The 111,277-nt window shown below is 39.4% G+C and overlaps 2 protein-coding genes across 2 annotated transcripts; one reads left to right on the forward strand and one right to left on the reverse strand.

Moving 5' to 3' along the window:
- Positions 1-24,389: 24,389 nt before the first annotated feature.
- On the reverse strand, positions 24,390-65,574 carry MOV10L1 (Mov10 like RISC complex RNA helicase 1). The gene is made up of 27 exons (XM_050904640.1): positions 65,487-65,574; positions 61,360-61,544; positions 55,503-55,659; positions 54,978-55,090; positions 53,947-54,137; positions 51,683-51,823; positions 50,565-50,806; positions 50,236-50,431; positions 48,051-48,245; positions 47,246-47,360; positions 45,578-45,755; positions 44,872-44,942; positions 44,405-44,496; positions 43,580-43,638; positions 42,331-42,446; positions 38,728-38,824; positions 37,445-37,623; positions 36,786-36,932; positions 35,368-35,489; positions 34,431-34,530; positions 33,813-33,977; positions 32,170-32,343; positions 31,255-31,404; positions 29,526-29,633; positions 26,437-26,574; positions 25,564-25,655; positions 24,390-25,046 (listed from the first exon to the last, which is right to left on the reverse strand). Exons 1-27 carry the CDS (start codon positions 65,572-65,574, stop codon positions 25,037-25,039), a joined length of 3,621 nt encoding a protein of 1,206 aa, XP_050760597.1. The 3' UTR covers positions 24,390-25,036.
- A 4,749-nt stretch (positions 65,575-70,323) lies between these two features.
- Positions 70,324-89,439, forward strand: MLC1 (modulator of VRAC current 1). Its single transcript, XM_050908629.1, has 12 exons — positions 70,324-70,390; positions 71,069-71,252; positions 73,446-73,535; positions 75,648-75,701; positions 75,789-75,890; positions 81,431-81,532; positions 82,482-82,553; positions 83,027-83,143; positions 84,083-84,139; positions 85,228-85,350; positions 86,806-86,973; positions 88,980-89,439. The coding sequence occupies exons 2-12, from the start codon at positions 71,073-71,075 to the stop codon at positions 89,052-89,054; spliced, it is 1,140 nt and encodes a 379-aa protein (XP_050764586.1). The 5' UTR covers positions 70,324-70,390; positions 71,069-71,072; the 3' UTR covers positions 89,055-89,439.
- The last annotated feature ends 21,838 nt before the right edge of the window (positions 89,440-111,277 follow it).

Consider the following 111,277-nt stretch of genomic DNA (forward strand, 5'->3'; position numbering starts at 1 on the left):
GGTCCTTCCATCCAGGCAGGGATGTAATGAGCAAGGCAAGATGTCCTGATGGTGACAGCCCTGATGAGGGAATCCAGGCAGCAGACACAAAGCTGTCAGTGCCACATGCTCCCGAAGAGCACTGAGGATGAGAAGGCAGGAGAGCCTAAACCTGAAGCTGTCACCATCCCTTGTTTCATTTTCCCTGCTCCTCACCCTCCGTAGGCTCTGTGGCTCTGTTGGTCCTCATCAAGGACCAACACGCAGTATCTGCCTCATGGGCAGAAGACAGGGAGGAGAGGTACCATCTTCTCACCACCTTGTCCAGGTACAGTGGGTACTTGCGATGTAGTGCAGCAGAGTCTGTGGTCACCAGCTGTGTCCCAGGCAGGAGAGTAGGCAGGGTGAGGTAGGAGGCAGAGCAGCGAGGAGCCTGGCGCAGTGAACTTGGGAATGGAGCGCAGCCTGTGGCATTCCCACGCGTGTGGGGGGGGTTGCTTGTTCAGGCCTCAAGCCTCCTGGCAAACACCACCAAATCCCCATGCAGCTCCTGCACAACAATCTTTCCTACCTGTGGTGAGGGATGGATGCACCAAATTCTCTTGCCATAGCTGTATTTGGGCTATGCATGTATTTTATCAGCCCCTAACATACAGGCTTTCCATTCTAACAACAAACAACTGAAACTCCTTATGCACTTGTTATTGCTGCTGCCAGAGGGATGATATTGAGCAAGGTGGACTGACAGCCTCAGGCAGTACAGCTAATCTGCAAAACTTTTGCTCAGACTTTCAACATCATAATCGTTTCACCATGCTTTTCTCTGCTGTTGATAATCTTGTCCTGCTTATTGACAATGTTGCTGAAAGACCATTTTCCTAATCCTTGCTTTGTCATCTCCTTTTTGAATCCTTTCTTTTGCCCGTCCAGTTACTTAATTCAAAACAAGCTGCTTGCTTTTTGTTCTCAGAGGCTTCCTGTGGTATTTCTCCTCCTATATTCCCCTTACCACTTGTCTGCTATCTAGATGCTAACTCTAGGTGCTTCCTCATGTTTTCCCATGAGGAAATAATGCCCACCTCTAGTAACCATTTCTGAGGAAGCTTGGTGTAAACATCTACAAACTTTAAGAACATAGGAGCAGCCACCTTGCGTCCATCTAGTCGCATATTATATCTCCAAGTGTGGCTGTAACTGGACAGCTAAGGAAGCATAAAAATGAGGCAGCCAGTGTTGATGCCTTTCCCCTAACACTGTCTCAGCTTCCAACTATGTTCAGGGAATTTCCTGAGCTTGTGATGGTGTAATAATCCCCCAAAGGTCTCTTCTTGGAGTATTTTTTCTGGTCTCCCCTTGGGACTGTGCAAGTTTCAGGCACCCACAGCCTCTTTTGTTAAGGAATTCCACAGGCTTACAACCTGTTGTATCAAAACCACCTTGTTCTGTTTGTTTCAAACATAGTTTAATTTGATGGGCCCTAGTTGCGGGAAGGTATTTGGATCAATCCCTATCCATCTTTTCCATGACACATATGCTTTTGTAGACATCTATTATATCTTCCCCCTAAATTATATCTAGTTCCACATTTAGTATGCAAGGAGTCCTACTAGCATAGAAAAATAACCATAAATCAGACACTCCACTTTTAAAATAAATATGACATCTACAAGTAATTTAAATTTCTCTTTTGAAGCTCGCTTCATTATAATACCATTATTCGATTTAATCATATCGATTTTGTAATCTTACTTGGCAAGATTATGTCTGTATAGCAAGCCAAAGAGACAGTCAAGATGGAACAGTACTGTCAGACCAAAACACGTGGGTAAACAGAAACCTGTAGTAGGGCAGAGACTCGGACACAGAAAATTACTGTCATAATTTACAGACAAACACCATGGCCAAGTTTCTCAGCAATAACATGCTGGCATGTATGCTGCTGGATAATCTAGACAATAATCAGGCTGTGATGATAATCCTGTGCTAATAAATATTTCACAAGCTGCTGGTAGGGTCAGAAATTGATTTACAGATCAAAGTGGAAAGTCATGTGAATGAATTCTAATTAACTCTAACAAAAGATCAAAAAAGGAGTATTATTTTCAGACAGTTTGAATAAATCATTTGGTGTTATCATATAGAATATATTGATTCTTGAAGGTAAAGTCTGTGGCTTTTTTAAATCTTGTTTTCTGAAGTTCTGAAAGTTCAGAAATTTAAAAGCAAATGAGTAAAAGTGAGAGATTGATTGCAAATTCTGACAGGGAGATCTGTAGCATCTAGAATTTGCCTTCTAAGCAGAGGGTACACTACCTCTAGATGCAGGGTGAGATTTATCTATTCAAACATGAAGGCATCTGAGCTAGATATTGCAGAGCACTATTCCTGAATCACGTAGGAGGAGAAATAACTAAATGTAATGGTGCAGTTCATGTGACCAAATGCAGATGTCCTCTTCAAAACGAGATGAATCATTTCCACATTGTAGGTGTCCAGAGTTTACACATGAATCCCACTCACTGTCTTTTATATTACAGCTTGTCCCAGCTTAGCCACTTCCCCAAGGGCGACTGTGTGCTGTCCTTGTCAGCTCCTAGTCACTTGGGAATTGCTGCCTTTTAATCTGGTGGTTTTAATGTCGGTCATGCTACCACGAATCCTTCATACAGTCCCCTAGGATGTCTTTATGGAAAGGATGCAGCTTCCCTGACAACATTATTAAGGAGCAGAAGGACTGGGAAGCAGCTGTGGGGCATTTCTTGCCTTCAGCCAAGGCTGTGACTCTAATCCACGTAGCCTTTACCCTATCAGCCCACCTTTGGAATCGCATCACTCACCAAACAGTGGCATGGGGGCACTGTGGCCCTCGCACAGACCAGCTACTCCCATGGTGGCACAGATGCTCTCACTAGGCTAGGTTTGCAGTTAGTGCTGCCACAGCTCTGCAGGTTCTGCTGTCTGTCTGCGTGAGCAGCAGTCATGCCTTTGGTGAGAGCAGTCCTGCCTTTGCAGATGCACCCAGTGAGACGAGACTGGGTAGGGTTGGCAATGGGAACTGGCAGATGGCAGCGAGCTGTGACAGTGGGTCTTAGCACTGAGGTGAGGGGTTTGGCAGTAAAGTGAGATGCCAGATGATAGCAAAAAGTGGCAACTGGCAATGCAGCCTGGCTGTGGCTGCTGGCACTGAGATGAGGCTTTGGCAGTAAGAGAAGGCTCTGTGCTCCCTGTCAAGAAAAAGTGACTCTTAACAGTAAGATGTGATACTGTTGCTGACATCGGTGAAGTATTTTTTGCAGCAATGCATGTCTCCTTGCTAATGGATCTCTTCTGGGATTGTTTAGAATATAATAGACTATTTCAGTTGGAAGGGACCTACAACAATCTTCTAGTCCAACTGCCTGACCAATTCAGGGCTGACCAAAAGTTAAAGCATGTTATTAAGGGCATTGTCCAAATGCCTCTTAAACACTGACAGGCTTGGGGCATCAGCCACCTCCCTAGGAAGCCTATTCCGGTGTTTGACCACCCTCTCGGTAAAGAAATGCTTCCTCATGTCCAGTCTAAACCTCCCCTGGCGCAGCTTTGAACCATTTCCATGCGTCCTGTCGCTGGATACCAGGGAGAAGAGATCAGCCCCTGCCTCTCCACTTCCCCTCCTCAGGAAGCTGTAGGGAGCAATGAGGTTGCCCCTCAGCCTCCTTCTCTCCAAACTAGACAAGCCCAAAGTCCTTATCAGGACTGCAGAATCCAGTATTTGGACTTGTTAAATTTCATCCTATTAATCATTGCCTAATGCTCCAATCTATCTAGATCCCTCTGCAAGGCCTCCTGTCCCTCAAGAGAGTCAACAGCACCTCCCAGTTTGGTATCATCAGCAAACTTGCTAATGGTGCATTCAACTCCTGCATCCAGATCTTTGATAAATACATTGAACAGAACTGGCCCTAGAATTGAAGCCTGAGAAACACCGCTGGTGACCAGTTGCCAGCCAGATGTAGGCCCATTCACTGCAACCCTTTGAGCTCTGCCCTTCAGCCAGTTCTTCACCCAGCGCACCGTGAACCTGCTCATCCCACAGCTGGACAACTTGTCCAGAAGGATGCTGTGAGGGACAGTATCAAAAGCCTTACTAAAATCCAGAAAACCTACATCCACTGTCTTCCCTTCATCCACTAAGTGGGTGACCTTATCATAGAAGGATATCAAATTAGTTAAACAGGACTTTCCCTTTGTGAACCCATGTTGACTGTGCCTGATGATTGCATTATTCTTTAAATGCCTTTCAATAGTACCCAGTATAATCTTCTCCATAATTTTTCCAGGAACTGAGGTTAGACTGACAGGTCTGTAGTTCCCTGGGTCTTCCCTCACGCCCATTTTGTAGATAGGAATAACATTGGCTAGCTTCCAGTCAGCAGGGACCTCCCCAGACTCCTGAGACCTTTGGTAGATGATCAAGAGGGGTCCTGCCATAACATCTGCTAGCTCCTTCAGAACTCTGGGATGAATCCTATCCGGCCCCATGAACTTGTGAACATTCAGCTGATACAGCTGGTCCCTTACAATTTCAGTGTCCACAAATGGAAAGTCACTGTTCCTGCACTCGTGGTCCTCCAACTCAGGGGGCTGGGCAGCCCAAGGTCTATCAGTGTTATTAAAGACTGAGGCAAAAAAATCCACTGAATGCCTCTGCTTTTTCTTCATCCCTATTAGTCAGATGACCATCTTTAACAAGTATTGGTCCAATGTTTTCTTTAGACCTCCTCTTTTTTATGTCTCTTGTCCTCCCAGTCCCGCAGGTCCCTGGTGAATCCTATTCAACTGGACCTTAAAAGTTTCAGCTCACTGTGCTGTATATTATTTCTCAAGCAGAAGTGAGTGATCAAAAGCAAATTTTGCTCCCTTCCATTCAGATGAAGTGAGAAGATGTGAGAACATTATACAACCAGCCTCATTAAAATGCTTGGAGAAAGTCCGTTTCCCTTTCCTGTCTACTGAGTGCTGGTAACATGTTCAAGGAAAAGAGGCTTGTGCAGGTGGCAGGAGATAGTGCTGACCCTGCAGGACTGGCCAGTGACAGCAGGGTGCTGGGCTGGCCGGCTGCTCGCTCTCCCTTCTGCTTCTACTTAAGCTTCTCTCTGCTGGGCAGAGGAAGGGAGAGATTGCTGCAGGAAGACATGATGTGGCCTGGGCTCTTTCCCACTGCCGTCATCCGCACAGTTGCAGCAGCACAGGCTGTAGGAGACTGATTTCTGCTGCCTTCTTTTTGTCCTTTCTTCCTTGTGTCCTCTTGTGTTAAGAAAGGCCTGTGGTGAGGCTTTGAGGTAGCAAGACATTCTCTTAGTGACTTCTGCACCGTCTGCTTGCCATGTGTGTGGATGCACTTGAGTGGAAGCACTGGCATGTGTAGGACCATACCGTGAGTAAGAGGCCCTGCTCAAACACTGGGCTTCAAAACCAGCTAACGCCACCATGGGAACGAGGAGGGCGATTGAAACTGTTCAAGGGCAAAGAGACTGTGTGAGCACAAAATAGGTTATTCTGTTGCTCTCGTATGCAAGCTATCTCTGCATAAAACAAGAAACTGCTTGGCTTAAACAGAGTTAGTAGGGAAGTCAAGGCTAAAGTAGGGTAACATAATTCTGTCCAAAAAGCCTATGGTATAGATGAAATGTAACCAGCTTGAACGAAAGGGTCTGAAGGGAGTCTTGGGACCGTCTAGATAACAGTATGAGTAATACCATATTGTATCAAAACTGCCTAGATAACAGTGTTAGAAACACCAAATTTGGGTGTGGATGTAGCAGAATTGGGACCAATGAGGAAAAAATAATTAGGGGCAGGTCACTAAATAGGTTCCATTTGTCTGGGAGGACTCCAGGCAGAGAAAAGCAGGTGCAGGGTTGGTGAAAAGGTGGGCTCAGGAAAATAAACACTAGGAATTAAAATAATTAGGAAAAAAACAGGAAATAATTAAAATAATAGGCATTAGGTATAATGCAGTGGAGAACAAAGAAGGGTGGGATATTCTGGTCGCAGAAGTGTGGACACCTCCAGTGGTAAAGCTGACCTGTGGCCCCAAGCCCCCCAGGCTGCTGGACAACACCCTTGGGACAACCTGCTGGACTCTCATCAGGTCTATGTCCAAAAGACTTGGCGTGCAAGGGTGGGATGAGAAGGGATGGGCTTGTGCCCTAATACTAAGTCGAGAAGGGAAGGCAATAGAATTGTAACATGATAGAGCTTGCATGCGATTTATACAATTTTTTCATAGTAATATAATTGTGAATTACTACTACTAGTAACAGGCAATATAATTGTAACTCAGAATTGTTGTGTTTGTAGTGATACAGTTGTGAATGAGTACTGCTAATATTAGACATTTGTTCATTAGCCAGTTAAGGTATTATCAGTCTCTTAAAGGTGTATTGATTAATCAATAAACATCATAATTGTTAATCAGTTACATCTTAAGTCTCCAATCTAAAGGAGAAGAGTCAGACACATAATATACTATGATCATTATTTAAAAGCTATTTTATATGCAAAAAGCTAAAACCATTTCATTTCCTGAAGACTTCCCAACTAGTTAGCCACAACAACCAAGAAAATGAAACAGGGAGTACTTTTGTGTCCTGTGATGTGGGACTTTTTGCAGCATTGACCTAGTGCTTTTATTCTAACGTCATTATGGCATTGATCATTGTAGAGTCAAGAGAGCTTACAGTGGTGCAAGCCAAAAGGCTCTATGGAGTCCAAATGTGGACGTTTTGTGGGGGCTCAATACTGGGGCTGAAGACAGTGAGACACAGGGCTGAAGTGTTTCAGTAGCAGAGACTGCAGCTGCATGCAGATTGCTCATGGCAGGAAATGCATACAGTATTAGAAAGGTTGGGCATGGTAGTGCATGGGACCTGGAGATGAAATTACCAATGTGAGATTGAAGAGACAGTCAGAGAGAGCCCGCTGAAGTACAGAAACTAACACCAAGGGAAAAAACCAAAGAAAATAGCATCTTAAAAATTTATTTGAATTTAATTTTGGCATTCGTACTTCAGAGGAGACTAAAGACATAAATGTATTGTGTATTGAGTTGATGGTGTCTTTATACTTGTATCTTTCTGTTGCCAGAAGACAGCTTGTTTCTTGTTTTACTCTCTTGCTTCAAAATTTCAAATTCTGACAAAAGAAAGCAAAGCACATGCTTAACTGCTTTGCTCAGTACAGATTGCAATCAGCAACATTCTTTCAAATTCCACTCTGAAGCTTGCAAAGTAAAGGCTTCATCCTGCCAGGCGGTGGTATTAAGTATCACATGGAAGGCCGTCATAATTCCAGTTCAATGTAGCAAGGAGCATTTAAAGTTGAAGTAAACTCGTAATGCAAATGAACAAGGAAGTACAGATGAGATGATGATGGCTTTTGTTTCATTAAACCATAAGTGAAGGGGTAAGAGCCTTGATTTCTGCTGCTAGTCCTGCTTGTTTGAGCATCACAAGCTAAAATACATAAATATCATTTGGAGGAAGGAACAAAACTCTTCAGGACTCATAAACTGCTGGGAATCCTCATCTCGCTGTGCTACACACAAGCTTGTCCCCTATTGCTTGTTCCCTCTCCCTGGTCCCATGAATCTTGCACTCTCTGCTGCACATTGGCTCTGCTTCAGCAGGACGGACGGAGAACACCACTGCTGTAGCTTATTTTGTAGCATGATTAGGCATTTTATTGGGAAGTAGAGATTCAAATTCTTCAGGCTGAAGGGGGCCTAAAGCTCAGATTTTTCACTTCCCAGGGAAGTGCTGTAACCCCTAGGATATCACGTTGTCTCCTCTTGCTACAGGATGTCAGAATTTTCTTCAATGAAAAATAAAGGAAAACACTAATGTTGTAATTTTACAGTTGCTCAGAGCATTCAGTTATGCTCAATTGTTGTCTTGCTATTTCTGTGCACCAGCCTTCAAATAAATGGTATATTAAAAAGAAGGAAGGTTTTAACCCTACATCTTGACATACAGAAGTAGTAGTGGAGGGATTCCTTCTCTTGCATGTTTGCTAAGGAATTCTAGCTGGGTGGGTTCTGCACGGAGCTCTGAGATCTGCAAGATAAGCTGTGCTGCCAGAAGGCTGAGCATACTGCTGCTACCCTGGAAGGAGTTTAGGAAGAGAGCTGTGGAAGACACTGCCGCAGAGGCAAAAGAGAGAGGCCATGTTCCAGGAGGCAGAGAAAAGCAGGAGGAACAGAGCAGAGAACTTTGCACAGGTTTGCAGAATAAGGAGGAGGAGAGAGTGGAGGTGAGGGACAGCAACGCTGGTTCACAACCACCCTAAGCAACTTCCAGCATGTTTTCTTGTGGGTCTGTGATTCTGTACAGGGTTATGAGTACATAGCTCCCCTCTCCCTGCAGCGTGGGTCAGACCTCTGTGTCTTGTTCTTGAGAGATGCATGTGCCTTTCACTGCAAAGATTCCTTTGCAGATGCTTAACAGGGAGTTAACCTGGCCTTTCCATTTTTGCTGCCGCAGAGTGAAGACGATTGCAGGGAGATGGACAGCTCAAGCAAATGAAGGGAAGAAACAGTTCTCATCCAGGTAGTCTCTAGCCAGCCCTGCATCACATGTCCAAGTAAAGATGTGAAAAGGAAAGGAAATGAGGAGAGGCAAGGAGGTAAGTGAAACTACTGCATTTTTCATGAGTTTTTGTTCATGCAGGTTGCAGTCTTTTTGATAGGGATCGTTAACTGTTATTATCAATCAGCTGTTCTAACTACACAACTATTTTAACCCCCTTGCATACCTTGGCAAAATTAATACAGGTCATTGTTTGTTTTTAACACTTGGTATTGTCCATTTAATTGTAAGGAAATGAGAAGGAGCAGCTGTGCCAACATATTATTAATGTATTTGAAAACAGTGAGTAATCTACACAGTTCAATTATAGGGATCCCCATGTCCCCAAGCCAGCAATCGCAGAGATTTACATTTTAATTGATATTTTATTCTGTAAAGGAAAATAAAAGCCCTCAGCTACCTAAGTCGTTACAATTAATTAGGCACAAAATACTCCATAAAGATTAACAGTGCCCTCATCCCAGGAGCGCTCAAAAAAAAACCCAACCCCAAAAGGCAAAAGAAGCACTTTAAAATCTGTAAGCTATCAGTACATGTCTAACAACAGTTCACAATCCACAAAACAGCACATGCATTTGCAGTGAGTAATTAGTCATTAGAATTGTCAGGCGTGGCATGAATTTGAGCACATATGGCATCCCTAATTTCCGTTGCCTGCTTTAACCTTAAGTCTATAGTTCTTATGAGGGCCCATCGTTTGGTTAAGGGATCCATCAGTATGTAGGCGCTGCTCCACAAAAAAATATTCGGCTCTAGTTTTCCAGTTACAGACTGTGACAAAAGCAAGTTACAGCTGTATGTACATGCTTTTGCAATCTTGACATCCAGGTGATTTTCAAGCCGGTGCCATTTTGCTTTTGTGTTCCACACGCACAGGCCAACCCTACCCTGAATCTTCCAAATGTACTGGACTGCAAAGTAAAATTGCTGAGAGCCCGTTTCAGTACTTGAATGGATTTCTTCAGCCATGTACCATGGCCCTGAAAGACTGGAGTACCTTCTTTACGGCCATGACATCCTGCAGACTTTGTGGAGCCGTTACTGGTCATCCCATGTCAGCAAGGCAGTATAATCCCACCTACCATGCTGTGCCTTGTTCTGCTGCTCCTTAAGTGTTGATGGATGAGAACGCAGCATTCATCTTGTTTGCCAGATTTATCATATGCTCTGTGTTCAGTCTCCATACTCAATGCCTTCACATAATGATGAACTGTCTCTCTGATCTAGTGTCCCAAACCACAAGTGCCAGTAAACACAGAACCAAACAGTGTGCAGGCCCTGCAAAGCCATATGCCTTGGCAGACTAACACAACTTCTGCCCTTGAGCCTGCTAAGAAAAAGCAAGTCTCACAATGCACCACAGGGAAGTGTCCTCCTGGGAACAGCTCTGCATTCCCATGGAGAGGGTCCCATAAGACCGTTAAGCACAGCATGAGCACTGATAACCGTTGACTGGAGCCTGTTAGGCAAGACAGCATGTGTGGGAACGAAGGGAGTTTAACTGTCTCAAGCTTGGCATCCGCATGTGCAGACGTGTGGATACTTCCTAATGTGTACCTGCCTCATAAGGTCAATTATTTTTTGTATATTGAGTTACAGGGGTCAGGCAGCCTTTGTCACATCTTATGGCAGATGCTGCTGGGTATGAATTTGGGCATCGGCCTATTCTCAAGACATGTTCCAGTGTAAACTGAACCAGATACTGGAAGGACTTAGTGTCCAGAAGACTTCAGCTGGTGACATTGTCATTGTTAGAAGAAAATATCGCAGAAAAGGTAATGAAGAACCAGAATATGCTCTTCAGTAGCTTTTGCTGTCTAATGTTTGCAAATGGGCATGTACACATGGAGATTTCCTGGCATTTATTTCCAGATGTGGGCATAGTTTCTCGTGGATGCCAAAACATAAATTTCTGCAACAACAAGATTGGACAAAAACTCCGAATAAAACCAGTGCCTTGCCTAGTTAATAATAAAGCTGTTTTTAATAATAGTATAGCAACAAAGAGAACGAGTTAAAATGGAAAAATAATCTGTTTTTACTATTCAAGAACTCATAATCATCTTTTCCCCTTGGAATGAGCTTTGACTATAGCCTATACATGAATATTTTGTCTTAGCTTCAGCTCAGAGATTTAGAAGTGACTGAAGTAAAGAGCTGAGAAGGGAAAAATTCTTGCAGCATTTCTCAAAAAAATTAGAATCTAAATATATGTGAGAAATGGAATGTTGAGAAATTTTCAACAACAATGATCAATATCGGTGCCACAGATACTACCTTATGTAGTGCAGTGAAAACATGTTTTTGCCCCTGTCAGAACCAGCTTGAGTCCAGCAGCAGTAGGCAGCATCTGCATTGCACCCTGCGGTAGGACTGCTGCGTCCCTGTGATATCCGACAGAAGTGCATGAAATGTGGCACAGATGAGACTCCTCACAACTTCTACATGCACACCGCACCTAGTACCAGCCCAGTCCTGTATGTCCTGAACAAGTCAGGTTTGCTACGTGCTAGCAGGCTGTCTGTGCACTACAGCATAGTGTTTGCATCCGCAAACTCACAGAGTCCCCAGGTGCAGAGCTGAGCTGCACATGTCCAATAGTCTTTTCTTCAGGATGTCCAGCAGCTGGGTCTGAACCATTGCTCCCACCAAACTGCCCAACACTTAGAAGTAAGCGACAAACATTGAAGTCCTTCTAGTCCATCCAGTAGCCTTGTCCCAGCTCTCCACAGGGCTTAGTAGCTCAGGTGTAGTGTGGGACAAAGGCAAGAAACCTGCCTGGGCTGAGAAGGAACAGGAACTAGTTCCCCAGGAATCTGGAGTGCTGAGCAATGCCGTGCAGGGTCATTAGTGTGACTGTCATTTTTGCTGTCTGCGTCTGTGTTATCTAGATGTTAGGGCTATCTATCTGGAGTATCCTAGCCTCTTGTGCCCTCGAACTAAGTAAAACTACAGTTCAAAACCTGAATAATAAATATACTTTCTGTAATTTACATCCCCTGAGTAGTTCTATTGACTTAATGTTAAAATGGTGTGCAAGCAAATTTGATGCCTAAAATTATCACAAGGCAAACTAAGCTGATAAAGGTTTGAGGTAATACTAATTCTGTCTTGTTCCAGAGCGAGATAGTAATTATCAGTCCTCCAGTAAAGGACAAAATTGCAAACAGATCCTCCCAGATATATTGTAAGGAATTTCTGCTTGCTTCAGACAGTTTAGACAAATTTAATTTTTTCATTTGGCTTTATTTTATTTCTCTTATTTCAGAAGATTATTGAAGAAACATTTTTCTCTTCACCTTCCTATGAGAAGGAAAGGACACAAGTTTGAACAATAGAAATTCTAATTAGGTGTAAGAAAAGAAGTTACTGTAATGGTGGTCAAACACTGGAAGAGGTTGCTCAGAGAAGCTGTGGACTCTCCATCCTTGGAGCTATTACAAACCCGACTGTACATGGCCCTGAGCAACCTGACCCTGTTGGACAGGCTCAGAGCAGGGGGGATGGACTAGATGATTTCCAGAGGTCCCTTCCAAGCTAAACCTATTCTATAACCTTATGTTACATAGGTAGCATTTCACGTCTCTGTTACATCTGGAAAGATGCCCAAACCCAGAAAGAAAATATGCCTTTGAGAGCTACTGTGGTGCAAGTGCTGTATAGCTGCTGCAAATCATGTCCCTCCATTCCTGGCTGCAAACATTTTGCTTTGTAAGTGATGTCACCCCTAAGAGCTATTAGGGTAAGATTACATACATCTACTGAAGAGCTGGATTCTCATCTATCAACATAACAGGCTTTTCTTGTAATCCTGCGAATGTAACTGATGTAGCCTTGGGCAAAACATTTTTAATCCATGTGCTGTTCTGTTAGTTTTGGCAAACCTGCACGTGCTGCTGGTTGTGTCCCTGGTTCTGTAGACCCTGACACACTTTCTTAATTTTATTGTCCTACACAGTCAGCCATACTAAAAAAAGTGGAAATATTCACATCAGTAAGGCTAAGCCACTGCACACGTGTTTGCAAATGGTCTGCATTTGTACAGCGTTTAGCAGAAGTGGGCTCCGGTCTGGCCGAGCTCTTGCTGGGCGCTGCTGTAATCTAGGTGTAATAACGTGGAGGTCTCCAATATTAACTTGACTGTACTGAGCTACTTACCTCTGAATAGAGAATATCAATGGTTGAATAATTTCCTATTATGCTGAATTTATATTATAAAATCCTGATTTTGGCATAAGCCCCTACTGCTAAAGTTAGAGTATGCCTAAAGCTATAAGCTAAAGTTATTGATCAAACCCCTTTTGTTTGTGGGGATAAAGACAAGTGGCGAAGTTCCTTATATAAACTTGGAACAGATGAAGCCCTAACAGCCGAACAGATCAAATAGTGGTCAGGGAGGGTAAAGCTGTCAGTCATGATGCAGAAAATGGAGTTACGCTACATTAGCATTTTCTCTGGAAGGTAGCAGGAAGATAAAATTAATATATTGCAGTAAGGGGGAGATATTTTATATTCCATCATTACCTACTAGAGCTTGTTAAAAAATAAGCAGTTGTGAAAAAAACCCACCAAATTAAGGGAACCAGTTAATCTGCAGACAGTTTATTAAGGAGTTAATTAAAAAATAATCTGAATAATTTTGAACTTAAACAGCTGCTTGAACCCTGCAGAAGTTCTATTTAGTCTGGAAAAAACCTACCATTTTACCTATAATTAAAATGGGTGAGTGCCATGACATGGGCAACTACAGGCCATGTAGCCTGCCCTGAGGAGAAATTGTAGAGAACATGCTGTATACAGTATCATGACTAATGCCAATCAACAACATAAGGGCAGACACTGCCCCAGTATGAAAGCTGTGGAATGGATGCAGCTTCTTCCTAACCCTGCTAACATCAGATCATGTAATATTTTCAGCTGGCAGGAACCAAAGGCTTTCCAGCTCTGCACAGTGCCGTAATGTCTCCGTAGCTTCTTATAACTGATGTATTTTACTGAGAAGCCAAAGAGAAGGCCAGGTGTTACACCAGGAACCCAGAAATCCACATCCGAAGCAAACTGTATCAAATACACTTGGACAAAATTACAAATTTGGTTGATAAACTCTGAAATAATTACTTGATGTAATAGACTTTTTGAAGGCATTTATAAGATATTATGTACTCATTAACTTTTTGATACAGAAAACTACAGCATATGAATAACTTTCATGCTGATTCACAAGCTGCTAGATACATGACAATAACAACAGCACAGATATTTGATGGCAAAAGCTTATAGGCTTAGGTTATTCAATAAAGCTTCTGCCAGAGCAGAATTAAATTAGTATATAATGACATTTTCACATTAGAAGAGAAAGTCAAGTAAAAACCAGTCAAGTCAAGCAAGACAGGTACTATCTGCAGAAAATCTGATGCTGCCCTTCGGGCATTCAGCTCAGTATCTGTGGGCTGTAGTTGCTCATCATGATCCTAAAGCCACAAAAGGAAAATTAGTCTTTGCAATATTAATCATAATATATTTTCTTATCTGAATGTAAGATAAATACACATTTTTGATTAGTAAAATAAATGAAACTAGAAAAAATTATTAAAGGAATGTCATAGTGGCAACAATCTTCCACAGCTATCCTGATTAAACCCGCAAAAACCTGACTATTATCTGAAGAAAGAAGCAAGGTGCCTGTGTAAGCCTTGATCTGCATCACCCAATGGAAAGCAGGAGTAACTCTACTGAAGTCTAAAATACAGGGCATGAAACTGCTGGCAGTGGGAATTAAATCAGGCTATGCAGTTTCTTTAAATGCAATGGATTTGATCAGTCTGAGGCACTGCAAGAGGGCATGCGGTAATTTTTTACTTTGCTAGGGAGAGGGAGGTATATGCCTCCCCAGGCACTGCTGATGCAGATGATGCTGGTGAGGTGGAAGAACTGCTGAGGTACCCATCTCATTCTATCTGTGTGAATGGAACCGCTCAGGTGTTAGTTGATTATTACACTGCATACATCTACCACAAAATACGCGGGCAGCTGTTCAAAAATTCACATTAAATCCGTAATATTCTGTTAATATTACAGGGGATAAAGAGATTTGATGGGTACCTGACCGAAGGTCATTGTTTAAAGGTTTTCAGCCCCAATGCATGCAAATACACACTGATATAAAGACAATGCACTTCCTGAATTTTTTTTTTTTTTTTTAAATTATATTATCTCCTGAGCTTTTAATGGGATTCCTTCCTTTGCAGTCAGGGGAGAGTGGATGATGTCCTTATAGAGAGCCTGTATCTGCACTACATACAGCAGTGCAGATACATTTTGATGCTTCAAAGCATCAAAAATGCTCAGTAAGAACTTGGCTTTCCAGATGCAAACAGATATTTTTTAAAAGTTAATGTTTGGGATAACCTTTAACTGGAAACTGGGATGATTTCATTTCTCATGTTCTTAACCAGTTCTGCAGTTCCCAATCTTTAAAATGAGTTAAGTAAACTGACAGCCCCACAGGTCTGACTGCATGGAAGTTGTGGGTTTGTTCACGCTTTTAACATACCATTAGTTGTCTACATTTACATTCAGACACTCAGGACACTGAGTCAACATCGTGAGGCTTTCTGCATACATCCCTAACCTACTGCACAAAAAGGAGATGTGGAAAAAAAAAGTTGAAACTCTTGAAATAAATAGATCTACAGTTTCCCTTTACTTCTCAAAGCACGTTCAAAAAGTCAGTGAAGTCCACTCACAAGCTTAAATTACATTATTCTTCAGGCATGGAGTGCTCAGCACTGTCTAGGAAAATGCCTGAATTTCAACGGCATTGCTCTCATGAGTGAATTTACTTCTTTGTGTCTAGGCCCTGTCTTCAGATTACACCAGATAATCTCTTGAGGAGTTGTTTTGTCATTCAGCCAAAGGCTTGCTGACGCAAATTTTATTTGGAATTTTGTCTGAATACAGATACCTGTCACCTCAGGCTTGTGGATTACAAGGTATGGCTTGCTACTGTTTCCAGCCACAAGTCCCATGCAAAAACTCCCAGTATAAAAACCTGGAAATGGCAAATTCCTTTTACAGTAGGAGCACAAGGAATTACTAAAATAGACATTTTTGGAACACAGTTGCTCCAGGATCTCAAACATAATTTTACTTTGTAGGAAATAATGATGATGCACTGGGGACTAACAGAAGAAAAGAGAGGAGAATGTACTTTTAAAGCACTTCATTGTCTTCAAGAGATTTTTTAAATGTACCTACTGTGTGAGGTAAGAGTTGACTTCCAGCTGGTTCTTTGAATAATTTACTCTTAAAATGTCTGAAACGTCACTTATAAAAGGCACATGTTTCAAACCACGTTAATGTGCAGTTCAAAGCACTGTCACCAGACCGGTCACTACCATACCTTAAGGTATGGTGTATGCAAGGCTGGCTCTTGTTCATTAAGTGTGAGTCCTTCCTTAGTACGTTATGACTAAGGGTAGCACTCTGCTCTTGCCTGGCTATACACAGAGTGATGCAAACACTAGGATGTAAGAATGAAAACCAGAAGGGAAAGCTGTCTTGAACTGTTAAAGCTTCTTCTCATGCTGAGGAAACAATGTTAACTTATTTTATTTCAGGATATCTCTACAAGCAGGCAGCAGGACAATGAAGATTGGCTTTTGAGTCCAGACCAAATCTTGTTAACTTCAATCCCAGGCAGATCTGCAGTTTAATCTGGATAAAGATTACATAGCAATTTACAAATTACAGCATTAATCTGTCTGTAATGAATTTATTTTCATTTCTACTATTAATAAATTATGTAAAAATTAATTCTGCTTTTCCTGTAATCTGTTTCTTTCCATGTGTACTTCTGCAATGAGTCACTTTTAAAAAAAATCTGTTCTTTAAATTTTCTCTTGCTAGATTTTTCTGTGGTGGTAGCAATGCCTTCACGCACAAATGAGGTTCACGTAAAGGGCACTACCATAAAGGCCACATGTGCGTATAGCACACAGTCATTTTTAAGAGTTAATTTCAGGACATGCTGAAGTACAAAGGGGTAATATTACAGTCACCATTTTCAGTGCAAATGAGACAGTAACATTCACCTAGAATGTATTTGGGATGCCTTATTACCTAGTTAGCAGTACCTAGTACAACACACTTCAAACAAAAGCTTGATAGTGTTATACTGGATGAAGAAATCTGACTGAAGACTGGCAAACAAGTTGCTTTTAGAAGTGGGTCGTGGCTTAAGTAAAATTAATGAACAGCCTCAGAAAGTTAATTGCACGCTATTTACTAGCCTATTATTAGCAATTCCTTGGGTCTGAAGTTAAAAATCACCTCATCTGACCAACGTCAAGTCTTAAACCAGGCAACTCCAGCACAACCTCCAGACTGTGGAAATTTGGACAGGCCAAATGAATTGCATCACCCGCCGGCGTGACAGCAGTACAGCACGCGCTGAACTTGAGCGGCTCTGCCCGCGCCAGCACCTGCCCCTTCCAGCACGGGCTGCGGGGCCAGCGGCAGAGGTCGGGTGCCTAGGGTTACAGGGCTGATAATTAGTGTCCCTTTCTATAGCAAGACCTGAACAGTCTTCAGAGAGCTCTCCACAAAACAGAAACGATAGAGGTGAAAATGCCTTTTGGTCACTGTCCTGTTCCACACAAAGAATGTCTTCATTTTAGGCACTCTGCAGGGAATGTTTATGCTGGATTTCTTCTTCTGCCTCACTTACCCCATCTGTGCTGTTTGCTCATTAATTTAAGGGAAGCCAAAAGGGAAATTTTCACTACCCTTCTGTCCTCGCTATCCTGTCCTCTTCATTGCCCCAGGGCATGGCTGTTAGCAACAGAATGGAAACCACCACGAGGCCCTTGACCTCCCAAAAAATATTTTCAGCAAATTGCCAAGGGCTGACAACATGCATATTTTTGTGCTTCTCCCCCGCACCCCCGCTGCTGCCGGGGATTTGTACGGGTGCTGCTCCGCTCTGCCCCGGATGGCCTGGCGCACCCGCTCTCTGCCGAGGGCAGATCCTCCAGTGCTGCAGTAACTGCACCTGGCTCAGGCAATGCTGCTGCGCCGGGCTGCGCTGTGGGCTGCTGCCCGGCCACCCTCCCTCGCCCCAGGGCCACCCACCTCGCCCCAGGGCCACCCTGCTGAAGCGGACCAACTGAAATAACAAAGGTTGCAGCATTAGGGCTTTTCCTTTGGAGCACATTTTTGTCTTACGGTAAACACGGCACATGTGGTTGCTTAAAAAGTCTCGCTATTAAGGGCAACCCCGCTTCCTGTTTGCCCCTTACACTAGCAGGGCTGCTCTTCTGGTTGCTATGACCCCTCCAAACACACTCAAATATTGTGATAGCGATCACCCGCCAGGTTGACAGTGACTGGGATCATCTTCCTGGTATTCATACAGGGACACATTTTGCTGCTTTTCAGACAAATTATTAGGAATACACGGATCTCTTATGAAAACACATGCTTCTGCTAAGCATCATTGTACTAAAAGGCACATTAAGGGAGAGCTTTCCGTTCACAAAACCCCAGCCAAATACCCCAGCTTTTATTGAAGCAAAGTGTTCTTTGGGACCCTAGCTTTACTGTATGCCACTGAAGACATGCCCAAGCATGTTAAAACCTGACACACAGGATACGTTTCATGGACCTCCCCCCTGCGTTGTCACCTGAATGGTTTTATGAAAGAACCGAGAAGCCACAAAGCACCACCCACCCAGCTCCCTCAGCCACCAGCTAGAATAGCATCAGCTGCACCTTCACGGACCCGTGTGCAGATCCAAACCTACTGCCGGATACCTCTCCTTAAGGAGAGTGCACATGGAAATATTGCTCTGTTACTCAGCTCCATTATTCATCTCTGCTATCTTTCCTACTCTGAATTTCCACTACTTCTCACCTTCCCTTAATTTTGATACTGTTTGGATGCACTTTTTTCCCAGCTGAAAGAAAAACAAGGAGTGAACCATGAACCACAGTATTTATATACTTTTACCTTTTACATCGTGCATACTCCAAAGCATAAAAAGAAAGGCGGCAGTATTTTCCTTGAAGATGGTAACTGAATTCTATTGTATTGAAGTGTATCAAAAGCAAATGAAAAAGGACCCAAGTTCCGTCCAGGACTTGTCTACATGGGAATGTTATTTCCCATTAGGAAGGGTATATATTTGAACAGCTGCTGAACTCACATGTTTATTTCGCATCACAAACACTTTTAACTGTTCATTCATTTTAAAGTAATCTAAGATAATTCATGCAAGTCTATTGGACTTGCAGTGTGGGTGTTGTTTGAGGAGTGCCATCATAATGAATAGCTCTCCCCATTTATCAATAAACCAAGGTCTTTGGCACCAGGCTTTTGTAAATTTAAATTTATTCACAAACCTAGTAAGACTGTACTTAAATAGGCCTTATTTTATTCTCCATGTGACCACTGTTGTTATTGAGACTAGTTTGATATCAATTGCACATAACACCTCATGTTAACATACTTCCTCACATGAAGATGTCCTGAGCTCTGCCATCAGGACTCAGAATTATTCTTCTACTAACGCAGCTTTTCAGTAGTGATCACTGAAGCACTTCATTTTGTGCTACTGTATTCCACAGACATAAACCAGTTTACCTCTACATCAGCAACCTTTACTTCCTCAGCAAGAGAAAAAAAAATTAAAATTCCAGTTGTGTCATCTTCCCAAACACTGTCATATCCCCTCTTAGCTCCACTGCTTTTCATTAACTTACAGAAGAGCTGCGTCCTGTGCTTCTAGGAAAAGATGACGCAGGCAGCTAGGGCAGGTTTCCCCTCACCTAGCTTCAGTTATCCAGCACTTGGCTTGTCTCAGTTTCTAGGCTCCCTCTCCAGTCAGTGGAGAGGGACACGCAGCTTCAGGGATTCATTCACGTATTCTAGACACATTTTAGGATGAAGTAAACCGCCTTCCAGAGTCGTTTCTCTCCATCAGCTAGAGAGGTAGCCTAGACAATCTAGACGAAACACAACTCTCAGGCATTTACAGTGCCAGCTGTGTACGCACCAGATGACAGAGAGGAATCTTCTCTTCAGTTCTAGCACTTCCACGTCATCTGCACCTTCCAGTTAGGCAAGAGGAAGAGAAGTCATATACGAAGAGCATTAAAGAGAAACAAGTAAAGGTTAGAAGAGTGACTAATTCTTGTGGGGGCTTTTATTTGTTTGTTTTTGTGTGTATATGTTTTGGGGTTTTTTTAAACTAAAAATTGTTTTCCCATTTTCCCTTTGTTGACTGTATTCTTTCATTACCTATAGCCTCTTCTAGCTCCTATTTTTTTCTTCCTTGACATCAGTATTCCTTAAAAGAACTATTAGTTCTAGACTAGAACTATTCATTTGTGCCTTCTGGACAAATCCCAAGCCTTTCCAAATTTAACATTTCAACAGCACTTCGTCCTCTATTTACATACAGTTCTTCATTCCAGGGTCTGCAGTTTAACTTCTGTCCCACAGCACATCACCTCCTCACTTACTGTACTTCTGTGAGACACCGCAGTGGAAGCATTTCCTTTTGCTCTTGTAGAGCAATTCTCAAGAAGCCGGTACTGAAATATCTTTAAAGAGATCCTGAGACATTACGACACTTACAGCTGTAAGGAAATTTAAGCAGTTTAAAAGGATTATTTTACACTCCCACTCTTCACCATGTGCTGGAAGAACACCCTTCCCCACAGCTTAGAGGCACAGTGCATTTTCCTTACCATTACTATTAAAAAAAAAAAAAAAAGCCAATTGTTTAAATAATCAGAATATATAAATTTTAACCAGCCTGGTAAAACTGAGACAAATGAATTGTTTCTGAATCTGTGAATGAATGCTGATGTTCTCTTTTGTTAGTTGCAAAAAAACAATATTGCTTTTTAAAAGAGTCTGTTTCTTATTAAGATTTAGAATACTCATTATTCTGGTATCTGAGCTCCAAAATGTGCAGCACAATACTCCTTGACACCTTGAAGCTATTTTATTTAAAGAAGAAAAGCGTACTGAACTTTCATGACATTGTCAAATGAAGGTTGCAGAAGACAGTAAATAGCAGGTGCAGTTGCCCGCACACTCTGAATTCTATTTCTTGCCCCATTGATCTAATGTCCTTACTGGGATAATGGGCCCTATGGAAAAAACACAATCACACAAGGTGTTGAGTATACCAAGGTTGTAACTACAGCCTCAATTTTTTTTCCTTTCAGGTGTAGACTGACCATTTTTCAGGAAGATGAAGAATAGAAACAATGACCAGGGCTCCCACCCCCCATTATCTGGAAAAATACACATAGCATAGCTGTGAAGCCTGATCAGCGTGGCACTGGGCAGCATCCAGCCACGCGTGTGTCTTGGACTACTGAGCTGGTATGACTTGAATAATTAGGCTCATGTCAGAGGCCCACAGTTTGATCTTCAGAATGTTGCTACATAGTTGGTAGGGATGCAACTTTTATTAGATAAGGCACAGTTAAACAGCTGTTACAAAAAAAGTGTGGAACTAGCAGAAATAACAAATGAAACATAAAAATACTTGCCCAGCAACTCCTGCATCAATCAGTGACTTAGTGTGACCTGACCCACATTGTACCAGCATGGACAGATGAACAACAGCAATTTAAGGGGAACTTAAAAACATTAAAAATAGTCAGTGGAAGACTATAATAAGCAATACATGGGATTACCGCTCTAATAAAGCCTTCATATTCTAAAATACTATTGGAAGAGCATACTTTTTATTTGTGATCTAAATGCAGCCACCTACAAGTTAAGGTACTTCTTTCAAAAAGCAAAGACCATCCACTGAGGGAACTCTTGCTGCCACGGCGCAGAATTCAGCTGTGGGGACCGCTGTAAGGGTGAGAGCGCTACAACGCAGAACGTACTTCTCAGGCATTTGTTACTGTGTGAAACATACTGAGAAAACAGTGTGCAGTTGAGTACTGCATGCTCTGATTCTGGCAAGGAAACCTCTGGGGTTTTCCAGTGGCTTGAGTGGTCTGTCAAAGGTATTTTCTAAATTTCAACTCTTAACTGCTTCAGGAATTGCCTGCTTTACAGACTACCTCTTTCTCAGTCTCTTGCTTTTCTTAAGCCCGCAACGTCTAATACCGTATTTGGAGGGAAGCAGGGAAAGAGAGAAACTTGTAATAGCGTTCCTGTGTTCTCTGACTTGATGTACCTCTGACACGCTCCTCAAGACGTGGTGGAAGCCCTCTGTCTGGCTTCTGTAATTTCTTAGTAAGGCAAGGAATTAATAAATCAGAAACAGCCATGACAGAGTTGTTGGGTTTTTTTTTCTTTTTTGAGAAAAGACTGTTCCTGTAAACAGAACTGAATAACTGGAACATGGTTTTCATGCAAAGTAAGACTTAGTTTGACTGTCTCTAAAAGAAAGAGACTGACTCTCAATTGACTCCGTCATTGCTACTTTTGCATGCAGTGGCTGATTCTCTTTTTCCACATATCCTAAAAGAAATTTATGTAAATTTTTGTCAGAGTAAAAATGAAAGATGATTTTAACCAATAGCAAGAACTCAAACTGTTTTCTCTCCTTTTCCTCATTCCAGCTCATCAGGCCATATGTTTTCATGAAAGAGATGACTAGAATATTGAAGCTAACACCTCTGGAACAACCAGCTCTGCCTGCACATCAAGCTGCCAGAAGAAACTGTTCGAAAGTTGCAAACACTGTTTAATCCTGTACAATTCCAAGGGGTAGGTCTCTCTTCAAACAAGGTTTTCAGTAGCAGCTGGGTAGGCAGAAAGAGATGAGAAACATTGCAAGAGAAGGAGGAAAGCAAATTTATTTTATATCACACAGTACAGCTTCTCAGTCATTAATAAGCAGCAGCATACAAGCTGAGGTGAAAGGGTTAGAAAAAAAAAATGTAGTTTTAAATGCGTAACAGTAGAAGCAGGAACAGAAATCCCCCTTCTCCCCATTCAACATAAAGAGAGTGCAAGCTTGCTTTGTGCAGCCATCTCAATGAGGCATAAGCACTTCTCTGGAAGCACTTTTTAAGACTGTCAGAGGCTATTCTTAGTAACTCAGGGAAAAGGTTTCCACATTTTAGTTGTGGGCGATATGAGTTACAGTAAGAATAGTTTATCAGTGAAAAGAGCGTATGAGTTTCTCCACTGGCAAAATGTAGTTGTTGGATGAAAGATTTTTTTTTTTCCTTCCCTCAAAAATGTGTACTTGCCCTTTAAACTAAGAACTTCTGGAAAAATAAACACCATATATGATAACAGGCATTTATCACTTGACTTTTGCTGAGTAATAAAAGCACAATATTAAAAAATAAATCAAGTAGGTTTTTGTCGTCGTAGAAACTGATGTCAACATGCAAACTATTACAGTTAAAAGATTATTAACTTGTAGCTATTAACTATCACAATGTAATCAATCCTCTGCTACTTTGCTATGCAGAGGTCATGGAAATACTAATCAGAACTTCTGCATTGTATCTTGCAATAAAGTAAGCATCATTCATCTCCATTATGATCTCTTCACTGTTCTCTGAAGAGAGCATGAGCACAGTGACAAAGAGCAAGGCTGGCAGTAAGCCTAAGCAGCGGCAGGTGTAAACAGTGATTTGTGAGATGTGGTATGTCATAACACAAGCCTGAAGCAAGAGGTCTTTCAATAGGCAACAACTAGGACAGATTCTTAGTTAAACAGCTTCCTGAGTTTGATGTAGAATACTGGCATGGCATCATTGATGCTGGTATTTTCAGCATCATACTGCAACAACACAAACCATCTATTCTGGCCTGTCATGAGTGAAAGCAATTTAAGCAGCATAATACCATGCCAAAGAGGCTGGGCTGAATAGTCTAGAGTGCTGCTCAAATACAGCTGTGACTCAGACTGGATACACTCTCACAGTGTAGTTTGGGTGGAGAGGTAATTCTGGGTTCTCCACACTATGTGTCACCATACTACGTAAGGGTACAGTGTATCTGGCGTTGATGTTTTACTGCAACTTATAAGATGGCAAACACGGTATCTACATACTGTGCATTGCAGAGGAAAGAAGTACAGTGCATACCAGGAATAGAAGTGATGCCAATGGCTTTAAACTGAAAGAAGGTAGATTTAGATTAGACGTGATTTAGATCAGATGTAAGGAAGAAGTTCTTCACTGTGAGGGTGGTGCGGCACTGGAACAGGTTGCCCAGAGAGGTTGTGGATGCCCCCTCCCTGGAAGTGTTCAAGGCCAGGTTGGATGGGGCTTTGAGCAACCTGGTCGAGTGGAAGGTGTCCCTGCCCATGGCAGGGAGGTTGGAATTAGATGATCTTTTAAGGTCCCTTCCAACCCAAACCATTCTATGATTCTATAAGTGGACTATAAACAAGCAAACAAAAGCTTGCTATCTTTTTTCCCCCTCCATTTGTTTCTCTGTAGGCTATAGTCCTATCCAAAATACTTCTGTCTGTTATAGAAAGCTATCTTGTTGTATTGGCAGTTCCTAAACACAGTGGCTAGTTGTCCAACTATTCCTAGTGTTGTGTGGCAAGACTTAATCACCGAGGAGAGGACAAGAAAAAGAGAAAAAACACTGTTGTTTAAGGGGACAGCACAGAGCCCAATGAAGCTGATAGCAGGAATACTGCTAACCCATCAGTTATTTTTAATTTTGTCAAAATAAAGCAAGATACTTTATTCTACAGTGTATTTGTATAAACACAAAACATGGTTTTAATTTTCTTTTTTTTTTTTTTTTTTTTTTTTTTAAATCCACCATTTGAGGCATTGTTTTGACATACACTACAGCAGATAGCTGGACTGCAGTGGAAAACTAAGAAAATCCTATGTGATCTCAGCTGTATATATAAAGGCCTTAAAAACTGGAAGTAGGGTTTTTAAGCATGCTTGGCTTGAGATACTCAATATCAGTAAAGTGGAGATATTCATGTATCATTCCACTTCACATCGTGGATACATTACTGTAACACTCCCATAACAAAATTACAAGACACATATATGTTCCTGGGATGGTCCAGTTTTAGGAGGCACTACAAAAGTCTGAGAAAATTGAGAAGCTGAAAAAATTATAGAATAAAGAAAAGCTAACATAAGAGTTCATCAATATTTTTCTTCTGAAGCTTGGAGGATTCAGGCATACTGTTCTATGCAGAGGCATAAAGTCATATACATTTTAAACAGAAAAGCAAGTAAGTTGCCACTACTATTTTATACTGTTAAATTTCAACTTTTTCAATTCTTAAAAAAAGTATTAAAAATCTTGTTTGGAGAAACTTCCAACCATTTCAGAACACGTGCCTTTCCCTGAGGACAAAAGGTGCTGGATTTGCTCAGGACCGAATTTCTGTGAAGTATTCTTAGTTTCAAAACAGATGAGGACCGAATGCATCTTGAACACTGAAAAACTAGTCACACCTGTCAATTAAAGGGAATAAGATAAAAATTTTGCTTACCTTGCCATGAACAACAATTTTGATTTAAAAAAAAAAAAAAAAAAAAAAGGAGTTTCATCTAGTAGATAATACCCATTTAACAATGTATTACATGTTACTAGAAGAGACATGTTTAAATCAATCTTCAAGCAAATTTCTTCATTTACAGGAAAGCCACCTTAAACATTTCCCCTGCACCCCCCCAACCCCCCCATCCTTATGGTCATCAAATACGTAATGCATCTTTTGGGGTTACGTAAAATACCAAAGTCAACAACAGCTCTTATTTAATATTTAATGCTCAGACTCTACTTAGCGGGTGGGAGAAAACATGGTTACATTACATGTTATTATGTTTACAGCACTTAAGAATGCAAAATCAAATCCTACTATGATATCACAGGTTGTTGTATTTATCAATCTTTCAAATGATACTAGCTTTAAAAATATTGTAAACTGATCCATATCTAGCAAGGTTAAACTGAAGACCAGACACTCACTTCTTCAGGCATTCCAGCTCCGAAGGCAGGTCACAACCCACATAAACTCTATTCATTAAACTGTATTCTAACAGTGCACAAAAACAGGGATCCTACAAGAGAAGATTAATGTTTAATTTAAATCATGCTGCTCTGTGAAGTTAATTTTCAAACAAATTAACAAGGCACATGAATGCAGGAGATTTAATAGGACCTTTTCCAGAAACAGAACTCTACAAATCATGCAAGCATGGTGTAACATGGGAGGAAGATACCTATAGCTGCTGTAAATTACATTTGTTGCATGTAGGTGTGGGGAGACTAAACTTTCTATTCAGACCACTTCTGGAATACTGTTTTCCTTCTTATCCAGAAAGTCAGACATAACGTCTTATCAGATATTAAGAAAAGCTCACCTTATTCCTATGGAAGGACCATGCATGGGTTCAAAAGGAGCCCGCCTCCCTGGCAGGCTGTTATATTAATTGGGAACAATCACTTCTACCACCCTCCATTTAAAAAGTGAAGCAATGGCATTTTGTGAAGAATCTGATTGTGTAAGGTTATTCAGAACATGCTTACTGGACTTGCAGACTGCTGGAGAACTTCAGCATTGAGGTTCTGACCTCTTCTAGAGAGAAAAAGGAGGTAGGAGCTTGTATGCACAGATCAGCATTATGATTTCCTTTGTGCTTGGAAGTTTACTGTGTGGGTGCCTGAACTGTCCATACTTAAAGGAACCTATGGAGTTCAATATTCCCAAATGCAGACTGAGGACAGCGTACCAATTCTTAACATAATCTGACGTTCCCTCACATCAGATTAAAGCCCCAACTCATTAATTTACTGTGGCAAATACCACATGCAATTCAAAGATATAAAAATAAAACTTACTTTCACAAGAACATGAGGATTTCCCACGACAATCAGCAAAGCTTTTGCTCTAGTAATTGCTACATTAAATCTCTTTGGGTTAGAGAGAAAGCCCAAACAGTATTTGTCATCACCAAATAAGCCTTCATGAGATCGCACCTAAAATTAATTATGGATAATTTTAGAAATAGGATAATGAGAAAGCAACTTACCTAGCCATAATGTAACTTTAACATAATACTTGCTTACTGCAGCAATCCACAGCTCAGTGTCAGCAATGCACAAGTTAGATTCGCAATCCAACTTTCAGCTAGCTATTTCCCACCATTGCTTTCCCACAGAAGGTCTGTTCTCCAACAGGCTATTCATGCAACTTCAGCAATTTCAAGAGAATGGTGTACTAGTTTTATTTTAGCATCAGGACTATCCACTGTAATTTGAAACACATGACACCAAAACTGCTTCCTAAAAACCAGTGATTTTATCTTTTCAGTAGAAGAAATGCTAGAACTGCTGGTATTCTAACTCCTACAGTTGAATGACAACTCACAGTGTGTCCTTCTGCAAGCCTTCTTCAGTAGTCCCAGTGTGCTTTGACTTAGCTTAGAAAAAATGGCCAAAGCAACTAGCGTGCTATAACTATTGCTTATTAAATTTTCACCTCTATTTCATCTATATTTGAACCCATCTTTGATAAAAGAAAATTTTTATGACCTAAATAATGAGTTCTTATAAATAGGAGCATAGTACATACCTAGAACTACTTTAAGAGAGATACAGTGCTGGATTGAAAAGCTATAGTATGATGCAGAACAAAGTAAGCAAGCATAGTACCACTGCCCTCAGGAAAAAAAAAAGGCCAGAAAATCCCACAAACTCTTCTTCCAAGACACAAAAGAACCCCCAAAAAACCAACTGTTCCTCCATCCCTGCATTCATCCTGCTTTCCAGTGCTTTCATTGTTTACATAGCTGTTTTATCCTCCTCTCCCCTGAAAATCCTATGTACTCCTGTTAAAAGTAGTCCAGTACTGGTCATATCTTCAGCTACACATTCCTGGTCTATACTTCCTCCTTTGATCAGTTTGCCTTATATGCCATTACTCAGACTTATACAGCTCTGCCTGTACTGTACACTCTTGAACAGTCTTGAGGGATCCCAGGTCACAGACACCTCGGGAACTCCATGTTCCAAAACACTTAAATCTTTTACTTTACTTAGAGACTTACTGCACCAAAACCACATTACCATTTGGAAAAAAGCAAGCATATGCAGACTTTTTTGTATTCTGAACTGAATTCCACATCGTAGAAATACAGCTATGTAGGGCCCATAATGCCCGCCAAAAGAAAGTCTAAACCCTCAAACACAATCATGTACACTGAACTAATATCACTTGCTGATGTTCAAAGTATTAAGTCAGCCTTTCTCTAAATTTTCCCAACTGTCTTTTCCATGGATCCAGCACAGATTTTTACTCCTGTCCAGGCATTCAGCGTGCCTACAACAGTGCGTATTTGATGGATGTTGTCTCAGAACATAAAGGATTGGTATCACGTATTCTGGTAGCAAGATGTCATCTGCAAAAAGCCTCAGTAGCTATCAGCTGACTTATCAGCTGCTGCTTACACTTCTCAACTCCACATTGATTTCTCCTTAGAAGCACAAAGAAAAGTCTCCTGTCAAGAGCCCCAGCCAACAATCTTACGTGCCTGAGAAGACAAAGGCCAGAAAAGTAGGACATAAAGAAGCTGCTGCAGTTTTTCCCTTTATGGGGCTTTCATGTGAATTCAAATACCAGAGACATGCACATGCACTGGAGTAATATCTAGCGTTTAGAGAGGGAACTGGCATACGCCTGCATCTAACCTCAGCTCAACCTCAGAGTCTTCTGAAGCCTGATGTCTCAGCTGCTACAGATAGGATTTCCACGCTCTAGTCAACTGCGTGAAAAGTATGACTACATCTTTGTCTGTCACCTGCAGATAACATGCACTGAGATCTTTCAGAAAAAGAGAGACAACTGCTGAAGCATATTGGTCATCAAGTTTGCAAAAGAAAGTGAGACAAGGGCTGCCAACTTCCAAATGATAACACCAACTCCCTCCCAGTACTCTGTGACACAAGCCTCTCTTTCTCCCTATGTCAAATGCAAGGGATGGGGTCAACACAAATCCACAAACATCATCTTCCCAAACACATGCATCTTCCCACATTTCCTGAATGCTCCCTTTTGTCACCACTTTTCTCAAAGACCCATTTATTGCAAAGAGTGAAACTAAATACCTCTGCATTTTCATGGTTATCTAAAAATCTCTAGTGATGCAGTTTATGCCCCTATACCTTCATATTTACACAGATGTAGTCAACCAAAACCAACTCAGAATCAAGGAGGTGATGTACTGTTACAATGATGGCCTGTGACTAGTGTACTGCTGAAGCATGGATTTCTTTCCCCCCCGGACCCTTTCTTCAAGGCATTTGATAGCTTCAGATTCAAAAAGCTAGCACCTAGAAAAGACGTTTACCAACACCCCTATAATACAACCAGCACAGCACTTAAAGTGCACCATCAAGATGATCATGAAAGACTACCAAGTGCTCTCCTACCAAAGCAAAATAAATAAATTGTGATAAAGGGCTTCTAGGCACAGTCAGCATTGGTGTCTGGGAAGTCGTCAGGTGTATACCATTAAGTGATGATTCTCAAACTGAAGGTGAAAAAGAATGTAAGAACCTACATCAGCTTTTAGAAGTAAAATAGCAATTACTTTTTAATACTGTGATTTACACAATTGTCTCTCTAATATTTATAATGTATCCAGTTTCCATTCTCCCTGTACGCACTTAAGTGAAAGTTACATTATCCGCATGAAACTCTAAAATAAATTCAGCACGACTATCTGCAAAGGTTTCAGGTTTACCTCAAAATCACAGATGCTCTACTATTTCATGCACTTAAGCTCTGCTTTCAAATACTGCGACAGACTGACAAAAATACAGCTTTTAAATTTTTATTTTTTATTTTTAAAAGCCCTATATCAAAAAGGAAACTTAGAGAATTAGACACATACAAAAACTCTCCACAGGACCACAACAAATATACATACTGTGGATAAGATGATAACCATGTACTCCTGCCCTTGAAACTCTTCTACTGTGCCAACTTTAATGTCTGCCAAATCAATACTTCTCAGAAGAAATCTAATTTTTTCCACCTACCAAAAAAAGTGTTTGAAGGAATTTATTTTTACATTTGAGATTCGATTACTTCAAAACTGAAAACATACTACATATACAAGTATGTGATTTAACACAGAGGTGTCACAGGGAATGCCTACACCAAGCTTAGCCATCATCCACTAGTAAGGTTTTATTTTAAAACAGTAACTTTTCCTGAGAAGTATCACACTTACTACACAACTTAGAAGGTGAAGGACTCACTACCATCATTTAAACAGAAATGAACAGATTTTTAATAATCCAGATTTTAATGAGAAGAACAACTTAGATCCATAAACCCTCTTCTTCCAATGTGCATTACATCCAAAACCATGCTTACCACAGATGTGGTAGGGCAAGCAGCTTCGCCCAGCCCCTCAAGAAGACTGTGCAGAGATTCCAACTTTGCTTGCCAGCTGCATCATGCAGGGTGAAAGACAGAAGTGAGATGTGGGCTTAAGTATCATCCCAAAAGAAAGAGAACAAGGAGTCTCACACACTGGAATGCTGGTACATGCGGGATTAGTATATTACCACCTGCTAAAAGCTGCTTGGAGGCTATACCTTAAGCGCTCCAAGAAATCATGCCTGGCTAAGGTGAGGATTACAGTCAATGACTACTCTTTAATCAGCGTTCCTGCAATATAAGGTGACTTTCTTGAAGCGGACATTACTATTATATGTCTTGCATCATAGGCAGATGAAGGACATAATCATATTAAATGATGTGAAATGTTTTAGGGAGTATAAGAGGTTCAGTCACATCAATACTATATATTTGAAAAATAAATAGTAACTGTATACATGAGCAGATGCATACACCTGACCAGTAGGATCAGTACAGGCAGAGCTCTAATTTGCAAGTGAGATTTCTTCAGAAGGGGTTGGTCTTTTCCACACACCTCACAGTGTTTCCCCCAGCCCATGCATGCAAGGCCATGAATACTGAGATGTGAACATCAAGAAAAATAATATGCACACTGTCCAGAGCATCGCCTGGAAATGAAAGGAGATTTAATCTTATTTTTAAAATGAAAGCAGACATCACATACTTAACAGACTTGAATATAAATTGTTTCAAAAATAAAGCACAGCATTTGAAGTTGACATTCAACATTCTCTACAGTTTTAAATAGCAGCACAAACTTCAAGTCTGACTACAGGACAGCTAAGAAGTTCCAATTCCTCTAGTTTCCTCAAAGCCATAACAAGGTGACATGCCACCTACTTCACTACATTTCCCTTTCGTTCCACTCCTCAGTGCAGAGAGTGACAGAATCAGATTGCTGTTCCAGCTGTTGGATAATAAATTCCTGACTTGCACTCCTTACTCCCAACAACTGAAAAATGTGCTTCTGTCTCCAAAACTGCAAGCAGATCTCTCCTTCATCATTTCTTGATTTTTAAAACTAAAGAAAGTAGAATGCCATTACTGCTGTCTTTCTCTAGGTTTAGATTTCAAGGGAAGCATCCTTAATGATTGATAATAGACTGTGTAATATGACACACAACAGTGAAGTTTTGAGATATGCCTCCCTGCTTTAACAAAGCACAGCCACAATGCAAAACCACAAGATGAAATATAGCAACTTTGAAGTTCTTAGACATCAGTTATACCTGTTTACGATATGGTGTAATCACTCCAATATCAGTCACTGACACTGCAGCGTTCTCATTTTTAGCAAGGTGGCAACAGTACTGCATTACTTGAACTGCTTCAGTTGGATTAAACCATGAAGGACTGTGACCTTCACGTGTTTCACTGCCCTGTATTACGGGAAAAGAAACGAGATGATGAAGACCAGGTGCAGAAGTGACTATGTATTTATTAATAGATTATTCTTATACATCCTAAATGCAAAAAAAGAGTGATGCTATATACAATTTCTCTTCTTTGCTATACACCCTTTCTAATAAACAAGTATCACCTAACATTTTATATTGTTTTTTTAAGCCAGAGAATTTATATGACAACAGTACTTTAAGTGTACAACAAAGGAGTTAAATCTCAACTCACAATAACATGTGTTAGCAGGTTGGTATCTTGCTTTTGTGCAAAGCAGAAGAGTTCAAAACCAAGCCTCTCCAAGCAGTGCATATTATCACTTTTTACTAACTTCTTGGAAGACTAAAGAAAAACTTTTTTTCCAAAGTACTATTTTTTCCCCTGCCTTAATAATCCTCTAGTTTTAGAGGCTTGTATTCATTCAAATGTAGCAAACTCTCACCAAAACCAATCTAAAGGCAGCTGACTGTAGCTCCATCTTGGTCAATCTGCTACGAATTTAAATTTGTATCAAAATGTCTCCACAATACACTTCAACAGGCAGCTGCTCAAGTTCTTAGCAGGCATTTGACTTCAGTAGTTGTTTCTAAAACCAGATGGTCAGGAACTCACATTACTTGCAAAAAAAAGTATTCTTTTTTCATACCTTTTCTAGAATTCATTCTACAGAAAACTCATCTACAACATCAGCAAACTTCTGTCAGGCCTCCTTATTCATACCTTCACTACATGAACATTGTACATACCCTTATTCCATGAAAAATTAATGGAAATCCCTTCCTGGGCAATTTCCCCCAATGCAACAAAGAAGTTACTACTGAAGTATCCGCACAAACTTCTAGCTCCTTATGATAAAACAATTTCGATGGCAAGGCAAGCAATGCAGAATGTGACCTGTAGTTCTTTACAAGTTTTGTGATCTGCAAAGACAAAAACCAAAATCCATAACTGAAATAGATATTCATCAGACTTCATAGTACACAGCTCCCAAGCAGATACTACCCTACCATCCTCTAGCATTTAGCTTTTCTAAAGCTGCTGAAGAACTGTATTAAAGGCAAAAACCGCAGGTGTGATCTTCTATAAGTACTAAATAAAAGCAGTTTTTTGAAGGACCATCTCTCTCCCCTCCAAAGGAAAAAAAGAAAGAAAAAAGAACTGAATGTACATGACAGATGAATTGAGCATTCTCCAGTTTCTTAAAACAATTGATCTATAGGCACATTCTCTTTTTTTAAGAGTCAGATTCTTTTCATGGGGTTTCCATGGATGTAACCTGTTTTTTTGAGGATATCTTGACAGGCAGAAAGGGAGCATCAGAACAGCTGATAGAAGTTGGCCTTAGAAACCAGAAATGTATTTGTCTTTAAGTGAAAGAATGGCCTTAAGGAAGCATTCCAGTCAGTAATAACCAGCTTGAAAAAAATACGTCCTGTAAAACAACTAACATACGATACTCAAGTCCAATGGTATCCTTAAAGCCCTCACACTTCCTGCTCTCTCACTATGCCAATTCTCCTTAAGCATTGTATAAGGAACACAACAATGAAAGTTTGCCGTAACAGACTTTAGGAGGAACCGTGACAGGTTTTTCAGTAGGCTGCACCCAACCTAAAGCCCAGGGCCAAACACCCCTGCTCTCCCCCTTAAGTCTGCCATCAGATTTCCTCCCTCCTCTGTTTCCATGGTCATCTAGTCATCTTTTGCTCTCAGCTTAATTCTTCAAAGTGTATTACCATGAGAACGGGAAGGCATCTTAATAAGTTTAACTTTAGCCCTATATTTCAGATAATAATTTAAAGCAGCTGAAACATCTGTGCTCATTTATGTACTACGCTACCTCTGCCACTTAACATAGACTTCAGGTACTTCACCATACAAGAGTTTCAGGAAGCTATCCTTCAGAGGAGGAGGTGATAAAGAAACAGGAACAGTTTCTTTTTTCCCTTCCTGAAACATGATGTTTGCAAAATTAATCTCTATGTTGAAAGAGGAGGCTTTGTTTGCCTTTTTATGTTAAAAGTAGAAGTTGTACTTGTTCATTTGTGGAAAATTAAGTTATGAAGTTATGGTAAATGTGGACAATGGAGATGGAAGGGAATTTTAAGCCATTATTTAGAATTCTGCTTTGTGCACCGTATTTGACTTATTTTGCCTAAGAATAGAGAGCCCCTTCAAAGAAGGGTTTTAACATGCTGAAGGGCTCAGCATCCTTGCTATCCAGAGTATATATTCAAAATAATTAAGCTTTCCTAGAGAACTAATGCTCAAGCTAGACTTATCACTAAGCATCAGGGAGCAAAAAGGTGGTAAGGAAACAGCAGGAACTACAGTTTCTCCTTTTTTGATTTAGATGAAAAAATTTAATTAAAATTGTAGTTTTACTCACCAACAAAGGATTATATGCTCCACAGGCACTAAAAGCATCCTCATCTCTCAGATATATCTCTCTTGATGTCAGTCTTTCCAGCAAGGACATATTTAATCCAAAAGTCAGTGCAATTTGAGATTTTATTACTGGCCCTAACTGCTTTGGATCTCCAACAAGAACTATCTGTATATGCAATTAAAAAAAAAAAATCCATCTTGTATTAAAACAGTTATTAAAAATGTAGTTTCAATAACAACATACACACTTCAGAATTTAGAATTCAAAGGTCAATTTATATCAAGTATTCTGTTTTCCTCCAAACTTCTAATCTGTTTGTGAAGAAGGGTTAGGCCCAGGACAGAAGTATATTGTTGTCTTAAACTAAGAAAACATATTTTTACTTTGACATCTTCTACACAATGAATCCTGTCCTACCAATGTAGAGTTGTTTTAGATGTAAAACCACTTGTTTAAGTGTGGGAAATGGATATTGTGCATGAGTAAGATTTATTACAAGTACTCAGAACTCCATACTCATTACCAGGAAATGGCTGCTTGCATTCTACATCATTCACAAAAATAAAAACAGTAAACCAAAACTTTTTTCCTTTCAGTAAATGATGCTAAGAGAACTACCTGTCCATTAGCTTCTGAAATCAACCCAATAGGAATCAGGCTCTCTGGTTCACTTGCTTGCCCTGCCTCATCCAGAATCACATGAGTGAAGTGTCCAAGCCTAGAATTAAATAACATGAACCCAAAACAGGGCTGTTTTCAGATTAGTTCATTCTGCCACCCTGTGGTTGACCTCAGCAATTCTGTTAACTTCCTTGTCAAGTGTGCCAGGCAACTCCACACACACACAGAGCAAAGATGAACATTTTCAATACAGAATATAGAAAAAACCACCCAGTAAATTCAATTTGTCATCTTTGATTTCGCTTACATACTCCGATATACACAACCACTGGTTACCTTAATTAAAGCATTGTTTATACCAAGGTTAAGACACTTAGAAAAGCTTTCCTTGTTCTCAATTTCCTTCAGCTATTTAACTAGAACAATGCACTTGGTGTAGCAAAGACAATCCCCAGGCTTTGTTTCTACCAAACAACTCAAGCCAGTTAGGCTTCAGAGTGTCCTTTCACAAAGTTAAAATCAAAATCAGAGGAATCTTTAGTTAACAGCACTTGACATGGTGGTTGTTTACAGTTAGTAAAGGTGACTTGACAAAAAACAAACACAATATAATTTTTAGTGTGACAATCATTTTGAACCAAAATGATTGTCAACAGCAATATAATTTCCAAGTCTCCCACTGGTAGTGAAGGAGAAGTTATTATGTCAAAAATTTTTAACATTATTCAAGGTAATTCTGAAATTACCATGGAGAAAGTCTCTGCTGAAACACTACTGAAACCAAGTGGTTTGCTAGGAAGACAATTTCGAAATAGAGGCACATGCAATAAACTGTATTAAAACAGCTCAAGTTACAGTACAGAGGGTATTTAAAAAGCTCTGGGTTTTGTAGCATTCAGCTATCTCAGTGATATTCCTATCTATAGTACTCTACCGTATTTCTGTTTGATAAAACATTCCTGCACTGCTGCATGTGGTAATTATTATCCTGAACCACGACGCTTTCCGAATATCATCACCATCTTTGCAGTAAGGTTTCACCATGTCATCAATTTGCTGCAGAAACAAAGAGGTATTTTGTAAAACAAAATGCCACTCTGTCGTGGTTTAACCCCAGCTAGCAACTAAGCACAATGCAGCCGCTTCCCCCTCCCCCTTTCCTGTGAGGTTGGGAGGAGTTAAAAAAAAAAAAAAAAAAGTAAAACTCTTGGGCTGAGATAAGAACAGTTTAATAACTAAAGTAAAATACAATGCACTACTAACTAATAATAATAATAATGATATAATAATAATTGTAATGCAAAGGAATATAACAACAAAAAAAGAAACAACACCCAAGAAAAGACAAGTGATGCACAATGCAATTGCTCACCACCCGCTGACCGATGCCCCAGCAGCGATCCGCCCCTCCCGGCCAACTCCCCCCTGTTTATATACTGGGCATGACGTTCCATGGTATGGAATACCCCTTTGGCTAGTTCAGGTCAGCTGCCCCGGCTCTGCTCCCTCCCAGCTTCTTGCACACCTGCTTGCTGGCAGAGCATGGGAAACTGAAAAGTCCTTGGCTTAAGATAAGCGCTACTTAGCAACAACTAAAACATCAGCGTGTTATCAACATTATTCTCACCCTAAATCCAAAACACAGCACTGTACCAGGTACTAAGAAGAAAATTAACTCTATCCCAGCTGAAACCAGGACACACTCTAAAACTAAATGTTTTAATTTGAATAAAAAAGCCCACTGAAAATTATTTTAGAAGCTGAGCAAAACACTTAAGATTTAGACTCATTCATACAACGAAACGAATTCTTCATTAATTTGCCTAAACAAAGTAGTATATATGCAAGACATCTGTTTTCTGTATTGTAAGGATCAAAATTGAACATATGGATGTTTCATATACATACATATATAAAAATATATACGTTATATAAAATGCACCCACAATGTGTGTGTACTGTATAAAGATGACAATCCTACTTGCTTACTTTTCTATGTAAGTAGTCTTAATTTGGAGACAAAGGCTTGAATTCAGTAACAGATTTTAGGATTGCTTTGTAAGTCAAAGCACCTCACCACATTAAAAATCCCACCAACATGCATGTTCTGCTTGTGGAGTTAAGCACTGCAGGAAAGAGGTTAAGATTCAACTCTCATACAATCAAATTAAGGACTATGATCAACATTTTCCAGTTAATCTTCTGGAAAAGCTGAAGTAATATGTTCGTACTTTGGATCCTAAACAAGCCTAACCAGCCTAATAACCACTGACAGTTACATTACTAAATCGGTATTTTAAAAACAAAATATTAACATGGAAATAATAACTGGCAGATATCTATAATACTTACCTCTGCTGACCTGAAGGTAGCGTTAACTCGGACCATAGCTCCCGGTTTTAACAGATTGCTTTGATGCAGCCGCAAGCAAATCAGATCTGTTGCAGCATTTGATGGCGCACAAACCAAAATTCGACTATCTGGTAGAGTATAATGTATCTACATTAGAGAAGACGGACATTAAAAAACCAGTTATTTAGAGAAGCAGCAATAGCTCAAACATGCCCATTTTATTTCACTGAATACAGAATCCAGAAGAGCTTTGCATACACATTATATTCATCCATCCTTTTGCAGTTCAGGAACACTAGTCTTGACAGTTATGACTAAGTACTCTCAAACTGAGTGTACCAACAGCAGAATTAATTCATGGTTAACATATTAATGTATACCTGTGCTACATGAATATATTACGCACTACTGGAATCACAAGTTAGATATTGTTCACTAAAGCTTTAAAGACAAAGACAACAGGACTTGAAAATAAGCCATTCAGGAATTCTGCTAAATCCATATCAGGATCTTTCCTCTTTCACGGAGCTATAGAAAATGATCTTAAAAAGAGTATTTTGAAAACTCCTTGGGAAAAAATATGACGGTACTTACAGAATTACTGTAAGTGTTCCAGCACTGAAAAGATTAGAGATGACTGATTTGTCATCCACCATTACCTGTAAAATAGCTTCAATTACTGTTAAGGTTTTTCCAGTTCCTGGTGGTCCAAAGAGAACATAAGGTGTTGGACGACATTCGCCACTCAGTATCCTTTTCACTGCCAGTTTCTGTTGCTCATTCAGCATAGGATTGAAAAATTCACCAGCTCTCTGTTTAAGTGTCACAGTTTCACCAACTATAATCAAGATAACAATATATTAAAACTTCACACAAATATTTTTAACATACGTAGATTAAAGCAATTCCAATTCACATTATGCTTCAAAGAATTTTCATTTTCCTTATGAGGTAACAACTAATGAATTTCTCAAAAATTCTGATTTCATAGAATAGCATGTAGAAAATAAGCCATTAATATTTCAGAAGTGTATTGGATCTTTAATAAAATTGAAGGCCAGAAAAGGACTATGATTATGTAACCCAACAATCTGTAAAAACTCTGTTCAATAATTTTAGCATCAAGCTCACTTTCTTGCCCTAGAATAGCAAAATTTCAGTAACTTTCAGTAACTGGTACTTCAGGGATAGTACCAGTACTAGATGACCAGTAGTAAGTCATGACTACTGAAATTTTTTTCTTAATCCTGTCTGAATTAGTCTAGCTTTAGCATTACACAGCAGAATCTTTTTAACCCTTGGACAGAAGTGCATTCTAGGTAATCCATTCCATATTTCTTTAGGCATCCTATTGCTACAAAGTGATAAAATCACCCTCTTCGGCAATTAAGTATACTGATATTTAAAGTCACACTTTCCAGAAAGTGCATAAGAATGATCCTTCTGAAAACTTTTCTAAAGTTTTAGCATCTTTGGCAAAGTAGCTATCCCAAGGATGAGACAGCATCCCAGTAGCAAATTGGAAACTTTGAACATGACCAAAAATTTTCCAGTAAACGACTGGGAAATGATAATTTATTCAGTACAAAATATATCACTAGATGTTTGCTGCCCCCTCCCTGGAAGTGTTCAAGGCCAGGCTGGATGGGGCTTTGAGCTACCTGATCTAGTGGAAGGTATCCCTGCCTATGGCAGGGGGGTTGGAACTAGATGATCTTTAAGGTCCCTTCCAACCCAAACCATTCTATGCTTCTATGAACTGGAGATGTTTAAGTAATCCACAGAAAGACTCCAATGAAACTTCCTGCTAGTACTGTTCCAGAATTTGTCTTTAAAAGACAGAGCACGAAGACATCTAAAAGGTATCTTACTCAGCCCTGGTTTACTGAAGTGATTGCAATCCTGAAATGTCTATACTTGAATATAAAGTATTAAAGTATACCAAGTTGGCTTGTTTGTGCAGCTACTCCCATCACATCTGTTATGTTCATCTCCCTTGATGCCATGCATTTTGCCTTTTTGTTCTGCAGTTTTTTGACCTGAAAACAGCAAGTGAAGATACATGCATTTATAACCTTAAGATGACAGGCAACTACCTTCACTAACACTTCTGAAGTTGCTAGGTTTAAATTTTTCCTGTTAAATAGCATTATTCCATTAAATAGAGTATCTACTGTGAAGACAGAAAGCTAGAGTAGTAGAAGAAGGTGCTACGAATTCCCACCTTAAATTTAAGATTTCTAAAAGTTTGGCTTATGTAAACATTAAACATTTATTTCACAAATACTTTGCAGGCTCAGATGGGGATTTTGAAGCCATGGCTAAATAACTTGTTTCCTTCCACAAAAGCTAACATTCACATTCCACACCACTAAGCAAGACGATACCTCTTTCAGATTGCAGCATGGGAGAAAACTGCTTGTAGGGAATGTGGTATTTGCAAGGTTCTGGACCAGATGCGTCAATCATCTTAATTATACTGATCCTAATCCAGTGAAGTGACGAGTGTTAGAGGTTGATTACCCCTTCTTGTACAGGACAGAGGTATCATCCAGAGATGTTTCCTGCTTCCCCTGAGCCACGATGTCATGGAAAGACTGCAAGGTTCATCTAGTCCTTCTAACTACTCCCTTTGCTGCTTACCCACGTGGGTCCTAGTGATACCTTGAATAGATCAAGAGGAGGATCAGATAGCTCTGGGGCAAGCATGAGGGGTACAGGTGATGCTCTCCACCATCCTACTAGTCAAACAGAAAGGCCCCAGCAGAAGCAGGCATCTTGCAGAACAATAACTAGCTGTGCTGCTACTCTCACCAGCATGGCTCTGGGTCTATATACAGGAGCTCCTTGACTGCGCATTATTAATTGCAAAGCCAGAGATGTGTCTGAGTTGTTACCACAGGAGGATGGAACAGCAGCAATATTGTCTGGTGGTCTGTAAGAAATCCCCGCCAGAAGGAAAACAACATGGATGAGACTTCTGACAAACAATTGGCATCAGTGTCCTGATCACAGGTTGTGCTGCTTCCTGGAGATTTCAATCATTCACACACCTGTTGCAATTCACCCAGGAAATGTCTAGAATTTCTAGACTGAGTTGGTGACAGCTTCCTAACGTAAATGGCTGACATACTGATCAGAAACAGCACTCTACTAGACTTGCTGCTCATATACAGGAAAGAGCATGTGTCCATATACCAGCTTTTGTTGCAGAGATTGCAAGATTGGAGGAAGGCTAAGAAGGTAAAGCAGCAGAGTCAGAACGCTGGCCCTTCTAGAGCAAACCTCAGTTTCTGTAATAAATCACCAGACAAAATCCCCTGGGAAGCTACGATGTGGGGAAAAAGGTGCCTAGGAGAGCTAAAAGTTGCTTACTGAGAGATCATAAACAAACCAACCTGCTGCACAAGATCATCAGGAATTTCAAGAGAAGGCCTGCTTAGCTAAGCTTGTAGCTTCTTGATGAATTTACAAAAAGCTTACTACAAGCAGAAAAAAGGTCAGGCAAAATATAAAAACACTGCTTGGACAGTTGGACAAAATCAGGAAGGTCAAAGAGATCAAAGTACAGCTGAAGCTAAAATGTGGCAAGAACAGAGTGACAAGAAGGCATTTAGCAAATGTGGTGGTGGAAGAGAGACAGTTCAAGGATCATGGAGGCTCACAGATGGATACGAGAAGACAATTTATTGATGGATGATATGGGAAAGAACTCAATGTCCTTTCTGCCTCACATGCAGGCCTCCAGACTCCCGTGCAAAGTAACAGTATGGGAAGGAAAGGGACAAGTAACAGAAGGGGAGGACCATGTTACAAACTGCTTAGAGACACTGGATAGGGTAGATGTGATTCACCACACTGATATGATTGTGGACGTTGCTGCCTATTATCTACAATAAAAAATAATCATGACAAGCCAGGGAATGTCTCTGACAGCAGGAAAAAGCTAATATTGCTCCAATTTAAGACAGACAAGGAAGATCTGGGGAACTACAGCCCATCAGTCTCACTCCAGTCCCTGAGAATATCATGGAGCACATCCTTCTGGATTCCATGTCCTTCACGTGATTGGAAAAAAGGGTGACCAGGAATAGTCAACACAGCTAAAACAAGGGGCAGACCTTTCATGACCAACCTGATTTTCCTCTGTGATGAAGAGACTATTATGTAGACAGACTATTATGTGGACAAAAGGAAAGCAGTCATTGTAATACTCCTTGAATTCAGCAAGGCTTTTGAAATGGTTTACTTACCACATCATTCTTATTTGTAGCCTGAGGACGTATTAGCTACATCAACAGACAGTTAGACGAGTTGAAAATTGACTGAACTACTGGGCTCAAAGAGTATTATTAATCAATAGTTTGATACTCAGCTGGAAGCTGGTCAAAAGCTAAGAACCCCAGGGTTGTTGTTGGGACCAATATTATTCAGGATCTTCATCAATGACTAGGATGAGACCAAGTAACATCCTCAACAAATTTGCAGACAACAGAAAATCAGGAGTCATACCTCAAATGCCTGATGGTGCATCTTCAGTTCAGAGGGACCATGAGAAACTTGGCAACAGAGTCAACAGAAAACTAAAGAAATTCAGTAAGGAGAAGTGGAAAGCTCCACACCTGGGACTGAATAACTGTGTGAACAAAGACAGGCTGAGAACCCACCAGCTGAGTAGTAATCCTCAGGCCCTTCTCAGGATCCTGGGTTACTGTGGATGCTAGAACTGTATATGAGCCAATATCATGTTCTTGTTATGAACTGGAGAGTCACAGAGCTTGGATTTTTAGTTTGGCCATGAGGAGGTCAAGAGGCAGTCTAATAGTCCATGATGGCTTAAATCAGAGTTACAAAAAAAATGAGACAAACTCTTCTTTGTAGTCACATATGATATAACAATGGACCACATCCACAAGTTGCAAGTGGAAGATTCATACTGGGAATTAGGAAAAAAATCTTGAGTGGAAAGGTGGTGAAGCACAGGTTTTGCAGAGGCTGTGGAACCTCTAGACAAAAATAAAGCAACATCCTCCTCACCCCCCCACGCTGACTTGATTTAGTGTTGGTGACAGTTCTGCTTCACATAGGAAGGAGAACTAGGTAATCTTCTGAAGTCCTTTAGGACAGATTTCTAAATTTTCTCTGTATAATTTAACTAGCAGTTAAGAAACCTGGGTAAATCTACTCAGAACAGGATGATTACCTTCTATCATAAAATTATTCCCTGCCACAGTGACAGGACCTAAGTATCTACTCAACAGTAGCTATGAAAACTAGTCTAAGGCAAATCTGACAATTCCAATTATAATCAGTTTTTTTATAAGCACTTTCTGTTTGAGATGGGAGTGTTAGCTTAATAGTATCATAAAATCCCCTGTCCCCAGGTAGCAAGCAAAAACTTCTGTCATCAGAAAGCAGCAGAATACAACTTTGATTCTTTGATACTCCATTATGCAAATCCTTTCTAACAATAGCTGTACAGTCGGTATCTGTTACCAATCTGAATGGTATTCAGCATTTTAAGGAACATTTACAGAACAGATACCTTACTTTCCAGCTGGGAACATTGTTCAAGGCCATCATCAGCAACACAATATTCAGTAGCATTCTGGGTCTTGATAGCTTGTGGTGATTGTAACACAAGCCTTTCCGGAAATAACACTTCAAATTTAGAGGAGAAAGAGAAAGTAGAGAAATTTGAAAGCCACACAAACAACTTCGCACGCTTCACTGACTACATTACTGATGATACATCAGCTTGCTCTGAGTTGCCAAAACTGGTTTATTAGAATTAAAGTAAAAGCGGTAAAGACCTGTGTGAAGTTCATATGGATTGTTCTACCCAACCATAAAACAGGAAATCAGTCCTTTTTAATAAATTCTGAGCTAACACAAAACACTGCCATTTCACTTGCTATTATTTTAACAGTATGATTTCTACAGTTCTTATTGGCTCAAACAGTTCACAAAAGTTTCTTTTCACTCCTCTCCCCTGTGATTGCCAACAGATGAAATCATTCTGATGGCACGTACTCTAGATTCAGAGAGTTGTTTTTTTAACCAAAAAAAATTACAGAAAACTCCTCTGCAGTGGTTTAACACCAGCCAGCAACTAAGCACCACACAGCCTATCGCTCACTCCCCCTGCGTTGGGATAGGGGAGAGACTCGGAAGGGTAAAAGTGAGAAAACTCGTGGGTTGAGATAAAGACAGTTTAATAGGTAAAGCAAAAGCCATGCACGCAAGCAAAGCAAAACAAGGAATTCATTCACCACTTCTCATCGGCAGGCAGGTGTTCAGCCATCTCCAGGAAAGCACGGCTCCAGCACGCGTAACCGTTACTTGGGAAGACAAAACGCCATCACTCCGAACGTCCCCCCCCTTCCTTCTTCCCCCAGCTTTATATGCTGAGCATGATGTCATACGGTATGGAATATCCCTTTGGTCAGTTGGGGTCACCTGTCTCGGCTGTGACTCCCCCCAACTTCTTGTGCACCCCCAGCCTCCTCGCTGGTGGGGTGGTGTCAGAAGCAGAGAAGGCCTTGATTCTGTGTAAGCACTGCTCAGCAATAACTAAAACAGCCCTGTGTTATCAACACTGTTTCCAGCATAAATCCAAAACATAGCCCCACACTAGCTACTCTGAAGAAAATTACCCCAGCCAAAACCAGCACATCCTCTAAGAACAAACTACAACGCATTCTTCTCAGTATGCCCTGATGTGAAAGCAATATAAAACACAAGACTCCCCACAAACGAACTCCTCTAGACAGCTTAAGTCAACTGAAGTGTACCTTTTTCACCCAGGTAGATAGCTTGCTCAACTGCCAACTGGCATCGCCTGCTAGTAATCCTGTTATCAGAATACAAATTTGAAGATTAAAGTAAAAGCTTACATTTCCATAAACTACAACAGCATAGACTTACAAGGTATCCAGTATTTTTTACTATGCACCAGTGCATCTAAAAATAGGATTTTTATATAACACCACTGTTTGGTTTTTTTTAAAGAAGCATCTATTGAGAAATATGCTGCATAAGTGTCAATCAACAGCTTTGCTATGAATAACATTGATACATATATTCTCTAGCTCTTCAGTGAGACAAAGATGGCCTGGTGTTCCAGACTTAGATAGTCTTTCAAGGAAGTTCTCTGCAAAACTGATTTTATAGGGAAGATTAAGCAACTATATGCAGATAATAACATCTCATGAACAAAACACAAGTAAAAAAGGATGGGTAGTTAACAACAGTAATTTTTTTTGCATAGTCTTGCAGCCATATTGGTATATTTTTTTCTTAAAAAAAAACAAGAAAAAAACCCCCGAACACCCCACCTCACCCTCCCACCATTTCACTGCCTGGCATTGGTGCAATCATTTAGAGAGGCTTAAGACAAGAATTCTTTGTACGTAGGGACTACAGTTGCAGTCTTTTACCAATGAATGTAGTGGCAAAGGTGTGTTCAGGGAAAGAGGTGAAAGAATTGGCAAGATCTTAATTATGTCCTTCTCCTATCTATATCCACCAAAACAACCAATTGGCAATCATGTATATTTTAAAAGTCACTTTACTAGAGGAATCATTAAATGCAGCTTTTTGGAAACTTATAAAAATACCTGCAGTGAACAAATTCCACATCCATGGGTTCCAAGTTGTAAGCCTGTTCAAAGTCTGCATTAAATTTAAGAGTAACATCTTCATTACATATCTGTTGCAAAGATAAAAAATTCCGTTTACTGATAAAGGTTTAGTACTTTAAACAGAAAGAAGCATCTCTGAAAGCACTGAACCCCCCCATCACCTCCAAAAAGAAGATCTAGATTTACCTGCTATCAACATATTGCATATCTAGATTATGAGTGCTTTCAGAGCAGGTAAAGATTATAATCTAGAGAGAACAGGGAAGCCAAAGTTTTCAAAAAAATACAATAAAAATACAGACATCACTACTCAGAATGTAGATAAAACAAATCTAGCTTCCCAAAAGTCAGGTTAAACTAGTCTTTTAACTCCATGAATTGCCAGCTTCCCCTTTGAAACCTGTGGATCCCAGTATTTTCAACAGGAGATACACCTTGCTTACCTCAGTAATATAGGCAACATACTCTATTATATGCTCAGAGTAGACCTGACTTTTCAGTATCACCTTATCACCTAATTGTAAACAAAGTTAAAAGGCAACATACTGTTACAAGGAATAGTAAAATTCTCGCCACAGCACTTTATTTCTTCCTCTTTTGCATGGTTAAACTAGGAATTTGCAGGATGTTAGATGTTAACTTCAGCAAAGTTGCTGTATCTATGAGTACCTGTTCTGAAATGCCATATGCAGTTGTATATTACATTTTAAAAGGCACCTAATATTGACACCATCAGACAACACCTCCTGAAAACAGTATCTTGTATATTATATTATTTGAGATTCTGAATTAAATTTTAACTACTTTCCCAGCTTTTGCTTTTGACATACCTATTGTCTTTTAAGTTATTACTCCATTGCACAGTTTATTTTTGCTGAAAGCCCCACCAATTTTTGTACATGAAAAATCCTAAAGTATCGGAACATGCATAAGACCAGACACATGCAATGCTGCTTCAGACAGCAGCCACTGTAAGACTCACACTGAGACAGTAACAGTGCAGTTCACCTGTCTAGTAGCCTAGATTAGTAACTTTGCGTTCAAATATGTGAAAGACTTCTTTAAACAAATGAATAAGCAATGGAGTTTGTATTGCACTGAAAATATTGATCAACATGCTATTTGGCTTTATCTTACATTAATTAATACCTGTAATCAGGTGAGGTCTGCCCTCTTCCAGTCCTGGCACTTCCAACACTAACAAGTTCCCATTCCTTTTCAAAGTAACCCCACTCATGTTAAAGTCTTTTATCTCTATTTCGGCATGGATCTCTTCAAGCCACAAGAGAGTAGAAAAGTTTGCTTTGTAATTATCTAGATTAAGATGCTGAAAAACGAAACAGTATACATTATTGTTGTAACTTCTACACTAAAGATATGGAACTCACTATTCTTAACATTACACAAAACACCTCTTAAGACAGACTGCACAGCAACTGGGTTGCCAATTAAGGCACCTAAATACATGCATCTATACACTAGCTAATATTTTAAACTCCCCCGGTAGTCAAAGCAGAATTAGTATAGTCCTCGGAGCTCAGATACAATAGCCAGTCAGCTAAAGAGTTAACCAAGTCTCTCCCTACTACAATGGCAGTTTCAACATCTGAATTCAGGGGCAATATTCAGTCTACAAACTGAATTCTACGCTCAGCAATCCCAGAAAGCATAAAATGTAAGTACACTGTGCAGAGATGGGTGAAGAGACAGAGTCATGTCAGTCTTGGCCCTGGCTGATGATAACAGAACTTATGGCAAGCAGAAAGAACCTGAACTTTCTCCCTCAGAGCTTAATGCATCTCACTGAAGAGGTATTCTCCAACAGCGCAAAGCTCTGTCTAAACAATGACTGATAGCACAGAACGCTTTCTGTTTGGTATCTTCTCACTCAAATACAAGGTGAATGAGCAGTGCTTTCTGAAGCAGACTTTAAACAGTCACCAGTACCAGACAGAACTTAAGGTGTGGTTAAAAAAAAATTACCACTAATGGCAGGCTTTCAGTATAAAGTTATTTCAAACATTAGAGTTTTATCTTCTTTTTGAGAAAGGATCACTAACCCACTATCTTAATGCTGTGACCTCAGGTTTTGTGTGAGCTGTTTAGAAAGCAGACAACATAGCTTTTTACATTTTTGAAAAATTAAGTATCAGCCCCAGTTTATAAGTCCTTAAAAAGTTGGGGGGGGGGGGGAAGAGTGAGTTGCAGCAATGTTCTACCAGAAATCAGGACAAAGTTTTGGAGAAGGAATCACTGTAATATTCTTAGACTTCAGTTTTGGTTTTTGGTTTGGTTTTTTTTTGGTACATATTCTGAAATTGCTATACTTGCGGGAAGAATTTGAACAAGCCGTAGTGAATCAAATTTGAGGATTTTTTAAAAAAAGTTTTGAACAACCAGAAAAGAATCCTCTGTTATTGCAATAACTTAAGAATTTCTGCTTTCATTGGCTGTGAAACAACTGCTTGACTCCTGTTCTGACACCCCAAAAAACCCTTTCCAATGATGCCTAAAAAGTGAGAGTGAAGATGAATCTTTGTTCAGCTTCTGTAATACCCCCCTGGCAGTACACTTCTACTCCCTTTTCAGTTTTTCACATTTACCCATTTGTGCTCTTGTAAGCTTGGATTGTGACATACTGAAACACACAGAAGTTACAGAATACAGACTAAAGTCTTAAGCCTACTTGGTAGCAGTATTGTATCATCTTCTGTTACACTAAGGGCTACACATTTTTGCTAAATTAAGGCCAACTTGAACAAACACACTTATATAAAATATATTTTCTTATATAAACCTACACGTATATAAACATACCTCTGCTAGGAGAGGCTGAAAGGTCAGTATGTCTAACTTCTGCTCCACACATTTTCTTAACTCATCTGGTATGGTATAACGCGGGAGAAAGCTTGGCAACTGCTTTCTGTGATTTCTAAAACAAAAATGTATGACATATCATTTAGCATTCTCAAATTATATATGTGAAAAACAGCTAATGAACATGCCACATCATCAAGGCTATAAAACCAAAACACACACACCAGACCCAATGATTCCTTCAAAGTGGCAATTGAGAAGTTCGCTATACTGGGAAGAAAGATAAGTGTTCCAGTTACAGATTATTTGAAAACATCGCGTGTCTGCTTTTTCAGTTTAGGGATATTTTTATAACTAAGCAAATACTATAACGGAAGCTTACTTGCAAAAGGAAAAGTTCTGAATGGAAGATGGGAAACATTTAGCAGGTAAAGATGTTGAAGTTGCTTGAGGAGTTAAGAAGCTAACTCTCTCAGAAAACTATTTCTGATTTTCCATCTTTTTCCTACTAACACAACTGTTACTTGTAGATTACTACGCAACAGTGTTTATCTTGTTTACCACCACATTATACAGTGGAAAGAGCTCCTGTTTGACAAATCTACAAAGAAATCAAGAAGCTCATTACTATAACAACCTCTTCTATCAGTAACGTCCACAACTATCTTGTTTACAACATATATATGTAAATATGTACATGCTCTCCCAGTTTCACATTTTCTTTGTCAGCATTACAGAACAGATCTAGCAATATCAAATAGAGCAGTATTAGGTAAGTGTTATTTTTTGCTATAATTCACAGTACCTTCTGTACTTAGGAGCAACCACTGTTGTCTTCCTTGGCTGAGGTTCTGCAATAATTTTAGGCTTTCTTGGAGAAAATGGTTCCACAGGTGCTATTAGTAATTCTTCTTCATTTGTTACAGTGGCTTCAATATAGCGTCCAACAGTAAAATCAGAAAAACCAAGCAACAGGAGTTCTTTACTGTATCCAGGATTTCTTTAAGTAAGCAGAAGTTATGTTCTTAAAACCATCATGTTCACACTTTATTTTCCCTAGCCATAAGTATTTTTTAAAATAAAATTGTAGATTCTTGTTTCAGTAACATATGAGAACTGCTAACTTAGGGTATTTCCTCACACTTACTCCCCACCCTGAGTTCAATCCAGGTATCATAAATAATTAAAAAAAAAAAAAAAGAGTAAAAATCTCAAAACCCCAATTGCATCAAAAGCTTGGGTAAAGAGCAAAATCAAAATCCCTCCCCTCAACATACTAGGTACAGAATTAATACTTCTGTCAAAAGGAACACCTTGGAATTACTGTTACTGAAAAAGATTAGCCAAACATTTCCATCAGAGGAACCTGAAGCATATCCCTTTACTGCTTCCAGCAACAGCTTTGCTCCACCTTGCTTAAGGCTACTCAGAACTGAACCCTAACTGTAAACACATCAAGTGGAGAAAGTAGGAAAGACACTTTGTTTCTGAAAAACACACTTTATATGTGTAAGCGGTGCTTGGGGAGTGACAGAGGGGGAAAAAAAAAAATCAGAGGGAAAGTTTCTTCAGATTGGTTTCAGAGGAACTTAAGACAAAAGATCTAACACACACACCCCATCCGCTCTGAAATCCCTTAATGAACTCATCCCAGCACTACCCAGAGCCCAATTCTCTCCTCAGCACTAACTACATGGGGTCCAACACTGTTACTATGTGCCTGAAACAAAAGCATCCCAAAAGGATTCAAGCTTACTTGCTCTTTGGCAGAAGTACCACTTTTTCATGCCAACTAACACTACCTGCTCAGGTTAAAGCTACAGCCTGGTTTTCTCTGATACACAAACTCAGTGCAGACACTGAACTGCCCAGATTTATGGTCTAGATTTTCAGTCTCTATGGTCTCTTAAGTGGCCAGCAAGCACTTGCTACCTTCATGCTGCAGCCTCCACGGAATTTTGTGTGGATTGTTCTGTATTATTAGAAGATTCTCAGACTTTGTGGCATTTACAGATTTACAGTGAAACATAAATCATTCTTTCCACATGCCTTTCTCCACCAAGGCAGGCCATGCCTACAGCTTACCTTTCAAATTGCAGCTAAACCATCTTCCTAAGAAAATTTCCACCCCTTGCCTCACTATTTAAAAATGGTAACAGAAGTAGCATGAAAGTTAACGCAGTGTTACTTTGATGAACGAAACCATTTGACCTTGTTTTCTCTTGTCCAACTTTTAAATTATGATCGTAAGAATCAATGGTTGTGGTACACAAAGTTTGTAGAGCTACAGCTGGAAGTAACTGAAAAGAACATGAAAGTAAGCTTTCCAGCATGAGGTTCCTACTTGAATTCTGAAAGAGGTCACACAAAGCCACTTTATATTCTTAACTAAATCCACGAAATATTTTGTACAGCAAAGTATTTTTGTTTTTCAAGGGTTTTCTAAGATCTGCAAACCACTTCCTCTATAAATCAGACCTTCAAGGAAGAAAGCTTTTTTTTTTTATTTCAGCATAGATAACCTGCATTTAATACCACAGGACAGGGAAGTTTGAGATTGAGGCATGTAGCAACATGAATATGACATCAGGGTACTGAGGCTGGAAGAAGCGTATCAGACATAACACAAAAATTCCGAGGAAATCTACATTAGCTCTAGTGCTTATGGAGCAATGGATTTCTTGAAAAGAATATAACCAGCTGTAGGCATTATCTTCACTTTACTGCACTTTTTTAGTGAAGTTACCTACTCCCACTATATTTCTTCATTTACTACTACCATTTTCTTTCAACAAAAATCAGAATCAAGCATTAAAATGCTAACTACTTTCAAGATCCAATATAGATTTCCACATCATTTGCTAATATGTACTGGCTTACTTTATCCTACACCAAAAAGAGAACTGTGCCCAGAATAGGGGAACTATTAAGTCAATTTTTATGACCTGTTTCCATTGTATCAGTCAGAACCAATGGAAAGAAATACTTACACAGCTGTGCATATGATCACTGTGAATGTTTTTCCACCTGGTGGTATGACAATTTCTCCAGTAATATTGACATGCTTTATTGGTTGTTCCATATCTTCTCTTTGCTCATTTTCTCCATTATGTAGATTTTCATCTTTCACCAAGGAAAAGTTTTCTTTTGTCCTTGATAAATTTGTATCCTGAGAATTAATTTCTTCTGTAGTAAACAGATTAGAATAAATTCTGTTACCACAATTGCTATGGCTAGCATAGGCAAGTCTTCTCAAACAAACCTACAGGTCTTCTCAGGAGTTAATACTCAGCATTCAAATGTTAACATTTCACTGTACCTGGAATGACTCTGTTCTTCATAATGGATGTATTATTCAATGACTCATATGTTGTTCCTCCACTGTCGTTATATGAATTAATTGCAGCTTTTGAGAGGTCTTCTTGATTTATTGGAAAAGATGACAGATATGCTTCTGGACTGTTGTCACATTTTTGAGGAATCTGAAAACTGAATTGCTTGTCTTTCACCCATCCAGCTAATCTGCAGCTGATTAAGGACTGTGGTACACTCCCTTTATTCCTAGAAGTATTTATGTAATTAATTACATAATTAAATGCATAGTTCATGTTCTTGGGAAGCTTAATTCTACCCGAAGTCAAATACAACTGTCTGCAGCAGGTTAGTTCACCATTATTTCATAACCGCTATCAGAAAGAAATTGCACTGCTGCTTCTAACTCATGAGGACTAGAACCTCTGACAAATGTTAATATTTCTAGGTCATATCAACTACCATATGAAGCATACAGAAATACTGTGTATAAAAAAAGCTATGGTAACTTAAAATTTATCATTGGGTAGCTAACTCTTAGGAAAGAGCACATAGCAACAAATAGAGCGTATTCAGGTGTGACTTCATTTGAGCCTCTATGCCTAGACGTGGGGGAAAAAAATTCAAAAAAACAAAAGAGAAAGCCACCAAAACAAAAAACCCTCAAGGATACACCAACATAGTTCTTCAGCATCCAAGTTAAAACAAACAAACAAACAAAAACAATTAGGAAAAAAATCTGGTCTGCTTTTAATACATGAGTATGCAACAGTCCTGTTGTTCTAGGATTCTGAAGACGACAGCGTATCTGCAGTTTAATTTAAACACTTACAAGTAAAAGCATTTACTTTAATTCTCATTCCAGAAAGGACTGTTTTAGGATTGAAGAGAGACATAGGATTGGGGAGATTCAAAGCACTATCTGCAAGATAGATCCTCAATAAAAAGACTATCCTAAAGACATCAAATTCAATATGAAATTCTCTTTAATCCCATAGTATTTGGGGGTTACTTGAAGACCATGAACCACAAGGCTCAACTATGAGAGGCTTCTGTATGAAACACAGGTTTACAGACTATGGAGTGATGGAAGGAAGAAAGCTTAGAACAATGAGAAAGGCTTACTCTATCCAAATGATCATTCTTTTAGATTCTCCCTGCTTCAGAGTTCCAAAATTAGTCATTCTTGATACTTCCAACTCTCCTTTGTCTCTCATTAGGTCTTCATAAGGCTCATCCAGATTGACTGCATTAGAGTGAGATTGTCTGTAAAAATAACTGTAGCTAGCAATTTTGAAACACAAATAGACTCAGCAAATATCTTTGATTCAGCACAAGTTTAAGAATCACTATACCAAAGCATAGTCACAGTATTTAGGAAGAAGCAGGTGAGAGGGTTCACTTTTTCTCAGTTACTTATATTTCCAAGACCATGAGATTACCTTTACTAATTTAAGCAGCAAATTAAAAACAAGCCTTTTGTCAGCAGCACAATAAACCAGCATAAAACTTTGGATACAAGGCTAAAATGATTAAGAAGCTAGCTAATCTTTGCTGAAGAGCTGAATCAAATGGTGACTGAAGCTGTTACGGATCTCTTTGGGATGTGAACCAAGACACAACAAAGAGCAGCTCCTTAGCAAGAGTCCTGATTAGCACTGGAGCTTAAGAGGTAAAACGACTAGACTGGAAGTGTTTCAACATGTACCCCAAGCACTTACTTATGTCTTGTGCTTACTGCTACAATCTGAAAGCAGCAAACTGAAGAAGAAATTGAAAAAAGCTGAAAACCAAAAAGCACTCTTAAAAACTACTATCACACATACTACTGATGAAAAATGCCTATGAAACCAAAGTCACATGCTCTTCCCTGTCTGACACAGGGACCATAACTCTAACCTCTCAGTCTCAGCTACCTGTAGAAACCATTAAAAAAATTGTTTCTATTCTACAATTAAGAAACTATTCAGTTAGATAAACTGGCACTAAAATCACTTGGAAATATTTTAGTAATCTCGCCAATATTTACACACCCTAAGTATTCCTTAGTTATCTAAATCAATAAAGTAGAAAACGTTCTTTATTAGCTACATCAGTTTACTAGCAAAGCCCACCAGATATCTCCCATTGCAGCTTAAGCTGCCTCAATTTTTTGATATGGTAGGAAATACACTAAAACTGAGAAATCAACCCTAAGGTCTACTTTTGTAACTTGCCTTTAGTAATAATTTTCTGTATAAAATCCATCATTAAAAATAGACCCAACTGAAAAAATATGTGAACAAATTTTACTGTTGTGCAAAGTGATGTAAACACTTCAAGCTCCATCTAGGTACAATTTAAATCTATTATATCCATTATCTCCAGTGAAAACAAACCGCTTATTCCATTCTTCATAGTTCCTTTGAAGACATATGTACCATCCTTAGCTATATTTCCTAGAGATCGAACAAGGCAAGTTCTCCCAAAGACTATGTTTGAGAGGTATCTCAATGCCCTTTTTGCTCTCCTTTGGACTTTCCAATTGGTTGACAGCTTATTTTTCACCTGCAGAATCAGACTTGGTAATCCTACCGAGGCCTTGTTAGCACTGAGAGTGACAGATTTTATAGGTAATAGCGCTATTTATATACATTTGGGCAGTATTTGTGTTTTTCACAGGACAGACACTTGAATCACAAGTCAAACACCAGATCTTTGCTGCAGAACTGCTACTGACTAGTTGTTGCTCATTCTACTTTTGTATTGTTGATTTCACAAAATTTTGCTTCTTCTCCATACTGAACATCATCTACTTTTTCCAACCTTTTCTGCAATCTGTCCAGATCTTCCTCACATCACATATGCCATCTAAAGTGCCTGCAGAACCTCCCAGTTTGATATTTGCAAGCCTAATGAATCTCTATTATTGAGATGGTTAAACTATTCCGTTTAGGACAGATATCTGAAGAATCACTACAACTTAAGCAAAATGGATTAAAGAAACATCCATTTTACATCAGTTTTGCTGAGAACGGTTTTCAAACAGTAAACTCCTCACTAGAAGAACACAGATTAGAGGAAACACAAGGTAAGAGCATGAGCTTGGCATTTTTCTAACAAAACCATGCAAAATTCCTTCCTTGCCTAGCAATACCCCTGAGCTCAACTGCTACTAGTTTTACTTCTCTAGTAAGCACAGATGTCCCCACCTTCTGGAAACAAAGAAAAAGCAAGGGCCAAAACATATCACACTCTGATCTTCCCAATGATCTATCATGCCTTCTAGTCAACTAGTGAAGAATTCACAGTATTTCTCGCTTAATAGATGCAACAAAATTTAAGCTGCATAATTACAATTCATCTCTAGTTGTTATTAAGTGGAAAGAGAATGAAAGAATGAATATTACCCATCCTGGCTGACTGGCACCAAGCAGAGAGCTCTCCAAATATAACACGACTGATTGCTCTCCACCACAACCGTGTTCACTAGATCATGTCTACAAGGTGAATAGCCATCAGGAAGTCTCAGTGAATCCAAAGTGAAAAATATACTCTCATCTACTGTACCACTTCTTCCACAGATGCTGGAAATGCGAACCTGTAACAGTTTGTTATTCAGTGTTACTTGGTATTATCTGCTTAAGCTAACAGGCATACTACCACTGCATAGTTTTTTTGTACAACAGTCATTCTAGCATTAACAGAGCTGCGTTCTGAAGTTTCAGTTATTCATGGGAGGTAAACATACAGCTCTAACCTAGAATCACTATGCTTGCCTTTAGATTTAAAAGTGTAAAGCAACACAAGTACTTCAGATAAGCATTAGATTCCACTTAAGTGCATGCTACAATACGTACATTTGACTTAATCATGATACTTGTCTTGTGACTTACCAACTTATCCAATTTATACTTCAATACTAGCAATCACAATAGAAGAAATTTTTTGCCTATGCTTGACATGCAAATATTATTCAATATATACAGTTAAGTCAAATACAATAAACCATAAACCTAATATATGTATTCCTAGAGGGAACAAATATTTTCATTAACATAAAAAAAAAAAGGGACAATGGTTGTTTTTCAGCCAAAATACTTGGATAAATTAAACATAATAAATTCCACAGTCATTACTTCTTAAAAAAAGTTTGAAAATGAATACATCCTCATTACAACCAATGTCACTAAACCACTAAGCATTGAAATCAACAATTGATAGCCAGTAAATAAGTTAGTTACTCTTCCTGTTCTAACTGAAATGTGTATGCTTTTTCAAAAAGCTTTGTTACTTTAGAAATAATCCTATAAATGGATGAGTCGATATGTTTTATCTTTTAATTAAAGATGTGTTATAGAAGATCTACCAATATTAGCAACTTAAAACCACCACTGCACACAAGATTCCTCTTGCCAAAAACAATGTGCAAAACATGTACCTTGTCTACTCGCTTATATCTCAAAGGCTTTACAGCAACTGCTTCACTGTTCCATGTTGTCGGGTTAATAAAATATTTCGCTTGCACCCAGTCACCTTCACAAGGTGTGAAACCTATGTAAAACAGAACATTTCTCAAGTTTAATTGCTACTGATGACATTTGCATTACTCTCTTACAGAACTAGTTTAAGTTAAATAAAATGACTAGCCAGAACATTATTCTGATCCAATAATTTCAAACTTCTCTTTGCAGTTCTTCCCTCAGTAGGTTATGACAAACTACATAAGAGATGCTAGTGGAAAAATACACTCGTTTACATGTAACTTATGCTTATATGACTGCATGCAAGTTATGCTCAGTGAAAATGAACAGGTAGCTCTCTTCACCCAAATCCCTACGTTTGTTTCACTACATACACGCTAGTAGAACTTATTTGGGACGTGGACTGCAAGTTTATCAGAAGATATTTCTATTGCAAATATAAAAAAAATTAAGGAAGAGCAAACAAGAAAGCCCCTGCATACCTTCACAGACGTCTTCCATTGCAAAAAAAGTATTCTGATTAATATAGCCACCATCCTTAGAGAGAGAGGTAATGTTGCCAATTAATATTTTCATATTTAGTTCAGAAGCATCACAAGTAGGATTGGATTCTCCCCATGAATTCTGGACTGCGTCTACCTATTAATACAAAAAACCCCCAACACTCAAACAGCTGATAGTTAGAATTATATGTTAAATGTATATTCCTACATTAAATATCAGAACGTCAACTGCTTATGGAAGTCAAGCTCCTTATTAGACAATTCTATACTCACCATAGCTGTTCATTTTTGCACACAAAAAACATGAATAGTAAACAGTAAGTAACTTCTGTTAAGAAGTCTGCTGTATGCTGCAACACTGACAACTATTATAATTACACGCTGATTTGTCAAACCTTTCTCATGCTTCCCTTGCTTTAGGTCTACTTAAGAATTTTCTTCATATTGACAAGAGGACTGCGCGCCCCCCCCCCCCCCCCCCCCCCCAGCAATCTGATTGTACACAAGTAGAACTAGAACATCACTATTTCAGAAAGCAAAAAAAATGTTTTCAAGATGCTATTTATAAACACCATATGCATTTCAGACTGCCCCTCAGTCATTCTTTAATAATTTGAATTAAAAAAAAAACCTAAAGAGCTACTTCTTACAGACTCTCCATATCACCACCTCAAATGTAAATTTACCTACTTAAACAGCCCTCTGCAGAACACAAGCTACAAAATATCGATGTATACAAACCATTTTGTCCCACCGGCTATGTTGGGGCAAGGATATAGCATCTCTGCTCTTAATTACTAAAATTCCTAGAACTGCGAGTTCTCTTCCTTGCTGCCAAAGGGCTACCACCATCATGGGTTCAGGAGTCTCTACTCTACAGTTCAAATACTTGTTCTTCAGAGCTTCCCTCCTCTCTCTACAAGGACTGTCGGGGCCAGTAACAATGCCAATGCCACTGGACAGAAGCACTTATTACCGTTAAGCAAGAACTGCTGACTCCAGATGGTATGTAGAGAAACTACACTGTGCAATAAAGCAGGAGAAAAAGTGATAACAAATTCTTCTTTTGTGAGGCTTATGAGGATTAGGATGTAGGAAAGCATGAAGAAAGTGTGCAAGGTATCTCTGCAGTGATTGAACAAATATAATGAATGAAATGCCCACGGACAACTTTTTCCATGAACTGTAGTGTAAGTGTACAAGTCAGATCATTAAATTAACAGCTTATTTCAGAAAGCCAAGTGTTTACAAATTCACAACCAGAATAAAGAAACTGAGTGGAAAAATAGAATAATGCAGATAAGGGAGTAACAAAAAAAGCCACAACTGGACAGAAAAGAAAAAAAAAAAATAGTTAGCTGTAGTGTTTTCACTTCTATATGAAGATTAGAAAAGCTGAATAAAAAGTATTTTCTTAATGTATAATGTGAAAAAAGTAACACACTGACAAAAGACTCTATACAGTGCCATGTTTCTCTTACAGATCAGCATTTGTGCACAGACGGAAAACAGTCCTCCTATAGCCACACTTTTCATAAATATTAAGAAGAATGTTACACTTGTTAAATGCTATTACTACCTTTGCGTGGTACACCTCTTGGAGGCACAATTTTCACAAAGAACATGGACATTACGAAGCAAGAGAAAACAGTTCAAATGTTAACTGCTTTGTCTTGATCACATGGATCCTATTCCAGATGCTGAGGCATCATCCCAAAATAAAAATTGGTGAGGGAAGCTACCTGAACTAGCCTGTGCGTTGGCTCCTCTTACAATGGAGATTTGCTTAGCAAAGGAACTGGCAAAAAATCCCACATGAAAGTACTTGCTGAAAATTTACATAGTGTAAAGGGAGACTCATTCTTGGCTAGGACAAGGACACCGTCTATGTACCTGCTGTGGTGACATATATACCCATTGCAGAGCTAACAGCAGGACTGGTGATCTTATCCCAGCACGTTCCATTGCAGTGACCATTATACTGTTCACTTTAAACACCACCATACTGTTTACACAAGTGAAATGTAACCCCAACAACAGGTATACTAGTCTAGACTAATTACTAGTCTAAACCAGCTTATTTCAGAAAGCTTACAAAATACACTGGCCATTACCTAGCACATACAGCAAAACATCCCACAATTGCTAAAATATCCTAGTTGTTTTGGAGATCCTTATGTAGTTCCTCAGTTACCAGGTTTATGTATTCTTGGAGTGATGAAAATATTTCAACAGTATTGTGAAAGCTGTCAGTCAGAAGGAAAACAAGGAAGGAGAATGAAGATTTAAAGTAATTTATTTTTTGATTGTGTGTGTGAGTACTGTTTTACCAACCAGCACTAAATTGCTTGCTGGACTTAACAATATTTAGTTTTCATGTAGGAAAGTCATTCCACTTAAAAAAAAAAAAGAAAAAAAGAGAAAAAAGAAAAAAAGAAAAAAGAAGAGACATGAGGTTATCTTACAAGATGCTAGTTTTTTTGATAGCACTAGAGCTGGTAATATTTTAGAAACAAGACTTCTCTTTCACTTTCCTTGTTTCATTTTGGATCATACACTAAAGCCCTCTCCCCGCTAATATTCTTTCCTCAGTTTTACTTAATCAATGAAACCGCATTGGTTTCAAAATAAAATGGACTTTCTATGAAAAACTCCCCTCAATTTTGTATGTAACCGGAGTTCATTTTACAACTTAGTGTTGCTCTATCGTTCTAATCTTTAATATGAAAGATCTTATTTACTTTAGCCTTCAGGAATTGTTCTTGTTGCTATTTTGAGTTAAAGGAAGGACAGAACGGAGAAAAATGGAAGCATGCAACATTTTAAATCTTCCTGAAAAAAGTATTAAAAACCAGATGCCCAACAAACTCAGATTAAAAAAAAACAACACCCGATTGATTATTAACTGCCAACATCTCAGAAACAGTTTTCATGAGATCGTTAGTTATTACCAAACCAACCACAGAGCTTGAAAAAAGTCTATACAAGTAACTACTGCATTTCCTCAGTAGTCTACAGATGGCACGAATATAGAAAAATGCATCTGAACCCTGAAACGTTATAGAGTAAAATGCAAATTAAGTTAGTCTTCTAGTATTTTTATTTTCTGTCTACTCCTGCTTGAGAAGTTACATCTCTAGTCAACTTCATTTTATCAGACACCGTACAGTTACTGCCAATTCAACCATTAGAGGAAAAAAAATTCTCAGAGGTATGCATTTATTTTAAGCTTAAGTCCAGCCTCTAGGGAGGAGTTTATCATGTGCAATTCATCATTTCAGCCAGAAAACTTGTCTTCCCCATTAGCCTGGCATACATCTCATGGACTACTATCATGTTCAGATGAAAAGCATATTTATTATTGACAAATAATGATTACAGAAAAGGCTTTCAGCAGGCATCCAGCACCTTTGCATTGGTTACCTAATTAACCTATAAATAGGAAAAGATCTTTCCCTACGATTAACAGCTATAGTGCCTGATGAAGTTAGAGCTTTCAATCCTAGGGAGATTTTTAAATTCAAGGCAAAAAAGGTCAGAAATATAATAAAACAAAAGTAACTTTCTAGACTAACACCTGTACTAATATGTTCTACAGGACACAACTTTTCTCATGGCAAAGACAAACCTTCACCTCTCCTTCATCCACACAGTTGTACTCAAAGGAAGACTGTCACAGCGAATGGAACTGTATTGTACTAAACTGCTCATGTGGTCACTCACAAAGCAGCCTGTGATTGTATCTGGTCATTCATTACAGAGACTCTGCTGGCCTAAAGTGCAGCTTTTCAAAACCTAAGTATCATCAACAGGCAGTGCTAAAATTTTTATTATACTTCCAGTCATAGATGTGTATGTGAGCTTTATGTACATACAACACATGCTCTCCACAATATGCACCCTTTTTTCAATTTTAATCAGATGTTTTAAGCAGCAATGACACTCCAGCAGTTACATGTCCTTCACATCACAGATACCCTGTAGAGGCCTGTGCACCTGTACATGACCCCCTGGATTTCCAAGTGTTCAGTAGTTTATTCAGTTAGCCTGACCTTCAGACACCTGGAAAATTAAAACACATGGATCAAATCCTCAAATTTTGAGGGGGACAGGGCACAAGGAAGAGAGTACACCATACAACCTTGCTTTCCATAGACATGCCAATGCCTTCACTAATATTCAGGGCCTTACTTAAAAGTCATGAAGCTCTTTTCCAAAAGAGTGCACAGAAAAATCCAGTGGAGCTTCAACTGCTCAAGTTTATCATCAGGAGAAGAGGCATGTCTAACAGAAGAGAAATATAACTAAGAAGTAATCCCATGGTGACAGATGAAAGTATTTTTAAAGGTATGCCTCTACTTATCATTAGTATGAACAGTTTCAGGACTGGTCATCAGACTAATTCTGAAAAGCGTACAGTACATTACCACAGAGATACTAGCAGTTTCAGTTACGAACTGTAATTCACTCTATTAATACATGCCACTTGGTACCAACAGAATTACTGAATGTGTCAAACCAGTACAAACTCACTTCCATATGACAGCTGGTTATGTCTGGGCACTGCTGGCAACCAACCAAAATGTCTCTGAAGTACCAAAATCAGGATGGTGCATAAAAGAAAGGCATGAGGAATCGGAAACACTATGTGCTAATCAATGCAGGATTTTGACCTCCTTTCCCCAATTTATGTATCATTTGCTAATTTAACATAGTAATGACAAATTCTTCAATCTGGTAACTTATACTCTTATTAAACCTGCATATCAGAACTTTACTGATAAGATTACTAGATACTTTAGAATACTTTGGCTAGTCACTACCTTCCTATTATCTGAAACACGATTCCTGAAGCCACTATGTTTGCTGATTACATTCTTTGTAGACAGCATGAGCTGGTAAGATGCTTAATTATAAAACATCCATTTACTAGAAAACTCAAGTTAACTTTTAAACTATTTACACTGTGATTTGCTCCGTACAAGCAGCTTAAGCTTTGGTTCAGACTTTTGGTCAGAGTGAGTTTATTAAATGAAGCACACTAGTCTGGTGCTGTACTTAAACTATAATGCAGCTAAGCCAGGCAGACACAAGCCACAGATGATGGTTCTGTACCACCCAGTTATCAACTGCTTCTGCACTACTGTCAGTCTTCAAAGCACCAGTCATATTTCTGTAATATTTAAACTGAGAAGGGCCACTTGACTCAGCTTCTCAGCTAGATTACCACAGGCACCTGAGAGTTGAGCCTATACGATTAAAAAAATTACAGTAGTTTAAAGTTGTGACAATGTATAATCAAGCTTGAAGTATGTTTACAAATGAAGCGTTAAGCAAAAAAGGTACCGAAATCTCCATTTTTATAACTCTCCATGACATTAAGTTGCTCTTTTTTTTTACAACAGGAAGTTTTGAAATTGATGTTCTTATTCACTTCTGTGCAAAAAGAGTAAACTTGCAGCCCCTGTTTTTATTTTCTTATCCATTCATATAACAATAACATAAAATTGACTTTGAAGCTCAAAAAAAGTAAATACACAGAGATTTGAACTAGGTATGATTAAACAAATTCTGATGCAATTATGTCAACCAATAGTTTCATATTCACTACATCTAGACCTATATTCAGAGAATCAGTATTAAAGGAACAACATTTTAAAGGAGATGGAATAAAATAATAATAAAACCACCAAACCAACTTATCCCCACTAGGTGAAGGGCTGGCAATTTCTCCTGTTTTGTAGAATTCGGGAGGCTAAAATTATAGTAACCTCCAAAAGAAAGTCTCAAGCGATTTACAGAGAAAGTGAGACTACTATTTATCTTCACCTCTTACCCTGATGGCCTTCAAGCCACCCGATGTTTTATCCTCTTCAACAGTGGCAGTAACTTCCTGTCCAACAGTCAGCGGCATATTTTTTGTAACAGCATCCTTTGTGAAGATTATCATGTCATCTATCATCCCATAATCATGGCAAAATCTTGTCACTACTCCTTGTACAGTTTTTAATTCTTTATGACCTGCATCCAGAGGAAGAGTGTTGACATAAAAACAAATCACTTGTTTACAGAACTATGCAATGAGTAAGGAATGCTACTAAAAGTGCTATCCCTTCTATGAAAAAGTCATTCTCTTGTTCAACTAAAAATACCAACAGTTGCCAACTAATTAGTTTCACATTTAAGTCTTGAAGTCTTATGCCAAGTTATGGTTTCAACCAATTAAGAAAGCTAGTTAAATACAAACTACATTGTAAAAACAACATTCTTTAAGCTGCATGAAAAAAATCACAGAATATCTCAAGTTGGATGGGATGCATAAGGATCATCGAGTTCAACTCCCTGCTCCTCGCAGGACCAAACCATATGACTAAGAGCATTGTCCAGACATTCCTTGAGCTCTGACAGGCTTGGTGCCATGACCACATCCCTGGGGAGCCTGTTCCAGTGACCAACCACCTTCCCAGTAAAGAACCTTTTCCTAATGTCCAATCTGAACTTCGCCTGACGCAGCTTCACACTGTTTCCTCGTGTCTTATCGCTGGTCACCAGACAGAGGAGATCAGCACCTCCCCCTCTGCTGCCCTCCTTGAGAAAGTTGTAGACTGCGATGAGGTCACCCCTCAGCCTTCTCTTCTCCAGGCTGAAGAAGCCAAGTGACCTCAGCCACTGCTCATAAGTCTTGCCCTCAAGCCCTTTCACCATCTTGGTCGCCCTCCTCTGGACACACTCTAATAGTTTGATGTCCTTCTTATATTGAGGCGCCCAAAACTGCACACAGTACTCGAGGTGGGGCCACACCAGTGCGGTGTACAGTGGGACAATCACCTCCCTCGACCGACTAGCTATGCTGTGCTTGATGCACCCCAGGACACGGTTGGCCCTTTTTGCTGCCAGGGCACACTGTTGACTCATATTCAACTTGACGTCAACCCAAACCCCCAGATCTCTTTCCGCAGGGCTGCTCTCCAGCCTCTTGTCCCCCAATTTGTACGTATAACCATAGAATCACAGAATCATTTAGGTTGGAAAAGACCCTTAAGATCATCGAGTCCAAACGTAAACCTAACACTGCCAAGTCCACCACTAAACCATGTCCCTAAGCACCACATCTACACATCTTTTAAAATACCTCCAGGGATGGTGACTCCACCACTTCTCTGGGCAGCCTGGTCCAGTGCTTGATAACCCTTCTGGTGAAGAAGTTTCTCCTAATATCTAATCTAAACCTCCCCTGGTGCAACTTGAGGCCATTTCCACTTGGGAGAAGAGACCGACACCCACCTTGCTACAACCTCCTTTCAGGGAGTTGTAGAGAGCGATAAGGTCTCCCCTCAGCCTCCTTTTCTCCAGGCTAAACAACCCCAGTTCCCTCAGCCACTCCTCATAAGACTTGTTCTCTAGACCCTTCACCAGCTTCGTTGCTCTTCTTTGGACGCACTCCAGCACCTCAATGTCTTTCTTGTAGTGAGGGGCCCAAAACCGAACACAGTATTTGAGGTGCGGCCTCACCAGTGCCAAGTACACATGGACAATCACTTCCCTAGTCCTGCTGGCCACACTATTTCTGATACAAGCCAGGATGCTATTGGCCTTCTTGGCCACCTGGGCACACTGCTGGCTCATATTCAGCCAGCTGTTGACCAACACCCCCAGGTCCTTTTCTGCTAGGCAGCTTTCCAGCCACTCTTCCCCAAGCCTGTAGCATTGCATGGGGTTGTTGTGACCCAAGTGCAGGACCTGACAGCCTTGTTGAACCTCAGACAATTGGCCTCGGCCCATGGATCCAGCCTGTCCAGATCCCTCTGTAGAGCCTTCCTACCCTCCAGCAGATCAACACTCCCGCCCAACTTGGTGTCATCTGCAAACTTACTGAGGGAGCACTCGATCCCCTTGTCCAGATCACTGATAAAGATATTAAACAGAACTGGCCCCAATACTGAGCCCTGGGGAACACCACTTGTGACTGGCCGCCAGCTGGATTTAACTCCATTCACCACCACTCTTTGGGCCCGGCCATCCAGCCAGTTTTTTACCCAGCAAAGAGTACGCCTGTCCAAGCCATGAGCAGCCAGTTTCTCCAGGAGAATGCTGTGGGAAACAGTGTCAAAGGCTTTAGTAAAGTCCAGGTAAACAACATCCACAGCCTTTCCCTCATCCACTAAGCAGGTCACCTTGTCATAGAAGGAGATCAGGTTAGTCAAGCAGGACCTGCCTTTCATAAACCCATGCTGACTGGGCCTGATCACCTGCTTGTCCTGTATGTGCTGTGTGATGGCACTCAAGATGATCTGCTCCATAACCTTCCTTGGCACTGAGGTCAGGCTGACAGGCCTGTAGTTCCCCAGATCCTCCTTCTGGCCCTTCTTGTAGATGGGTGTCACATTTGCTAACTTCCAGTCAACTGGGACCTCCCCGGTTAGCCAGGACTGCTGATAAATGATGGAAAGTGGCTTGGTGAGCACTTCCACCAGCTCCCTCGGTACCCTTGGGTGGATCCCATCCAGCCCCATAGACTTGTGTATGTCTAAGTGGTGTAGCAGGTCGCTAACCATTTTCCCTTGGATTATGGGGGCTTCATTCGGCTCCCTGTCTTCCAGCTCAGGGGGCTGGGTACCCTGAGAACAACTGGTCTTACTATTAAAGACTGAGGCAAAGAAGGGATTAAGTACCTTAGCCTTTTCCTCATCCTTTATCACTATGTTTCTCCCCACATCCAATAAAGGATGGAGATTCTCCTTAGCCCTCCTTTTGTTGTTAGTGTATTTATAGAAACATTTTTAATTGCGTTTTATGGCAGTAGCCAGATTAAGTTCTAGTTGGGCTTTGGCCCTTCTAATTTTCTCCCTGCATAACCTCACGACATCCTTGTAGTCCTCCTGAGTTGCCTGCCTCTTCTTCCAACAGCCATAAACTCTCTTTTTTTCTCCCTAGTTCCAGCCAAAGCTCTCTGTTCAGCCAGGTCAGGATTACCCCATTTCAGGTGCAGAATCTAGCACTTGAATGTATATCTATATATATAATATATACATTCAAATACCTTGGAAAAACTTGAGATAAAAAACATATCTGCAAGCTAAACAGCTTCTCCCAAAAGCTCTGGGCCACAACTATTTTCAAGATTTTCCATAGCAGAAGAAAGTTTTCACCACTGTTTGCATGGGGAATCCAACACATTTAAGATCTCTATACTGAAAAAGCAGGAAAAGTAAACAATCTATACAAATTAATTCTTCAAATTTTTTTATATAATATTATAGTTAATACAGTTCTGAACTGACATGTGGTGCTGTTTCTCTGGAGACCTAGGAGTTTCAAGTCTTTTGGATTAGAAGTAGTATCTACTTACATATCACAAACTTTCATTCAACAGCACTGCACTACAACTTCAGGCTTAAAGCTGGACTGAAGTATGCTAGTTTAGATTTCTAACATATTATTAGCTACACTCACAATCAAGACTATCAATACAGTAATCTTTTTTGCTTTCTATATTCATAAATATGAAAAAGCACTTTTTGCTACATTGAATAATTCTACTAAAAGCACCTTAAACGTACACCATTTTGGAGCCTCAAAACATCAAAGCTACACTATCATCTCCATTCTACAGCCCAAGAAAGATGAAGAAAGTTTATTTATTAAGACAGTAGTACAAGGGAAAGCCCAAAGCATCCATCACCCACCACCACAACACTTCTCTTGCACCTCACTCCATAGTCTAAGCAGCCACAGTAACCTGTTCTACTCAGAAAACAGCAAAAAAGTACTGCTAGGAACACTCCCACACGCTCTGTAGTCAAAAAAACTGTCTTCTTTTCCTGATTTCCTTTCTTAAGGAAACAGGTCTTCACTCAGCCCCACTCACGTGGGGGATGAGACCATCAACACCCTCAAGGCTCTAAACCTGCACACACTCTGCATCTGGCACTGCAAACCCACAACGGGCCCAGGAACTCCTACCTGCGGCCGCCCATCTCTCATCTTCTCCTTCCTCGTCACCTGCACGTCTCCAGAAGTAGGAGAGCGCCTTAGAAAAAAGGCTGAACATCCCCGAGCGCCCGACACCCCTCAGCAAACACCTCCCGCCCAGACACCCCCTCAGCACCCTCTCCTATAGCCGCGTTTCAAACCCCTACGACGCCGCCGGCCAATCACGCTGCTCGCTCCCGGTCACGTGAAAGAACCCACGCCGCGTGCCTATGGGGCGGGGAGGTGTTACGGGCTGTTGCGGCCTTTCCCGCGGCGCGGCTTCGCGCGGCACTGGGCTGTGGGTGCCGCGCCGCAGCCCAGGCACCTCGGCCGTGACGTCATGTGACGTCACGGGACGTCGAGCGCTGGCAGCCCACTGCCCTCGCCCCTGGCTGCCTCGTGCCTTCTTTCCGGGGTGGCGCGCGTGAGCTGAGCTGCCGCCTGCGCCCCCCCCGCCGTGAGGGGGCCGCTTTCCCGCCGGCCCGCCCCGCCCCGCCGTGAGGAGACGGCCCTCTGAGGCGCCTTTGCCCCCGGCTCAGAGGGGACGGTGTCTGCGGAGCCGGGGAGGGGCAAGGTGTTGCCAGCCCCGCTGCCCTGGTGGCGGGCGCGCTGGCTCCGCCCCAGAGGCGGCGCAGGGCCTGGGGGGGGAGGCATGGGCCCCTCTCCTGGCAGGGCGGAGTGGTGGGACCGTGGGCAGAAAGGAGGGTGAGAGGACCTCCCTCAGTAGGGTTTCAGAGTGGCAGGGGTTGAGGAGACATTGAAGATGCTGTGATGTGTGGTTACCACAAAAAGCTGAAAGCAAAGGGGTGTGTGCAGCCTGTTGCTGGTGATGCTGTCTGGAATTGTGATCATAGTGTATGACAGGTTTTCTGGGTTTCTGTAAGAGGAGTACTGAGCAGGCAAAACCCACAGGCAGGCTGCCGTCTCACCTGGGCTGAGGGCGCTAAGTGCGCTCACGTGGTGCTGGGAATAAGTCAGACATGGAGTCCATCCAGCATGGTAAAATGGAGTGCATGGGAGAGTATGCACGTGCAAATGGCATGTTGTTGAATTGCTATAATCTCAGTAGCAGCCAGTTTCAAAATGATAGCATAAGCTTTAGAATGTTATGAACTTGGTTAACAGGAAAAATAAGTATTTTTGTCTTAATATCATTACTGTAGGAGCTGCTGTGGTTCTAGAAGAAATAAAATTTTACTGACTGTTGCTTACCATTTCCATAGTTGATATTTTTACCAGTTCTCTTCATGCAATGCACTTTAGGTATCTTGTATAAGCCTCTTTTAAATTTTGTTTAACAAATAGTGTTTCACAAAGCATAGTTTTTGAGTTGATGAGCTCAGCATCCCAGTAATTTCAATGGGAACTGATGCATAAGACTGTTACAGGAGACGGTTTCAGAAAGGTGGGCAGAGCAGTGTATACTTTTATGGGAAACTACTTTATGGCTGTTGTAGAAAGGCAGCATAGTCTGTGATTAGATTCTGAGACTAGAGTAGCAGTTGTCTTCAGCAACCTTTTATTTTCTACTTGTATGGTTAGCTCAGCATTATTTAGGCAAAAAAAGCCTAGGAGTGCATTGCAGATTGTTTAACACTTTTATAGAATTCTATACAGTTCCTAGACCAGATTTTCCAACCAGAAGTTCTGGTTGCCAGTAGCTACACACAGGATCCAGTGTCTTGCTCTGAAGTAACTGAAGTGATGCTATTGGGAGGAGAAATGTGTATGAGTGAGTGCCTGTAGTCAGTGATCTTCTTAGAAAAGTGCTGAGGGAGTGACAGCCTCCACTTTTAGATACATTGATTTAAAGCATTTTACCTACTGTTTTATTTCACTAAGATTCCTGTGGAGTGCAGGCAGAAGAGTGGTGTTGGCAAAAACATGACAGGTGAAGAAATTGTTTTTCTGGAGGAGGGGAGTAGTTATACGTGCATAAATTCCTGTCTGAAGATCCTGTAGTTTGTAACAGCCTTTCCAGGCTGTCCCTCTCAGGAATCTTATTGCAAGAAAATGGCCTAGGCAGAAAAGACCAGTATGCAATCTGGATGTCCTTTAAAATGCTAACATGATGTGTTTATGACATCCATAAAACTAGAAGTATTTTGTATTTTGATAGCGTACAATGAATAGCATATATACGGATCAAACCTGTTTAAACTCTTCAGATGATGATTCACGTGAAGGACTAAATCCGAAGAAGTTTGTATTATACTAGGGGAGCAAGACATCCCTTTGAAGCTATTGGGCCTACATTTTGCTCTTGGTTCAGTACATGCCCCAAGACATGAGCTGGGAAACAAGGATTGAGGAATCAGCTCCAGAGAAACAAAATACTTCAAAGAGCTGATTTTAAAAGAGCTGAAAATGTTGAACAAGGAATACAGGTAATGAGCTAAAATAGTGTAATTAAATATTCTGTGAAAGAATGCCTAGGTAGTGTAGCTAATAAAAACTCGTCAGAAAAAGGAAGGGTTGGTCAGCATGATAAACATAAATTTCACCAGAGCTTCAGGTGCTGTGTATTTTTGCGTTTAGTTTTGGGAACAGGGGCGTGAGCCTGGGTTCAGTGCTAGGGAAACTGGTCCAAGACAGAATGCTTTTTTACTAATTACTGATAGAAAAGTAGGAATATGACAAGTTTATGTACCTTTTTATCATATTGTCCCTTGGCAGATCAGTTATAGTTGTCAATCTGTTCTCTATGTTTTGTGGTTGCTGTGGGGGATGCTCGCATGGCACAGCCCTGGGAGATGGCCTAGTATCTGCTATAGCTGCTTCAGGCAGTCTGAGCTTGTTCAGTGGTCATTTCAGTGGTGGAAGTAAGTAGTTCTTTGTAGCCTCTCATGATTTGATTTGATTTGATTTCATTGTCATCCCTTGATATCTTTTGGCCTAACTTAAAATAAAAACACTTAATTTGTAAACCCTTTTCAGAAGCCTGTAATGTTCTGTTGGCATTGTTATATTTCCTGCAGTCTTTGTGTAGGTTTCCTATGCACTCTGTAGAATTAGGAGGAATCTCTTTGTACGGCACCTTTGTACCTTACCTAGCATTATAAGGTCTTGGCCTGTGACTTGGGCTCTGGTTACCAGATCTTGCCTTGTGGTTTGTATACACAAAAATGACCCAAGACTTTTTATGGAATCAGGAACATGAAATGAAGGGAACCTAAAATAAGGGCCTCAGAAAATGTTTAGAGTAGAAACTGAGCCGTGAAGTTTAAGTGTTTTTTGTTGACAGTGATGCCAAATGCAGAGGATACAGTAATTGTGTGGTGAACCTCTGTGCAAAAAGGAAAATGGCAGATACTGAGAAGTGCACAGGAAAGGGGGCAGAAGGAATTTCACCATAACCAGAGAAAACACTGTAGTGCCACGCTTGAGAGAAGGGGCTTTCAGGTACAATACTGGCTGAAACACTTGGAATTGTGAACAAAAATTTCTAGGGTTTGAGCGCTGCTCTGTTCAGTGGCGTGGGACTTTATAAATTCTTTTTATTCAAAGAGATTAGATCAAGTAAATACCTGAATATCTCACCAATTTTGTGTAAAAAATAAGTTGATCTCCCTAAATTGGTCAAAAGGGATAAAATATGATCTTGTTTTATATCTATGGTAATTTGTGTTAGAGCAAATCAGCATTCATTGAAAAAGTTGTGAAGTAAGTATTACCCATTTTCCATTAAACCATAGTCTTTGAAAAGTTACAGATAATGGAAATACTTGCATAGTGTTTCTTCCGTGAACAGAGGAACAGAAGGACTTAATTACTTAGGAGAGTTTTGCCTGGCTACACAGTCTCTTTTTTCTCCCTTTTCTAACACAGTTTACAGCTGTGTCAAGTGCTGTGTATGGTACATTAATTTCCATGTTTCAGTCTATTAAAACAACTGTAACATTTTAATGTTCGTTCAGTATTGGCTGACATTATGAGAAGAGCAAAATCCACAGTCCGTACAAATTGAGAAGTGCTGTTCTAAAGTTTTTCTAGCATACTTTAAAGGTGATGCCCTTCAGAGTACTGAAGATTTAATTGTGTCTTGGTTACAAGAGTGTTTAAAGTTTAGACAAAAGACCCTGTCATTGCTGTAGCTGTCAAGGTGCCAACATCTTCAAGATAAAAGCATTCTTTTTTTTTTTTTTTTTATTGCTTAATAAGCAGGAGGACTGGATCCAATGTACGCTGGGCATTGCATGTCACTGCTGCCTGCTAGATTTAAAATGTGTTGTTTAGTCATAATGGTGTTCTGCAAGTATGAATGTCAGCACGATTGAAGTGTGCAGGGTTTATCTGAACACTCTTAGAAAACTAGGGTTAGTAGAAAAAGATAGAGTTCTACAGTGAAGATAATATTCTTGATAGATTTCTAACCTCTAACTTTCTAACCTCCCAACTTCTTGGGATACTTGAATACTTGAATTTTTATCTGTAGTTTATTCTAGGAGAATACTGCATTGTAAGTAGCTTTTGCTCTTTTGAAACAAGAACTAGATTGTTGAATATTGTTATCACGGGCTATTATAATAACTAAAACTGGTAAACTATGAGGAAGATTTTATTTAAAATGCGAAGTAAAGAGTAGTACTCAGAGACTTGAAACTTTTTTAATTTGTTGGTCTGATTTGGAGGCAGCCCTATGAGAATGTAGTACAGTCATTTTCTAGTGTGTTCTGTTAATTAAAATTCAGGAGGCATTTTCCTGTTCCCTGGCTTAACTGAAGTTTTTGCTGTGCTTTTGTTCCATATCTGAATAGATGTTGTTGAAAGCCAAAGTGTAAGGGAGAACTTTTCAAAGACGGCATGACTCACTGAACGGTGAGAATATCACAAAGTGTACAGGCAGCTGTGTTCACAAGACTGTTTTAAACTGACAGTTAACTTTTCAGTTGAAGGTAAGCATGAAGGTTTTTAACTGTTGAAAAATCTGCAATAACTTAATTCTAATATAAGATACTCCTCAAGGTATTTGAACAGACTGGCGAGCAGTGAGATGAACAAAAAAGGGCTAAGGGAACAAGAGAATACTGGGTAAATTAGAAACAGTTTGCTGTAGCTGATTTATAGTGAGTATATGAGTTCATCGGACTCATAGTGAAGTCTGTCGTTTTAGATACCTGTTAAGAAGTGTTAAAATCAAATCAAAGTTAATATCTAAACATGTTTAAATATCTTTTCTGTCCTAGAGTTTAAAAAAAAAGAAAAAAGCTTTGGTTATAGAGTTACCCTCAAACTAAACACCTCCAAAGATGGTTCTTAGATATTGAAATAAAAGTCTATTGAGGTATCATAGATACACAAACTTTCATTTTGTTGGTATTTATACTGTATTATTATGAACTGTGGCTACAGGATGTAATTTACTTATTGTGTGCAAGTAAGTTGTTAGAATGCTTACATATTTTGAAATGTCAATACAGCTAATTACTAAATATTACTTTTATTTATTTTATCTTAAGTAGACAAAAACCTAGTTGAGCACTGGTCTGAGTATGTGAAGGAACTAAATTATATTTTTGGTCTTTCTTCATCATTTGCATTTCTGTTATTATTATTTATTTGCCTTTGTGAAGTGTTATGACCAGGGAAGAAGGTTACAGAGAAGAATTTAGCTATGACAGGATGCCAACTTTGGAGCGGGGAAAACAAGAGAATGGAAATTATATACCAGATATCAAATCCAGTGACCTTCAGCTATCAAAGAGGCTGCATCCTTGCTTTAGTTACAGAACATGGATCTTTTCTTTGCTGATGGGAGTAAGTATTTTCAATGATACAAAGTTTAAAAATGTAGGTGAGGTCTCAGTGCCCAGTAATCTGTTCTATTTCACGTCATTCGGGGACTCAGAATTTCATCACTGATAGTATTGAATATAAATATTTGTACAGAAAGGAACATATTTAGCAAATCTAGGATGTAACGCTTAATTGAGTAATGGTATTCTTTGGATAATTCTGCACTAATCAAAGATGCTATATTTTTATAGCAAAAATATGCTATATTTTTATAGCAAAGATGCTGATTTTTATCTTTAATATTAGTCATATAGCATAAACAGAGAGTTAAGTGTGGTAGTGGTAAATATCAAGCCATATGTATGTTTAAGCAGTGCCTTTTGGTAAAGGATGTAACGTATCCTCATCATATGCATGCTTTTAACATATTTTTAACTGTTAAAAGTACTTTACTTGCCATGATAGCATTTTGGCATTAAAAAGATATATGGTACTTAATTGCCACATTCATCTTTCAGGGTTCAGTAGTCATGTAGTTACTTGGTAGAATCTTCATGTACTGAGGTATATACTTGTGTTTCTTACATGAACGTCACAGTGATTTGAATTTTTGTGTCACTGCTAGAATCATAGGACACTGATCTTGCATGTACATTATATGCTTCTTCATGTTCTGAGCCAAGTTAATTGAAGTTCGTTATAGCAATTAGAATTTGGTCTTTTCTTTTTCTGTTAGCTCGTGTGTTTTGAAGAGTAATTTTTATTAAGAGTTAAAAATGTTTCACTGTTAATACGGTAATTACTTGTTTTTGCACAGTGAATAAAAGTACTGCCTTATTTTCACGGAAATAGCTGAACATTTTTTCCTTTCTGACAATCTGCAAAACTTGGATTTCCTTTCAGATGTACTGTTACATAAAAAGAGAGCAAAAGAAGAGCTGGCTTTCTTTGCATTAGATTTTCTCAAACTTAATTGTCAAAAAGAACAACTGTCTTTAAGTAGATTTTTCCTTTTTACTGAGTTGTTGTGAATGATTGGAGATACTAATGTTTAATGATCATTTGCTGAAGTCATATTATCAGGAAACATGAATTTTATGGATAAATGAAAATACAATTTTATTAATAAACTAATCCAATAAATTCCAATTAGATTTTTCTCCCAAGTATTATAGTGGTTAATCTCTCAACTCTTCTGAAAGACAGAGTCCACAAAGGAAAGTCTGTATACTGAGCAACAGAAGTCATAGTGAGCAGAACCATCTACTTCAGAGAGCAGTTGCAAACTGTAGAGCGACATCAAAGTGGCTGCTAGCATAGGCTGTTCTTGTGCGGGAACAATTCAATATGCTTCAAGAACAATTTCAAGTTGTGTTCTATAAATACTGTTCTTCCAGTCTGCCAGAATTCTCTGTGTGTGTGCTTACACACACACATACGCTATCCTTATTTTCTGTCATTTTTTGACAAGGACTTTTTAAAGACCCCCCCCATAATTTTGTGACATGAAAAAAATGCCCAAATAAAACAGAAGAGCCATTCTGTCTCGTCTTCCCCAGCCCCTTCAAAGAAATGCCTACTCAGAGGAACGACAAGTAAAAAGAAAAAATATTAGTAGGATACACTAATAATTTATTGCTGAGAGTGTAACTCTGATAATTCTGAAATAAATGGAATAGTTAGCAAGGGAACAGGAGGAGTTGAACATTTGTGGGTGTGCCACTGGACCAAAGCAGGAAGAGAGTTTGGAGGGAAGCAGGAATATAGGTGGAACAATCTTCATCAATGTATCCTAACATTATTTTTGTTACTGTGTTCTAGTTGGTAATTGCCCAGCTGCCCATATGCATAATGAATGTTGGTGGAGCCAAGCAGCGAATGCAAAGTAGAGGCTTAGTTGAGGTTTCTGAAACATTTTTACCACTGATCACTGCAATTACCTTTTGAGCATTTTATTAGATATTTGCCAAGTCAGGGCACAATGCTTGATTCAAACATGATTATATTGTTCAGTATTAAGTCTTGGTAACCAGCAAAACATCTTCTTCAGAACTCAGCATGTTTTGATATTTTTCTTCAAAATTGTCACACAAAGACTGCATTAAATGTTCATCAGTAGCTTAATTTGAAAGGAATTACTGATTTCTATCTGACTAGTTGCTTTTTTAAAAATAGTTTTATTCATATTAATTTATCTTATTTGTTGCTTTGCAGACTTGCCTCCTTATTACTTCTGGATTTTCACTATATCTGGGAAATATTTTTCCATCTGAAATGGATTATTTACGTTGTGCAGCAGGTTCAGTAAGCATTCTTAATTATTTGCTGTGGCTGTTTGACAGCAAAATCAATAGTAAATAATTTTTGTGGGTTTATTGTCTTTTATTCTGTCTGTCTTTTTACTACTAACTTTCTTCATGGAAGATTTTATTCTATTTAACAGTTCATTAAATGGGTTATCATCCCATGCTTAAGGAAATAACAGTTGTCATAAAGACAACTGATTTGTGCTACCATTTTCATTAACCAGCTCACCACTGGCATGCAGTAGTTATGTGCATGAACAGTTTTTCTGTGCTTGATTTTAAGAAAATTTGCATTGTTATATATTTGGGGAATTTTCTGGCTAAATGCTATCAGAATGTATTTCAGATTGTATTTCAAAGTGTTACTTTTTGAGTTTATTTTGCCATAATATCCAAGTACTGAAGCAGACTAAAGTTCTCTTGAATATTATTATTTTATTAGTAAAATATACATTAAAGATGCTGACATTTTCCAAAGTCCTGTACTTTTTACTATATTTTTAGAGATTCATATTTTTTTTTTACTGTATTATATATGCTTAATCTACACTTTAGATCTACGTGCATAAGATGAGTCTGGTGTACTTGCTGTGTTCATGGCAGGATTCTGTTCTGTCATTGTTATTTTAGCAACTTGACTTACAGATTTGTTTTAAGTTGGGTGCAAGAGTAATGCTTTACTTTAAACAAACAAGTCCCAGGAGTTGCTCTGTGAATGGGTTGTCTCTTATGTTTCTCCTAGAGGTGTTAGAATAAAGTTGAAGCAGTTTTTGAAGTTAATACCTTCACTGATATGTTATTCTCTGCAACATTAGTGTTAGTTACTGAAATGTCTCTTTTTCTGCCCCAAATCTTGTCTCTTTGAACTTTATTGAGAATTTCTAAAGATCTGGTAGATGCAGAAGGTTACCACATTGGGTTTGAATGGCTTGCTGTGGGTAAAGATGTGTACGTTTGGGTGTCTGTATGTGAGCAAGGTGTTACAGCTCCTACTACAGATAATGGAGTCAATATGGTTGGAAGAGCCTAGAGAGCTGTGTAGCCAGCTGACCACTAAGTGTGTAGTTTAGCATGAGCTGAATTGCTCTCTAGACTTTTTTAACCGTCTTGACTAGTAGTAGGATTCAGTTGCCTAAACGTAGTCAAGTAGTGTTCTAGAGACTCTAGGGTATCCAGGACATAAAAGGATGTTTTAATTATGTTAAATACAGGTCATTTAGGTGTTAAGGAAGTGCTGCCAACAATTTTAAATATCGATATTAATCTAGTTATAGTGGTTCCATTGTTAAGCCATCAGTGTTCAGATGTATGAAAAGATAATTAGAAAACAGATGCAGCATTTGTTACAAGATTCATTATTTAACATGGAAACATTTTTAGTAATTTTAGTTGAGTATATTTTTATTTTGCTTATTAGTATGTTGTAACTTTATGTATTTGTGTAAAATAGAATTGGAACTGTAATGGTACCATATCTGTTGTGGTGGGGAACAGCTAAGGGATAGAGAAATTACTTTGTGAAACTTTTCACGTATGCATGATTTTTCCATTGAGGTCTGCCCTTAAGTATAGAAACACAGTTCCTAGTGAACGTAGTGGAGATCCCAGGCACAATTCTTAAAGTGTAATTTGACTGAACAGATCAGTTTTTACAAAGTTCTTCAGAACTGTGTTGAGGCCGGCCAGATTTTAGCTTACACAACCATGACTTTGTCTATTTAAAAGAATGTGGAGGCCTAGTTTGAGAGTAGCAGTGTTTTTCTTTTCCTGCTCAAGGATCTCAGGCCATCTAGAGTTAATTTAAACTAACAAAGGCATGAAATGCCTCATGAAAGACTTTCTTTGCTTCCTTTACTCGTCACATTGTGCTGGGTAGCTAGTCAAAACTGAGGAATATGGAAGGCATATTTAAACCTCTTGTAATCCTCAGATACTGATTGTAATTAATGAGCTCAGACAAGAGTGATAGACTTTCCTCAGAGTTTCTGATTTTCTGTTTGTCTAAGTTAACTGAAATATGAATTCAGACCAAATAAAATACATGTGTAGAAATATATATAAAATTCTCTGTGCAGAATATCCCACTAGTCTTCTCTTTTAATTTTCCCAGTGTATTCCTTCAGCAGTTGTGAGCTTTGCTATAGCAAGGAATAAAATTAATGTGGTAAGTATAAGATTTTATTGGCAATTATATATATTTTTTTCCTGTGGTTAAAATGAGAGAGAAACTCATTCTGAAACTGTTTTTCAGATACCCAATTTTCAGATTCTGTTTGTCTCTACATTTGCTGTTACAACAACGTGTTTAATTTGGTTTGGATGCAAACTTGTCCTCAATCCATCAGCTATAAATGTAAGTTACTAAAACAATTACTAATTACTGCTACATTTATGTTTTTTTAAAAAAAAGGGGGGGGGGGTGAGGTGGGTGGAGATCACATGTAATTACATTGTTGTCAATACCCCAGTATTCCTACTTAGTCTGTAAGGAGAGATTATCTAGCAGTAACTTTACTTTTCTGAGTAAGACAAGACTGGAAAATTGACATCAGAGATGGAAACTTACATGGCTAAAAGACACATGGTACAGCTAACTTAGAGGAGATTAATATGGAAACGACTTTCCTGTCTTCTTGTATTCAAAGTTCAAAAATATGAATTAGATCTTCAAATGTGATCCAGTTTGATCAACTGACTTTATTTTTCTGTTGACTGTAGCAAGTTTTGTTGGTTTTTTTTTTTGTTTTTTTTTTTTTGAAAGAGCAGGGTCAGAAGAGAAAATTGAAAACGAATTAGTAGCTCATCTGTAGATTATCCAGTTTTTAGGGTTCAATTGTACTGAAATGAGAAGGTCCCCCAAACAGTGCTACTCCTAGGACATTTCATCATCAGATTAAGTATAATCCTTTCCTGGATCTTCTTCAATGGATAGTTTTGCTTGTGAGGCCACCAGGAAAGAAACTTTTGATGAACATTTTTCTTATACATCATCAACAAAGAGAATGCAGCAGTTACGTCATTTGAAGCACACATATTTCATGCTGGGAAAAGTTCACTGGATTTGAGTCACAACCTTTCAACATCTGTCTTTGGTAGTTTGAGCCAAGCAGTAGAACTATAGGGTGGTTTTTGTTTTTTTTGCTGTGGTAAAATGTTCTGAGACCTCTATACTACATAAGAATATTACATGTATGAGTAAATAACATAGTGACAGGTATTATTGTTACCATTGATGAATATTCGTAATAGACTGTCACAAAATAGCAGTACTCAATACAACTACGTCATACATTTCGTATGAAGGTTAATGACTGCTGCCATGTGCTATTGTTCAGTTCTTCTCCCACTATCGTATCAGCTGTTCTGATACTAAGAGCTCAGCAGTAATAATAGCTCCCTATAATAATATAGCAGATCCGAATTAGTGTTAGTAACAAAAGACTTTTCTAATAGAAAAATAGTGCAGAGAGAGTGTTTGCTTTGGAGTTATCTATGCTATTTTAATAATGTCTGGTTAGTTCCAGATTTCACAGATGTTGAACTTTTAAATTAACTGTGTTTACTTCCCCTTAGAAAGTGCAGTATATTAGGCCAATACTTACAAACCTGCTTTTTAAATTAGGTAACTAAGTCTAGCTTCACATTTCTGTGCAGCTGGCCCAATTTTCAGAGAGATGGAGTACTGCAGTCAGTTGGACCTGTGGCGATTTAGCAGTCTGGACAGTCAGATCACTTGAATTCAAGTAGTACTGGCTTTAGAGGTGGCCAGTTTTGCCCTGTGTTTGATGGGACAATGTCATGGCCCCCTGGGTTCTGTGTGTATCTCAGGACAGTTTACACCACTCAGTTCTTTGCACAGCCATTGCTAGCTTATTGCTAGTGTAGCAGTTCCCTCATGCATTTGTCCCCTCAAGTGTCTTAGGCTGTTGGGGCTGAATGAATTATATACAAGACATGGGGGTACTGCCTTTTCCCTTTTCCCTTCCTTTCTTGGCAGAGAGTTCAGATATTAGAAACCAGTCCAAGCGTTCTGAGAGAAAACAGCAGAGAAGTGTAACTGGAGACTACCAGACCCTTTGCATTCCCTTCCCCTGGTAGACAGGATCACAGCGCTATTGGGACAGTGGAGGGCTGTGCCTGCCCAGGAAAAGTGGGCCCAAGGGAATCATTTTGCCACCACAATACTTATTTTGTCATGAGCCCCAGTGTGACAACAGCAGTTTTGCTTATGCTTTTGAGAAGCTTTGAGCTGGCCCTGTGTGTAAGAGCTTAACTTTAGTTGCATACTTTTGGAGTGGTTTTTAGATTGCATAAAAGTTTGCATTTTCTATTATTAAATATTAAATATTAACAGCTTTTGTATTTTCAAGGCAGACCAAACCATTTGAAAAGTAGAAGTGACAAACATTAAATTTATAACAGGGCAAATTCTGTCTTTGCCAAATGTTAGTTATCTACAACAATATCCACAAGACATCCTTGGTTATGTGGCTTTAATTCTTTTCGCTTGCCTATTGCATGTCCATACTATGTCGTTGATCACTGAATAAAGATAAGTGAGGATAACTGTGTGTGCAAAGCTGGCTCTGAAGCTTTTTTGAACCTTTCTGTCTTAAGAGTTATTAATGGTGCTGACTTGCTCTCCTCTTTGAAGGATACTGTTTCAGTGAGACAGTCTCACTGTTTTGCAGCTCGCTGCCAGCTGTTTTCCATTACCCGTGTGGTACAAAAAAAGTAGAATACCATCTCTTTAACTGTTCTGTCATCATCATATTTATTTTCCCTCCCCATGGGAAACTGCACAAGAAGGTAATACTAGGTCTGATGTAAAATCACTGCCAGTAGTTTAAAAGCAGTAAGACTCATAAAAAAGATGAGTTTATCCAATTAAGACAATTCACTTTTAACACCCCCCCCAATAAAGGACCTGGGTAATTCTTCATTAGTGTTACTCGTGTTGATGGATAACTCCACAAAATTACTTTAGATAGATAAATGGAATGCAAGATACAAGCCTAGACTGTGACTGTGTTACACCACTCCAGTAGGGTGCAGTTCTGTAGTTAGTATACCGTCAGCATGAAGGATGCGATGTGTAAAAGATGCAACTGCCACTCTATTCCTTCCCAGCTCTCAGAGTAAGAAGCCTGATGGTCAAAAATGAGTGGAACCTCGTGCATGCTGGCCGCTACAACTGAAAGCATTCAGATCTTGAACAGGATTCAAATTAACTCCAAATTGAGTACATACATTTATTGTCTCCTTGCAAGTTGAGCGTCTGTACCTCTATTACAGTTGAGATGATCCAGTCACTGGGACCCTGCAATACAATCTTGTTTGCCTCAGCATATATGGCTAAGGCAGGATTCCGTGGCCTGAATGTAGACATCTCTTATTTCAAAAGTGCTGTGAGATATTCTGCCTGACCGCTGCTTCTACTCTGGATGGGTGAGAGTCTCCCATCAGTCCTGTGTCATACATCCCATTCATGCAGGCAGGTTCAATATGCTTGAGTATTTCAAATGGCACTAGCAGCCAGTATAATTGAACCCCACCTCTAGCGACTGGTTGGCCCAGTAGCTTTCGGGGTTCCCTCTCTTGTCTGTATAGACTAGGTCTCCACTGACAGTAGTGGAAGCGTAGGCAACAGATACTGGAGCGTAGGCGCTTGATTTGGTTGCCTACCCATAAGCGTGTGTCTCCATTAGGTATGTGCTGGCTTGTCCTGCCTTGCTCCAGCCGCTGGTCCAAGAGGGCATCAGTCTTCTTTAGGTCCTCTGTCATTATTTGTCAGACCTGTGCAGATGTCTTGAAACATCTGTAGGATATCTTAAGTCATGTTAAAAGTATGCATTTAAGCAACTCTATTGAACTTTAAATTATTTAATCTTGAAATTAATTCAACCCTTTCATACAGTTGCAGTGAACCACGTTTTTAATACTTGGTGGAGGTTCAGAACAAATTGGATTAAGGTTGTGCTAATCTACTACTTTCTACCCAGTTACACTTGCCTGTTCCTTAGTCGTGGAAGAGGATTAGGGACACAGCTTACTTGGTTCGCTGCATCTGGTGATAGATTTTATGTACAGCAGTAGTTGTGTAGAGAATTTTCTTTAGTGCTTAGAAATCTAACATTGAATTTCCCATTGTTAGAGATGGTATAAAAAGGTACTTACTTCTAGCTTTAGCTGTATTTCTGTTTAAGAAATAAAAACAACAAAACCACCTGAACTCCAAAACTGGAGATGAGATACTTTTACTTTGGTCTAGGGGTAATGAACTAATTTTATGAGTGGAAGGCTCTAGCTGATATTCTAGACATGTCATATCAGAAAAAACATACTGGAAAGATAAAAGTTAAATTAAAAAATCTAATTTATTTACTGTTACTTTTTCAATTTCTGTTATTTACTTCTTATACCTAGCACTAAATGAGCTAGTCCATCAATGTAGTTACAGTGCTTCTGGACTCAAACTTGTACGTCTGCTTGGCACTGCACTGTATAGTGTGGCCTTGCCAGCCCACGTCAGTACCAGCGCTATGTGTCAAAACACGACCAAATCATGGGAATTTACAGGCTGGATTAAATTGTTCTGCAGGCCGCATGTTTGACACCTCTTCTTTTGCCAAATAATGTCTTTATTCTTCATGCTAGCACTTTCCTAGAAGCTTACCACTATGACATTTATTGCTGTTTGTGGCTCTAGTACAACTGTACGGTCTGTTGTGTACTGCAAGGCACATAGTTCCAATTATGATTTCCTGAGAAGAATGAATTTCAGTGCCCAAAAAAACCTCTCAAATCTGCCACTTAAGTTCTTTTTCAAAAAACGTATGCTGCAAGATACATGTCAGAGAAAAACTGAAATTTGATCATCTACAAAGCAAGTCTGACATGAGGGAACAATATAATTCTGTTCTAAGTCATTGAACAGTGGTTTGCTATAATTGTATAGGTTCTGAATGGAGTCAGTTCTCCCTAAACTTTTGGTACTTTGCCCAATGGCCTGACCTACCTGCCAAATGTTTTCTTGGGCTGCCAATGGAAAAACATGGTGCTTTGGAAGACAAGAGGGACATCCACTCTGCCTAACTTGCGTGCCTCTAGAAAATTATTCAGCCTATGTAGAGTAGGTATCTACCTCTTTTCATGAGAGAATAAGGAACCAAAGAGAAATGTTAAGTATTACATTCACTTATTTGTCTCTTGAAGATGAGCAATGGCAGGATAAATGACAACATCCGTGTTTTTGCACAATAATGTAATCTGTTAGACCTGCAAGAGTTATGAAACCACGAAGAGTGTTCATCAGTGCTCTACTAGCACTAGGTAGAGCGCGTAGGATTCTTGGCCCGGTTCTTTGGATTGTGTTTTCATTCAGCATTAGACACTGTATTGCACCATTTGGATTGCAGCATAGGGGCTGGGAGCCTGTGGCCCGCCCTTCCCCCCGCAGTGGATTACCTTAGCCCCTGGGCTAGTCGGGCTTGCTCTTGTTTGTCCTCTTTCTGTTCCTGTGAATCTTCCATGATTTGCTGCAGTGTTCTGGTTTCGCATGGAAGGTCCTGCAAAATGCAAATGTACCCAGCAATCACCCCCTTGTCATTAAGTGCTCTTCTGCAAGACAGTGATAAAATCTTTAGGCAGAACTTTCCCATAAATGAAATAAACGTTTCCTTCTTAGGTTAGGCATTCTGAGTATTATGTAGACAGCTAATTGTTGTCCTATAAATTCATCAAGAACCAAGAAAACGGTTAACAAGGTATCTAGTTAATAGATATGTCTAAATGTCACAGAAAATAGCCTGCTGGATCCTGCTAGATCCCACCCCCTCCTTTATTTTTAATATGGAAGATGTAACTCATTTATGTCTGGGATTTTACTGACAGATAAATTTCAACTTGATTCTACTTATTCTGCTGGAAATCTTCATGGCAACTACTGTGATCATTTCAGCTAGGTCTACTGAAGACTGCTGTATGAGAAAGAAAGTAGGTACCCTTAAGGGTAAAAAATGTCTTTTTTTTTTTTTTGTGTGTGTGTGTGTTCAAAAATATTCACTTTTTCGTGTTTACATATGTAGACAAGTTACTGTCGACTCCAGTATATAACTTCATGTTACATGGTAAAACTAGATTTGAACAATAAATGAAAGTACCGTACTAAACAGTAATAGCCTCTTCTATCTTTAAAAGTGCAATGGGCCTGCTGCAAAATGATCTGTTGCAATTATACAGCACAGGGTTGTTTGAATATCTTATGAACAGGCGTGGCAAATGTTTTATTTCTGTTTTGTAGAACAAAACTTAATGACGTATGAAACATTAGAATACCGTGACTTGTATGTATGCAAGCAATGCCTTTTTGAAGCCTGAGGTGGAGAGAGTATTCGTCATGTATGCCAGTTTGGTGGTATCTGGACAATGAATATTGGTTTCAGGATTTGGGGCTATAGATAAAATTTTCTTTAGTCACAAGTGCTCTCCCAAATCCCACCCTGATTTTTCTACAACAGTACTTCTTTTAGGTACTAACAAAGCAAACGTGCTGTGCCATTTTGTGTTCCAGTGGAAGTATAGCTTGCTAGATAAAGTTGTGTAGGGTACTGTCCTCCTGCAGTTACTGTTTATCCACATCAGTAAAAGCTGAAGGTTCAGGCAGAAAGTGCGTGTTTTGAAGGTAGAAAGGGGAGACAAGATGACCGTATTTCATTGTTGAATGATGTTTGTATAACAGCTAATCTGGGACTACCTCATTTGTTTTTTATGTGATTGATGTGGTCTGACACTGGTGAGCACTGTGGTGTGTCACTGGCAGCTCTGATGGGCCAACCAGACATTGCATGCCACCGTTAGGATCTGTAACAGGTTGTACAGGGTATTAGAAAGAAATGTATTGCTTTGTGTATTTTTTTGATCATGATTTTTTATTCGCCTCTAGAATACTGCATATGACAGTACCATCGTGTTGAGCAATGTCAGCTTTCCTACTCGAATTTTGAAGTCATACTCAGTAAGAAAAGCGTTGTTTTCTTTCATTAAATCAATTTGTTCTTTCATCTTGCTAAGTGCTAAGCTTCTTTAAAGCCAGGAAGAAATCAGTGTAGGTAAGAGCTGAAAGAATAAGACAGAATGGAGTTATATATCTTAAAATGTTTCCTTTTAGAATATTGCAAGATAAATGATAACTGCCATGTATAATAGGAAGGAGACTACTTAATGACTTAAGGATAAATAGTGTAAACTGAACTGTTGTTCAGTGGAGCTAATAAACGAGAGCATAAATATATATAATGAAGCTGATCTTGTTTTCACTTAAGCCATCTGGAGTTTTGCCATATTTTAGGTCTGAAAAACATTGACTTCGTGCATAGCTAGTAGCATAAATGCATTTTTTTCCTTCCAGTGAGTTCCTTTCTATATGCAAATAGGAAATTTGGTGTTCAAATGCACTGTTAATAATTTGTGTGCTCTTCTTTGTTGTAGGTAATTGAGGTGATTATTGGAATTTCATCAGTATTTGGTGGAATAATTGCTTTGAATATGGATGTCCTAGTTTCAGGTCCATATCTTTCAGTAACATTCTTTTGGATCTTAGTTGCTGTAAGTAGTGCAAAATGAAGGTACTCCTTTAAAACAATGTCTTTGATTTTTTTTTTAATTTCTTTTTTATCATTTTTCCGCTCCCTACTGGAATATTTATTTGTCCCTAATACTAATTGGCAATTGCTGCTTAGCAAATGAATTAGCGCTTCAATATACTTAATATATTTATGCAATATGCTTGTTCTATTTTGATTTACGATACTTTGGTTCTTATAAAATGTTCTGATACCTTTTCAGTCCTCAGTTCAGTAAAATGGAAATGAGTAATAAAACAAGGGTATTAGAAGTGAAGTGTTTTGTCACGTAAGTCCTAGGTTTTAGAATATTTCAGGCTGCAAAATAAAAAGTTGAGTTTAGTTTCAGTGTGGTAGAATCCTTAGAACATCATCTTTAGCCTGTCAGCCTTAACTGTCTTAAAAGCCTGAGACTGTGATTGGTAACCCTTGTCACTAATAACAGCTGGTACCCAGGAGCGGTGGATTCATAAAGGATGCTGTGCTACCCTGCTTGCCATGAATTGAACCAGTTGAGAAAGAAGACAATGAACATTAGGTTTATATATGGCTCCTATGTCTGAAAAACCCCTCAGTAAGAAGTGGAAAAAGGTCATAAACAAGTTTTTCAGCATTCAGAATTCACAAAGTTCAGTAGGGTTCATTAGGTTTTTATGTAAAAGTGTCAAGTTTTGAGGATAATTGTATTTCAGTGTGTGTAGGTTTAATACATGCTACTCATTAAATGCAAGTTAAATGAAGATTAGTTTTATCTCCATTTGACTAATTGATTCCTAATACTGTCATAATAAGTCTATACAGTTTTACCTTTTCAGGAAATTTAGGATGTGATCTGTGACTAGTGGGAATCACTGTAACTCAACTGTAATTTTTGTAATTTTCAAGTAGGTCAATATTTATTTTGTTATGCTTTTTTGTTTAGTGCTTTCCAAGTGCTATTGCAAGTCACGTAGCTGCTGAATATCCGAGTAAATGTCTGGTAAGTGTGTAAAATTCTTGGATTTTGTCATTAGAGTGGAATAATGCTAAGCAAGCATGCCTGTGATAGTGGGTACTACTCATATTTGCTCACTTGTTTTTAGTTGCTTCTACAAGATGTGACAGAAATATGTAGCATGAGTATAAGCTGATATTCCTGAAGAGAAATCCAGTAGGTCTTTTGGAGACTTAATTTCACCTATTCTAGAAAAGAATTCAAAGGACTGTTCGTTGGGGTTTTTTTTGTACCGGTTCCTTGGGAATGGATGTTACTATAGGAAAACAACATACCTCATATGGTATGCCCAGAACTCCTTTCATGCTCCTGATCTGAGGTCCTTTCTGTTCTGTTCTCTTTTCATTGTGAGCTGTGGTTTCTGAAAGAAGAAAATTAGGTCTGCAGGCTGCGCTGGACCTAGAACCTATTTTAAACGAATTCCTCATCTGCATGACTAGCAACAAGGACTATTCAGTAGAGTGCATTTATTCCTTGACTGTCCCAGATGTGTAGTTAAGCCTCCTTAAAACATCTGTTCTAAGTTACAGTCATGCAGCCGTATTTAAGTGAGTAATGATGCATGACCACAACTGAAGTCAGAATTTGATCCTGTAGGGATGGTATTTGAATGAAAACTCGGCTGCTATTGTATGGCAATAAATTTGCCTCAAAGCACTCTAATTTATTTGCATAGTTATTTTAGATTCTAAGTCTGCAATATCTGCTGTTAATTCTCATTATTTCATACAAACTGGAGAATAAATGATAATTCTATACTGGCTCTCTAAATTGGGTATTGCTTCCTCTATCTGCATATGAAAGGCATTTTTAAAATCAAACAAAACCCCCATCATCCATATTAAATGGAAAATGAATTACAAAAAAACAGTGTTTTGGCTAGGAAACTTAATTTATTCAAAGCTTGCTCCTGTATCTCCATGCAATATGGATGGCTCTTAATATTAGTCTCATGTATGATCTTATACACTTTTACACACTTTTGTTATGCTTGCTTCAAGGAGATATAGCTCACAAACCAAAGTTTTAACTTGTTTTTATTTTTATTTAACATTTACTATCTTATTTTTTAGGTTGAGGTCCTGATTGCCATTAGCAGTGTTACCTCTCCATTGTTGTTCACCGCTTCTGCATACTTATCCTTCAGTATCATGCAAGTTGTTGACATCTTTAAGAATTATCCACCTGCTGTTAAAGTATGTATTTTTATGCAATTGAAAAATTAACATCTATCTATTACAGTAGCAACACAAGAATGAATTAGGAAGTATAAGAAGACAAGGTACTGCATTATAAAGATTGAATAAAATGTTATAGAAATTATTCAAAAACTCTTATTTAACTAATCATATAATTTTAAGTATGTTAAATCTATTGCCACCCTGGAATTATAGTTTAAAAAAATGGCATATTATTCTAAAGAATCAGTAAAAATAATATGTAATATGCTGGACTCCTTGAGGTTTTTATAAATTTTCAGTATATAAATTAAAGATTCTAGGTTTACTTGAAGAATACATCTTTCTGTTTCTTAGGATGTCTACCAACAGGTGGGATTGTGAGCTTACACCTGGATTCATTCAAAGCCTGGATTGGGGCAGAGAAGAAAAAAGTTTGCAAATCTTAAAGCATTTCCATATGAAGTGTTACTGGTGCATTGCTGAAGAGCTTTCTGGGGCTTTACTGTCTAAGTGTTCAGCCATCTGTGATGACATTCAAAGAACCATTTATGGGGATTAAAATAGTGTCAATAAGAGTCTTGACTCTTAGTACCCACTAGTCCTTAAGTAGTCTTGTAATTTTAGAAGAAGAGAGAGAAAATGTTTATTAAACTGAGATGTTAGGGACTGGAAAACCAGCTTTTAAGTATGTGATCCTGTTCTGATACTGGAGGAACATAGTGTGTTGTTGGACCTCGGGAAATGGCCACGGCTTACATGTTCTCTTTAAGTAGCTTCTCCTGTCGCACCTGTTGGAGACAGAAGACTGGACTGTCTAGACAGTTGGTGTGACCCTGCAGAGCATTTCTTACATTCTTATGCTACTTTTTGTCTGGATGCAGCAAGAGTGGGCTGCTCTGCAAAAGAGGGTGAACAATGGAGCGGAAGGTGACAGCAAGGCAGGCAAGGACAGCGAGCTCATTGGCAAGGAATGCAGTCCTACAGTACCCAAAAAAAGAAAAACAAGGCAGGTCCGGCCATGGTGACCAGGTTCAGCCAATAGTTCAGTGATTGCTAGACAAGTCCATAGTAGTGAGGCAGATCCAAGGCCAGCCAGGAATTCAGGTCAGCAGGGCAAGGTCAGAGCCAGCAAGGCACAGGGCCAGGCCCAGGCATAGCTGCGACATTGCTCAGGTCAGAACCAGCAGTGAGGCTCTATATTTTAGAGGATGGTTTCTTCAATTCTGTTCTATTTCTAGAGGAAAAGATTATTTGGCAAATTAACATTTTGTTAAAAATTATCCATCTGTTCTATTTTGAGCAAACTCAGGCACTCAAATTTTAATTGAAACTTCATGCTGAAATAAACTGTAAATTAAAATTTGAGTTAAAAAATGAAATCTAGATACAAATCTCAAGAATATGGGAGTGGGAACGGCAGAAAATATTTTATTCAAGTAGTTAACAACTTATTCATGTCTCTGTTTTCAGCAATCTTATGATGTACTCCTGTTGCTTCTGATGTTGATGCTGCTGATTCAGGCATGCCTTACTATTGGAACTGTAATACAGTGTGTAAATTACAAGACAAAAATGAAACTACATGATTCGTCATGGGCAGCATCACAGGTTAAAAAACAGGAATACAGAACAACAGAGGTATGTATTTATACCCAGTATAAAATTTAAAAATCTGTATTTAAAAAGATTTTTTTTGGTAATGTTTCGTGTTACTTAATTCAGGTCACAATTAAAAGCTGCTCTGTAAAACTGTGAAGACATTAACGCACTGGTGAATTTTGTAATAGATAATATTTTGCTGGTTAAACGATAACTGGGGCATGACAGATGCAATATCTGTAAATCTGTGACAAGTCCTGTTAAGAGAAAAACAGTTGTAAGGTTAAAGCCCCCTTTTGTTCTTATTTGTAGTACGGGCTCCCAATTACAGACGAGGTTCATCTTTATACTAAGATAAAATGATAGTCCTACTCCACAGGATGCAGATCCATAATCGCTATTTATATGTCAGAATGAAGTTACAGAAAAGATGATGGGCCTTGCATGACCATGTTCTGATAATGAGATAGCCATCTATTAAGAAAGGAATGCATTTAACCCTTTCGATGCAAGCAGAAGTTTTGGGCTATGGAATGAGAGTACTCGATATAGTTGTACCTTTCCAAAGCCTGCTGTGGCGGAGTGAATTTACTAAGCCGAGTTAGTTCTCTTAAGTTCCCTAAACTTCGACTGGGAAGAGTTAAGAACCTGGAGCGTAGGAACAACAGTGGGCAAGCTTGAGTGAGTGGCTACGTGTGCTGGACAGTATGAAGTGGTGCGCAGAGGAGAGTGCCTGGCATCCCAGGTCTCTCCATGTCCTAACTACACTGCCAAAGTTGGTGATAAAGATCAGAATTTGTGTTTCCCTCCATTTCCCTCCTGCACTTACATGTTCAAGCTATCCTTTCAGATACAGATTTGGCACATACTTTTTTTAGAGTATGGTGCTGCCAGTGTTACTGTTACCACTTTTCATGTAGTCCTTCAGGGCTAGAGTGCTATTTCAGGGACTGGGGGAACCCATCTTTCTTCAGCCTGTGTCAGTTAACTACATCTATCTCCTAGCACAGCACTGTAGCCTTTAGGCTTTCCTCACCTCTGCTGTACAGAGCAAAGTGCTGTATCCTTAAAGACTAGGAGAGAGTAACTCATGTTAGCTGGATGCTTACTGCATTGGCCCAACACTAGAAAGAGAGAGTGCTGCATTCAGTCCCTGCTCTAGAAAGAGCATCTGCATTGAAACAGCACTGGATAGAAGGCATTGGGAGCAGGGACTGAAATTCAGTCAAGTCATTATACAGCTGGTAATGGAAAGTGGAAGCTGTGGATTTATGTCCCCGCAGGCTGCTGAGGGCATTCGGTGTAGGTTGCTTATTTTCTGGATCTGTGTCCTGAGAGTTACGTTCTGTATAAAAGATGAAGAACAGCAGCACTTCCACTGCTGCAAGTCACATTTTGGAGCATAGGTCATGGCATGGCTAAACAGATCTGTTCTGGGGATTATTTACATAAGTATTCCTAGTTTGTGAGTCACTGAGAAATTGGGTGTGAGTTAAATTCTAAAAGGAGCATTTTGTCCAGAAAAGCAACACCTTTTTGCTTACCTTTTAGTATTTAAACACATGAATAATGTTACAGGTGAAGTTGTAGGTCCCTTTGGCTTCTCAGAAGTCTGTGTTCTTATGCAAGACCTTAGTTTGCTTGCAGGTACGTAGATAAATCTTGCTTCAGTTGCACTGTAGGGGGCTACTTCTGGCTTTGGGTTTAGAGATTTAGGTGCTAGGGCTTTAAGTCACATTTTGGCAAAAATCTTGAAAAAATGTCCTAAGTAACATGTTTAAAATAGGAATTTGGCCAAGTTTCTTTGGCCCAAATGTCTCAAGTATTATACAATTTACACTATTATATTTTTTATAATAAATGTATACTATACAATATACAAAACTATACAATTTACAATGTATAGAATATTTTAATAGCTCTGACTGTAACTATTCATGTTTACATTCTCCTAGCTTCTCTCAGATATTTATTTGCTTGAACTTCAGTTTTTAACCAAAGCATTGTTTCATGTTTCCATTTGTCTGAAATTTGTTTACTTTTAGGTTTCCAATAATACCTTAAAGGATTTTGACAAAGACAAAGCCTGGAAAGCAGTTGTGGTGCAGATGGCTCAGTAGTTTGGATTCTGCAAATGCAGCCAATACAGTACAATCCAATACAGTAAATCAACTGTTTGAATTAAGGGTTAAAAACTTTTCAGTTTATAAACAGCAATATAGTAACAGCAGTAGAAGCCAAGGAATAACACAGTAAATAATGTGCCTTTCTAATAATTTTGAAATATATTGATAACATTTTTAACACATCTGTCTTTTCTGTTAGTATCTATATTCTAGTGTTGCTTTAGAAGATACCTTTAGAAAAAAGGTAATGAATCACATGGATTTATGCTGATGGCAAAGTAAAATATGACAATATGTAGTAGGCTTCATATATTTGCAAGAGATTGTTATAACTGCAGTTATGCAGTCAGTGTAACTGATAAATGCTTTTGGAAAGTTATGAGTACAAGTCATAATTGATATTTTTGCTTATACTTCACTTTTGTAGGAGTTGTAAAGTTGTTTTGCATCTCATTGCTTTTATATAAATAAAAGTCTTTATTATGTGGAAACTCAAGAATGTGGATTGACATTCTAATTGGAGAGGTGAAAACAGAATATTCTTTCCCATTAAGCTTCCATTTCTGGACTGTTAAAGGGGGAAGGGGCTTTTTCTGAGTGGCCAGGCACAAAATCTACTAGCCAAAACAAAAAAAATAACGAACAGAAGCAATCAGCCAAATAACAGGAGATACTACTGATATTAAAAGAGTTTCTTCACATATGAAAATGTATTTTTAGGTATGTTACTTTTCATTTATTAATTTTCCTAACTATCTTTAAAACTTACAGAACCTAGCTGCCCTTAAACAAGGAATATCCCCCGTATAGATTGCCTTTTCCTCCTAGCTGAATTATGTGTATGATCGTGTAGATTGCAAACACTATAAGAATTTCCATGTTAATAGGTTTTTTGGTGTAACTAGGGAGATAGCTGCTGACAAGGTGGTGGGGTTTTTATTGTTTTTCTGTTTTTATTGTTTTATTGATGTTTTTTGAGAGTTTCTAGACTTTGAAGTTCATTCTTTTTTAATCTGAAATAACCCAAATCATTTGTTCAGAGCATGCTGCAAAGCTTACCTCTTTGCTTTTGGGGAGGGGAAGTAAAGAGAGAGAAAGGTATGTACAGTGTGGAGCCCTTCAGGTACGCTAACACGTTTTCTTTTGTTTTTGGGAAAGCTGATAATTATTATGGCATTTTAATACATAGAGAATACTCTTTCAAGTTCAGAGCAGTGCTTCTTAAGAGCATGTATACAGCAACCTCTCTGTTCACCTAAAATAGTGTGTGTTTTTGGTCCAGACTAATACATCAACAACCAGAGGATGCAGCTGCTGTTTCTTAAATATGTCCAAATCTTATGCCTCTACTGGTGGTACTTGTGTGAACATTCTCTCAACAAGGCAGATAAATAATAATGTGTCTGTTACAATCTTACCATTTTTATAAATAGAAAAAGTTAGTTTTCAAATGTACACTATTTTTTGAAAGTTGCAAAGAAATAGTGACAGTTCTACCTAAAAATAAACATCCAAACAACTTTCTAAATCTCACGCATGGATTGAAACTGGACAAAGACTGTAGATAGTGTAGAAGTTCTTCATGAATCACTGTAAAGTGAAGAGATAGAGTCATATGTAGAATAGTGTGAATGTATCTTAATGGTTTGCTTTCTTTTATGTGGTAACATGCCTTCATTTAACTGAATCTGTATCTTCAAGAGATCATCTGTATCTTTTCTGTCAAATGATGATTGGCTTTGCTTATCCAGAAGGTTAGATGTAAGTAGATATTACTTCTATTACTGACCTTGGTTGGAAAAGAAATTAACGGGAAGTCGCACATCTGAAGGAATTTCCTTTCCACAGAATGCTTATACTAACAAGGCGCTGAGGGACTTTAATCTCCTTTTGAGTCAAATGGTTTCAGGTGCTCTCCTCCAAACAGTAAGAACCTTTTAAACAGCTAGTGATTTTTGTTTTGCTGTCAGGAGTGGCTAGGAAGAACCTAATGACAGGATATAATAGGGGATATTTACCTTTCTTTTGGGGAACTAAAGCATTTTAATAAGAGGTGAAGAAAATAGCATTCATCAAAAAGAGAGGAAAACTAAAAAGGCTGAACGGAATGATTAAGTTAGAATTTGGATTGACCCTGAATAATGGTTGAGATATATGACTGTATCTGAGGTTTTTTAGTCTTAGATTAACAAGGGTAAGGAATAGATGGGAATAAAAAAAGAGGTCGTCATAGAGCTACCAGGCATAGATTCTGCTTTCCAGTGAAGATGAACACCCCTGGGCTCCTGCCTGGTCACAGCTCCCTTCCTGCCCTGTTGAGCACAGCGGGGACTGCACAATCTGCCAGGTGCCAGGACTTTTCCCTGTACACCTAGTAAACTAGGAGCCCCACCATGGATACCGCTCTGGAGGTTGAATTTTCTTATGTCATGCAAGAAGGAAAATCATGGAGGTAAGAGGCAGGCTTTTAAAATCATAATTAATGTAGGGCTGGCTGCTGACATGAAAAGCCTTTCTCAGGCAGAGAAAGCTTCACTGTAAATCTCACTCTGTGGGTAAATGCTTTTGTAAGTCAAAGCAACACCCCCTGTCAGCCGTTCTTTGCCAAGTGATTTTGTGTGTTGGTGCTTGACACAGAGTAAATCTTGATTGCTTGTAGCTTTAATTAGGGTGTGCTGGTAGATGATCCGTTTCCACAGCACAGGTGGGAAGCCTGTTCAAGGGACAAAAATCATAGCCCTCTCTGAGGTCAGCTTGGTGAGATAACAGTGTATGTGCCATGTTACAAGGGTTTCTGCTTGGAACCAGGTGAAGAGTGCCCTTTCCTGCCCTGCTGGGTTTCAGTAGAATTAATACCATGGGCTACTGTTTAGGTTATACCAGGAGTTAGGGTCCTAGCTTAAAAGAAAAAAATAAAATAAAAATAGCCCTAGGTAAAATAAACAAACAAATCTGGCTGAAGCATCTTCTGAAAAAATAAAATTGTGTGCACCTGGTGCATGAATCCTTCCTCAGCTACCAATTTAGCTAGGAAAAGCTAGGAAAGCAGAAGGAGAAAATTGCAATTTCAAGAGCATTTTTTAATTCTCTCTGCAGGCAAATTTTTTGTAGCATCTCACCAGCAACAAGAACACACAGTTGACTTTTGGTATATATTTTTTGTTGTTTTTAGTAGTAACTTGCCTTATAAGAACAGACAAGTGAGGAGGAGAACTGCAGTTAGGATCCAATTTATCAAGTCTCACCTTTGGTATTTCTATCTACTGTTTTTCTGTTAAGACCCGTGCCTAATTATGGTTAGAAAAGCAATATGTCTGTAGTTTCGTTGGACCTAAGCTCCTGTTGTGAACCTGGGCTTAAAGTACCTTAGGTGCTCTACTAGAATGAGAGATCTGGAAGAAGTGGGACACTGCCTACCCTACAACAGGAATACAGACCTCTCTGTATCCAGAAATGTCTCTGTCAAACGGACTGTGCATACATGTTTTTATATGTACATGCATGTCGTGCATGGATAGTTTTGAGCTGATACGAGTTTTTTAGATCTTTCCTACCATTCGTCTCCAGCAGCTGAAAGGGGAGATTTTTACAAGGTGAATGAGCTGATCTAACTCAGTGCTGAAAGGGGTTGTCCCCTCTGGCCTCTTCCGTTGTGCTAGCCGTGGCTGGTATCTGATTAAACTGGCAGAAAATTTATCGATTAAAAAAATGGATAGTTTCCTGCTGATTTAGTTAGCCAGCTTAGTACACTGCAAACTCATAGTGGCCCTCTTTAAGATCTTGGATATGACTTCATATCAACTGGAGGTAGAATTGGACTTCTACCTCATTGGAGGTAGATCAACAGAGTATTTGTCTTTTGTTAGTACTTTGTCCTTTCCCATCACATTCCTTGCCTATGTTTTACCTTGGTCATATGCCCCTTCTCTTCTCCATTCCCCGTTTGAAAAAGTAGACTTGTACATGATCCATACCAGGAATTACAACTTTAGACTGACCATGTAATCAGTTGGTTTGTGTGTAGCTTACTGTCAATTATAGCTGGAGTTAAAGGAGTTTCTCAAATAAAAAATTGCATGTTTTGTGATCTGGATCCTGTGTTTCTGAAGAGAATCCATGAGATCAAAATAATACAAACTAAATTAGTTTCAGAAACTGGAGTAGTCAGGCTTCCCTGGCAACTGATTTGGTTTTATAATGATTTCCTGTTTTTTCAAATGTTAGAAGTACTTTTGTTTGTTACTGAGTGAGAAGTCCCTCAGGGAGAAACTGACAGTCAGAAGAAAATGTTAGTATCATCCATTTTATGAATAGTATTATCTTAGATAAAGTATCTTCAAAAGATGAGTTTTGAATTCTCCCCCCCCCACCTTGCCTGGTGTTACCTGTCTAATACTAATATGAGGTATTTCACAGTAAACTGTTTTTCTGCCCCTGTATTTATGGGGAAAACAGCCAAGGAGTGAAATAACAATGATAGAGCTAAATGTGTTACGATGAATCAGATTCATGTGAAAGGAAAACCATGCCTGCTGGCTTTAAGCAGTGAAGAAAGAAATGCCCATGAAAACAGTTTGTATTGGCCAATTACTTTCTAATCAGTGTTTTGTTAATATCAAGTTATGACCATCAAATATAAGCAAAAATTGCTTTTCATACTTCCTTTTTCAAGACAGGAGAGGACTACAGGTACAAAATATCCCTACGTAATGCTTACTGGAGTTTTCCTCAGGGTATTTTTTTTTAACATTTATTTCCTACTTAACCTTTCTGTTTCATTCGTTCAAAAGTTATAACCTCTTTAGTGAACAGGTTATAATTATTCTTTTCTGTCCTGTAAAGATAAACTGTTTCTGGAGAAAATACATAAAACTGATACTGAATGGTTTTTTTTGACCGATTTTTCCCCTAGCTGACTCTGTTTTAAAAATTGGATGTAGCTTCTAATCCAAGAAACACCTTTTATATAGATGCTTCGTAGTGGCTATTTCCTCAAACAAAGGGCAGCGTGTTTAGGTTTAAACAGGCCCTGTTCTTTTCTCCTCTGCTTATTGTGAACCATGGAGGCTGAAATCCAGATATCCAGAGTTTGTAGGGATTCTTACCACCTGTATGTTCTGGAAAGGGAAAATAAGAGTATTAAAACACTGTGTACATAGGATGATTTGCTGTTTTGCATTGCATGGTTTTGTGCTTTATGCTGTCAGACTTCGGGCATCCAGAAGGAACTTGGAAATGTGTTCCTGTATTACCAGCTCTGCTTTCCAGCAGCTACAAGAGGCCAAGTGCTTCTGCAGGGGCTGAGTTGCTAGAGGTTGCCCCAACGTTGCTTGTTTTCAGAAGTGCCACCAGAGGGGAGATGCTGATGGCGTGCCTCCTACCTCCGTATCTCCTACCTCTGTACCTCTACACTGTCTGTACAGGGTCTGTCTTTCCTACTGGCCCCTGTTGACAGTGCAGGGATTGTGACTGGTTCTTGGTTGTTCCCGGGCCCACCATTTAACAAGTAACCAGGATTAATATCAACTACTCTGGAGCTTGTTTTTCTAGACAGAGGCCTTGACTCACTCAGGCTCATTTCTGAGGATATGTACTCTTTGCCAGTAGTCCTGGTTTAAATTATTCATCATGTTCTGCTGCTCATTTACCCATTTCCATTGAAGTCTATGGAAAGAGTCTCATTTATTTCAATATGGTTCATCTTGGAGTTTTTGTATTTATTTTTATGTTCTTTCCAACATCTGATTTATATAAAAAGTTACATCAAATCAGAATGATTTTATCTGCTTTATATAAACACTGAAGTTCAAGGTTGAATTGGGAAGGAAAAAAGATAGCATTGAAACCTCAACCTGCTCCATACTGTCTGCTACTACACTGAGTTCCACCAGGACACCTGTGATGCTTCAAACTGATCTGCCTAAAAAAACCCAAATCACTCAAATTGCACAAAATCACTCTCTGTTCTGAAGAAGTTTTAAAGCTGCATTGATTTCCTTATTCAGTTTACAATGTGGCTTCACACCCTCAGTTCAACTGAAGGATTGAGATGCTACAGCACAGGACAGCAGATACGGTGTTATCTTAAGCCAGCATTGTTGCCGCTTACAACGCTTTCAGACCCTATCCTAGACTTCCCGTTTTTTGAGGGCTACATAGCATCACTGTTGATAGTTGCCACTCTGCCAGTCTTTCCACACTTCCCTGTATCACTGTCATTTGCTGGTCCATGCTTTTCAAGGAAAGACTTTTCCTAGATTTGGTGAGAAAGGAGAACATGGTGAGAAGCAGCTTTCCTTTTTTCTGTGACTCAACTTATTTTTATTTCTTGTTTGGTCCTGGTGTTAACACAGTCTAAAATCTGAAATCCTACCCTGCTAACCTCAGCTGAAATACTTAAGACACATAGCTGCTGTTGTACAATGTCTTAGGAACTGTCAGTCTCTTGCCTATTTCTTAATCCTGTGGGGTTCCCCTTTTGTGTTCCCAAATTTCCCCAGTAGGCTTTAAAATGATAACATAACATTGATACGTGACTGGTCCTTTTTTTAAGGAAACAAAAATACCTTGTGGTAAGAAGCAACTTGTGTTAACAATTCAGATGACATTCATGCTTTAATGGTGAGATTATATACCTGTCTATTGGTTTTCTGTTTTGAAGTATATCTTTGTTACATGTAATATCTGTCATGACAACTCTTTCTTTAATTTTCTCCCTGTTGTAAAAGTTTGGGGTTTTTTTGCTCTACGGTCACAATTGGCCAAATTTTGCTGAGAATGAGATGCATGATACAGAGCAGGTGTTTGCCTGAAGGCTAGCAGAAAACAATGCCAGTAAATACTTGTTTATGCTGGAAAGAATTTGGCACTGTATAAGTTCAATATATAATTTTGTAGTAAATCAGTCATGTATAAATATAAGAAGGATGTGGAGCCCTTTTTGAATCGGGTGTTACATATCAGCTTGAATTGCATGGGTAAGTACAGAGCTAGTAATGATGGAGAAATTTGTGCTTAATTTTGTAGCAGTTAAGCAGTGAGCTGATGTTATGTAGCACGCAAATCAACATCTGTGGCTCATGCCTTATTATATACTTGCAGAAGCCAGTGTCAGTCTCCCTATTGTCCACAATGGGAGATGGAAGTTCTTTGCATATATTCTAGAAGTGAAGATTCACTGTGCCTGGAGAGCAGGCAGAACCAAAAGAGTTCCTCTGGCAGTATAGGCAATATATAGACAGTACAGTGGCCTATATTGTATTTAAAAAAATAGCTTGAGCTTGTTTCATAGTCACTATGTAAACATAAACTGCTGCTCAAGTGCAGGTTTTGAGTGAGCTTAAGAACTTCTGAGGAGTAGGGAGGAGAGATGGTTTGAGTCCTTCAGGTATGTTTGGGCATACACTTAGCCCAGACATTTACCACTTCCCATGACTAGCTTTCCGACAGTATTATGAGGCTTATGATGGCTTGATGAGTGCCTTGGGATATTTTTTTAGAGAGCGCTCTAATGTTGTGTGGCTCAAAGGCAGGTGGGATTTGTGTGTGGCCTAGATTTGGGCTGTCTTTGTAAATGTGCACCTATATGTGAATAATCTGGGCATCCTGCATCTGCCAAGGTGAACATGTCCTCTGCCAGCATTGGCTGCTCTGCACTCCAGAGTGCCCCTTATACCAGAGCTCTTAAGGTATGTTACAAAGACAGTCTAATATTCCATGGAAAAACATGTTCTTCTGTCTAAGTAATTGCAGTAGTTCATCCTTTCTGTGACTTTACACAGAAATAGTGTGTAAAATTCTTTCCAGTCTAATATTGATATACTTAGTAATTTACAAAGGTTTAAATCTATATGATGATAGTACAAATTCTCTTTTTATATAAATCTAGGGTGGTAAGAACTGAAGATGTCTCTTTGTTCTTGACTGTAAGAAAGGATGCTAGTAACTGCCATACTTGCATTATAACCAGATGTTGAATTATTATGGAAAAACTGACTCCTTCACAGCTAAAGTAAGTAGGTTGCTGAAATGACATGGTCTCCAAGTTGCAGATGGCAATTACTGGTGCTGCTAGGTTTCATAGAAAAAGATCCAGTTTCTTTGTAAACTTGGTCACCAGTAAGTGAGATAAGAAGTTAAAAGTCCTAAGAGAAATATCAATATATTCAGCTTTACTATGCAGGGCCCCAGTCAGCAGTCAGATCTTTACATCCGTATGGAGCCCATGCACATAAAATTATTAATAAGATCCATGTGAAACTTCACATTTTGCTAAGCTCATGGCGTATTCATAATTAATATTTGGAAAGAGGGGAGAGATGGAAAGAAAGTTATCTGCTTATTCTTATTTATAGCTGTAATTGTCAAAGGCACAAGGGTTTTGTCAAATATTTATGTCAGCTTTTTGTGTTCGAACATGAATGTAAATATTGCAGAGATGTCCCAGATGTTCCTAAATTAGATTCCAATTCCATGTTTTTGCACAAAGCAAAGTATGTTAATATGTATGGTGAGATTTCAAGTAGCTGATTTGGATTTGGCTTCAGATTCAAAGTTGGCTCTATTGTTGGCTTCAGATAGAAGACAATAATTTAGGTGCTTGAGAAGTAATTCGCAATTTTAATATCTCAGTAACTGTTTAAGTAACAATGGCAGAGGAGTAAGGACAAGAGGAAGAGAGCAGCTGTAAGTAATGGAATTCTAGGGGTTAGATTTTGTTTTGCTTTAAACCTTTTCTTGGCTTGGACCTGTTTTTTTGAGAAAGCATGCCAAGATACAGCCAGATTGCTATATGTGCAAAGTGCTTGAGCTGATTCTCCTGCACTGTGTAAGTGGCAGTTAGGTGGCAGGATGCTGAGGCCTCCCAGCTCTGGGAATTGCCTCAGTGCTGCATTATGGCTTTTGGTCATATTGTCAAACTTGTTGGGTTACTTCCATTTTAGTACTCAGGTCTGGAAATTAGGCTCTGTCTCTAGGTGGTGAAATGGGAGAAAAAGACCTTCAGAGGGCTTCAGATTTTATCTTCCTCTTTTCACTAGGGAGGGAGTCAAAGGAGATGGTTACGTACTGAGGCTGTAGTTTCATGAGATGCTTTGAACCGAGTTAACTGCCGGACTAAAATTTAAAGCTGTATTCTACTTGATGTCCTCCCCTTCCCCAGTGTCCATTCTCTGCCCTGCACCACTGCCGTTTGTTTACCTTGTGTCAACTTCGGTACTCATTTCATTTCAGAGTAGGCTTGTTTAATTCACTAATGCAGCAAATAATAGAATTTTTTTTTTCTTCTTGGAATAATTGATTTCGTCCATTTTTAATGAAATGAGTGCCAGAGTCTGTGCAATGGCAGAGGGAAGAGTGAAATTGTGCAACTGAATATGAAGGGGAAAGAGCCAGGAAGGAAGGAGGAGAAATAAGCTGTTATTTTGGTTCAGACATAATGTGAATCCTCAGCTCTTAGATAATCTTAAAGTTAGGTCGGAGGAGTCCATACTACAGGTGATTTACTACTGAATAATAAAAGCATTCATGTTAACAGTTAGAAGGCAGTAGGTCTTAAATACTTAGCTAAATTAACTAGATCCGTTTCTGAATTAAAACTGGTTGTCTGTGCATAAGGAAAATGATCGTTTGAATTAGGAAAGTATTAAGTAGTAGAATAAGGTAGGGAGTATCTTTTAATAAGCTGCTCTGTCTCTTAGGAATGCCTATTATGTTGGAGAATCTTGCGGTTGCCAGTTTTAATTATTGTATGGGAATCAGGCTCTCTTATGGAAGAAGCAGTTTCACATCCTTCCTTACCTCTCCCACACTCGGTTCCAGCCATGCATTCCTGTCTTGTCCTGTAGGCTCTTGTGTATCTGAGCTAACTCACTAGCTGACCCAAAGGAAGCTGTCTCAGTTTATTGGGATGGATTAGTTTTCTGATAGGTCAACAAATTTAATGACATTGGCAGGTAGTCTGATGAGCAAGGCTGAGATTGAAGGAAGTAGGGGTAGCAGGCCGATGCCTTTCTTTTGCAGCAGCAAGCAGCTAGAATTGGCTAATCTGTATGATTGTATCATATCATCAGAGCATGAAATGGGATGCTTTTAGTGGAATTGCATGCTTAATAAAAATACACATTTCAATTCTTGTGTGTGTCAACGTTGCATATTCTGTCTCAGTCTGGGTACTATGACATAGGGTGAAGTCAGAGCAAATGTATATATGTGTGTGTGTGTGTATTTTTTTTTTTTTTTTTAAGATTGAACTCTGTTTAAATTTGAGAAATTTACACTGGTATGCTCAAGCAAATCCTCCTACTCTCTTTCCCCACTCTTAAGGTATTTGCATGGAATATGAAAAGTGAGATTTTTATGAGTAGGCCTTTTCATCCTTTGACTGTTTAACCAGGAATATTTTTATGTAGCTACAATTTAATGCAGGAAGGTACTGAGCACTTGCCCATATCTACTAAGTGCCTTAGCATGTACCATATAAAACATACGTAGCTCTGTTGAAGTAATTAAACCATTACCATTAAAACAAGTGATAAAATACTCTGAGTTGGGTTCAGAAAACTCAACACCTTGCAACATCAAATATAGTCAGACAGTCTCTGTGTATCTTCACTCCTGCAAGGAGATATGTATAAGCAGAATCTGCTGTTTTAGATATGCTGGTAAATCCGGAGTAATGCTTTTATCATGGTATTGGAGGAAACAAAAATGTTAATCCTCAAAATACCTTATTATCTTTCAGGAAGGCAAGGTAGATTCCTTAGTCATTCAGCTATGTAACTCTAGTGTTTCAGCATAATTTGCATAACTAAAGAGTTTGGCCTTAAAGAAGCAACCTTTTCTTTGTATTGCATGACAGAAAAGAATGAAATTTTCTAGCTTTTCAAAGCAAGCTTCTTTTATTAAGTTGCACAAGTTCCATGCCTGTTGTAATTTTTACAACGCCTTTGAGATGGATCAGCTAGTGGGTCTTAGTCATAGCCTATCGTTTATTTGAAAAGTGCATGCATATTTTTTTTCTTACTTTTCTAAAAGCTGGGCTGCTCACTAAAGCTGAAAATAGCTTCATCCTCTGAAGATAACGCCTTCCTTTTTTAAATTTTCAGGATAAGAGATTCCCTGCCACTGAAGGATATTGCTCACATGACAGATACTTCAAGCACAACAAATAATTGGCATTGCAGGAAAAACAAGTATTTTGGTTTTTGTAATTGAGTAACTAATTTAAAATAGTCTTATCTTACTGGTATCATGTGCTAAGGAAGATCCATGATACTTGACTCTGAGTAAGCAGTACGCAGAGCAGTTACAAGGTCAAAGAGTTTGAAGGGGCATGTACTGCACTGAACACCTAATTTACAGACTACATACTTTTGCCTTAGGCTTCTCCGAAGCTCCATCAATCAGCCGACTGGATTGGTAAAGCAGCTGAAGTTTTTTAAAACCTTGGCCAGAGTCACCAGTGCTGATTTTGCACCACTAAACGGCTTAGGGGAAAAATATTGCTGCTAAATTTTCACTGTTGCTGAAGTGGAAAATGGCCAGAGTGCACAGGATGATCTTAGGAGGTGTATACAGTCTCTAAAAAAATTCCTCCCCTTTTTTTCCTTCCACCCAGAATAATGGGTTGTTTCACTGGACTTCCCCAGAGTCTAATTTCCTCCTTTTCATTAGGAGGATTGTTGTTAAGTATAAAACCAAAGAGATTATGCAACAGTTCAGAAAGTACGGACACAGATTTACTGTCTTCCAAATGTGTAAGCCCACACATATAGAACTTTTTAAGTGAATGTTAAAGTTTTTTAAGTGGCATGTGAATAGCATTCTGTCTCTTAAAATGTATTTCAAATAAATGAATGTTTGATGGCATAAGGAATAGGAACTTGGCAGGGTTTTAATTTTAGAGCTTGATATAGTTCAGAGAAATGCCTCAGAGTAAGGAGGCTGGTGCTAGTCCACTACCCACACTGAATACCTTTTTCTGTACTAGGTTGAGGGTTAGTCAAAGGATTGATTTACCACTGTTTAATTTCCAGAGGGCAAGGAGGCACTGGAATTCCTTTACAATTATTAATGGATTGATTAGATTTAGTGAAACAGAACTTACAATAATATGATTTGTTTTAGGGGACTTCTGGAATACAGCAGCTTCTGTGTTCTCCTTCAAGTGAGTTGTTTAAATGCCCGCAGTAGAATACCACAGGAGGCCCAAGAAAAAAATCAACAAGAGAGATGTTGTCGTGGTTTAACCCCAGTCAGCAACTCAGCACCACACAGCCGTTTCCCCCTCCCAGTGGGGTGAGGAGGAGGAAAGGAAAGAAAAAAAAGTAAAACTCGTGGGTTGAGATAAGAACAGTTTAATAACTAAAGTAAAATATAATACTAACAATAGTAATAATGAAATATAATAATAATAGTAATGAAAAGGAATATAACAAAAAAAGGAAGGGGGGGGGGGGGGGGAAGAAAAAACCCAGTGATGCACAATGCAATTGCTCACTACCCGCTGACCAATGCCCAGTTAGTTCCCGAGCTGTGATCCGCACCTCCCAGCCAACTCCCCCCTGTTTATATAGTGGGCATGACGTTCCATGGTATGGAATACGTCTTTGGTTAGTTCAGGTCAGCTACCCCGGCTCTGCTCCCTCCCAGCTTCTTGCACACCTGCTTGCTGGCACAGCATGGGAAACTGCAAAGTCCTTGGCTTAAGATAAGCGCTACTTAGCAACAGCTAAACCATCAGAGTGTTATCAACATCATTCTGACACTAAATCCAAAACGCAGCACTGTACCAGCTACTAAAAAGAAAGTTCACTCTGTCCCAGCCAAAACCAGGACAGATGTAGACACAAATAAAGGTATTTATTGAGTAATGTTGTATTTGTTTTGTTTTTAAAAGTAGCCAAGGATTAGCTTGTAGTGAATACATTTTTTTAAGGGACAAATACTGTTGGTTTTTTTTTTTTTTAAATCCACTGATGTAATCAAAATGGTTGCAATTTGAATTTATTGTTGTGGCAGCCTCTTACACAGTTGTACACATTCACTTATAATAGTTACAGTATAACTGTAATGATGGAGGAAGAAATATTAGAAAAGCATAGTAAGGGTCCCAAATTCCTATTGTAATTCAAATCTCATTTTTGAAACAGAAAGGTTGACTATACCATGAAGATAACTCAAGATATTTTTGAACCCAGGAAGAACAGTTTTGGGTCAAATGGGGCAGATTTTATTCTTGGGCAGGACTTTAAACCATGGGTGGCTGAATTCAACACCAGCCCAACCAAATTTCCTTCAGCCCCAGTTACAGCAAAATTATGTATGCAGGTACAAGAAGGTACAAACAAGGTTATTCTCAATAGTAAAGAAGATTGAAAAAAAGCAAGGATACAGAAAAATTTTAATTTCTCTGGAAACAGGTATGGAGGTTATAGCATTACATTCTGGTCAAGGAGAGCTCATTCTGGAAATTGCTTTAAAGTCTAAGAAATATTTTATTGCTATAGTAGCTTCAGTTTAAAATGGAGCACTTAAGTCAATTGTGTATGTAAGAGAATATTCCTATGACTTCATGTGAAACTTGATAAATTCCTTCTTCCAGTATTATACAGGTCTCATGACAATGACTTCAAGTGAATCAGTTATTTGGGAACTCTGTAGTGTGTAGTTCAGCCCCAAAATCTTTGTTACAATCGAAGAAATAAAGTATTTTTTCTGTGCTTTTGACTCTTACTGAGGATGTTATTAATTTTATTACATTTTTGGTATTTGTTCTATGTCTGCATTCACTTAATTTACTTAAAAGTAGAATTTAGTTGTATTCAGTTTGTACAACTGAGTATACTGTATGTAGGCAGGAGATGTTTTTACTGTTTTCATTACAGTTGTGTTTGGGGAGCTAAATAAAAGATCTGAGTCACATTGTGCTGGACACACATGTGACTTAAGATGTAATTGCCTTTTAAGAGAAGAACTGTGGTATTTGAAAAGTGAACAAAGGCGTATCTTTGCAGTCATGAACTCTTGAGGGGGCAAAGGGTTTAAGCATAGTCTCTCGTTAGCATTTCCCAATAGTCTAGCACTAGGCAGTTCTGCTCAGGATGCTTGCAATTCTGGACCCTCTTCTCAACCTCTGCACACTCTCCATGCACAATATAGAGAGCCCTGGTATCTAAGTTGGCTTCAGATTCCTTTCTGAGGAAAAAGTGCCTGATTTGCAGCTTAAGCAGCCAGAGCCATTGAAAGTCTAAGAGCACTCGCTTATACTTGGATGATGACAGCCTATATATACTGTGGATCTCTATAACAAGTATTTTCAAGGTGAATTTCAAGTAGAATCCAACTGAAATTAGGTTTCATGACTTCTTTTTTCCTCTCTGAAGGTATACGGAATAATAAGCAGAATAAATGTATCTGGAAACATTTTCAAGTGGGAGAAAACAAGTAGATGCTGCAGTTCATTTTGCTCAGCTATATTGCAAATACATAGATAAATATAAAAAATATTTATCTATGAATGCCTGCCCCAATCCAGAAAAGATGGACAACAAAGTGATAAGTGATGGACCTGTTTTCTGTCCATACATCTGAAGTCATTCAGAGCACTTTGGTCTTTGAAATAAATGCAAATTTGAAAAAAAATTGTTTATTTCTGGGTTGGTTGGTTGTTTTGGTTTTTTTTAAATAAATAGAACTGTGCAAGACTTGAATAAAATGATGTTGAAGAAGATGATTTGTCATTAACAAATAACTTGCAATATTTTAAATAGAACCCTTAAATATTTAGCAGCATTATTAATGCAAAAACTGAGCATTGCTGACTGGCACAGAAAGTGATAGATCTATGAGTCAGTTTGTAGTCAATTTTCTATGTATGGAAAGCTCAGAATACAGGCAGTTGCACTTTTTTGCAGGCTTAAAGAGTTCAGTCATCTTACTGAAGTATCAGACTAGTGCCACTGGGAGTGTGCAGAGGAAGAGCAGCACTACCCCTTCAGCTGCAGGAGTTGCTCAGCTTGTCTTACCCTGCTTATATGTGAGGCTGTTTATAGAAACAGATCTGGATGGAAAAGAATGGTAACAGTTCACAGATTCTGTGGGGATGAAAAAACCCACCAACTGGCGATCCCTTAGTAAGTCAAAAACTTCATGTAGATAATTGTATACATAGCAATTCAAACTATGGATTGTGCTAAATGTCTGTTAAGGGATGTGTTATAAGGGGCTGCCCCTCCAGCCCTGGGGATGGAGGTACCTCCTGCCTGGCTGCTGGAGCCCAGCCTGGGCTGTCCTGAGGCCCGGAGGTCTCTGTCCCAGGCTGATGGACACAGCTGCTGCTTTTCTGTTTGCAGGTTCCACCAGCAGCAAGGCTGAGCATGCATCCCAGAGACACACACAGAGGACACTGGCACGGCTGGCTACACACGCTGCCATGAGGAGGCACTGCCTTCAACAGCACCCGCATATAGTACTGCCAGGACTCATGTAAGTGCAGACAGCCAAGTCCCCTCGTCCTCTTCAGCTCATCAGGGTTGAAGCTCACTAGTGAAAGCACACCCACCCACCACTCACTCTATTCACATGGACATTCACAGATCCCTCGCGCATCAGCATGGCTTCTCTGTCCCCTATCCCTGCCCCAAGCCCTCTTACCTGCCCCACAGGTCTCCTACTCGCCAGCTGGTCCAGCTTGATGTGTGCCAGCAAACACACACACACTCATCTCACAGGCACCCTATGCTTGTGGGTCCTCTCAAATAGCAGCATGGACCCCCTGCCTGTCTGATATCTGTGGTAGGTTAACTTTAGCTAAGGGCCAAACTCCAGCTGCTCACTCCACTTCTCAGTGGGACAGGGGGATAAAACAGGACAAGAAAGCTCTTGGGTCGCAATAAAGACAGGGAGGTTGCTTACCAGTTACTGTCACAAGAAAAACAGACTTGACTTGGAGAAAATTAATTTATTGCCAATTAAAATAGATTCAGGAAGTGAGAAACAAACCTTAAAACAACACCTTTCCTCCCTTTCTGTCCCAAGCTGAACTTCACTCTTTCAGGCCTGATTCCTCTACCCAACCCTAAGTGGTGCAGGGAGGATGGCAGGGATATGGTTGGTACATAGTGGTTCCTCCCCCTTTCTCCTTCCATTTCCACGAGCTGCAGGGAAATAGCTGCTCCACCATGGTCCTCTCCATGGGCTGCAGTGTGGATACCTGCTCTGCTGTGGTCTCTCCACGGGCTGCAGGGGAATCTCTGCTCTGGTGCCTGGAGCACCTCCTCCCCTCCTTCTGTGACCTTGATGGTCACAGGGCTGCTGTTTCTTACACTTTTGTCCTCGCTTCTCACTGCCATGCAACATTTTGCCCTTTCTTAAATACATTTTCCCAGAGGTGCCACCACTCACTCATGTCCGTCCCCCCCAGTAGCTGTTTTTTGGGACACACACTGTTCCCGCCCCAGCAGCCAAGACCTCCACCCGCTCCAGCTGCTGATGCCAGCGGCCAGGGGTGCTTGTACCCTGGGGCTGACTCCAGTTCCCGGCACCGAGTGCAGTCCTGCCTGCCCCTCCAAGTGCTGGCACCTCATCCTCACGGCGCTCCCATGCACGGGGTAGAGTGAGATTACGGAGAGATGGTTAAGAAGGCATTCAGTAAGAAGATAGGACAGCCTGGGCTCATCGAGCTCAGAGCTGGGTCACGTGTACTGACCAGACACTGTTTAGATGCAACTGGCTCCTTCCTGTGTATTCCCCCTTTGTTCCTCCCTGGTCCCCTTCCCCTGCATGTTCTTTACTGAGTTTGGTGTAGTCCTACAGGCTCCTCTCAAATGTCCAAAATCCTCACGTTCCTCTTGTTTTCCCCTTCTTACTAGCTACTAACTCCAGGTTTGCCCTCTCCAAAGCTATGTCTACCTGTCAAGCAGATGCTCTTACCTTCAGCATACCCTTGTACTATCCTCAAAAAGGGAAGATTCAGAAAAAATGTAAAGGAAAAGCATAAACTAAATGCAGGTTTGATATTAAAACAAGTATCCGAAAAGAAGCAGAGCAACTGGGACAGAAGAAACTAAAACTGAAGTCATTGGACACAGGAAAAAAACCCATGCCGATTAGAGGTCATCATCTTTGAGAATGATCCTGATTGTACTAAGTACAAAACTGTATTTTCACAGAGTGTATTAGTGAATGTAACGCTGCTGATACCAGTCCAGAGGAGCAGCAATGAGTCTGTTCAGGTCAGTGCACTCCACTGAGAGTACTCAGCAGATAAGTCTGTTAATGTGGGTGTTGTTTGTATTGGAGGAAGAAGGGTGAGGGGCAGGGACAATCTTCCAGCAGTGCTTCATCCTCTCCTGCCTTCTTCCTGGCACTGTGTGTGGTGAGAGGAGAAGTAGATACAAGGAGGAACTCTTGATTACTCACAGGAGAAACTGGCTTGCTTTGGCAGGGAAGCAATACCACTGGACACAATATTATGGCTAGTAGTTGTATCTGCAAGTAAATCACTTCTTAACTAGACATTGCTGCCTAGATACAATATATGTGATTTTAATAGTTGTTGCATACATAGGACTTAATCCCTAGGTGTCTGGTGCACCTAACCTACCTCTGCTTAAGGCCGTATTTTGAAAGTTGCATTTTCCAAAGGGCCCCAAATGCAGGATAATTGCAAAAACCATGTAATCTCATCAACATTGGGTCTAACTATAAGTGCCTGCTTATAGTACAGCATGAGCCAGGTGAAATAGCAGCATTCTCGCATCCCACTGAGCATTTCATTCGCCCCTTGTACTGTGACTTGTGCATGAATGACATTTCCAGCCTCTACCTGCAGTTCTGGGTGTGTTTTGACTGCTTCTACAGGTTGTAGGCAATGCTGCGAAGGTGCTACCTACTGTAACGTTTGCCATCGTTGCTGAGCACTTGTCACTCTTGTAGGAAAGGGACGGGGTGGGGGAAGAGAGTGAGGGTCCCCTTGGATCATGTAGATGAAATAAGGAGTGATTGTTTTTGGACAATGAAGCAGTGACATGCTTGGATACAGGAGCACTGGGCAGCTCCTGTTTCACCAACCTGTCTTGTGGCTCCGTGGGACTTACGTGCCCTGCTCGTACCCTCCACTGAGTACCTGCCCTAGCTGCGCAGGCTCACTCTGGACAGGAGATGTAGGCACACTCCTGGAAAAGTGCAGCTTGCAAGTAGTTCTGAATCATTCTGAATATTTTTTTGTGATGACAGTAGCACCCCACACGGCTCCGCTCCAGAGCTTGCCCAACATGACAAGAAGCTGTTAAGTTACAAACACTCAGCTGTCCTGTGGTTGATGTGAGTGGCCCTGAGGCAGGATGTCTGTTGCCTGGTGCAGGCAGTATGACTGCATACTAAGTTAAAGGAGGAGCCATGGGACTGTGCTGGCCATGGCCCTTCATCTCAAGACAGCTGGAATAATAATAATAAGATATGTGTGCCTGTGTTGGTGAGACATGAAAGTATGTAGTGCTGTACCACAGGATACTCTTGCAAAATGTAGTGTGAATGTGGCTATTGTGCTCCAAAGAAGGCTGGGACTTCTCAAGTATGGATGTAACAGGGACATGCCTTCCAGCCTAGGCATTGACAAGTTCATCTCAACAAAAAGTCAGTAAATATGTAGCCAAGGTAGAAATCTGTGTGGAGTTCTGTGCCTAAACTCCTACGCAACAAGACACAAAATCCATGTCTGGCTCCTTAAGTATGTCTGGTGATACACCTGTCCTAACTTTTATTTCCACATAATGCTCCTTGAACACACTTGAGCAATGGTGGAATTATATTAGTGGTCTCTCTTGAAATGGGCCAAGTGTGTAGCCAAGCATGCAAAATTTGTGAAGCCAGAGAGCAATTAAGAAGAAGGGACCTGGGCTGATGGTCCAGAGATCAGGCTTGACCCAAGAGAAAATGGAGAATGGGAAATACTGGATTTTGCTCTGTACTCTCGGGTTTACCTCTGCATTTTATTAAAAAAACCAGAGCAGCCAGGCTACCATCCTGAAATGTGCAAGATTCGGACTCCAGCCTTCTTGGACTGAGAAAGGTTTAGATTTTGGCTTTTCTATATCCTTGACCAGTGCTCCAATAAAGCTTTAGGGCACAAAGTGTCTATACTACCAAAGTGCAAAAGGAGGCACTTCCTATTAAGGTTTTTTTTAAGAGTCTTTATTCTTAAGATGGAGGGAATGTTGGTAGAAGCAGGATAGTATATAATTTGCTATCATCTGTTGTTCAGGGATGAAGTAATAAAAACATCAAACACAAGACAGATGTTAATTAAAATATAGGTAAGGTGTAGTGAGGAACAAGGAATAAAAGAAATGTGTTATCAAGAAATTATTTTCAAGAATTATTATCAAGAATTAGAGTCCCAGTTCAGCAGGGAGCCTAAGAGCTAGTGCCCATATAAATTTCACATGCATAGATGCTTCTACATAAATGATAGTTTTTAAAAAACATGGCATGGGTCTATTATACTGCCCAGCTTTTAGTGGGAATGTTGGCCTGATGGGGGTTCCATAACCTGACGTAATAAAAACAATGGATGAGCACTGTAATTCCAGGATACAACTTACGTAGGAACATTAAAGTAGATTGTGCTGGTTTAGACATGATTTTAAAAAAGCTTACTGTCAAATAAAGTAAATAACAATAAGGTTTTTGCCTGCTGAACTTAATAACAGGTATTACAGAAACTGTTTGGACTGAAACACAGTTCCTGCGTAGAAAGAGTGTACTGTTAAAGCAGTGCTACTAACCACTTTATTCGGAAGGTGACAGAGGTGTGCTAAGAAATACCAGAAACAGTAAGAGAGAAGAAAACTTAATAAGTGAGCAACATCAGTCATTTCTATGGAAACTGGAGGAGTGTTATCTCAGGGCTTGATGCAGAAACTAAATTTGTAAACACTACAAATGACTGTTGCTTGGAGCAAGTAATCACAGACTCCATGGAAGAGAAAGAACTCTCAGTCCCTTTCCAAGCAGCCACTCAAAAAGCCGCTCTTCAATAGTGACAAGTTCAACGTCCAAAAAAATGTACTATGCTAAAGTATAAGTAAAAAAGGAACTATATAAAATGAATAAGTCTCTGAAAGGAAATTAAAAGGAGCAGTTGAAAGGGTAGAAGCTTTCCAGGCACAAGGACCTTCTTTAAAAGTAATGTAGGGGAAACTCAGAACATCATATGTATAAGATATCCCCCAAAATGCCACCTGTAAGAAAACATCTTTTTGCAGCTCCCAACACAGTATTTTTAAGAAAGGTCAATACCATCCTTCTTTAACCAAAGATGAGAAGGAAGCCTCCTAAAAAGTCTATGGAGCTGACTAGTAATGGAGAGGTCTATGGAGCTGACTAGTAATGGAGATATGAAAGGACACCTTTTGCTCAAGGAATCTAATGACACAGTAAAAAAAATGAAGTGGTTGGTGGCTTGCAGTGGAGTTCATTGCAGGGGAACCTTCTGAAGGGTGAGTTGGAAGAATTGTCTCAGATCTAAGTTTAAAATAAATAATCCAAAAGAATAAGGCTAATATCTGAAACAGTAATCAAACACTATTCTACTGGGTCCCATAAATTGCAATTGAAATTAAGTTGCAAAACTACTAACTGTAGTGTGTGCTGAACTGACTTGCTTGCAGTAGACATACTGGTAAATGATACACTAAGGAGAGTCAAAATGGCTTTTTGGTAGAGGGACATCATGGTTCTGATGATTCAATCAACATCACTATGCTATTGTGTAAAAGATCCTTGATCTGCTCACTCCTGAATATTGTGTGCGGGACCCCCTATCTTACAAAAGGGTAGAGTAAAAATGAAGAGGTATATTCTTAATCTTAGAAAAAAATGGGGAGATATGCTAGAAATCAATCAAGTTGTGACTGTTTTGGCAAAGGTGAGATGAGAATGGATATTCTCTATTTTTTCTAAAGCAAGAACAAGGGGGGAACTCAACTGAACTATTTGGAAGCAGTTTTAAAATCAAAAAGAAGCAAATAAACATAGTTTAATTGTGTAACTCATTGCCACAAGAAGTTTTGAAAACCAAAAAGATAAATAGATGCAGAGTCATACAAATTAATGTAAGAAAGATCCAGAAACAGCTATTAAAAACAGTGATGTGCGCATGGCTTTCAGTTCAGGATATCCATAAGATCCAGGTCATTGGAACTTGGCAGCATACAGGTTAAAGTAATCCATGGAATTAGCATATTTAACGTCTTTCTTATTTTTCCTAAGCATCTGCTACTGATCCTGTTAGGCACAGGAGAGTGGACTGGGCAGGTCTTCGATCTGGTGTATTTTTATGTATGGATGACAAAATTTAATTGTTATTTTTTAACCAAAATAATTAAATAACAATTTGTTCAGTACAGGGATTGATCCTGCTCTTTATCTTCCAAAAGTAAAGTCTTACTGGAAAATTGACAAACTGGACTCACATGAAAGTATCTAAAATACAAGTATAGTAGATACACTGGCAGAGTAGACATTGTCTTTTACCTGTTTATTAAAAAAAATATTGGTAAAGCCAGGTCCTAGCAGATGGTGTTAATTGTGTATTCCCTACTTTAGCTGATGTAAAGGGTTTTGCAAGAGCACTGGGGACTTGGGTTCTGGCACTGTCCTACTGAAAGATCTCTCTCTTAGTTGTGAGCAAGCCCTCTCTATGGAGGAATATTCCACCTATGGGAATAACACACCACATATAGCCTCCATATGAACCAGAGAGTGTGTTTTTTGGAATACTTGTTCCTTGTGATGGGTAGTGGGACTATGCAAGGTAGCACCCAGAAAGGCATTCCTGCGCATTTTGTTATGCTAATGGATATTGAGGTGTTGTGACTCACTCATACTGTACCCTGCTTTCAGAGCTGGTGGTGTTGATCTTCTTTGGCAAAGCATGCATACTTCCCGAGTGTGCTGAAAATCCAAAAACTGGAGATAGGCTATAGAACAAGAGGCTTCTGTTGATACAATTAAATAATAAGTGAAACAAGTTCAAGGCACAGATTTCTAGGGTAAAAGAATCTGTTTTTCCTGCTGATGACAAACAAGAAACCAGTCTTCCAAGACTACCCACCTCAGCAAAGCTGTTTTTATTCAATGCATTAGAAAACCAGGGAAAATAAGTAGACATAAGAATGCATTTGGATTCCAGTGAACCTACCTGGTACATCACT

This window comes from Gymnogyps californianus, chromosome 1 (genome assembly GCF_018139145.2).
Source record: "Gymnogyps californianus isolate 813 chromosome 1, ASM1813914v2, whole genome shotgun sequence".
Lineage (NCBI taxonomy): Eukaryota > Metazoa > Chordata > Aves > Accipitriformes > Cathartidae > Gymnogyps > Gymnogyps californianus.

What these genes read in the sequence shown, in the direction of transcription:
- MOV10L1 (XM_050904640.1), bottom strand. Translation starts at nt 65,574, where the DNA reads ATGTTCAGCCTTTTTTCTAAGGCGCTCTCCTACTTCTGGAGACGTGCA. An exon ending in GATATAAGCGAGTAGACAAG is followed by an intron (nt 54,138 to 54,977) that starts GTACATGTTTTG and finishes AAACTGTTACAG; the next exon opens with GTTCGCATTTCCAGCATCTG. An exon ending in GTTGCTCCTAAGTACAGAAG is followed by an intron (nt 47,361 to 48,050) that starts GTACTGTGAATT and finishes TTTTTGTTTTAG; the next exon opens with AAATCACAGAAAGCAGTTGC.
- MLC1 (XM_050908629.1), top strand. Translation starts at nt 71,073, where the DNA reads ATGACCAGGGAAGAAGGTTACAGAGAAGAATTTAGCTATGACAGGATG. An exon ending in TACGTTGTGCAGCAGGTTCA is followed by an intron (nt 73,536 to 75,647) that starts GTAAGCATTCTT and finishes TAATTTTCCCAG; the next exon opens with TGTATTCCTTCAGCAGTTGT. An exon ending in TCTTTTGGATCTTAGTTGCT is followed by an intron (nt 83,144 to 84,082) that starts GTAAGTAGTGCA and finishes TTTTTTGTTTAG; the next exon opens with TGCTTTCCAAGTGCTATTGC.